The 105,706-nt window shown below is 40.7% G+C and overlaps 2 protein-coding genes across 4 annotated transcripts; both read right to left on the bottom strand.

The window, feature by feature from the left end:
• Positions 1–4,499: 4,499 nt before the first annotated feature.
• On the bottom strand, positions 4,500–41,940 carry SLC30A9 (solute carrier family 30 member 9). 3 transcript variants are annotated; one of them, XM_074587932.1, is made up of 18 exons: positions 41,708–41,940; positions 39,833–40,009; positions 36,290–36,352; positions 32,388–32,487; positions 31,091–31,183; positions 30,622–30,704; positions 29,188–29,246; positions 28,337–28,404; positions 23,683–23,785; positions 21,639–21,694; positions 20,154–20,289; positions 19,704–19,743; positions 19,158–19,229; positions 18,592–18,699; positions 17,127–17,292; positions 11,596–11,725; positions 9,009–9,122; positions 4,500–7,489 (listed from the first exon to the last, which is right to left on the bottom strand). In XM_074587932.1, the coding sequence occupies exons 1-18, from the start codon at positions 41,802–41,804 to the stop codon at positions 7,445–7,447; spliced, it is 1,710 nt and encodes a 569-aa protein (XP_074444033.1). In that variant the 5' UTR covers positions 41,805–41,940; the 3' UTR covers positions 4,500–7,444. The 3 variants fall into 3 exon arrangements, 2 of the variants coding, with proteins under 2 accessions (XP_074444033.1, XP_074444034.1); XR_012587092.1 differs by lacking the exon at positions 11,596–11,725 and having other exon boundaries at positions 41,708–41,842; XM_074587933.1 differs by lacking the exon at positions 36,290–36,352 and having other exon boundaries at positions 41,708–41,842.
• A 7,106-nt stretch (positions 41,941–49,046) lies between these two features.
• TMEM33 (transmembrane protein 33) lies at positions 49,047–61,306 on the bottom strand. Its single transcript, XM_074587937.1, has 7 exons — positions 61,112–61,306; positions 59,868–59,962; positions 59,268–59,455; positions 58,253–58,320; positions 57,415–57,548; positions 55,416–55,499; positions 49,047–54,075 (listed from the first exon to the last, which is right to left on the bottom strand). Exons 1-7 carry the CDS (start codon positions 61,166–61,168, stop codon positions 53,946–53,948), a joined length of 756 nt encoding a protein of 251 aa, XP_074444038.1. The 5' UTR covers positions 61,169–61,306; the 3' UTR covers positions 49,047–53,945.
• Positions 61,307–105,706: the final 44,400 nt, after the last annotated feature.

Raw genomic sequence — 105,706 nt, 5'->3', positions numbered from 1 at the left:
CAATATGGTAAAACCTTTCTAACCTGACTAATTTCACACAGAATCACAGAATGGTTTGGATTGGAAGCGACCTTAAAGATCATCTAGTTCCAACGCCCCTGCCATGGGCAGGGCCACCTCCCACTAGATCAGGTTGCTCAGAGCCCCATCCAGCCTGGCCTTGAACACTTCCAGGGATGGGGCTTCCACCACCTCTCTGGGCAACCTGTTCCAGTGTCTCACCACCCTCATGGTGAAGAACAACTTCCTAACGTCCAGCCTGAACTGACCCATCTCTAGTTTTAATCCATTCCCTCTAGTCCTACCATTACCCGACATCCTAAAAAGTCCCTCACCAGATTTCTTGTAGGCCCCCTTAAGATACTGGTAGGCCATGAATGATACCTGGCTTTTTAGTTGTTTGGTTGGAGTTTTTGGTTGGTTGGTTGGATTGTTGTTTTGGTTTGGGTGTTTGGGGGTTTTTTTTATTGGGTTTTTTTCGTTTGTTTCTTTGTTTTTTTAAAGAGGCTTGGAGAGCTTTGCTGTGATTGTCAAATTACAGTTATTACTTAAGTCTAATACATAAACCCAAACTCTTCAAGAAATTCTCCATACCCTTGACTGTACACAGACATGAACGTCATCTCTCTCACTACCTTTCTTCATGTCATCCTCAGATCTGGGTCAGGACTGGTAGTCCAGACTGGAGACAGTGCCAGTGGGGCCTCCGAGCCAGGCAGAAAGAGCTTTCTCTGTGCTGGGGAAGCAACCGCACTCTTCGGGAGTGAGTAGGACGAAAGGCACAGTCGCCAGTGAAGTGCGGAGCGTTAATAAATACAGCTGGGATTGCAGGCAACAGGCAGGTGGCTCACGTACCGAGGGCACGCTATTCAACGCTGTGTGCTGCCAACAAAGGAAAATTGAATAACTATTGCAAATAGATGGGTATAACCTTTGTTTTGCATCCATAAAATACTGTTAAATGCATTTTGAATTCAGAAATGTAGCAAATCATCATCAACTGCCTAAAGCCAGTGTTATTGCTTACAATATATATAAAATTGCTTGAATTAACAGAACACAACCTTTACCGGCTATGTAACATTTTACTGAGTAATTACAACTTCCAGACATTTTACAGGATGTACTGAATTCAAGTATAATTACAAGAGAAAGAACATATGCAGAGAAATACTTAAATGTCTACACCTCACAAATCAAAATGACTTCCCCATACTAATATGAAGTAACCAAGACACAGAATGAAAAAGCCAATACACCAAAAAGCATCAGAACGGAGGGGAAGATAATACATTTGATTAAAAAGCTGCATCGAAAAAACACATTTCAACTTTGAGATTGCCCTTTGAAAGTCCTACCACCAGTGAAAATCCTCACCGTTGACTTTCACATTTAATACAATTTTGGCAATAGCCAAAATGCTTTCCAAATGCTTTAGGCATTTTTCAAATGCTTCTTCCCACATAGTAGTTCATCATCTTTAACTTGACAAGAAAAAAAAAAAAGAAACCTTTATATTACATCATTTATACAACATTGCATATTTTTTTTCCCGTCTTCAGATTTGAAGCAGCTGATCACAACCTCAAAAGTTTTCATAACCTAAATTTAGACTATATTTAAAATCAAACGTATCCTAGAGTGTGGAGCTGTATTCTGCTATTTTAATAGGCACCTTCTCCCTATAACAGCACTACAAATGCCGGGAAAACAAAAATTTGACCAGGCTTACTGTTACACTTACAAAAAGTAACAAAGACCTTTTATTTTAATTGTTGGCTTTGATTTACACAGAAAAAAGAAATTGTCCTCAAGAGCCTCATGTAATATAGGGCAGAATAACAATTTTCTGCCTCTCTACTATAATCTGTAATAGCGTCTGTCTGTGGTATTTAAAAAACGCACATCCTTTTCACATTATGTTTTGAATGTTTTCTTTAACCCCTTTTCAGAATGTGATGATTTAACTAGAAATCTTCCTCATCCACAAACATTTAAACAACTTGAAAAATACAGACTAACATCACAGTCCATTGCAAGAATTCTGTAGACCTTAGAACACCGCACCTTCCCCCACCCCCGGCATTAATACCTTCAGTTATGGTGCTTCAATCATCTTCTGGATGAAAGAATCGATTCTTTTTCTCTTTAATTCACTCCAGCTCCCGTTTCCACAATTAAAATTACTCACCCTCCACTCACCAAATACATACCTCACCAACAAAGCTCCAGGCTGAGATTACACCACCGCCCTTAGCAATAAGACTAAATTTTCAGAAGACAAATAGGTTTATACCTACAAGACTGAATACCATTAGGAAACAAGTTAAATGGAGGCACTGATTTTCATTACGGGGGAAAAAAAAAAAAAACAACATGAGTTTTTGCTGGGGGTGGGAGGGAGGAATCACCCAACTATCTATATATTGCTAAAAGAGAGAGAATGTCACACTACATAGTTTTATGTATTCTAATCAAAAATCATTTCTTACTGTTCTTTTCCTCTCCAGTCATCATTTCTTATTTCTGGCCACGTTTTTTAGATTGTGTTCACCTTTTCTTATTCCCAAGTGCTCAACACCTTAGTGTTTTTTTGGTTTTTTTTTCTTTCCTTGTATTCTTTTCTTCCTACCACACACTTTTGTTACAATTTTTCTTTTGCTTCAGCAAAGCCTGATGGACTGCAGTTTCTATAGTCCGTACAACCACTCAGAGCTCCTGGCACAGTTTATTTTTCTGAAAGGACATGTATTTCAAAAATCTGACTATTGTGCTTTAAAGCCTGGATTCCTTTTTCTTTTTATATGTAATAAAGACATAGTCTACTTGTGGTTTTAATTATTTGTGTCTCGCTAACGAGAATGGAAAAAAATTACTTATTTAAGCTATGCAACCCTTCTACAAAACAAAAAAAAAAATCTTTTTGGTGCACTTCGACTTCTCATAGACATTAAGCAGGTAAACTGCAAGAGAGATGTTAGTTGCACTCTATTCAGAGCTAACAATAAGAATAGAAGCAGCACAATACTTAAGCTAGAAGAAAAAAAGGACATTGTAATTTTATATTCACTTCTGCAATGTAAGCCTTTAGGCATGCAAGTTCAGTTTTTGTACAGGAGTCAATATTAATCAATTGCTCTATTCTACTAAGCCAAAATGCCTTAAGAACATATGACCATAAAATGAAATACTTTTCTTTCAAGTCTTAAACTATATGCTTCTGTGGATTCTTTTGTAAGAAACACTTCTAAATCAACTTTAGAAAAAGGATTACCTAATTGAGAATTTTCAAAAATTGCCACAATTTCAATACACAAACGCCAAAAAACCTCTTTGCAGGAAGCCTGCATTTGATGCACTCATTACCAGAGATACTTTCATAATACATGTTTTTTTCCTTTGTTACGGAAAAAAGATAAGTCAGCTAAAACGATAACAAATAAGGAGAACACAGAATTGCAATCAGCGTCTTACCCAGACAGACCATACCTATAACTCTTCCCCCGAACTCCCCCATATCAAAGAGGGGCCAGTAAAAATCTCTCAATAAAAACCGAGTCTCTGGCTATAGCTGAAAACACAGCACCTGCCAGAAATCAGAAAACTCTGGCGGTTTTGGCTAATGTGATTTGTAGCTTTCAAAGCAGCAATCGCTATTGTCAACTATCAATGAACAAGAAGTACAGTACCAAATCCAGAGACCAAGAGCAGCATCTAGCCCTGCTATTAAAAACTTAAGATGCTCATAATGGTTTCCTCCTCTAAAAGTAATTAAAACAATAATAAAATCTGTGTGGGAATTCAAGGAAGGAAAAAAGCAGAGGCCAAAAAACCTTCAGCTTGAGTATAAGTCCGAGGATAAAGGATGCAACTTAAAAATATGTTCTCCTGTTCCCTGAGTCCCTGCTACTTCTAGGCCAGAGCACACCACAAACAATCTCTGTAATACAACAGAAGTATTTACTACTACAATATGCTTAATAAACGCGTTAGAGAGTGGAGGGGTAGAGAGGGACCACACCAAATACCGAATTCCATGGCATATGAAGGAGGCAATTTAGACTTGAAATTGATTCATGGGGGAAAGATAATCACTTCAGAATTTTATCTTTTATAGAAGAGCAAGTTCTACAGGAAAACACGCATTATTAGTGTCCAGCCAACTTTGACTTAAAATACATTAAGATCACTCGGTACGTTGGAATACTAAGACAATTTTTTCAAACATCGCAAGTTTTACAGAATTGAGACATTGCACAACACGTAAGCAATCTTTCACAAAGCAGAGGGCAGCAGTATTTTGAATACAATTTGAAAAAATAGAACCTGCAAGGCCAGTCTACAAAAATAAGTTATTTTAAAAGCCCACACCTTAATTGAAAAAAATCCTAGAATATAGCTTTATTGTTAGCTCAATCCTCACTCCTTTTCCTTAAAATCAATCTAAAAGAAACATTATGTAATTGCATTTATGATAAAGAAAAAAATCCACTCCTCCACACTTTGTAGGTTTTCTTTAATTCTGAGAATTCTATCATGCGAATGTATTAGCTAAACATTTTCCCCAAAACCACTAAAACAAAAGTAAACTAAGTAGTGGACCCACATCACCTCAAATTTTAGGCCATAAAGACAGTTAAGAAAAAAAGCAACAGAAATGTCAAAACTGTTAAAAACAATCCGCAAATTATATTAAAATGCAAGAGCTTGGAATTACTTTTCCTTTCCAACCGGACAGGCTCAATGAACCAATATTTTCATCCAACTGCAAGACGTGTAAACTTACAAAGTACTGCCAAAACCAGTCTGCTGGTCCTCCTGTGGTTCATCACCATCCACATAGTTTTTAAAAATGGAACTGAGTCCTCAAACTATGCAACTGTTATGGACTCAAAAAACATTCAAGTTCTGGCTTCTTAAATTTAACATATTGTGATGCCATCATCAATAACGTAACTGGGAGAGGAGGATCTGAATTTTATCTTGAAATACAAACAAAAGGTGTGTGGATGGGTATGCTTCTGACTCAGATAAGGAAATTAAGACCAGAATTCATACAAATCACAGCTCTGATGAATGAGAGAACATTTTTATAGGCTGTTGGAGCAGATGCCCTGTAAAAATATAAACTTGTGCCTCCTCTTAAACAAGATATGGGAACACTTCAGTATTGAGATAACATTTACTAACCTATCAGTGAAATTTCTGCCCTGCAAAGTGCATCCTAATACTACTCATTCATCAGTACCTCCAGCACACAAACCACTTGTATCACATTGGCTGTCTCCCCTAACCTGCCCAGTAAGAACATTTTCCCAGTTTTAATTCTCTTCGGGTTTTTAAGATTTCTGGAATAATGGGTTTAATAAAGTGTTTATTCAAATTCAAAGTCCATATAAATATTGTAGGACGAAGGAAAGAGGTTATGCATTATCAGATTCCAGTGTTCTTCATGAATAAGAGTAACATCAGCAAAGGGCATAGTGAGATGAGATGAAGTTTACGTGGAAGGGCAAGGAGAAAGGTAAATGATTTAAAATGGGCTAAAATATGCCTTATTTACTTGATACAGTACACTTCCAAATTACTTTTAAATTGCATTTCAAATCATCAGGCTTAAATATACTAACTAGTTCTACAATAGGAGAAACCCAGCTAAAGTAAGCCTTCTTGTGGATTAGCCATAATAAACTCATATGTTCTAAAGAAGCCACCAGTGAAAAGGGATTATGGACAAGGGTACTAAAGAGATCCCTTCACCCACAATTACTGTATGTTAAGTCCCATCTGTAACTAAACTCTGGAATGTTTTTCTACTTAAAATGACCAGAATGCAAAGTGCTTCGCAGCTGTCAAAAGGCATGCTATTTTAAATTCTCATTTAATTCACTGGCAAAGTGACAGTACGAAAAAAACATTCTAAAAAGCTTTTAGTCAAATCTGGACACATTGGTCTCCAAAATTATTTGCTACAATGCTTATAATTTAATCTTAGATTGATTTTTGAAGACCTGTGTTTCATATCAACATTTGTTTTTTCAGCAAGTCAGTCATTACTCAGCAACTGAGTCACTGGGAGGGTCTTATTATCACCTCTCACACATAAGCAATTCTATGAAATACGTTAAAGTGCATAAAGGATTTTCCTAAGAGTTATTTATGTGCAGTCATTTCACTTATATTTCAACTTGCATGATCCATACTCATGGCCTTATTAATAAAGACTGGGTCTCAAAGGATCTGGTACAACTTGGATGCCTAGTGCAGAAAGCCTTGAGGCTGATTATATACAGCGCTAGAATTGCGCATTTCAACGTTATAAACTCTAAGCACTTATCTCAGGATTACTGAGGAACACTGATAGAATTACTTTACTTTCCCAAACAAGCAAGGTCAATTCTTAAAAAAAAAAACTAACAAAAAAACCCAACCACAAAGTAAGCGGTTTAGAATTCAGATAATGTCTAGAGGTAAATAAATTAAAAATACAATGTATTCATTTGTTTAATTATAAATAGTTCTAATACATTTTTTACTATTGTAACTTCCAACGACTTCTCTTACACTTTCTAGCAAAGACCATATCTGGCAATACAGCCTATTAAAAGTATAAAAAGCCAAAATGCCAGGTAACTTTTAATAAGCACTACCATAAATATCTCCCAGATTACATCTGAAGATACTTAGAAATAAGAGAACAAGTGTCAAAGTAGGGGAAAAAAGAACAAAATTTAAACAGAGGAAGTTCACTGAAATCTCTACAAGTAATTTCTTCACAGTAACTTAACACACTCTGGCTAACCACATACAGCTGACTCCACTGAGGAGAAAAACCTTATTTTTCTGAAGTGCAGCTGGTAATCAGAACGGTGGCAAAAAGAAGGTTTCCAGGTCATGGTACTTGAGAGAAGGCCAGCGCCTGTTTGAAAGAATTCATCTCATACAAAAGAAAAACTGTGAAACAATCACACAGTTGAAATATTACAATTAGTTTAAGGTTGGCAGGTTCCACTGGAACAAACTCTTCTTAGCTAATCTTAATATCTCCCAAGAACCTTTAATGATATCTTGAAAGAAACTAAAGAAGTGCAAACTGACTGCAAAGGGACACAAATGGAAAAACTAAGTGTTGTATATTTTCAGGCAGCTATATTTGCCTAACTAAACCTCAGGTCTTAACTTCTGAATTGCAGTAAACATACTCTGAGAGACTCTCCTGTGAAATTTAAGTCAAGTAGCTTTTTAAAACTGATTTTTCCGTGGAAATTTTTCTCTCCAAGTCTAGCGCTCTTCCAGAAACAGAAGCAGTGCTCACAGTCCAGGAAGCCTACAGCAAGAGTAAGGGAGGTATGGTGCTGAGGTCACTGCAATTTCAGACGCTTTTCAGCCCTTTACGTGACTTCTTTCCAAAATAGTATCAACCTGAAGATTTCTTCTGCCAAGCCTATAGTATCTCCAAATCCACATGGCGAACATCAGGATTTCGTTGCTGAAATAAAATTTAAAGAAATACATTTTTATTTAAAATATTCAAACACATTTTTGCATATGGATACAAATAATGTATTTCTGGTATGATGTTGGCAACTGAACAACAAATTCCTTTTTCTGGTAACACAGGGACAATTTTAACATAGGGACTATTTTAAAATGAGGAATAGCTTCAACAAACATTGCCCATGCTAAAAGCAGTATTTTGAAGGCTAAGTCATCTTTTTATTTGACATCTACTTTTCAACATCACAGATAAATTAGTTCTTATGCTTTACAAAGTATGAAGCAGCTCTCTTGATTTTAAGAGGGCAGTTTGTTTTCATATAAAACCGTCCAAATAAAATTGTCTTAAAGTGAGGTATATATATGTTTAACAGTTACTTTCCTGAATAATGGATAAGATAGCTGAAATAATTTGTTCTCTGCCATTGAAGCTGTTTATAAAGATTCAAAATACTGTTTGTATTAAGAAATATGCATTTTCTGATATTGTAGAAATATGTTATCGTCATTACATGGATCGTATGGACCTCATAAGAGGTTTACTGAAAGTCACTGCTTCAAAGTCATCCAGCAAGTGAATCTGACTAGCATATTTAGTAAAGCATATTCAACAGCAACACAATCACCGAAATCCCTGCCTATACCAAAAAAACAGTATTCATGTTTATAAACTAATTAGTCATGATCCTACTCCTCAAAAACCATGAAGAACTGGATCTGCTGGTGCAATTAAACTCAAAAATAGTATTTTTAAACGGAACCACTCCAGGGACAGAAAATAAAACTAGAATATTTATCAAATATAATAAGCAAGGACAGACACGCTCTTGAGCAGTGTCTCCTGATAACTGGAAAAGGCAGTCATGACTGGACTGTATCTCTGGCAGTCAGTATACTTATAGTTCTGTATTCATGCCAGAAAAAGTAAGATTAACAGGCATAATACAATTATAAAATTAAAAATGGAAACAATCTGTTGCATCCACCAAAGGATATTTAAATCACAGAATGAAAAAAAAAAGTAATGATAAAAGAGTTATGACAGGCTTATAAAAGAAGTAAACACTGTACTGCTTCAACAAGAGCAAAAAATGTTGAGTAAAGCCCTCATCACACGCTGATATATTGATACAATGCTGAGTGCCAGATTAAAAAAAATTAAAAATAAAAAATTGAAATTTGCTGCTTTACAACCAAAACAGATTTCAACAGCCTGTAAATAACCTGACATTCTGAGAATACAGTAACAAAGACACAATCACGTCTCATTTCATGAAAATACTGTTCTACAGTGGTATAAAACTGAAACATAACAAACTGATCAGTGCCAAAGTACGGGTTTGCGGCTAGTCAGAACTTAGTTAATGATACTATAGCAAGAAAATTTGCATTAAGATTATCATCCTCTTCCCCTCTGCCATATTTACAAACAAAATCCCCAAAAGTAGAAGCAGTGATATTGTTTAAAATGTATCACAGAATAAGCACTCTAATAAGCAGCTATATTTTACCTTTAGGTCCTTCTCAAGTCTGTCTACTTCAGCTCCCAGTGTGTCAACAATATTCTCACCATGCTTAAGCATGAAGGCTTCTAATTCTTCAAGGGTTTTCACTTGTTGTATTTCCTAGGAAGAAATCAAATTTAAGAGGTTGAGATGCAGGGAAGAAAAGAAAGGAATAGCACTAACAGAGGGTCCTGACAAATTTCAAGTGGGGAAAAAAAAGGCAACACTAAACACTTTCCAGCTTTTGCCATTTCCTTTCAAAATGTTATCTGTTCTTAGGTCTCAAAGACACATAAGAATAGTATCTATTCAATGAAAACGGCTGGCCACCCGCACTCAATATAAAGCCTTCTTCTAGCTTTAATGGATTTCCTCTTCTATTTTCCAAATAAGTTTAGAGAATTTCATTCATTTTCTAGAAGTTTCTGGGATACTCCTTGCTCACAGCAAGGCAGAGCAGGGTACCCCTGTGTATTCTTTCCTCATTTTCATACATTCTTGCTATTCCATTACACTGCTTACTCTGAGCATCACATTACCAACTCATCTGAAAATCCACAAGGATTACTATGAATGCTGATGTAAATACAGCTCCTCCATAATACCAAAAGACTTGAAGATAGTTGATAGGCACTCAGCCTAGAAGACCCATAGCATAAGAGACTGAAGGAATGAGGTCAAGGAAGACAGGAGGCTCTGCTCTTCCCTCCAAAAACCCCCAGACATCAGAAGCACCAAGGCAGGTATTACAGCATTGTCATGAGTTTTCCTTAGAGGTCTCACAGCAAGTTGGCCAGAAGCCATTTGCCCTGTAGTATCTCAGCCATAGTTCAGACAATACAGCTGCAGTATGTTTAGGACAAATAGGTTCTTGCTAATAGACAGAGGAATTATTAAACAGCTAACTTCTTGTGTATACAACTACAACACAACATCATTTTCTTTCCTCCATGCCCCCCATTACTCTAAAACTGAAGAGGAATAATATAATTGAGTGATCTTAAAAGATATTCCAACCACAATAACCTCTGACTACAATCATGGCAAGTCTAACAAGAAATGAGATTAACCTGAACGACAGCATTTCAAGTATTTCACAACTTCAGAAAGAGTAATGTTGCTAACAATGCTATTTGAATGAACTAGTTATTTGAAAAATTATAGATGACAAGGCAAGCATTAAGTCTGCCCTTGACTTCGGGTGGCCGAGTCCTGCTGAAAGCGGCTATCGTTCAACAATGGTTTTATAGCTGACACGGGGTTACCACATGAAACTACAACGAACTGTGTAAGAAACAGTTGCCAACCTAAAAACAATCAGGAACAACCTTCCCAACAACACCAGCTGGAAGAACCAGTGAAGGTTGTATGCAAATGCCAAAGGGAATAGTGGATAAAGACCAAAAGCTAACAAAGCCTTTGGAAAGAAAAGTAGGGTACTAACCATCTTTGCAAGAGCAAAGCAACTGAAACCTGGCAATATAAAACCAAGCAAACCTGCAGTGCCTCAGCTGTACAAAGTTGATAGCACTCTTCCTTTCAAAAATGTATTCAATAATCCAATACAAGAACAGATCACTTAACGCACTATATACATACACACACTCATATATATAAAATACACAATATATATATGCTCTTTATTTTGACATTAAAGGGCAGTACATTTTAAAAATTGTGACACTGACTAATGCTTTAAAAAATTGCAGTAATTTAAATGTAAGCTCAGATAACTTCAAAAGTGATGTTTAACGGACAATCATAAAATGCAGACATCTGACATCTGCTTTTGATTTTGAAAGGGTAGCAAAAAGAAATCTTGTAGCTACAGAAGCAAATGTATATAAGCAGTATGTATATAAGCATAGTTACAGGTGAAAATCGGTAAGCAAGCAAAACATTTTGCCCACTTAAAGCTCTCCTGGTAATTTACATAAATTATTCTTTACTTCATAGGTTTCCCATGTAAAATTCAGCTGAAAGCAGTTTTGCCTTTCTATATTGAAGAGAGGGATTAAAAAAAAGATACTCTGAACTACACTAAAATCAGAGACAAACGATTACTTAAGGGTGGTTAATTGTTAAATGCTGTCAAAATGCTAAGTCACATGATGCAAGCAATCCATATTCAAGCCTCATCTGAGTGGCAGGATCTGTAAACTGTAACACTGCATCTTCACCAGCCAAGGAGAATGGCTCAGCCAAAACAGATGCTTATTCCCAGGTGACAGGCTCCCCGTTTTAACTGGAGCTCAAACACTGTAATTCAACAATAATTTATTGGAATAATTATGTTCTTATCAAAATTATTTTGAACAAATCTGCATTTTCTAACAAAAAAAGGAATTAAAAATCTGACCTCCTCCTACCCAGGCCCTACACGACCCAGAAGCGGGTCTGTTTTAGCAGCACATAGTATGATTCTGTGTACAGATATTTAACACACTAACACAAAGTAAAAACATCTGCAATCCTTCAAAACGAAGATGTGGAATATGTCTCATCTACTGGAAAATCTTGGGTTTAGACATACTTGAAATTGGAAAGTAAATACCATATGCTGGAAATTACAAAATCATTGTTTTAAACATACTTGTAGCAGCAGTTCAATGTCTTGTTTTTCCAGGTAAGAACGAGTAACAACCCGTCCATCAAAGTCTACTTCTGCCTTGAATCTCACTTTGCTCATTCCCATGTCTGTGGCTTTAACATCATGAATCGCTCTGAAACACATAATTTTTAAAGAAAATGTAGAACCACATAAAACAAGCAACTAGCTAGTTTGACTTCTGATGTTAACAATATCATCACACCAAAATGATTGTGTAATTTTAAAAGGCCATTGCGGTTGACGAACGTATCCTCATTTTGTTCACCATACACTTCCATTAAATACTGATTGATATTTAACCAATTATACTACTTCCACAGGTACCTGCTACACCAACAAAAGTATCCCACATCCAAAAAGGGCTTGTTGCAATAAAAGACAGACTAAAAGAAGCATCGCAGATTTAGAAACAGACTAACAGTATCTTAAATAAAAAAAACCAAACAATCCCCCAATAGAAAGTGAGAACTTCCCTATTCCGAGTTGAACTTTAAAGTTCAACTTACTTGCTACTGCACAGTTTTTTTGCATATACATGCACCTACTTAAAAATATTTAAGTACTCTCAATTCCAAGGTGAAGAATAATAATCTATTACCAATTACCGAAAGCACACACTGCAATTACATAAACGTCCTTTCAAAGTTACATTTGATATAAGAAAAAGTTATGGATATACGGATACTGCACTCGCAACTCATTTTCCATCATACTGAATATTGACCACAACTAATCACAATACCACTGTTTGTAAATGCTGGAAATCTGTATTTATTTAAAGGTTCCTAATAGACACTAGAACATGAATGGTGCAATATGTTTGTATTTTGGCCCTTTGAAAACTTCCGGTTTTCTACAGCATAGTTGTGTTCCAGTTTGTTAGATAAACTCTGTGATGTGTGAATGTAGGTAATAAACAAAAAGCCCTCTATTTTCCAGAGATAATAAGATATGAAGCAAACTTAGGACCTAGACGTATTGTGGTGTGTTTCAGCAGTGGAGTAAATATCAAATAAGATCATCTAGTTTTTTTCTAATTAGATTAACACAAACTTAGCTAATCTTTAAAGCTAAGCAAATTTAGAATTACCATGTCAGAATACGTTTCCACATTTTTCCATCAAGGCCAGAAAAAGAGTGGAGATTAAAACATGAGGCATAAATCACAAAGAAGTTTCAAATTTTTTAAATGCTGCTTCTGACATTTCCAAAGCAAAACAAGTATCTGAGGTAAAGTATAAAATATTCCAAAGACTTTGGTTTTATTAACAGAAAAATGCAATCTTGACAATTTTTTTCTAAATTCTAACACAAAACTTAGATTCAGCAATAATAGAGCTCACTTGATGACAAGTACTAAACTTTCTTTCCATTTTACTAGGTTGTGCAATTTCACAGCATCTTTAAGTTTAGCATGTCCTTTATCTTAAGCAAATTTACCCTTCCCAACTAAAAGTGTTTTTCCTCATCTGAATGTTTATAAATTAGAACTAACTTCACTGGGGGTGCAGGAAGAAAGCAGAAGGCGTATTTTGGAAGGAGCCTGCTAGAGTGAACAGTCTACAAAGAACAGGAAGCAGAAGTTTAAGATGAATAGTCAAAGGGAACGTTTATGGAATATTTTTTGTAATACTTGGAGTGCAGGAGGAATAAGGACATTAAAAAAATAAATAGATCATGAACTAAATATAGAGACACCAAAAAATACATCTCAGTAAACATTTAAGCAGATTAGAAGAACTATGAGCTTACTGGTAGCAATAAAGAATTTCCAGCTCCAATCAAATTTACACAGCTCTTCTGTGGGAAGCTACCAAATCCAAACAGTATTAACTGCAGTAACCTAACTGGCATCAAACTACCTCCTCACACAAGAGGGTATTTAAGATAACGGATGTGGTTCATTGAGGGCTGTTGAAGAGAATTTGAATCCATGTGATTCAAAACCACTGAAGATATATCAAGTGCCTATCAGAGCTAAGCAAGAAGATAACAAGAGATATTTGAGATTCTCATTAAGCAGTAACTTGATAACAAAATTCAGTGGAATGCAAATGAAAAAAGTCTACCTTACTGCTTATAATCTGTCCAGGAAAGATAAGGCAGCAAGTCGGGGGGGGGAAAATCACTAATAATTCAAAAATACAAATGTGCATGCTAAAACCTAAGCTACAAAGCTTGCTAATGGAAGCTTCTGGATGGCTAGTAGACATTATCAATTCAAACTAGGAAAAAGAGCAAATATCACATTACAGAAAAATTTGGCAGAGGGTGTCAAGTCCTTTCCCCCCCCCCACCTCCAAATCACAGATTTTCCAGCATAATAGTAGCACAATTACCCAACAGCTATTACAATGAAGTAAAAATTTAAGATGAAACTGTCACCAAGACTAGTTCATGTTTAGGGATCCATGATTACATTCTGTAAGAACAGAATCAGGACAGTCTGTACCATGGCATATATTTTATTTCACAGTTCTGAAAGTCTGATCTCCTACACTTAAGGAGCTGAACACAAGAAAGATTTAGGCACCAAAAGGTGTGAATTAGAGGTAAGAATGGAATGTTTGTGTAGCAAAAAATAAAATGAAATAATTTTCCAGCTGAGAACAACTCTGAAAGCTCATTCTGGATCACAAATGAAATAAGGGCTACAACTAGAAATTACCAAGCAAAATTAAAAGAAAATAAATAACCTCAAAAAGAAATTATGAAACCCAGCAAACTGATAGAAGAAGTATAAAAAAGGCATCGCTTGCCTGCTACTACATGGAAATGGTAAAGATGTTACTAATGATACAGAATAGGCAAAAACATGCAATAAGCATTTTCTTGATCTAAAAAAGCAAAAATGTATTATTACAACAAAGCATTTCTCTATTAGTAGCAAAGAGGCATACTGGATATTTAAAAGAAAAAAAAAATGCTTCTAGTTCAGCAGGCTCCATAACCTGCACTCAAAAGAAAAAAAGAACTATGAATAACAGTGAAGGCCACTTTATTTTTCATCCTGCAATACTGATGAGAATTTAAAAAAAGAGAAGATTAACAATGCTGTGCCAAAATTTAAGTATGGTAAATGAGGCAATCCATTTAACTAAAGACAATGTCACCTGACAATCCACGGAACAGTAGTGAAAAAGGCGGAAAAAAAGAAAACCAACACATTAAGAGCATTAAATTCCAGTCATTAAGGTTTTACGAAATGTAGATCTTGTCAAACAATCCTGTAAAAAAATTCAAGATTTAGCTGAAAAAAAGAGATCAACAACAGAGACGTTATTTATTGTAGTAGTACAGCAGTTAGTATTGTTTGACAAATCAAATACTTGATAATTAGCAGCAGAACATAATGTTCAGGCAAACTACTGCTGGAATAGTAAGTTGTAAGTAGTGGTGGAGGCGATGGGAGGTGAAAATCAGAACATCTGAATCCTTTGGTGAATTTGGATTTAAAATACCTTCTAATAAATGATTCCCTAATATATTCCCTTCATATTTGGCAGAACACATCTGAAAAGAAATATTGCGAACCCTCCTTGAAAGGTCAAGAGAGGACTGTTCTGGGAAGCAGCAACTGCACAAAGGATTGTATTGAGAATTCAGGTACAGTTTGATAACTGAAGACCCTGAAAAGGTTTAAATAAAAAAAGCCAATATTAGTCACAGCTATAGAAGCAAACAAGTACTCAGGAGCTTTTTCTTTTATATTTGGTGTCAGTAGGAAAAATGTAAGAGTAGGACATACTACTAGACAACCCCATGTAAGACAATTAGAGTTTGAACAGTCAAGAAAATGGTGAAAGTCTTACAAGCCTGATGATATGTTGATGAAAATGTACAAGTAGCCTTTTCAGGAAATCCTTGATGCTAAAAGACCTCCTCATTTCACAGGAAAAAGTTGAAAATGAACAAACCAAAAAAACTAACTAACCAAAGACTGGAATAAGAAAAAAATTGGAGTATCTTTTTTCCATAAATTATGCATTTACATCTCAGAGAATTCTGAGATCAAGTCCGGGTGTCTTATTAGAAGATATAAGTTAACCAAGCTCAGGATATTAGGCTTTGTTACAAGAACAAGTTGGTCAAAGACAAACTGTGCGCTAAAAAAGGAATCAAAGCAGATAACGTAATGGATTCAAGAAAGAGATCGCTCAAGAGAAAGCGCATACAGGAGGTCCTGCAAATAGCATTATGAGAAATACCTAAACGTGCGTCAGCTTCTAACCTTAAGAGAAACACACACTTTCTTACCAAGTCTTCATTTTTATTATTATTCTTTTTTAAAATTCAGTTACTTCTTGCTTTAAAAAAATGCCTAAAACAAGAAGGAGATCAGCTGCTCTGTTGAGAAGTTATAATCATCTACAAAACAGAATATAACATAAAACGGTGCTTGGGATAGGAGAAATTTTATGATTCCAGCCTGAGACAAGCAGAAGCCACCTGTGCACTTTGGAAAGAAGAACTCAAACTCATGTACAAATAACCACTTGAACTCACCTAATCTAACACAGCATTTTTACACATGCTCCACCATTCAGACTAATCCAGGGCCACAACAAAGACTTTAACAGAGTTTAGTTACTGACATGCGAAAATTCTAACACAATCCTATTCCAAAATAGGAATCTCGTTTAGCTTCTGGAATGAAGGGCATGTCGTTCAGATGTGTTGCTTGCAACGGAGATGATGCAGCGCTTAGTTTCTTTCAAGTATTCTGGTGTTAACTAATGGGCTTGGGTTTTTCCCTCCAGAGCTCAGTAATGACTATGAATAAAAAAAGCACTAAAATATTCCATCTGATTTGCACAGAAATATATTCCTGAACAAAGATTAAGAAGAAAACAAAAAGGGTTTTGCTTCTAAATCAAGGTTAATAGGGTTAAAGTAAGCTAAAACAGCTCCTTAAAAAGCATTTAAATAAGATTTCAGAATTACAATGAGCTGTAAGTTTATTTCACTGCAAATTGCAGATTTCCAGAGAAATTAGCATTGAGTTCATTCTGTAAGCATCTCGCATGCAGAATCTATTACATCATAATACTACCGCAGCATTTCACTGCCAACTGCTACAGAATTCCAGACACAGAATATTAACAGTAACAGAATTTAAATATCTACGTGCTAATAAACTATAAAAGCAACATTACAGTCTCATTTAAATGCTTGCATTTCATGCATTTGAAAACAGTTTTAAGTTTGTGATGGCTTTCTCATTAAGCCATTGTCAATTCCTGTAATTAATGTAACTGTTAGAACATATTTGCAATTTTATTTCAGCTGTGGAACATCTGAGAGGTACGAGTATTCACTTAGTGAAATTTTTAGCATACAAACAGAAATTAGTAGTAATTAAGATACTAAAATACCAATACAGAAGAATCCACCCTGAAAATAATCAATCTCACCATATTTCTCTCATTTGAAGTGCCTGAACTATTTTTTCGCAGTGTTATTCTCCTGCTTCTTCTTGTTCTCAGTAGAGACTGAGCTGTAAAGATTCTTACCTTACTACAGGATCACTTTCCAGTAACTCGGTGAGTCGCTGCAGTTGTTCAGGTTGAATGGATCGTCCCAGCAGGGCTTCGGTGTTGGTGTAGATCAGAAATGCTGACACAGTTCCTAACAAAGTTCCAACACCCAGAGACCCCACGCTGTCGTAATAAGGGTTTCCTAAACAAGACATGTCAAATTAGTTTCACAGAGCATTTCTAAACCATAGCAGATAATTCAGATTTCACACTGAAAGGAGTATATAGTTGGGGGTGTGTGTGCGCGTGTGCATGCTTTTTGCTTTCTGGTGGGATTTTTTTGTTGGTTTTGGTTGGTTTGGATATTTTTAACATACTGGCCATTCTTTCCTACTGCAGAACGAGATAAAGCTGTAGGAAAACAAGTTATCTTAAGATAAAGCCTCTAGTCCCTCCTGTCCCTCTGACACTCCTGTCTCCCACAGGACAAAAACTCTTGTGAGCTATTTGGGTTTCTGTATATAGATTTACCTTTATTAACATAAAATTATATAAGCCTAAACACAGGTAGCAGCACAAAAGTCTGTGTTCTTTTATCAGTAACTCAAAAACTTGTGCAAGTATTAACCATTTCTGGAACACAGTACTTGCATAGTAAGTTTTAAACATGTATTCATCCACATTCCGATTTGTAGAAACAGTAATTTATTTTTAACTTTCTGAAGGAAAATAGAGATGGAATAAAAACCTGACTTCTATTAAAAAAAAAAATGAAACTTGCAATTAACTCACTAGAAGCCACAAAGAAACAAAAATTACCATATTTATTTTTTTAAACAATTGAAAAAGACTTAAAATAGGGACAATACTTAAAAAGGGACAAATAAATAATCTTTCCTCTTTAGAAACTGTAACTGCGCAGCAAAGACAGACTTTGAATCAGTTGCCATATAGATCATCCTACCCACATGAGACAGGTTTGCTCACTGTTCAGGAGCAGCTACTGTAATCTGAAGATAACACTAATACCACTCGGTATCAAAAGGAAAGGACTGCTTCCTTAAATCCTCCCCGCATCCACAGGGAGCTGCATACCACTGACTGAGGGAGTTCAAACTATCTAATCCTACCATGGACCAAAGTGATTTGTGTAACTGACTACAATAAACATACTTTTAAAAAAAAAAATAGCCTAGTTCGTATGATAAAATAGCTCAAAAAGGAGTTAGACCCATCTGCATGTACTCTTTCAAGCCCAACCCCACCAATAATAGACATATGAAAAAACCCAAACTTTTTTTATTTTAAATATTTTCAACTCAAACTACTAGAAATCCAATCAAAAAAAAGTATAAACCTTCAGAAGCTTACACAGTACAAGCATTAGAGAAAGAGTAGAGATGTACTGAAGTCAACCAATATAAACTAAATGCTCTGTGTTCACATCACGCACAGGAAGAAATTCACATCCTGCTTGTCTCAGTTTGAGGCAGAATTTTACCTGTTAAAGAAGTCAGACCCATACAGGTAGCAGCTACGGCCACACTCAGAACTGCTGCAGCATCCTCCAGTAACACCACGTTTGTACTAGGATCACGACTCTGCACAACTGCATATACAACAAAAAAAACTATATTACTTTGGAAAGCTTAGCTTTACCACATTATGCACAGTACTTAAACTATACTAACACCAGCAACTTAAGAGAAAGATTTCTGTAAGTATATAGGTGTAAACTGAATTTTTGCATATGTGCACACTTCTGAAAGCATTCATACATACACAGAACAAGCCTTGTGCCAATTATCGAAGCTTCTCCAACATGTTTAAAAAAAACCTAAAAAGGCATTTATCCTGAAAAATGCAAGTAGTTTAATAAAAGTATCTAAGCAGTGTTACTAACTGTCACCTGATTTGTAAAATGTATTTGTAAGTAGAAAACAGATCAATAAAGCAAGGGGAAAGGGAAAGGTAAAACAGACAAAATTGTTTCTATCATTATGCAAATACTGGTAAATAGATTCTGTTTTAAATAACCACATACCTTATTGCTATAACGACACATACCATATTGATAAAATGAAAGACCCTTGGCTCGAGCACTCCTGCGAATTTCATTTATAGCAACAAGAAGGGTAGCTGAAACAACACCAAAGTACTTGCTGAAAATGGTTAAGAGGCAAAACCACTTGTTTCCATATTGAAGAGAGGAAACTTTTCTTTATATCATAGCAACAGATCATCAAGAAAGCTCTGCTTATTGATGCTTTGAATAATGACAAAGCATAATGTTACCTTCTTTTCTACAGGCATGTCTCCCATACAAATAAGAACAGTTATATTCACTGGTATTTCATACCCAAAGGCATTCTACATATACTTTCCAAATGATGTGTTCTTCAACAACTTATTATACAGACATATAGAATATACAGACATTATATATTAGATAAGAAAGTTTTTCCACTTTTTTTTTGTTTACAACACAAGTATTTGCAATAGACCTCAAAAGTTTACTGCATAAGCATGAACCAACTATTACTGTAATTACTCACATTGTACTCTTAAGAGATTACAAACACTTAAATAGAAATGTTTCTTGAAACTGCGTACCTCCTTCCGATACCAACGACCCTGCTAAAATGCAGTATGCCTGTATGAAAAAAAAAAAGTCTCAATTATTATATTGTATTTATACAGATCTCTTCACCATAGGCTATCCAAATGCAGCATTCCAGAACCCCATTACCCACCGTGCCGTGTAGCTGTCCCTAAACAGAAGGCAACCAACACTATTTGAAATAAGCAATATGTTGCAAAACTGAAAAGGAGGACCTCTTGGGAGGTGTGAAGGGAAGATGCAGGGTTTAACGAACAGCTCATTTTTCTACAAGATCAGTTATAATTTAACATTATTTTTTTCTTAAAACACATTCTCATTAAGGATGGTTCGAGTTAATTGTGTTGGGATTCAAACCAACTCAGGAAGTGTATTTCAGACTGTGTCGTTACTTTCTATTAAGTCACAAATGTTAAATACGGTATCAAACAAGATTAGCTTACCCAAAGAAGAGATTCTATAGGATGAGGGTGGAGTAAACCTATGATCCCATGATACCAAGAAAGTCCTGCACCCATCATGAAAATGCCCACCCCACTAATCAGGGAGGCAATATAGCGCATGTTTGTGAAACCATACCTAGATGAAAACAAATAAAGTGATTTAGAGAAATAAGGTTCTATATCTCTGCGAACATATCTACAAGTTTTTTTAAATTAATTTTTACACATCTTAAATTATCATCACATGACTGGGCATCTACGTAAGACAAAGCTACTAAATCCAACCTAATTCAAGGAAAAAAAAAGCCACCTGGAAAAGGCTATCTAGTACACACAAGCACATCAAGCATAGATATTTTTCTAATTTGTTTTTAAACAAGTTATTTACATAGCTATATTAGCTTTTGTGCAGACGAGGATTTTACCACTGTAAAAAAAAAAAACAAACAAAAACAAACATGCATGTCACTTTTACATTTTATTGAAATGCTACTTCTAAGCGTAAACTCTAGCCTTATAGGCAGCCAGCCTACGTGTTTTATAACGCTAATTTAAAGGGAATAAAATTTGTGACATCTTTAAGTAGTCCAGCTAACTGCAAACATTCAACGCTTGCACTTTCTGAGAGAGTGGGAAGAGCTAAAGCAATATTAAAAGTGTGTAGCTCTACTCCTTTTTTTTTGTATTAATAGCTACTACAAACAGTACATTTCTTTAGCAACATTTAAAAAACAATAGTAAAAAAAACATATTGAGGAAGAAGGGAAAAAATTGAGAGAGGGGAAGGAGATATGACGAGTATTTAAACAAATTTAAGATTAAGACATTTTTCAAGTTACCTGGTGCTCTTAATGAAGAAAAGTTTAACTAATTCTGTAAGTTAGATGTATTTTAAACTAGTGCTTACAGTTTGACTGACCTGCACGAACACATAAAGTGTAAAGCAGGTCAACACCAAGAAAATATCACAGCTAGCACAGCTTCTAACTTTCATGAAGTTGTGAAAAATTATCAATATATCCCTATTAAACTACTTTTTGTTTTTATCTGAGTAAGTCAAACACATCTCCTTATGATACAAGTGCTGCATTGCAGAAAAGCACTTTGTTGAAAATAGCAAAAGGACATTGTTTTTTATTTTTAAATAAATCTTGTCATTCACATGAAAAGTGTTTAAAACCAAAGTAAATCTATCCATTGGAAGATGCAGAAGAGCCCAGAATAACTTAAAGAAATAATGCACATTAAAATAATACACATCAAGAAGTATACCAGAAAAAAAAACCATGAAATATCAACATGTATCAAGCCACTGAAGTTTGGAAGAAATCCTTTTTCTTATTATATCTATTGTAAAGTCAGAAACAATGCACTTCAGAAATGATACAAAACAGCAGATTAAAAAGAACAAGGTGACACACAAACAAGAACTGATCTTACTCCAATATGTAATTACCAAAATCATTATTTACTCAAAAAGCTTACGGATGACTAGGGTCAGGCGTCCTTGCAGACTGACTGATGCCCAAAGCTAGCAATGCCTATTTAGGACAAATGGAAAAAAGTCTTTGTTAAGAAAAAAAAAAAATTTAGAAACATTTGATATGAACAGAACTTGAAAGATAAAGGCAGATGCAACTTGCTGATCTGCACATATGCTTTGCTACTGATATTTTATTAGAGATAGAATATAATCCCCAAAAACCTGTCACCTAAATCTACCACCCCAAAAAAACTGTTAATTATACCTATATATATATAATATATAGGTAATTATAATGTGTGTACATATATAATTACTGTTAATTATAATTTTAGAATTGCAACCAAAAGTGAACATTACATGGAATCACAAGTCTTGTTGCTCTGCTTCAATGTGAAGGAATGAAGTTGTTCAGGGACCAAAGTTATTTAAATAAATCCCTCTTGAAGGGAAATTATGCAGACTATGGTGATGGCATACTACATTTACAGCAATATTTTTACACTGCAGCCTTTTTCAGTAGTGAATGCAATTTTCTTTTTTTTTTTTTTCTTATCTGGACGGCACTTAATGATACTTTAAGATGACCAACACATCATTCTTGCCCAGGAGGGGCAGGGAGTAAGGCAGAGAGGAGTGAGCGTGTTACCCAAATTACTAAGACTTTCTTCTGACACCACTTCCTTAAAGATAAGGCTGGTGACATTATGCATATGCATTTTGATAAACAAAATTAAGCCTTTGCTGGGACATATTGCCTAGTGTTTGTATATTTGACTAATATTATAACTCGTTTAACCTTTTTCAGTGCACTTTCATCTTGATAGTCATAGGGAAAATAAACTGCAACTGAAGTACAGAACAACTGATTATATGAAAAAACAACAGTTTAGAAAAGAAGAACGGAAGCAATCGGGGCAGGCGGTTTGAAATAATGTAGATGTATTCAAAATAGTATCATATTAGCAGAAATACAAGCACTAACACCATTCAAATAGATTTTATTTATAGTTACAGGTGACTTTCTAGATTCCTTCTGCATTTAAGGCTTCTAGACTAGGTCAGTTACTTTACTGTTAGTTTATAAACCCTCCACCAAATTACTGGCATCAGTATCAAAAAATAGAAGAGCAGCTAGATAAACCTGTAGAAACCACTAATTGAAACCACTGCTTTTGGCAAGTAAATTTGCAACAAAGTAAAAACAGCTTTGCACTCAGATTGGAGAACAGCAGAAAGAGCTCTGGGCTTAGCAATATTTCTGTGAATTACGTGAATTTCTGACAAATTATGCCTTCATCTGACTATAGTTCGATAAAAACTCTACATAACATGACTTTGTAAGGGAGATTACTTTGCTTTTGTTTCCGGGAAGCTAAAAAATATACATGTATACTACGCGCACACAGAGAAGAGTACATCTTCCTCCCACTGTACGCACGCAAAGCTGGTCACACTCTGGGCAGGCTTGGTAATCTGAATGACTGAAATCAGAAATTATTTAATAAAATAAAACACAAGAACACCCTCTCCCAGATGAAACTGTTTATTTAAAAAACATCTTTAAGACTGTTTTGCATCAAAATTATTTAAATGCTCATTAGATTAAGTACTAGCTTTTTTTCTCCTAGGATATATTACTATTAATTCTAGGAAGCATGCAAACCATACAAAACAGTACAAAACTGATCACAGGTATTGAACAGGAAGAGCACTGTAAATAGAAACCACAGCAGCATCTGAAAGTCATTTTTAATAAGAGTTGTGACTAATAAACTTGGAATTTCTAGGCTTCTCTACAATGCTGACGTTATCTATGAGCAAACTTTGTAAAGAAAAACTATTTCGTCACGCACTCTAGTCCTCCTGAATAAAATACTGTTTCCACGTCTCTGGTGCTTACTATTTAGACAGTATAGGCAAACTAAAGAACACTAATGAATTGAATTATTGCTTTCAAGTGTAATACAACTACTCTAAGTATCTGACTTCATTCCTGAAAAATTATTACAAGTGCTTACTTAAGCAGAATGAAAAAATACTCACCTGGTTGCATGTGTCTGCTAAAGAATGTATGGCTTCTGAAAACATACTTGCAGAACCCGTGTAAACCCAAGCAAGTAGCTTAAAGAAAAAATTCAACCCATTTCTGAAAACAAAGAGAAGAAGGAAGCTAAAGAACAACAGAATAGCTGGTCTTTAATATTTTCAGCAAAACTACAAATGCTATATAATCATGCATCACCTGCCAGCAAGTGGGGAAACCAAATACCAGTTCATTAGAGACCTGTACAGGCAGATAAGGCATACCCATTTTCTGCACGGTCACTGATAAAAAGCCCTTTCATCTAAACTTGATATATAAGGATACACAATTTATTTTTCCAGAACAGTTAACTTCTAAGCAGTCCTGAGTAAGCTACGCTTCCTGAAAACTACCGTCACATTCACTACTCAGAACAACTAATGGCCTACCTGTGGGAGAATATAAGCCTTAACAATTTCCTTTCTCATTCTTCAATCCTTTGCCTCCTATACATCCCCTCTTAATGCTGGAGTGCAAGGTTCCCTACTTCCAGTAGGATACAAATGTAAGACAACAGACAGAAGACAAAGCTGTCATTAGATCACACTGTAAAAATTATCTATGGAACTTTTCCATAAAGATGTCCAGTGTGACTTGTCAAGTCTTTTTTGGGTTACGAGCTCACTGGAGTAAGCAGTGTGTTACATTGTACAGAGCACGATAACTAATAGCACTGATATCCGAGCCTACATTCTCACTTCAAACATTCACTACCAGAATCAGTATGTTAATTGTTAGAATCATATTACAAAGAAAATCAGACTAGAGGATTTCAAAATTCTCCTCCATCTTTTTTAACATATTTGAGTTCAGCTTATTGGTAATTTTTAAAAGTATTAAAATGAAATTAAGTGCTACAAATAAGCATTAACAATATCTTGTAGTTGCATTTTTGATCAACCACATGCCAAGAAATTATATTTAAGTTAGAGGAAGCGCAAGTCCAGCCCCTTGCCATACCCCAAGTTATACAGTTGATTAAATAACATTCATTTCCAAGGTTATCCTCAAAGAATTTCTGTGACAGTACATCCACTTCTTCAAGCAAGAGGTAGCACTGTTTTCTATACCTCCTTCCATTGAAGGACCTGAACGTGCTTTACAACTTTTAATTTAGTCACATTACCTCATGAGATGGTAAAGCATCATCATAATTTATAGGTGGGAAGTAAAGAAATGCATAAGTTAGTGGGTAACCCAAGAAGAAAGGAAGGTTGTTTTAACACTAAACCATAATTTAAACTCCCTGTGTTAATTACAAATTCTTCCAACTCACAGCATCTTTAGCACAGAAAGAAAATGAAAGAAGTTACAGTGGGATTCATGAGCACAGTCTCTTGACTTTTGTATTGTTCTTCTCAATGTTGTATTAATGGAGTTGACAGCTTATCTGAAGGTACAATTCAGTTGTGGGGCCCCCACCTGTTCAGATGACACAACAGGCACTCAGCTGATATTTTATTCACCCCCACAAATTCCGAATTTGTGGGGGGACTTGACATCCTAGAAATCTAAGAAGAAACCACACTAGGATTTTCAAGTGTCAGGCTCAGCAAAATCAATCTGTTAATGATGTCCAGTAAGTTGGAGACATAGGATAGAAAGATGAAGAGCGCTACATGGGAAATAATTACAAAAAACCTAGCAACTCTACAGAATCATCAAGGCTAATTTGTGTTTCCTGAAAAAGCTTGGGTTTTCACTGCAAGTAAATTATGTATTGCTTTAAAAAACAAATTCACCACTGCATTTGAAAATAATAATCCCTACGGAAGCCTAAATTCTGTTGAAGAAATACTAAACAAGATTTTAATCAGCAGAGGAAAAATAATCCAAAACCAGCGGATTCTGAGAAGGCAGTTAAAATACTCTGAATCAGTTTGAAACAAAGTTATCTTTTACATAAGTGACCACCAATTCACAAAGTATTTTCTCTATTGTACTGAAATGCTGACTCATTCAGCTCCCTCATTTCTATCTGCATGGAGCTGAAAAAGCAGGAAAGACAGGTGAAGTATGAAAGAGATTTATTGTATTGATTTGGACATCATGCCAAGAAATAACTAACAAAAAAAAACCCCATCATATGATTCATTAGGTAAAATTCTCATGCTTATTAAGCCTACTATTATACAGTATTTTCTAATAAGCCTCTCTTCTGCACCTAGAAAATAAGCAATTTCATTCAGTACAACTGTTTGTAACTGTATTCCAAAGTCCACATAGGAGGCATACATTCACCAACAGCGTGGGGGGGAAGTGCTGAAACAGATACACATCTTTCTTGCTGTCAAAAGTCTAGTCAATTTTAGTATAAAGTCTAAACTGGTAACTTTAAGATGTACTGACACATGACAAGAATCAGCATCTCTGGAAAAAAAAAAAACCAAACGATATACAAATGCAAAAGTAGATAAAAATCAATTATTCAAATCCAGGTTCCTAACTTAACAATTTAAATTAGAATTAAAACAAATGAAAAAAAAAGAAAATCTATCCTGACTGAACTGTAAACTTGAAAAAATTTAAGGGCATTAATACTCACTTTTACATATTTATCATTCCAAATTTGTTTCAAAGATAACCACCTCAAAACCCCAAGATGCATATGGGGAACAGGAATTACAGGGAATTGAGAAATACGTATGGCGAATTGTACCACCATGTGAACACCCCCTTTTTATACTCTACATTACAGCATAAGATAACGATTTAGAAGGACCAGGTCTGATTTACACAGCCATGCATGTTTACTTACGTAAAATATTTAGGCTTTTTGAGACAGAAGAGTAAAAAAGTAAGTGTCAAAATTTAAAAAAATCAAACTGAAAATATTCAGATCCATTACGAATCTATGAGAAAAAAAATTCTATTTATGCTCTAAATCTGAGAACTAAACACATTTCATCACATTTATATCCAAAGAAGCAGTAACACTACCAACATCCTTGACCACTAGTATTTAAAAAAAAAAAAATTATATACACCGTGAAAACTTCGTATTGCGTAAGAGGTAAAATGTTAGCATGACAATGAAATCACTTCAACAATGCCAGACTCTGAAGAACGTTTTGCTAATAACAGACCATTCCCTTTTTCATAAAAAACATTGCCTTCCTGTATTTCTCTAACAGAGCTTCAAAGTTTTTCCTCACACAGAGAATTCTATTAAACAACATGAAGTACACCAGCACAGCTGGTCTATACCCTCACACACCGATCTGTAGAGAAGAACTTCGCTTTTCATTGAATCATGTTCCACCTTCACTGGGGAAGCCTGAAGTTTGTGAAAAGGCTACCAAATCATTCCAACCAGAGAAGTTAAGACAGATTGACCTTTATTGACGCAAAACCAGAAGCCATTAAAAATCACGCTGATGGCAAAATCAGGGTCACGAACAAAGACGCACCGATGGTGGCCTTGACTTAAGTCTCTGAAACGTCATCAGGTATTTGAGGGTGACAAGAGATCCTTTAACTTCTAAATAATCTCCACCAAAAAAAATGACAAGCAGCTCTACAAACTTCTGCTGGCCTGGCTACCACACATTTATCTATAAAAGTGCCTAATAGTCCAAAAGGTATTTATGAAGTGAAGAGAGTGCAATGTTTACAGCAATGCCCTATTTACGAAGCAGGAGGAAAGGTCCATTTTCTCTAGATCATTGTAAGAGAGTGAAGGAGGTGGAAGTGATCACACCACACCACCACCACCTTTTCCTCTTTTTTTTCTTCATTAGAAATATCCATACTAGCAGTTCTTCTATGTTTTTAACTTGGAAAGCTCTGAACAGTTAATAGCAGAATACTCAGTAGAGAGGGAAGTTTTCAGTCAAATGAGCTTTGTGGGTTTGTTCCCTTCCCCAAAGCACAGAGCTTTGTAGGAAAACTCAAAGAGTTATCTCCTGCTCAAAATGTCGATTCTTGTGCCACAAAAGCATTTTTCCTATGTTTCTGGTTTGGTCCCTTATATTGATAGTGTCTAAGCAAATAAATACCTTTTATAAAATCAAATTTATTTTAAAAATTCACAGGTTTTATGGCAAGCACATTTTAGCCATCGTTTCCCAAGAAACTTAACACACTTCCGTGTATTTCACGCCAGATAGTCTGTGCTCATTTGCTTTAAATCAGGATCATTAGTTTTGTTTCATTCAAACTTGTAGGACATGTGAAAGGCAGAAACCTCCTAAAATATCCCCTTATCAGTTAGGGCGGAAGAGAGCTGAATAGCAGCAGAAACTGCCGTTATATGGAAGATTGTTTAAAACATATAAAAAGCCTCCTCTCAAGAAGGAGCAAGAAAAAGGACAACCTTAAATGCCTGCCTCTCCATGCCCTTCAAAATTTTAGTTTTTACTATAATAAACTGTTTAATCTGATCAACTTCAAAAAATTTGCTCTTCTTTGATCAGAGTGATATTTTATCTCTGATCTCTGTATACTGATGAATATATTTACCTAAACTCTCTCCCATCAACCATCTATTAATTTCAGTTATAGAGACACAGGTATCTTTAGCTTGAATACACAGACTGTTTTCATTTCCAGGATAATAAATATAAATTGTTTTATACTTGCATAAACAAAACATTTTTTTTTTTTTAAACTTACATGCAAATAGCTACCATTACCACCTTCCCTGGTCCCTTGAAAAACATAGCTGCTGCACTGGAGCGTGGCTATATAAAGAAATAAGAGATTATTAAAATAAAATAATGAAGTGTTAACCTCATGAAGGACCTACCACACAAATTATTAAATAAAAGAATTTGTATTGCCCTGTATTGCCCAAAAGTGAAGCTACAGTTCTTGAAGCCTACTTATTTATTACTGAATGCTCACCCAAACTGCAGTTGGGTCTTACACATTTCTACAAATGAATGGCTATGAAAAGGTTAACCAACCAACAAAGCCTCCACCAGGGGCCACTGCAACCATAAGGACAGGAGCCAGCTGTGCAGCAGAAAGATTAAGAAATCATTCTACCATAGCAGAGCACCTGGATCTAGGTAACAGGTCTGCTTAAGCAAAGAGGGAGGGCCAGTAGGGCACAGAGCAAAGTGTTAATGTTTTGGGTTGCCTTTTTTTTCCCCCCCTTAAGAAACCTATTTCATTTCTTTCAATTAACAGTATATTTACTATACATGTTTATAGGCTATAGATGAAATCACAAGTACAGCTGCAATTTTGTTAATAAGAAGGTAATTGACAAAAAAAGAAAAAACCCACACCTTACTAGTGGGTTACAGTGCCACAGTAGGAACCCATTTAAACTGGCATCCTAACATTTACCACTGCATTACAATCGGAGATAGATCTGGTACACTACAGTGCAAATAAATCTTCCATTAGTACTCAGTTAGTTAAGCTTATGCAACTGTTTCACAACTTTTTCCTTCAAAGAGGTGTCACTGTACATCTGTTGGCACTTTTCTAGCCAAAAACTTTAAAACATCTCTTACCTTAGTATTTCCAAAGAACTCCTTGTATTCTCTCAACAGCCTTTGGTTTCTAAATAGATCTGCAATACAAAATTGTCATCGTGAATACCTACTACTAACCAGTAGTTTTCAGGAACTGAAGTCTATTCTTTTTATGCAGCAGCCAACTTCTAGTATGAGCTACATAGTCTATCTTTCTTTGTGCAAAACTCCTTTCCTGGTATTATTAAACACATATTATTATATACTCCTGCAAAATGCCAAATACAATCTGTTAGGATCCTATACGATGTTGCCATTTCTACCAACAAAGGAAGATACACAGAGGGAAAAACTCAAAATACACTGCAGCAAATCCAGGCATTCTACTGCCCACCTCCCGCCCCTTAACCTCAAAGGAGAGGGGGAAGCATGTTTCAAAACAAGTCTCTTAATGTCAGTAGTTTTCCATCCATTAATAATGTTCAGTATCTTCAAAATGAACATTGGTGTAGACGCTGTAGTGCTAGATTCTCCCCTACGAAGTTATACAAACTACATTGTACACAATAATTTAAACAGATTAAAACAGCCAGTGGAGAAACAGAAGAGTCCCTAAAAAGGGGGAGCTACCACTTCAAGTATACAATGTTTCAGTAAATTTATGATTTAGTATTTTTTTAATCTCATTTTTTTGGATTATGTCAAAGAATTATTCTGCTGGTCACTTAAAAATTTTGAAGCTACTGACTGCACTCTCAGTACAAACTGGTAGAAGTGCCTGCAGCTCCAGCCTTTTTACTAGGAGGTGTTCCAGTGGCACAACTATTTTAAAGAAAAAGTAAAGGGACCTCTAATTTTAAGGTGCATAAATGGAATAAGTACCTGGAAGAAATATTGCCTCTCCTGTGATTTTAACTGACTAGTCGGATCAAAATCCACTACAAACTACTGATTTGAATGTGTCTCATTGATAAAACCAGCAAGGATGACAACAATAATTTTAAGCAAAAAGATGACTTGGCGGTGTTTCCCCACTTCTGAAGAAAAAGGTAACCCGAATTCATTTCAGAGGAAAAGTAAATCAGTATGGTATCAAGATTTGGACTGATTTTAAGTCTTTTCAAAACTCTCAATAAAAAAATCCCAAACCACTGAAGATGTTAATTATAATCTAAAAATGGAAAGCCCTCCAAAAAATGAAGTATGACAATAGATCTCAACTGAATGCATGTTTTTGCTGTATCACATAGATGATAAATTGTAAGATAGTGACACACTATATCTGCGTAGATAGTAATGTGTTACTTTAACACTATGCTATTAAAAAAAACACACAAAAAACCAAAAACTTATCAGTAATTGCTAATTCCAAATTTGGATGTTCTCAATGAAATAATGCACCATCAAAGTGAATTTCTAACAATCATAACTTGGTTGTTTACATTTCAATTTATTTGAAAACTCTATACTCACTTTCTCTGTACTTGATCTCTGCCTCTTTACGTCGTTTTCTTTCTCTAGCAAGAGCCTCTGGACTACCCCAAACTTCAAGAGACCTGCACAGAGTAAAACTAAGTTAGCAATCGTTCTATTTATGCCGTTTTTTTGTACTGTGACTACATTACAAATGCCTTTCCTAAAAGGCAGAACATCACATCATTCTTTCTGATAAGAAGCCACACAGACTACTTTAAAGAATCAAAAGCTGGGCAAGGGGGGCTGAGGAAAAGCACTTAATCTTTGGGCACATGAAACATACCCTCCAGTTTTATATACACCATGTAATTATTACAATGAGTATATAAAATGTGTTCAGATAGACAACGGAAAACATTATTGCCCTTTCACACTGTAAACCTGACTCTTAAAAAGTTTTTTCTCTCTCTCTCATATAATCCATTTTAAATGATCCAAACATTTTCCTTCATAAAGATGTTCTTACTTTGCCTCTACATCCGATCTCAGGTACACAGTGAAAGTCTCAGTGTCATCATGGGGGCTTCGTCGTTTAATTTTCCTCAGCTGGTCTAAGTCACTAAGGAAAGTGAACAAACAGTTTACTGCAAGAAAAGGTTCATATTATTCTAATTTTTCTTTTATGTCTGGGTAATTTTCCACAATTTTGATATTATTAATTTGGAGTACAAAAAACCTGAAGTTGTTTATTTGAGCCAAACAGATATGCAACATGAAGCAAGTTATCTCTACGATGCTATTGAAAATCACTGCATTTTCCACACTCAGAAGTGCAAATCATGTCCTCACACTATGAAATACTATAGATGGAAGACAAAGTAATAAAACATTGAATAATAAAATATCCAATAAATGATCTGCATGTAACTGATAATGTGCACAAGTGCTAAACAAGAGGGTTCACGCCTTAATACCTCTAAACGAAAAACAGAAGTCACGTAACATGAGAGGTTAAAAAAATTTCTCCTCAAAACCTACATACCCAGCACAAGCTGCAAAAGGTTGGAGCTAACAAAACTACTTGAGGGAACACATAAATTTCCTGTGCTGAGCTACACATTAGGGCATCTACATTGAGAGGCATCAGGGATTTTTATTTTTTCATAAATGCAACAGAGTATTTCATTTTTAGCCCAACCAGTTATCTAGTCCTTTTTTCTTCCACCACCCCCCCTTGGTCAATCCAGCAAAACTTTAGTGACTTAGTTGAGTTATTTCTCTGCACAACAAGACAGTTAAAAATATGGCAGAGGACCAAGCACAGTTTGTCACTGGATTTTTACCAAAGACCAAGTCTGGTGACATACACTATGTGTAAAAACAATAGTTAGGTTACAATGAAACAGATTATATTTTATTCCAAATTCCAGACCTCACGTAAAATCAAGTTTCCACTGATCTTTTAGAGATGTTCATTCACATGAAACCATCATGACCCCAAAATGCTGAAACAAGACTTATTTGCCATTCCCCTCTATGATTAGTTGCTCTAGAGGAGGACTCACCTCAACCAGATTTGTGGTCGTATAAGTACAAATAAATTACTTTAAGAAGCCACTACAGAAACATGCAAACTAAGGGCAAGTTCCTAGTCCACTGTAACACTAAGTAAACAAGAACTAACTTCAGCCACTTACGATTATGTATACCACAAAAGCATTTAGAAAAAGTTGCTGTGCAAAGTCACTCAACTATCACAATTACTTTTGAAACACAAACAAACAAATATTCACAATCTACATTTCAACTCAAACCCAACCTACCTGGATTTAAGACAAAACTCATTTATTGCTCTGACTCCAGTGATGAAGTTATTCTGTGTGTATTTTGGTCCATACTCTCTTTTTTTAAGGACTGCTTTCACTTAAAAACAGAAATAGATAAGCAAGTTAAGTCACTGGGCTTCAAAAGGAAATTCAATCTAGTGTCATATCGTAATACCTCTAAGCGAAGATCTGAAAAGCAATGTTTGTCAGTGAGATAGAAAACTTACAGTGAAGAGACAGGAATCATAGAATCGTCTAGGTTAGAAGGGACCTTTCAGATCATCGAGTCCAACCATCAACCCAACACTGCAAAAACCGCCACTAAACCATGTCTCTCAGCACCACGTCTACCTGTCTTTGAAATACCTCCAGGGATGGTGACTCCACCACTTCCCTGGGCAGCCTGGTCCAATGTTTGATAACATCACAATGTTTGTGACGAAATTTTTCCTAATATCCAATCTAAACCTCCCATGGCACAACTTGAGGCCATTTCCTCTTGTCCTATCGCCTGTTACTTGGGAGAAGAGACCGACCACCATCTGGCTACGCCTTCCTTTCAGGGAGCTGTAGAGCGCGATAAGGTCTCCCCTCAGCCTCCTTTTCTCCAGGCTGAACAACCCCAGCTCCCTCAGCCACTCCTCATTGGATCATTCCTCATAGGAATGTTTTCCATTGTGGAAATGAGTAAGAATAGAATGATTTACATCCAAAAATGCTACTTGCTAAGTTGTAGTTCAGGGCTCTCAGATGTTCTACACTTTACTGCCAGTCAGCTACCTCTCCAGCTTTGATGGTGTTTGGCTACTAAAATAGCATTCAAATATGGCAAACCCTTGTTCTAGCAAATGAAATGGCAACATAGAGCTCCATTTCTTTTTTTTCCAACACTTAACCAATTCCACCTTCTTCAGATAAAATTTTTGACCTTTGTAGATCATACAGAGAACTGAGACATACGTATACGTCATTTTTCTCAATTATTACTTTCAAAATTAGCACATGCAGTATTGGCAATTTATAACAATTAAAAATTGTTATAAATAAAGAATGTATATCTTTGTATAAAGAATATGTATCTTTTTACCTCTAAATGTACTCTCATAACATCAGATTTTCATGCACAAGGAAAAGAATACCACACCAATTCAGAAAAAGGACAAGTGGAATTTTTAAATTTATACAATTTTTTCCTGCTTGTCTATACATATATGTACATACATTTGAAAATAAGACGAAGTTAAGTCACTATACACTCAAGCGTACTCTGCTGAAGTCTGCCGATGACACCAAACTGAGTGGGGAAGAGGACATTTCAGAAGGGAGAGCCACCCAGCAGGAAGACCTGGATAGGCTGGAAGAGTGGGCTAACAAGAACCCTACGAAGCTCAACAAAGACAGGTGTAAAGTCTTGCACCTGGGAAAACGTAATCCAGGTTGGGATCTACCTGGCTGAGGAGCAGCTCTGTGGAAAGGGATCTGGGAGTGCTGGTGGACAACAAGCTCAATATGAGTGAGGAGTGTGCTGCTGGGGCAAAGAAAGCCAACAGGATGCTGGGTTACATCAACAAAGGCATCACCAGAAAAGACAAGAAGTCATCACCCCACTCTACTCAGTGCTTGTCAGACCACACCTGGAACACTGTATTCGGTTTTGGTCCCCACTATACAAAAAAAGATGTGGACAGGCTGGAGGGGGTCCAGAGAAAGGCCACCAAGATGATCAAAGGACTGTGAAGCCTGACATATGAGGAAAGGCTGAGAGAACTGGGTTTGTTCAGCCTTGAGAAAAGAAGGCGAGACCTTATCACCACGTTCCGGTATTTAAAGGTTGGCTACAAAGACAACAGAGGCTCTCTTTTTACAAGGAGTCACATGGAAAAGACTACGGTTAATGGGTACAAGTTACTCCAGGGGAGATTCCAATTGCGCACAAGAGGAAAACTATTCACAATAAGAACAATCAGACATTGAAACAATCTCCCCAGAGAAGTGGTGGATTCCCCCAACATTGGATACTTTTAAGATTCAGCTGGACAGGGTGCTGGGCCATCTTGTCTAGACTATGCTTTTGGCAAGAAAGGTTGGACCAGATCATCCTTGAGGCCCCTTCCAACCTGGCATTCTATGATATGATTCTATGATTATTTCTGAGTTTTGAAAACTTAAAGGCAAAACATTGCTTGACACTCAACAAGCCACTAACACTACAGGTATCAATATTTACCATCATAATCTGATTTCTCTCATCCAGTTTGAACTTAAACAATTGTTTTAACTACTTGAGTAATCATATTCATCCTACAATGCTCCTGAGCGAAGATGACAAAAAAACCCAGAGATTTCCTAAAAACAGTCCATCATTTACTAAGGCTACAACACGATGAGCATTTTTAAACAAGAAGAATGCTTCCCATCTTTTCTTATTTAAAACAGATCTATATCCAAAGTGTATTAACCTCAGTAAAAAATAACTTGTGGATTTATCAAACACCTACTAATCCATCTTCCAGAAACACGGGTAAATTTCACTAAAAGAAAATACTACAACCAATTGTAAGTTGTAGCATACATCAACAATCCTACCCCTAGTGGAGAAAAAAACAAATTAATTTGGTATTTCCAAGAGAAGGACAAAGCTCAGTAAAAGACGATGTAAATGAAACACTTCAAATAGCACAAATTTTTAAGATTCATGATCCTTTAAAAATGTTATTGTCTTAGAAACTTATTGATGCAAGTATTACTAAGTCACAGCAGCATCTGAAGACTAGAATTCCACTTTCTAGAAACTATCAAAATCTTTAACCTGAACATTCTTGCTTGCACATCTATAATCTACAGAGGCAAAAATCTCTCCTCACTGAAAGATGTATTTGTTTTACAATTATTTCACAGTCTAATTTCTCCTATCTACTTTGTATGCTCCCCTTGCATGCATACAATAAGTGACAACAGACCCAAAGAAGTCAACATAAAGGATGTACACAAAAGTGTATGGAAAATATACAGGGAGACACTGATCTCACCTCGTTACTGACAAGCATATGATTTTTTCTTTAAATTTGTGGAAAGACACAAAGGCATTTTGGTACAGTTTATAGCCTGAGCCATTTTATTCCAGAGATGATTATTATGTATTTTGATGGAGTTTAAAGAGAATGGCAATTTCTGTTTTGATAAAGTTCTTCCCATATATAGAAGGTTAGGAGTGATCAAAAGCACAGGAATTTTTAATGGCATAATTCTCACAATAACATAACAGAAACTATCGGAGTGAAGATGGAGTGAAATTAAGTCATGATAAACTAAAAACATGAAAGAAAGTTTTGCTTTTATTTTATCCACTTATGTTTTTAAACAACGTAACGGAAGACGAAAGCATGTATTTACTACAGGCACAAATAGGAACCCTACAGGACTCAGATTAGGCAGTTCATGTGGTCAAAATGTATTTAGAAGCAACACTGATTAGATTAACTCGGCAGTAAGAAGGAACAGAGGAAGACTTAGAACAAGGAACGGGGAAGATCAAGTATTCAGCTTAGCCACATTAAGCCTGAGATGGTGAATGGACATGCCTAAAAACATGCAGGGACGACAGACTGTAGTAACAGATGAGTAAACAAATTAGTCTTTTCCTGACAAACTCATCAGCTTAAATGAAATAAAAACAGACACAGAAGAGTGAGTAGTCAGAAGGAATACCTCTGCTGTATTTGATTTTTCAGGAGCCATTTCCAAACAACTCAGTACCAAAGCTGACGTACAAGTGTGTTTTAAAATGTTATTCACACAACTTCTTACGCAATTGAAGAGGAACCACGGTTTCCTTACACATATTTTTTTAACTATCATCAGACAGCAGTAAAATTTCAATACAGGAAGTATTTCTTTACCCTTTACTTGGATGGGCTCTTTAAGGAAAGACTGCTTTTGACCTGCATTGCTCGTATCTTGTCCTGTAAAATAAATATAAAGCTCACTGTAAATAAATATGGAACTATCTACTTCTCTTTTTAGTAAAGAGTTTGGTTGATGTAACAAAACAAGAATATGTCTTAATATTGCTTTCCATTCTGACAAAAAACATTTTTGCTAGATTGCCAAGATTTAAAACTCCCAAAATAAAAGACAGAAATAGTAAGAAAAATTAAAAAAACAAGACATTTAATATAGCATTGATCAATAAGCTCCTAGAAGCTTGCAGAAGAGTACCAACTCACAACATACTTCAGAAAGTATCCTAAATTTTTAAAAAATATTTTAACAGTGTACTTATAGTTTGGGGCAAGTTTTATGCAAAAGTTTAGATTAGTAAATATAATGAATACTATACAGTTTATGGCCACTGATCACCCAAGTCTCACAGAGCTTTCAAGCTGTAATTCAGTTTTAAGGGACAGAAGATTTTTCACTTACAAAAAACTAGCTCCTTAAAATACAGGATAAACTAAAATCCACAACTCTTGTGGCACAAGCTGGAGCTAGAAGGAAAACAAAGTATTTTAGTGGGTTTTCAAATTTGAGGATATGACTCAATAAAAAGCCAACAAAATACAATTTATAGTACTGTTCAGTGAATCTCACTACTTGGAAAATAATAAATTCCAGTAATTTCAGTAAGATTTCTACTTAGAAATCAGAAGTAGTACTCGAAAATACAAAGAAATATTGCATCCTTATTTCATACATCTTGACATAGCTATCAGAACAAAAATCTTGTGATTTTAACACAAACCAACATACCCACATTTTTGTGCCCTAACACTCTCTAACATTGGAGGTTTGCAACACAGTCATTAACAGAATTAAAACCAACTTTATTGAGAGTGATAGATTTTTTTTAAAAATTTAACATTTTTCAATTGGGTTTGTGTTAATTAATGAGATACTCCTAGCTTAACATGCTACTCAAATTACTCAAAGGTCAGATATTCTTGAAGCTTGGACTACATAACTATCTTTCCATCAGGTAATTAGTTATTGTCCCAACAGCAACTGAGGCCTAAGGCTAATAACAATCTGAGTACACTTTCTTGGAAAATAACATTTACAAGTTTATGCAACTGATCTTACTATAGAGCAAATAAGGCTGGACCATAAATAACTAGCATTCCTAAACCAGTCATCCCTATCAGTTGTTTTTTGACTTGGGGGGAAAAAAAAAAAAAAAAGTAAAACATCCTTTGCTGTTCCTTCCCTTTCTTTTCTTACCTGGTTTAAGACAGCAGACAACCAATTTATCAATACACATGATAAAAAGCTTCTGCTAAAATTGCTTAGCAAAAACTGAGTAGCAGTTTCTTTTCAGAAACCCTGTGAGCGACCATTTATGTTGTTAAAAGAAGTATCACCAAAACTGTTTAACATCAGATTGGATCATAAGATTTCAGAGGGTAAAAAAAGGCACAAAAATATCGCGATTTATATCTGTGCACAGAGACCACATCAGCTGCCCTTTTAAAGTTTACTACCTCAGCCTAGAGACTGGACAAAATCACAGTGCATCAGTGAGAAAAAAAGAACATTGACTACTTCAATTCACAACTACTGTTTTTCAGACAAGCTGAGGTTGCTATGATAGAACTTTCAAGACAAATACATTAATATTTTCAATATCACATTAACAGGAAAAGCATTTCCCAAGTTTACTGATAAAGAAATGGACTCCAAAAGAGATCCATTATTTCCTAATATTTAAGTTACTGGAAAAGTATAGGAATCTTTACAAGTAGTATATTTCCTTTTCAGAATTCTATCAAAACATGATTTTAAAATAAACAGTAGTAATATGCCCAAAGCACATAAGAATATTCTATCTGTTAGGCTTCAGAAAACACCCTCTATATGAAGCGTGCAAATAATGTGCGCATTCCAAAACAAACTTTAAAGTGATTGTTCATCTATGCACAGTATCTTGCACACACTCACATACAACAGCCCCCCACTCCCAACAAAAGGTTGTGTCTCTGACGGTGCCCATGTGGCACCGTTCCACTCAAGGCTTACTGTGACTCAAGGCCACGCTGTCACAAAGGGCAACGTCTCTCCCAGCCATTTTAGAGACAGTGAGCAGATCAGCTTACTGATCCACCTGAACCTTAGCTCTGCAAAAGAAGGCGGCAATTTATTTTTCACAAAACGGGCCTAAATGTCATTAATGCCAGCACAAGAGAGGGAGTAATCAGATAGGGGTGGGAGAAGATGGGAAGACCCTTCTCATGACAATCAACAATTATATAAACTTAAGGCAATCGCGAAAGCAATAGTGCTAGACTATCTTCACATCTGATTTTTAACACCAGTAACTGCACATTAAGAACCCTGAAAATACAAATACAACTGGCTTTACAGTCTTTCACTGTATTCAGGCAGACATTCCTCTGCAAAAATCTCACATTCTAGCAACTATCTTCAGCTCAAGATTTTCCAAGAAACATAAACAGTCTTAAGTATTATCCTCTTCTAAAATCCAATCACAAACTTAAGAAACAATATCTAGGTGTTACACTTAGAACAATATTTAAGATCCGCTTTTGTATTTCCAAACATCAGAAAAATAACACTCTTAGCTGGCTGCAGTTACTAGCTCCTAAAGACGGCTGCAAGCCTCTGGAATTTACAAGTTACTGAAGAAAGAATGAGTACCTGCTAGCCTGACAATGAAGAGGAGAAAATTTTCTTTAGTAGACCACTTAGTTTTAGATAAAAGCACGCAGAAAGAGAGCTTTCATTTTAAAAAGCATTTGTTATCTTTTAAGCCCAGTAGTCATCTGTGCAGTTCTACCCTTAGCAGAAAAAAATAGAGGATGCGATGGAGCAAGGACAAGACAGTTCTGAATTTCACAAGCACCTAACTAACACAAGACTGACAATCAAATTGAACAGCAAGGAGTGTCAGGTTATGTCTGTTATATCAAGTGTTTCATGTGAATGCTGCAGTTTTGACAACTCTCAAATTAGAAAGCTCTAGCAGGTGAAACAGCTCAACCTTTTTTACCAGTCATCTACAGCCTGACCTGGAGAAGTCACAGTGCTCAGTATTCACATTCATTCAATCTTTATCACTAGTTCATTTCACACAACAAACCTGAAATACTACAAAAAGAATTTAAGCAAGCAAACAAAGTGGTAAAAGACAAGTAATACATTCAATTTCTTACCCCTTAAGTTACCTAATCCCTTCTGACATCCACATTTTATCATCACCACTTCAAATTTGATTGAACTTAAATCTTTTAAATACTGGAATGACAAAGAAATCCATTTCAGCATTCCTTCCTGCTTATGCATTTGAAATTTATATATAGATGCCCACGAGCAACAAAGACTAAGAATTCTGCAACCGTAATATCACACAATTGGGAAAAATGCTATCAATTGTTAAAGACAAAGTTTTTACATTTATATAAATACTCTTTATTGTAGCTTAGTACTACCTGTTCCAACTTTATGCGGGGTTTCTTGAGGGGTTGATCCATTTGTACCTTCTGATCCAAGATCTTTTTTCTGACCATTGGAGGTATAAACTCTCACTTGACTCATCAACTGCACCGGCAGACGATTGCATGGTATAACGTAAGACAGACTCCCACTTTTCATTGAAGCTTGCCATCCTAACAGGGGGAGGAAAAAAAGATGTTTCAAGGAACCATTTTGGAAGGAAAAAAAGGGAAAGCAGTCCAGCTATATCAGCAGCTGTTATGGAAAGTTAGCTTTAAGTATTGATCTGTATTTATTTTACCCACATTTAGGAATCACAATATGGGAGTACACAACATGCTTTCATTGCCTCCCTTTAAACATCCACTTTTAAACTTCATTCTAGCATTAGGGTTTTTTCCCCATACAGTCAGAATGCACTTTTTCCAAAGACCTCTAGTTGATCTTAAGGGGATAAAAAAAAAAAAAACAAAGAAAAAAAAAAAAGCTATCTGATAAGCCTCGCTTACTGATACATTAAGTCCCATTCTAGTCATACTCCCTCAAAATCTTTAAAAAACAAGTATTGATAAAAGAGCAAATACAGACCACTACAAAACTATTTGCTAGTGTTGCCACTTCATTTCACTCCATGTACACTCTGTACAAACCACAGCTTACCAATTACGAAAAACTGAACCGGGTGCATTACACATTAGGAGCCACTTGCTACAAAAATTACATTCAAAAGCACATAACATTGTATAAAACACTTTATACAGAAGAATCTTAAATTTTACAACATCGGCAACAGACAAACTACAAGATAAATACGTAAAAAGCCTACTGAGAAATCACCGCGGGTAAGCAAATCTTCAATTTCAAAAGACTAGCCAGAAGTAGAGTTGCATGCAGTCCAACCTGTATGAGCAACCAGTTTCTTTTAGGCAGCACAAACACTTCTGTAGAAAGCATATATAACTCCTCCAACCAGAAATGCAACAGGCAAACTGGCTGCTTTGGAAAGCACCGATTAAAAGAATAAATTAATTTTAAAAATAAAAATTAAGCAGTGCTGGTAAATCAAGTCATACAAAGTATGACTAATCATACATGAATAATGCACCTCCCAACTATATTATATTTTATAAAACTGTTTATTCTGTGAAAGCCTCAACAGCTTTTCTTCTATTTTAGTCCTCTACAGTACAGAAGCATCTCCATGTATGTGCACTGCTTTGAACCTCACAGAACAATTTCACCAAAAAAAAGTCAGATAAGCTCTTATTTACTGTTAGCTATTGCTAATGCGACAAAAGCCCTGAAAACTCAACAGAGCTCAGTGAACGCACTAATTAGGAGTCACAAGCGATTACAACAAACACATGGCACAAGATGAGCTGTGTCGCTGGTTCCTGAGCTTTGGTGACAGTGGGGCAGGTGAGGAAGGGAAACTCCATCGGCATGTTTAGAGGACGTTTTTCCTACTCATCCACACACACGAGAAACCATTAAGGAAAACGGTTTTTGCTGCAACTCAACCGTAAGTGATTACATGTAGAGGGGCAAAAACCGGTCAGAATTTGAATGTCACGGGATCAGCAGCCCAAAGGGAAAGCCAGGGCTCACCGCTCGGACCAACGCAAATCCCCCTAAGACTATGCTTGGTTTCACAGAATTATTGCTAACTTCACCCCCCGACACGGGCATGACGTATCGTTCTTACGTAAGACCGGGGCTGACAAGGCCGGGGGCCTCCGAAGGGCGCGTGGAAATACCCCTGGGAAGGTAAATTCTGCTTCTCCCCACGCCAGCAACGCAGCTTCACTACAGGCTCGGCCGGGGAGAGGGGAGGGTGGGTTCCCGGCGGGGCCGGGCCCTGAGGGACTCACCGTGGCAGGCCCGGGACAGCGGCGCCGCCTGGCACCGCAGGTACAGGCGGTAGAGGCCGCGGCAGCCCCGCCGCTGGGCGGCCAGGGCCGGCATCATGGCGGCGACCGCAGGCGGAGGCCGGCCGCTCCCCGCCGCACGCCAGCCGCCGGCGAGAGGGCGGCGATTGGCATGGGAGAAGCCCGGAGCTGCTGCGGCGGCGGCAACAGCAGCACAACCCGGGCTGGCCCCGGTCGGCGGCGGTAGGCGGGAGGGCGGCGCCGCGGAACCCGGATGTGCGGAGGGACCTCGGGTGCGACGCGAAGTCGCGCGACTGCCGCTGACTCATCCGCGCCTGCGCACAGCCGCGCGGCTCTCCTCTGCCGGCCTCACCTCACCGCGGTAAGGGCATTAAAACGCTTCACTCGAAAGCTGCTGGGAGGATTTTTTTACGTGGAAATGTTCTTCCCTACCCTTAGGCCTCCCCTGAAACGTGCTTCGCGGGTCAGCGCGGATGAAACAAAATCTAATTAAAAAAAAAACCCCACAACTATTTCTCCAGGGTGACCTGTGTTCGGAGGGTTGCGCTGTGTGTTGGTGCCCATCCCGGCCCTGCTGCGACACCTCCTTCAGCGTTTCCCACCTACAGCCTGGATCAGGACCAAGCATGTAATTAGGCCCCTTTTTTTTATTATTATAATTTTTATTTATAATTTTTTTCCGGGATAGCTTTGGTATTCGTTTACATGACTGACAGACGGTCTCTGGCTTCTTTGCCTTCATTTGCACGCTGTGAGGAACATGGAAGCTCACCAGAAGTCAGCTTGGCAGGGATTTTGGATAATTAATGTACCTGATAATCCACAAAGCCTTTGATCACTGAGGAGAATTATTACAGTGCCTGTCTTTAATACACCCAATTAGATTTTGAACAAGGTTTGCTGGCACATAACTTCTTTACCAGCCAGCTAGTGATTAGCATTGCCAATACAAGTTTTCGTAGAAGCCCAATGGAGGCAGATTGAAGTAAAATACTTGCATAAAATAATTAACACCCGTCTTCCCAATAGCCTAATCGCAGCCATACCAGGTGAATCAGGAGCATTGCAACAGATGCTGTATCATTAAGTACCAGGTGTGCAAGCAATGGAGTTAAATACTAAATTCACTGCAAGTTGTAAAGTAGCAAAGGTGGAGTCAATTCACCAGTTTTAGTTGGGGTCTAACATGCAGCTGGTGTACATTTTGTCAGCTGCTTGTTATTTTGTCAAGAACTTAACAGTAAAAAAAGAAGAAGAAATATTAGGTTAAGAGTTCCCTTTGTTTTCCCAACATAAACATAGTTGAAAGAATATAGAAATTGTTGAAACATCTGTCATTCCTGAAGAGTCTCTGATATACTCTAGAAGAGATGCTAACTCTTGCATTACTTTATTTTTCTTTAGTTTTATCATTTCCTATTCAAAACCAAATGGAATTACTAAATTATTTCATGGTCTTTTATCCAGCTGAATAACTGAATTTGCCTTGTCTGGTTTTGTTGTTATAAATATGAAACAGGAAGGAAAATAATAAAGCTGGAATAGCATAGACAGATGAATAGATACCACCAGTGTGGCGGTGAACCAGGATTTACATAATTAAGGGCTCTGCATGAGCCTTTCTATTGATAAATATTGAAACCTGAGAAAGGAGACAACAAGCAAAAGAGCATCAACAACAATCTGTTCAGTGTGGGACAGCCAAGTACATAAAGCAATTGATAATGAATTGCCATGCCTCATGGCATGTAGCTGCGGCATCCTAAGACAAAAATCTCAAATCCTTATTTATGAGCATCACAAACGTTAGTTATCAGTCACTAGCAATGAATGGAGAAACACCCTAAACAATAGGGAACTGTTTACGTATTTCACCACATTCAAACTATATTAAACAACCCTTTGCCTGTGACACGGACTACTACATATAGGCATAGCGAATAGGTGAGATCTTGTTTCTCGTTGAGTTGTAACATTTTTGTTCAGTACAGCTGGAATTGCATCCTAAGGTTTAATTGTGAATAATGGTTATTCAATAGCTATTTTAAGCCTGTATTTCATGAAATCAAGTCACTTTAAAAAAATTTAGAATTCACATTCAAGTTGCTGAACTCTGACCTGATAAAAAAATGATTATTTATATATGCCATGCTTGTAGAGGGGCGTCTGTGTCATCTGAACCTCTGGCTAGGGGACAGAGGCTGCTCATATGCCTATCGCATGAAGACCTTGATATATTGCTCCTAAGAAGAGGGAGGCTGGCTACTGTATCAGAATCATTTCCTCAGGCATCCTTTTGCAAAAATGACAGAATGTTGTATAAAGCATATGACCTTGTCAGTAAAAACTTAAGGTTAAGTTGCTTTACTGTGTTATAAAGGTCTTCAGGAAAAACAGGGACTGTGTGGGTAGAACCTGCTTTATAGAGACGCTTGGAAAGTTCCTTGGTCTGTAAGCAGTTTTAAGTAAAGACAGATGACTGGTTTGAAATATAGACCTTTGGAAACTTTTTTCCTCATTCCTGTTTATTTAAAAGAAATAAGTAACTGACTGGATTATTCAAGTTACAGCAGTACATCATTATGAAATTCTGCAATGTTACTATCTAGCAAGAAATCTGTGATAGGTAAAGTCTAATATATGATGAAGGATTTTAGTGTTCCTTATATGAAAAATGATATAGTGTAAAGCTAATTTGAACATTTTTGAATCTGAAATTCATTAAAGATTTCAAATTCATACAGTGGAAGAAACTTGCGATGTTCCCAGATCAGCAGCAATCGCTGAGGCAATGACTTAATATAGTTTAAATTACTCTTTAGGACACCCATAACATCCTGCCTTTTGTGTCTTTCATGCAGCATAGCAGGGTTTTTAAAGGGGACTTTTGATTTTGTACCTTTTATGATCCTATATATACATTGTTAACGCCAAGCAAATACATACTGATAGTTTAAAAAAAAAAAGTATTAATACATAAAGTGTCTGGTGATGCCAAACAGCCTTTAAGTTTTTCAAGTAAAATATTTCAATTAAGAGAAAAAGAGAAAATATTTTGTGGCAGAAAGGTGCATGAGGGGAAATGACTTTTCTGAAGCACAAAATGGTGAATCTACAGAAGTCTGCATAACACCACTCTGAGTCACATAGGTCTGTGTGTGAAATGTTATTTCATTGTCACTGGGTCAAAAATCAGCATCAACTAGAAGTAAATTATCTTTCATTTCCAGCATGTGGATGTGTATTTTCGGTTATTCACGTGCAGTTCATTCACCTGAACACCAGCAGAGTCATCTTCAGTTTCTTGAACTGCATACAACAGTGCTCAGCGAGCCCTGTTGACCAGGCGGCCAGTGACCTTCTGCTGCTGCTGGAGCAGCTTGCAGTCCTCCTACAGCACAGGCTGGCAGCCACATCCTTTCCTTGGGAACCCAGGTGACACATGCCAGATCCTCTGGGAGACTGAGCTGACATCAGTACCACAGAATCAGTTGAAAGGGGAGTATGATAAAGCTGGGGAATAGGGCTCCAAAAGAGAAAAAGGGTTTTGCAAGAGCAAACAACAGGGGCAGGCAAAGAAGGGAAGGAATATCAGGATAGGAGAGCGATGGGATAACTTCGAGGGCTGGAGATTGACAGCAGACATGGAAGCAGAGATAGTGTTTGGCCCTTTATTTAGTGCTCAGAAGACTCCAGGGCACCACGAGTTGTCTCCATGGTTTGGAAGCCCTCCATTGCCATGTGCACTTGGTATACACAGGAGAACTTGGCAGTAATGCAGCCCTCCACGGGTCAGGCCCTGCATCCCTGACAGGGACTAGAGCTCATTAGGAGTGGGCCTAGAGCAGACATTCCAGTTTAGTTTCATGGTAAATGAGAACAATCAGAGGATTTGCTTAAAAAAACCAGCACGGCTCTGATTTAACATGCCAAATCAGCACTCTTTTTAGCTATGTAATACTCTATTTTCCTAGAGGCAGGCATTACATTTTTAAAGTATTTGCTCTCCCCCTGGGGAAGGAAGAGTCGCTTGTCTATCTCATCAAAAATCAGTGGCTGTTATCCTGGGACATATGCAGCTACAATCAAATTAGGGATAAGGGAAAGATTCACACAACGTATATCCAGAAATGTGCGCTTTATGGTTATGCAGGAAAAACATGAAAATATTACTGTTACTGGCTCAATAATCCCACACATGTAGGAAAGACTTCAAGTGTAAAGCAGCAACATCCTAAGCAAAAAGGAATCATGATTCTGCTAATATATGACCGCAAGGATTTGACAATAAATGTTTTAAGATGTTTATTATGGGATGCTCTCACAGATCGTAGGGTCTGCTAGCTTCCCAACAATCACAACAAACATTTGGTCTTCTGAGTACTTCTTTAAAGAAGCCTTAACCTTAAATCTGGCTGTCTTTTGATCTCCTCTCTAATGCATATGGCAGAGAGATACTTGCAAAGCCAAAATACAATAACTCGTGAAGAGATGTTATTCTCCTGGGAAATATAAAGGGGAAAAGACTTTCCTGTAGCCAACAGATGCAGGAGAAGCACATTAAATTTCTAAAATGTTTTGCTTTGTGGTTGCAAATGAGCCACTAGAGGTCAGTGGTTTGAATAAAAGTAGCACATGGAAAAAGAATTCCATTTCATTTCAAATGACCAAATCGTATCATCAAATAAAGTTTCCAGCCTTTGAGTAAGGAACAGGTCTAGTCTCCTGCTACTCCTCCAGTCCTACAGTCTCTTACTTGAACTAATCAAGGACCAGTTTAAAAGCAGCTTGATTCTTTTGCTTGTAAGAAAAAAAAAATTTACAAGAATGTGAAATGAGCTTCACTAGTACTTTTGAAGTGTGTAAAGGCAGGATATTAGAAGTACCTATGCAGTGCAAGAATTTTTTTAAAAAACTATTTCCCTTACAACTGTGTAAGGCACAACAAAGAGAGAAGGCTGGCAGAGGGCAGAAAGATGCTTTTTAATCAGCAAGAGCAAAGTGTATTAACATATCCAAATGGCAGAAAACCCTCAAGATATTACGTGGTTTATTTAGTCATCTCTCTGCTACTGTAAATATACATATATCAATCCACAGCACATATACATTGATGCAAGCAAACGTCTTGCTTACCTCTGACTCAGAGTGACATTAAAAAGACCTGAGAGAATTAGAAATGTGAATAGAACCACGGGATGCCCAAACACACACTGAACTAATGTTTGATGTTAATGTAGTTTCTAAGGTTTCAGTATTTCTCTGTATTATAGTTATACAACTGACAAAATGCCAGTGGACACATAAGAATTCAGAAAGTCAACTTCATATGTCCATCTGCCATTACCAAAAAAAAAAAAACCTTGCTAATAATGGCTTTGATTTAAACTTTATCACTGAGAGGATTCACAATGTTTTTTGTTGTGCTTTAGTCAGAACCTAACTGAAGGTACTATAGCAGAATGTTGACAGGGATTGTAATAGGCAAACATCTGTCACCTTAAAACACTGTTTGGTCAGATTTTCTAGATAAAAAAAAAAATCAAAAAATGCTGAAATGCTACATTACAAATATCATGTTCTGTATGTGTCTGTGTGCACACAGAAGCAAACATACATCAGGACAAAACCCCATACAGTCACACATATGGTATCTTCCCCTAGATAGCCAATATAAAAATGTAGCAAAGCAACACGGAAAGAGAAAAGCTTAAAAAATAAAAAAGCCAAGAAGTCTTGTAGCAATATAGACCATAGTGCTTATTTCTCTACTTATCCACTACAGGAGTTTCAAACATAATGGAGAAGAACAGATAATTCCACTGCCGCTGTTTTCCATTTTAAGTAAACCCAGATCAGCCTGTGAGCTCTTGTACAATGTGGCAGCATCTGAATGTTATTCCAATGGTAATAGAGACTAAATTAGAAATAATTTAGGATAGAAAAATTAAGTACTATCCAGAGGATACCGATGGCATAAACCCACAAATGGTGAATTGGGATTTGTGAAAGCAAAAGAGCACCCAGTAGGATTTCCATACCTCTTTTTATGAGCTGAATTCTTCTGCGTTCTCATCATTTTTCTCCCCATTCTTCCTTCTTGTATTACATTTCTACCTTAGCGAAAACTATAGGTGACATTGGTTTAATCCTTGCAGATAATCTAGCCCTGCACCTTTATAACTTCTGATTTTCAGCTTAATTTTCCTGTGAAATACCTCACCCAAGTGATGCACCATCTTTACCCAACATACTCTTGCTCTTCATGTTGGCAGAAGTGCCTGAGTGAACATTCATAGGAACACGCACAGCAAATGAAAATACCATGATCTGCACTTGTTCTCAAGGAAACCAGTTTCCTCACCCAGGCAGGGCCCTGGACTGCTGTAACACCTCACTGGCCTCACAAGCAAAGTATCATGGTCAGGCACATGGAAACTGGGATAAAGGGAGATGAACTCAAATTAACCATTGCTTTCTCTTAGGAGCAAGGTCTTTCACGGCTCCTGAGAATACAATCCACACCACTGCTTCTACAAAACCACAGCTATACGGTGGTAGCCAGCTGTGGTAGAATAAAGCCCTTCTGACTGGTGCTGGGGTTGAACAGAAGTCAGCTATTTAACATGCCCTCCCAAATGAGCTAAGCCTAGCCCACAAGAGGACGATAACATAGGGTCACATTATTAACAACACTAGTTTATGATTTTGCTCATTAGTTGCTAAACAAATTATTACACCGATAAAAATTCTAAGTAATCACATGCTAGCTACGACTCACTTTTAGTTTGGCAGTGGCACTTATTTAGTTAGTGGGATGTGATCATAGTCACAAAGCAACCTATTTTAAGATTAAAGGGACAAGACTCCTGCCAAAACACAGGTGTAATTAACTTTCTCTGTTAACACTTGCACTGAAAATGTGTCAGTAAACTAAGCACGTAGTAATTTTTTTTCCACAGGACTTGGTGTTACCTATGCCAGGTGTAAAGCAGAATGGCTCCAATGACTTAAAGATAGGCATCAGCTTTTTTTGGTTTTGATATACAGCTTGATCTTCCTTTTTCCTCTAGAAAACTCAAATGAGAATCTGCAGCACCTCACTGCATTCTGGGCTAAACACACAAAAAACAAAACAAAAAAAACCGCAACACGTACCTAGAACATTTAACATGGAAAGCTGTTGGTCAGTAACTCAAACTTGGAGATTTGAACTTGAACAACAAGCACCGTTTTGCAACACAACATTGGTAATACTTTAAATCCAGAAAAAAAAAAAACCTAGAATTTGATTTCAAGAACATCCACAAAACCATAGCTGTATCAATACAGAAAACAATTTAATTTGTTTCAAAATAAATATTTGACATACAAAGCACATACAGTGAAAAAGGGTCACAATAAATTACAAATGGAGATACTTGCTCGCTCACTGAGAAAAGCCCTTGATATTTCCAATTTCATACCATCAAATTTATCATTCTTGCTGATTTAAGCACAGCACTAAACAAATATGGATCCCAGTGCTTTCTTTCACAGGTACTGGCATGGATAATTTACTGCAGTGATCCAATTTGAAAATCAGCAGGGACCAGTAAATCGCTGCATAAAAGAAAGAGCGAATGAGGTGCTTTTTCCTTAGTGTCAGCAGCCTGTGATTATTATGTTTATTAGATTTTCTTGAAAGGGCTTCACATTTTCTCAAATATGCAGGGGAACTATATTTCCCCTCTGAGCCCTTACATTAGCATTTTGTGCCTCAGTCCTTGAATACAAGTAAAAGATGAATTTTTCAATTCATTTTGGAAGTTTGTACCATCTGGATGGCACAGAACTAAGCAATGAAACCCCCTTACCTGCACAGTATCTGCTATTATCACACAGCTAGCTTCTGAAGAAAAGTTAATAAGTAATGCTGACATTCTATGAAAAAGATATTTTTGAATCCACATTTAAGATTAAATTCAATTACATTATCCATACTGATAATGCATCTTTGAAATAAAGGATTGCTTAAGGTTCCATCCTTAAAAGGCGATTTAAAACAGCAAGGCCTGACTCTTCCTGTGATTTTAAGAACATTATAGCACAATAAGAGTTATAGTACAAAGATACCAATTCCATGCGTATAGTTTAACCACAAATACTTGCACTGCAGCAATTAAAAATTATAGATAATTACAACAGATCAGCATATCCTGCTAACATCTAGCATGTAAGTGTTTGCAGTCTTATTCTGTTGCATTATTTTTCCTCACCAGAAAGACAATGATACCAGGGGCCATACCTAGCTCTTGCACATGGGAATAAATTTTTTACGCCACTTTAAAAGAACATGCTGTTCTGGCTCAATGGTCTTTGCTACTCTTAATGTGAGCACCGTAAGGTACAGTGCTTTTTGAAACCGTTTAAGCAGCAGTTAGTAACATTTTGGAAACGGGACCAAGTAGTCATGCGTGGCATAGAAATAAATCACAGTTCCCCCCAGACACTTCTCCAACTTTCTTTTCTTTTTCCTGCTCTGACAGAGCTCTTACATTGCCTCAGGCGAGTGGTCTTTTCTTCCGTGCCTCAGTTCCTGTCTGGAAAATGGGCAAGAACTGTACTTCCTTAATTAATGAGGGATCTATACAGCAGATGTTGCAATACCAGGCCTAACGATAAAAAGGTCCAACACAGACTGTACAAAAGAACCATCTACATTATTTCTTTGGACAGTACTATCACATATATAGTTAGCAGCTCAAAAAATGTTGGAACAAGTAGTGGCTCATAATTATAATATAATAAAAAAAAAAATCCTTAAAATGTGTAACTTAAAATATTAACAGATATTGTTCCCCTTGAACATCCATCAAAGAAGGGAGCAAAACAAAACTGACAGCCAAAAAAATGACAGTAAAAGTATAACATTAAATAAGAGACAATAAAGGAAAGGATGGATGCACTAGTGAATTACTTTGTGTGCAAGAAATCCCAGCTGGCATCAGCTGCTCCGACAGACCCAGTGGGCCCTGATGTTTTATTTATCTACAAGAGAGAACAGACAAGTCTTACGCTGGAGCATCACTCCTACAGCAAGCTTGTGCACAGCAAGGGGTAGGTCTACCCACAGAATTTACAAAACAGCACTTTAATTTACAAAAGCTAAGACGATAAAAACAGTTACCGGTGTGATTTATACCAGTGGAAACAATTACCACATTAAGTAGGCAACCTTTCAGCAGGACAAGAACTCCTCTGCTTCACATTTGGGGTTGGCAGGGATTTTATGGTCAGTTGCAGAAGTCGCTTTATTACCACGGAATTCTTTTACAGCCTCTGCATCACAACTAGCTGTTGAAAGCATAGCAGCATGAACATATAGTTCTTTTAACCAGAAAAATCTCAAGCTATCAGGACACAACCAGCATTTCATGTTTTTAATTTAATCATTAGTATAGAAACAGTCACAAACTGCGGTAAGGAAGCGGGCACAAGGACAGAATGTTTCTGCCAGCACTGAGGAAACTCGGTGCTATCACTTAGGCAGCTACAGTAAAAATCAAAGTTAATGCAGAGCACAGGTGAGACGCCCCACTTATTTTGCTTGAAAGTAATTCTTTCCCATTGTTTCATGTTTTTTGGCACGTCAGAAAGGTAAGTTTTACCAGGCCACAAGCAAAATCCAGGCCTCATTTGTCAAGCAACTCCTTGCAAAGCCAAGAATATGCCACTAGCCAAATCAAACCCCATTTATGAAAGATCTTCCTCCTCTTGATGCATTTTTAAGACTTAATAAAAAAGTTAACAAGAAATTCCATATCCACATATAAGCTCTACTTCATGGCACTGTCCTTCAACTCTCTACTTACTGAAATCTCATTTACTTATTCTGTCTAGTCTTCCTCATCCATTCATAGTTAGATCTTGAGACTCACCATACTTCAGTTACAGTTGCAATACATCAGATCCAATTTAGACCCTTCTCAAATGTAATAACAGCATACAATTAAAGGAACAGCAGACTGCACCCATAACAGCAGTCTTAGACCACAAGAATTTACTCAGAAGTAACATACTGTTTTGCTTACATGAATTACTAAAGTATTTATTGCCTTCCAGTCCCAGTATGGGGGACCACCTTAGATGACCAAATTAATTTTTAGATCACAGTGGTGCAAAGAGCTGAACACAGTCTGATGTCACCACTCGACAAATATACCATATAACTTGCAAGAGGGTCTAGAACAGTGCTGAAATGGCAAGAATTAGGTTGAGATTTCTGCTCTGATTAGATACCATTGTTGCAGTGCTGCTTACTCTTACGTTAAATTTTGAAGAAAAGAGTTATAAATTTTTGCACTATGCAAGGTAAAACTTCCCCATAAAACAACTTAGAAATGCACGAGACATTACGTCCCAATTCAGAAGCAGCAGTGGGAATATAAGAACATGCACACATACGCACAGGACAGCATTCTGCTCAACTTCCAGGTTCAAGCATCAGTATGTTCTGTTAGAGAGAAAATAAGCTTAAAGAGCCTAGTGAATTACATTTAACACTCCTTTATTGCAGTAGAAATTTTAGTTTTTATAAAATCCTCAAATTACAGGATATACATATAGTGAATCTCGTTCAAGTCTTTAGCAGCTGTAGAGCATTACTGCATGCAGTTGCTTCTGCAGTGTGCAAGTGTTCTATAAATAGCTAATCATGTTCAGAGAGCAAGACAAGTAGTCAAAGAATACCATATTCAATTATCAACTGGTTCATCAGTACCAAGAGGTTGAGCAAAAAATTAAGTAAGTATATAAATACATGGCTCTGATCTAACAGACTAATACAACTGGAAAGTCTGAATGATATCCACATCACAAATAAGGTAACTCAATAGTTACAGGAAAATAATTTTGCTTCAAGACTGTTTTTGAAAATGTTTCACATAAGACTTCTCTGACCAAGGAAGAATAGTTAAGTACAGTGCTACAGAAGTTTACAAAAGGCCAATGAAACCCATTTAATTTTATGCAGTTAGAATTTATGCAGTACATTTAATTACACAAGATCAGGCAAATACTTTGCCTTGAATTTATGGAAAGAAGTTGTGTTCAGACATGATATTCTTTTTCCACGACCTACCTTTTAGCTGCTGGGTGAATGCATAATCAGCACTCAATTGAATATTCACTTCTGTAGTCATGGCACTGGCTTCAGATCAGCCATCAGATGGATTTATGCCAGAAATATCCTACACCCATTTGTTTCAGAAGCTGCCTAAACAGGTGCAATCCTTTAAGCGAATTCCCCATCACAATGAGAGTCTCGGAAACTGGAAGAATAATTTATACAGAGCTAGCTACAGATTAATTTTCTAAAAAGCTGACATGCTTGAATTACTGCAGTCCCACATTTGTGTAGACACAAGAAAAAAAATCTGCAATGATTCTGCAAAAGTTACTTCGTTTACATTGATTAGTTCACTTAAGAGATGGTTAAAAGTTTAAGCACTGCATCTTTGTCTGAAAAGCCTACAGGTCAGCAATTTGGCTTGGTAAAACATCTTGTTATGACAAGATAACTGCACAGAGTTTTCCGTGATTGGAGCCTTGAGATTTCTCCCAACAGCATAATGTAAGACTATGTCACAAGGTAGAAAGTTGGAAGAGTTCTTTTTAAGCAGTATTAATAAAAAAAGCCTCTCCTTCAGAAAATGTGTTAACTATGCCAGCTTGATAGATTTTAGTCCCTCTTGTTAAATTTGAAGTGGGACATATTTTTACATTGAGCATAGTAATTTACACAAAATGCTTCTACAGATACTTTTAGTAAGCAGAAGAATACTGTCCAAAACGTACTGCATAGGTATGTGTATCAACTCCTATCCACTGGAGACATCCTACAGTAGCTATAGTTCAAATTCCTAAACCTACTGAGCACAGACTTCTTAAAGTTTTAATGAACCTCAAACAATCCTTGATTGCTTAAAAAAAAAAAAAAACAACACAAAACAAAAACCAACCAAACAAAAACCAACCAATTCTGTATGACTGGGCATGTTTTGGATAGGATGCAGTGACTTTTTTTTTCCACCAATTAGCAATACAGCATAGTAATTTTAAGTTTCCATGACTTGCTTTTGATATGCTAAATTTCATATTATCTCCAAGAAAAGCAAAATCATCAGCAGCAGTGCCAGCTGCTCATAATGTTCACAAAACACAAGTGCCTGAAATTTGGCTATGCAACAGTTGGTGCTAATCTGCTTATAAAGGAAATGCTGCTGAGGCATAGTCTTCTTACAAAAACAGGGCACGAGGGCTTCATTATTAAGTGTTCAACAACAATCCTCAGCTCGGTGAAGAGAGTCCTGAAAAATCAGATTTAAAGAGTGTTTTAAAATCCTACAGCATTTATCAGAAGTAAGTATCATCTAAATCTATCTTCTTCCTTCACTTCTTTTCTCAACACCCCACACACGATCTTTAGATCAACTCAGTATCTTCCAAGAGCTTCAGAATTCTTGTCCTTTAAGCATTAACATTTGAATTAACTTTAATTCAGCAGCTTCCAGCCAAGGACAGATATAAAGACAGCTGAAAAATTACACCTTCAAGCAAAAGAAAAACCCCACTATTCAAAAAAAAGAAAATAACGCTTTATCAGAAATAGCGTAAGGAGTTGGGAGGTAATTGTGTGTTTGTGCTGCTTCTTGCCAGATTGCAAGAACCCTGCACTCTAGAAGCAACTATTAGAAGACAGACATGAGAAATAAACGCCACACCACCAGTTTCCCTTCAAACTACATAAATGCGAGCAGAACATCTTGGATAATATAACTTTCAATGGAACTAGTTTGAGTATTGTACAACTTAAATTATTTTTACCAAACTAGTAGAGTGCCTTCAGAGATATTTTTTTCGTTACCAAAAAATAGTAAGATGAAACAATTTATTTCTTACAAAATAGCAGGGAACGGGAGGAAATTAAGTTTACGATTCTCAGACCTGTCTTTGCATACCATAGCAGCCAAAGCCGCTTCCTTGGTACTTTAGCATACCCTTTTCTATTAGAGTAGTCATCAGACTGGCAATTACGTTCACAAAATCTTATGCTATGCAATGTTTGTCATAAAAAACAGTGACCTGAGCAAATCCTCACAGAAATGTTTATAGTTTCAAAGTTTAAAGCAATAATATTGGCGTGACCAACTTTCAAACAAAATCAATAAGGCTGTTTCAATTATAATTAACCTGACTTATGAATTTAACTAAAGGAGGTAATGAACATGTTTTAAAATCATCCAAAGATTTTTTTCTGTCAACATTACACAAGTTCATAAGCGCCTGTTCATGTATAGACTTAGCCTCAAATAGACCTAGAATCTAAAAATAAGGATATCTTTCTGGAAAATGGTTGCAGAACAATTAAAAAGACTTTCTTCTCCCAAAGCGTAGTTTTAATTATGCAAGCATGTTCTGAAAGCTCCCATTCAAGGATGGTGGTACATTGCAGAAAAGTTCAGTCACGTGAAATAAATGTAACCTTGAACCAGCTTTTTTTTTTAGCATCCAGGTGTATTCCACATTCTATAATTACCATTTGCAGATTTAGTATTATGAGTTGCACATTCATTTTACAATGAAAAATTTCTGAAGCTTAGACACTATGCAGTTAAACATTAACTTCCGAAATCAATTTAGTACTTACCGACAGTATGGATTTCGCCGAGAAGAGTAGCGTAATGTAAGAAATCTATAGTAAATGAATGGCTGGAGCAGACTCCCTTGTCCACTGAAAGACAATAGAGAAGTAGATCTTAATACTGACCAAAAAACACCTCAAAACCCAGGACTTTTCCTAATAAAAGCAACCAAACTACTTAGGCTCAAAAAAAGCTAGACTAGGGTCGCATTGTTTCAGATAATCTAGATCTGACAAAAAAAGTACATAACCATACAATTACGAAAGCAGAAACTTATATTATAGAATAAAACTGCTCAATGAAGCAGTTAAAGAAATGTTGTTCTTGTTATATTTATCAAGTTTTTTTTATATGCTTTGGTTTTGGTGGTGGACAAAGAATCACAGAAGCAATGGTGGACGCCTGTTCAGTATTAAGAACTGCTGGTAAAACACAGTCACTGGCTGACATAAATGGTCCGGTTGCAGCACACTTTTTCAGCTCTAACTGTAGCACTTTGATTATCTGGACCATCTTTCTAGTATCTTCTCAGAACACACTGAAAACTATTACAGATGTGTTGAGATATTAATGCCAAGCTGATACCCGACTATTTCAGTGTAACTGAAATTAGGTTTTGATACTTTACAAAGCTGCTGTTCCACATGACGGTGCTGTAAAATAGTAAGAAGGCAGCATACAAACCATACATAGCAAAACACAGAAATACCATGAGTTTAATTTTAATGACTGAAGCTTCTTTATATAGCACAATATTAAAAAGCTCTGTTTGAAGTTGAATGTGACAGTTCCAGTAACTAGAGCTCCTTCAAGTACAAGCGATATCCTTACCCAGAAGGAAAAATACAAAGTGGGAAGAAGAGTGAGCTACAGGAGGGGGAAAAGAAGAAATCTTGCACCTGTACAGTATTTACAAGCAATTTAATATTCTAAAACAGTTAAAGAATAAATTCTCACAACAGGTGTGTTTAACCATTATACAGTTTTTTAAGTTATATCATCTTCTATAAGCTTCAGTATCTACTAGTTGGCATATCAAATAAGAACACTTCACATAATAAATTCTCCATAGAGAGACAGGAAAAAAGAATTCTCCTAAAGAGAAGTTTAAAGCACTTTAAAGTTTTGGATACTGGATACAGAGTGTATCTGTCAGTTGGTAAACAGCCGTAAATGAAACTGAATCCTTCAGGGCTGAAGCATTCAAGTGTTCAGCTGACACATCAAAAGATAAAGACAAATCATGCATTCTATCAACTTCCAAGAAGATAAAGCCTCTCTTCTGCTGTCTGTGAGGCCACTCAAGACAAATCCTCTCACTGTGCTATGACTTGTATAGAACAAAGGGTGTTATTCCCCCTCCAAATATTAAAAGGTGATGACCCAAACTTCAGTTGACTGGCAGGTCATTATGCCTATATGACTTCAGTAGGACTCCAACATGTGTATGCTCAAGATCCCGAAAATGAATTCAACGGGCTGCACAGCAGGCAAAACCAAATGGAATCAATAAAGAGACAAGGGTCACTGGTCAGAAGTAACACAGGAGAGGACATAACCTACCCCTGCTTGCACACTTTTAGCACAATGAAATTTCATGCCACTTACATTTCTGGAATCTAATAGTCAAAAGTAAGAGTTCACTTTCAGTGAAGCTGAAGCACTTAATATTCTATTACACTGACCAAAATTAAACTTACTGAATGCTGTAGGAGAATGCAAGTTACTGACCTGAAACACTCTTATTTGACCCAACAATGTCACCCGTGCTACAAAAGGGAAAGGTTTTTTGGTGCTTAAAGTTACATCAGAGTGAATGCTTTTTGATGTCATGATGCACCAACTTGAGAAGTCTAGGAATCACATAAATTTTAACTCTAAGTCAAAGCCTTGGTCAGCCAGAACCATACAAATGGAGATCTGTGACCCACAGAAAACTCGACTGCAAAAAGTAATCTTGTGTAGAAAGTTTCTAATTCTGAAAATATTTATGGCAATTCTTACCTGAAGAGCATAAAGACCGTAGCTGGCATCAGGAAAATTTCATTGCAAGCAATGAATTTTAGAATATTCTGTTGATTAGCATTCAGTTTCTCTAAAAGATTTCTCAGAAAGGGCAGGCTATTTGAACTCCGTGCCTTTAGAGAAGAAAAGCACAAAGAAATCAAAATACTAACAATTATCATTTACAATTCATTTCAGCATTTTAACACGAGATTCTTTAAAGGTATTGAAATTAGTATCTCAAAGAAAACTACCGGAAGCTTGGAACTCCATAATTACATAGAGTTCAATTAAAAACATGAGGTGTTGCAATTCCCTCACCCACCCATTTTAGGTTCAACAAGCCTTAGTCTGTCCACTAGGAGGAAGCACCTACGGTAGCAAGATAGCACAGTTAGAAACACCAAAGGCTGGAGTTACATTAAGCTGCACAAGGCAGTTCATTGAGCAGCAGGTCCAACTGGAACCTCATGCTGCAGTTTGTTATTTTACTACTGAAATAGAACATTAAATTTCACAGGCTAGGGGCTAGCTTGAAAAGACACGTCTTAAGTTTCAACTTAACTGTTACATAGCTTTTTCTTCCTTCAAAGAACAGCATTTGAAGAAAAAGAATTAGTGTCAACTCCAACGTATCATTGAATCATAACAGAAGGGGATGGGGCGAATCCAACCCCAAAAAAGACTTCTCAGATTCTCTGTGCTGAGATTCCATACTACAATTTCACTCTAACTCCTCCAATGTAGCTAAAGGAAACCACAGCTGCAACTCCAATCTGTTTATAAACCCCAAGAATACCAACAGTAATAATCATATCATACATCATATCATACTTACATCAAGAACCTTCATTGTATATGTGGCAGCATGAAGCAAAGAGAACAGCAGAACTGGAAAAATACTCACTGAAACAAGCACTAAGGAAAACTATAGCCTGCACAAGTGCTTCATTTCTCCATGATGTTATGCTAACACACAAGTCATAGCATGATGTCTCTTTGCAAGACGTTGGCTGGAACGACCTAGACTGGATTAAGGTGTGTATATGTATAACATCCATATTTATAGCTCTTCCTTTGCTTCTTACACCTCTTCACTATGCATTTTTATTAACTTCAAAATGTGGGCGTATGCAGAAGTACTGCATACAGCACTACACACCAGTGCATTTCTGCTGAAACGCATTCTTTCTGCATGAAAGGCACACATGAGGTTACTACTTAAAATATGTAGTCATAATATTTTTATTAAGAGACGATACGAAATGCATTTCTTTACCAAAGAACATGCAGTTGCCAGCCATTCAGAGCGCAAGAATGTAGACATTCCTCTGACAGAAAGATTTTAAGAGTAAGCTATTAAGCATACATAGAAAGTGGCACAAAGAAAAAATCAGTTCTTACATGTCACCTGTGACAAGCCACAGGAGTAAGTCTTTTTTGCAGATTTTATCTGTTTAAAAACTTATCTGAAAAAGCTACTACTGAATAATTGTCTCTCTACATGATATATGTCCTACTTACAGTGAGGAATAATATAAACCATGTACTAGTAATAAATGAAAGTTACCAACTTTTCAAAGTATCACTTGAGGCTGGTCATAAAATCCACCAAACATAAGTCTCAGGAAAAGAAAATCTAAGTAGCCAGAGACTGCAGCGCACTAGTTATAGAAGTGATTAACCTGAATATGGATCAATCAACATAAGCCTCTCCTATTTTACATAGAGTATGTTCTATGAATAGCAAACATATTCTAGTTTAAACTAGTTTTTCAAATCACAAGTGATGAAAAGAAGCAAGTTTTGAAGATACGTAAAAACATTACCAGGATGACACAAGTAAAGGATACTTGTAACAGGGTAGGAATTCACAAAGATGAGAGAGTACAGCAGGTAGTGGCAGCTGTCCTCCAGCAAAGCCTGGGCCAGAAAGGCCCTGCTCAGCTGGAAGTGCGGTAGCCTTTGGTGTAGTCGGAGGGCACTAGTAAGAGCATTTGCCAGCAAGGCACGCTGATAAAAGCTTGCTGCTTCATGCAACCTGCAAATCATCAGAGGAGACGTTACCATACGAACCAAGCCCCTGCTCAGACGTTTTCCACCCTTGAGAATTGCATCACAACCTGTGCATCGCACAATACCTGAAGTATTTCTATTATTGTACATAAGCACTATTACCAAAATACTACTCAAAAACTGGAAATACTGACTTACTGCCAAAGGTAAAGCTCCTCAATATATTACTTTATAACTACACATCAAAACGTACATTTGCCACTTGAGTTGCTAAACACGTTTTCCAAACACACCTAGAAGTGTTTTAAACCAATCTAAAAATCTATAGACTGTTCTGACAAGTAGAAATTTACCCTTACATGAAAAACATCTCTATGAAAAGGGAGCGTAGTTACTTCATAAATTTTCATGCAATTGTGCAATATTATAATACATACCCTAGAAGAGGCAGGACAAATAAAGCTGAGCAGTAAACCGTGAACAAGCGGGAAATCCACATTGCTGTATCCAACTTGTTAGCCATCAGAAATTGCTACATTAGAAGAAAAGGAAAAACCCAACCCCCACAGAAGTTGGTATCTTAATATTTGCAAACAATGAACATTCTTCCCTTCTATATTAAATTGCAACTCTCTCTCCAACTTTGAATAGAAGCAAATTATAGCCTGAAGCAAAGAGCATGCTTTTGTTCTGTATGAAGTTTGACCCACACAAACTTACTAACCAGATCAAAAATAGCTAGAGTGCCTCAGAATCAAAAGGCCCCTTTGTACTTTACAAGAAATATAGAGGTAAGATCTTGCATGGAGGTAGCTTTTCTAAACAAACCAACCTCACAAAACAGCCAGCTTCAAAATGTACTATGCGAGGTCTTTAGACCTGACTTTTGCATCTATTGCTTCAAGCTTCCGTTTAGAATACACTTCACCCACCTGGGGCTACATCTCCATGCTTCTTATGGAAGGGTGGGGAAAGGAGGAGTCAGGTAAAGTTAGCATAACTACACCATAAGGAAAGTAGCACCATTTTGGACTACATATTCTTGGCCTCAAAAAAGAAAAAAAAGCATTTAACGGTAATCCGGCACCTCTCCTGTTGATGAACTCTCCTTTGCCACAGCCCTCTTCATACCTGATACACTCCCCGTATCAGAAAGGCCCTAATGAAACACAGCTTTTTTTTTTTTTTTTTTGGCTATTAGGTACCTAAGAATCCAAACATCAGCTTCTTTTCACCAGGAAGAGCTCAAACTTTTAAGTTTTTTACGAATTTGAACCAGCTTTTGAAGACTGCTCTTTTCCTCTGTGTTTCTAGGTCCTTTTTATGAAAGTGACCGGAAATTAACCTAAGTAACCTGCGAGGGTCTTCATATCGCGACCTACTGACTGACTTGCACGATACAGACACATAGCTGCCGCCGCGCAGAATTAGTTCCGATCGCGACGCTTCCAGGAGCGGCGGCGCAGGAAAGGCACGTTTTCAACCCGAAAGTGGAGGCGCCGCTTCCCCCTGCCGGCGCCCGGGCAAGCGGCCGTCCCGTCCCGCCCCGCCGTTCCAGCGGGACCCCGGAGGAGCGGGGCGGCCGGCCCGGCACACTCACACCCCGCCCTCACCCGGGCCGCCGCCGCGGCCTGCTCCCCACCTCCACCACCTCCACCACCGCCGCCGCGGGCTTCCTTACCACGGCTCCGCCGCCGGCTCCGCCTTGCATGGGCCCGTTCTGCGTGGAGTCCGCCATGGCCGCACCTGCGGGGGGAGAAGCGCCTCAGCTCGGGCCGCCGCCTCCCGAGGACCCGGCCGCGACCCACCGCAAGCGCCGCAAACAGCAAAGCACCGCCACCACAGCCTCGCGCTGCCCGGATACAACCCGACGTCACTTCCGTTGCGGCCTGCCGGGCAATGTAGGCCCGGCGACGTCACGGTGACGTCACGAGGCCTCGTTGGGCGGTGGCACTCTCTGGAGGGGGGCTACGCGCGCGGCAGGAGGAGTGACATCATGAGGCTCGTCAGTGATGTCACTGGGGGTGATAACGGTCACGGTGCCTCCGCCGCTTCCCTGGTGCTGCGGTAGAATGGTGACGTCACACAAGAATGACGTGATGTGCAAATGATGGCGCCTCGCGCTGTGACCGTGTGTTGCTGGTTCCTGTGGTGGGGTGGGTTGGGCTGGGCTGGGCTGGGCACCCAGAGGCCACTGAAAGGGTGGTCTCTGGCCTCGCTCCCGCAGAGGGGGTAGAGAGGGAAAGAGGTTTAGAAGAAACTAAGCTACTTTGAATGAAATATTAACAATAATTAAAAAAAAAAAAATATATATGCAATATGTACAAAACCCCATCAAGCTCGCTACGGCAGGGATACTGAGGTGCTGGAGCGTGTCCGGAGAAGGGCAGCGAAGCTGGTGAGGGGTCTGGAGCACAAGCCTTATGAGGAGCGGCTGAGGGAGCTGGGGGTGTTCAGCCTGGAGAAAAGGAGGCTGAGGGGAGACCTTATCGCTCTCTACAGCTCCCTGAAAGGAGGGTGCAGCCAGGTGGGGGTCGGTCTCTTCTCCCAAGTAACAGGCGATAGGACAAGAGGAAACGGCCTCAAGTTGCACCAGAGGAGGTTTAGACTGGATATCAGGAAAAAATTCGTCATGGAAAGGGTTATCAGGCATTGGAACAGGCTGCCCAGGGAAGCGGTGGAGTCGCCATCCCTGGAGGTTTTTAAAAGACGGGCTGACGTGGTGCTGAGGGACGTTGGTTTAGTGGTAACTTGTCTATGTGGGGTTAATGGTTGGACTTGACGATCTTAAACGTCTTTTCAAACCTAGACAATTGGTCTAGGTTGGAAAATTCTATGATTCCGGGATTCGAAGCTCCCAGGATGATGATCATGTGACTGTGGGCACTGGAAAAGTCCCAGACTAGACTCAGCAACGCACGGGAACTAGATTCAGGAATCATAGAATCGTAGAATCATTTAGGTTGGAAAAGACCCTAGGGATCATCGAGTCCAACCATCAGCTCCACTCTACAAAGTTCTCCCTTACACCATATCCCTTAACACCACATCTAAACGAGTCTTAAACACATTCAAGGATGGTGACTCCACCACCTCCCTGGGCAGCCTATTCCAGTGTCTGACCACACTTTCTGTGAAGAATTTTTTCCTAATGTCCAGCCTAAACCTACCCTGCTGCAGCTTGAACCCATTCCCTCTTGTTCTATCACTAATTACCTGTGAGAAGAGACCAGCACCAACGTCTCTACAGTGTCCTTTCAAGTAGTTGTAGAGAGCGATGAGGTCTCCCCTCAGCCTCCTCTTCCTCAAACTAAACAGTCCCAGCTCCTTCAATCGCTCCTCATAAGATTTATTCTCCAGGCCCTTCACCAGCTTCGTTGCCCTCCTCTGCACTCCCTCCAGCACCTCGATATCTCTCTGGTATTGAGGTGCCCAGAACTGGACACAATACTCAAGGTGTGGCCTCACCAGTGCTGAGTACAGGGGGACCATCACCTCCCTCCTTCTGCTGGTCACACTGTTTCTAATACAAGCCAGGATGCCATTGGCCCTCTTGGCCACCTGGGCACACTGCTGGCTCATGTTCAGCCGCTTGTCAATTAGAACCCCCAGGTCCTTTTCTGCCAGGCAGCTCTCCAGCCACACTGCCCCAAGCCTGTAGCGATGCATGGGGTTGTTGTGGCCCAAGTGCAGGACCTGGCACACACGGATTGGGATCAAAGGTCAGCAACGCTGATGGGGGGACAAAGCAGAAGCCGCCAGCTCACTCTGCAATACGTAGCACACACCAGTCGCAAGGTCTTGGAAAGGGTTCATCCTCCCCGCATCAATCTGACCCTTGTCGTAATATTGATTTTTTTTTTTTTTTTAATGATCTGTGACAGATAGCTCTGAAAACATGTTTCTGTTCTCACCTGGAAGTCTGTAAATCGGCAGAAATGGTACCAAAGTAGAAGGAAACAAAGCACGGGCCTCAAGGCCAACACCTTTCTTCAACCTTGAGCTGCTGTAGCCTGGTGGGGTTTGTCCTCCTGGGTCTCTGTCAAGGATGAGCAGCAGGTTCCCCCTTCTGGCAGCCAGGGTTCCAGGACAGCAAGCCATCTGCTCCAGTTTGCAGTCATTCCCAGATGCTTTCGATTACTCTTTAGCAGTGGAAAAAAAAAAAAAAAAGACATCTTTTTGTGACCTAGGATGTTGGAATCAACATCCGCAATCAGCATCATTTCTGGCTCACGATGATTAAACTTGAAGATTGATTGGAAGAGACTCGGGAAGACATGAGGAGAATGTCTAATGAAGTACGTTGAGGAGCAATAGAAGAGTCAGAGGATAGGGATTCTAGTACCATAACAAGTAAACTAAGGCTTGAGGCTAATTAACACTTTTTAAAGTGAAGATGCAGAACCTGATTTTCCACTTCGTTTCCCAGCCACTCGTCTCTTACTAAAGTGGCTGCAAAGTAGGCACAGGAGCTACCTGCTGGTTTGGGACCATTTTTCTGCAGGTGGAGGAGACTCTACGGGTAAACAGCACCAGGGAATTAGGACTCTCAGTGTATTCGCTGCGTGGTCTCAAATGTGTAATAAAAAGACTGACAAACGCTTATCCTAAACCAAAATAAAGGCTTTGAATATTGCCCCAGTAAATTAAGTTTAACCATTACCAGATTATTTTCTTTATTACAAAAGAAAATATTAATATATCCATGAGATTTCTTTAGATGCAGCTGAAATGTGGAAATACACATCGAAGACCACCAGGCATTTAATGCTGCCAAACTGAAATGTCACAAGGGAAAAAACCTTCTGATCAGTCTTCAAGATTGTGTATTTCTTAAGCGGACCTAGGATGACAAATCCATGTCTTTACCAGGAGTGCTTGTTTATTTGTTAGTATTTGTAATTTAGGAGGGACTGAATACACACTGCATACAGAACATTCATTTCTAGAGGCTGGTTTGCTGTCTGTCAGTCATAACACAAAAAAAAATTTATTTTCTTTTTACAAAAGTTGTCTTTCACAGATTGACCTTAATTTCATTCAAATAGAATGTTAAATCATTGTTTATTCCCAAAAGTTGATGGCTTTAAAATGCCATACTTCGGAAAACCTGATAAGGAGTATCACACTTGGCCCTTTACAGCCAAGATGTCCCCTTTGGTTTCTATCCATTTTTCCTTTCACAACTTTCCCCTTCACTTTTGTTCTGCGCCCGTTGTCGCTTCCTGTTCGATATAGTCTCTCCTGTTGAGCAATTCAGACCATGCCACTGTTCACTTTAACTTGAGAGAAGACATTAAATTATACCTTAAGGAATCAAGTTTCAGCTATTGACTTCTCCCTGTCCCACTTCTCCCAATATGGCTCTCATATTGCTGATTGAGCAGAGAGGAGGGGCAGGTATTACTGATTTGGTTTCCGACAGCTGTTGAGGGGATTCTCCCGGACCATCAAGGCACCAGTTTGCTTTCATTGATGACTGATAGTTCAGATATTTAGAAGAGCATCGTTGCAGTTGCTGAGGACTTATCTGCCTCGTTAGCAGCACAGTCCCGTTTCTCCTCCATGGCAGTCCAACACAATCAGCACAGACAGATCTGAAACTGTAACTAACACAGCTCTCTTTCCCCCCCAGTAAATTTATAAGCCTATCAGAGAATTATTGGCAGCGATGATACCTGGGATCAGCGCGCTCTCAACTTAAAAAAAATATGGATGCTTAAGCATATACGCTTACTTCCACTCACCTGCTTTGGGGGAAAAAAGTAACCCCACACCTTAGTTTGTCTGTAAAATAATTTGCAGAATCACAGAATGGTAGGGCTTGGAAGGAACCTCTGGAGATCATCTAGTCCAACCCCCCTGCCAGAGCAGGGTCACCCAGAGCAGGTTGCACAGGAACACATCCAGGTGGGTTTTTGAATGTCTCCAGAGACGGAGACTCCACCACCTCTCACAGAATCACAGAAACTTCAGAGTTGGAAGGGACCTCTGGAGATCATCTAGTCCAACCCCCCTGCCAGAGCAGGGTCACCCAGAGCAGGTTGCACAGAAACGCGTCCAGGAGGGTTTTGAATGTCTCCAGAGATGGAGACTCCAGCACCTCTCTGGGCAGCCTGTTCCAGTGCTCTGCCACCCTCAAAGTAAAGAAGTTTTTCCTCATGTTGAGATGGAATTTCCTGTGTTCCAATTCGTGCCCGTTGCCCCTTGTCCTGTCACAACATCACTACGAGTTAGACGTTCAATGAAGATTTTGAGTCAAAAAGGTTGATGATTTACTTGTAGGCACACAAGCAGTAGCATAGCTGGGGTGGAAACAGAGTCCGCAGTTCACCACCTTGCAGCATGGAGCACTTGAGGTTCAGAAAATGATTTATCTATTTTGTCCTTCTTGATTTGAAAGAAGGTACTGTTGCTAACATCTGTATACAGTTTTCATTTGTTTCGAATGAAAGCGAGAACATTCCTCCAAGGTCGACAGGATTGCAGTTCCTCATAGCCAAACTAGCTCCATTATTTGTATCAGTAGTGTATAACGCAAAGCTAAAATAAGTTTTTATGCAAATTTGTAATGAACAATTTGGTTCTTGTTTGTGGTTATCTCAAGCTGGCTGTCCGAGTCTCAAGAAACAATAAAGGACATCGGGTCAACACTTGTTACATTTTTCAGAAAAAGAAACAGAAGTCTTCTGTCTCTCTTTACCAGATTGCTTTGTGATTTTTGCTCGATGGTCTGTAGCGATATCAAACATGGTCTTCTTTCTTTTCCCTCACAGCTGGAGTTTCCATTTACTCACCCTTCCTGGAAGGATTACCCTTTAATCACTGAGTGCCTGCCAAAGCAGTGAAAAAGAGAAACCACAACCTTTTCGAAGATGTGCAAAATTGGAACGTATTCTTTCCAGCTGCTTTCTGTGTAAGCATCTTCATAACTTTCAGCATTTTGGTATATCCCTGTGTTGTTAAGATATGTGACAAAGAAGCTGCAAGTGTAAGCTTAAGATGATACAAAGAACTATGATAAATTTATATATATCTTTTTAGAGATTGGAGGTATGGCACAAGGCTTGGCATGGGTATTTTATTTGCGACGTCCAACCCAGTAAGGACATGAAAAATATTGGAAACTCAAGAATGGAAAGAAAGATGGGCAAGTGTTCTTTTAATAAATGCAAGGAAGGTTAGGAAGATTTTAGAATTCTGCAGCAAGAGACAGTATCAACAAATGGAGGAACACGGTGAATTATAGATGTGAACTTTCGACTACCTGTACTGCCTGATTAGAAATACCGCAGCAGGAAAGATTGATAAGCATCCTCTTGCAAGCTTGAAGAAGTGTCTGGAAGTGTATTGATCAATGCCGAACTCAGTACTGAGTTGTTGGTAAAAAACTCCTTTTCTGAGGTTACAACGAGGGAATAAAAAGAGGACAAGAGACAAAACCCCAAAGCTGTGAGCTTTCCCAAGGAGAAGTTGAGTTCATGATGCAAGGAATGTGAGCTGTATAGAAATGTGCAGAGGAATATCCCCTTTCTGAAATGCTGTCTGTTATATGAACTGAGCAAAAACCCCACAAAGTTTGGCGACATAACACTTGACACGGTGCTGCACTAATAACTAAAGACTAATGACGCTATAATCTGTGGTCCAGTCTTTTACAGCAGAGATATTCATGAACAGGGTTACATTTCTGCCACTTATTCAGCAGAAGCAGATGTTTGCAGATAGAAAATTAGGGTTGCAAGCTGTATAAACTGAATGAAAATGAACCATCCAGAAATGTTCAGCTTTTATCTGAAGGTCACACAAGCCAAAGACTTCCCTCGACATAAGCGTACCAGTCAGAATGTGGGCAATCCCACCCCATTCACATACAAAACTTTTCTCCCAGCTGGAGCAAACTGGGGCGGGGGGGGGGCTGCACAGGTTTTGTTCTCTGCATCCCCAAAGCTGCCTCTGCTTTCATCCGTAAGCATCTTCAGATGTTTGTTCCTGTCTGTCAGTATCGTCTGCACTCTTAAGACCATTATGAAAGTACTTAGGCAGTAAATGTTTTACAGGTATATATAGAAATCCTTATTAAAATTAGAGGAGGCTTCAGAGAGAAGCTTTTGATTTTGGACAGTTTTTACATAATCTGGTATGTTTTCCTAACCAGGGTAAGTTCCAGTCATCTCATTTATTATAATAATATACCACATACCAGGTGCTGAATTCTCAAAAGCACTTTTCGGTACAGCGAAACTCTGAAATCGGTAACTTTCTGCACTCTTTGTGGGATCCCATTCAGAAATTCGGTCACAGAAAACTGTATGGATGATGACATGATAGGGATATGTGGAAATATTTTTAACATTTGATATTAAATTGTTTAAACACAGTGGACTGACATGTCTTCTGTAGACATTTTGTTGCTTCTTTTTGGAGGGGGGTATTTTTATTCATTCACAGCATATCCAGTTCCAAACATAGGAGGCAAATTCTCCGAGGGTTCTAGTTTATATAATTAATCCCTCTATTTTTTATTTTATTCTATATAATTTAATTAGAGCTATCTAGGTTTATAATCATTGCCAAAAAAAGTATATGCATATTTTATCCAACTGTTTTTTGTGGCCGCTGATAATCAATAAGAACTTAGAACTTAGAAAAGATAAAGAATACATGGAAAGACAATCAGGTTAATTAGATTTGTCCTTCCAAGCAGTCATAGGTAAAGTCCATCCATTTAAATCTGATCTAATCATGTGCTGAAGTGGCGTGAAATTGAATGAAATCAAGCTGTCCATATCCCAGAAAATGTTCTTACTGAGATATAAAAATCCTCAAGGATACCAATTAGTCAGATAGTCTACTGATAAGTCAAGGATAAGTTTCTCACTCAGTCATAATGCTTCCGATTTATATATTGACCATGGTGGCTGGTAATGGAAGCATATTCTTTGAGGCTCATAACTTCTTATTGAATTCAGCCTTCCGTGTTATGACTTTTGCAGAAAAGAGCTATCTTACATTTCTTCTTTGGCAATCTTTAGTTGCTTATATATAGCCACTACTAATTACTTTATTAAGAAGGTAAAGTACAAGGGGGTTAGGGTTCAGGGGAAGTATCTGGCATTATAAAAAGGAAATTGTAAGCAGTCTAGAGAGGGTCATGAGTGAAACGAAGAGTTAAACACAGAGCAAGATTATTGACATGGATGACAACTTCTGAAATATAGTGTAATGGTGTATCAGTCAGTGGCACAGGAGGAGGAGCACAGGGAATTCAAGGAATGTCTGTAGGAAAGTGTCTGTACTCACTGTTAGCTTCTTCACTGAGGTTTAATGAGGCTTTTGTTGAGTTATACCATGTATTCTTGTTGATATGAATATTGATGAGTTGCACGCTTCTGCAAAGTAAGCAAATGTCCTTGATCTCATTTTGCTAATCAAAAGATAAAGCAGATTTTAAGAAAATTATTCTTTGACATACGAAAGGTTGTCTTGTATTACAGTATTGTCCAACAAATAGTTCTTTTATAAGGTAAGATGAGATGTCTGGCATCTTTGTTTTAATCTTCATGGATAACATTAGGTAGAGGGTCTCGATTGAAAACCTCGATATATTAAAAATTCTGGCAAGCTTGTCATGTGATTCCTTCAGAGTTGATTGTCTGCAGCAAGAAACAGTGTGTAGATGTAAAGTTTAAAATAATTCTGACAGGAACAGGAAAAAAGTTATGGAACTTTGCCTGACATGACAGAATTCACATTGCAATGACTGCATGGGTAATTAATATCCAGGGAAAGATGCTTAAAGGAAAAGGAACCTGGCCAGTGCTGAGTACAATTGCCATGGTAGCCCGTTGGGGAGGCAGAAGCTCTGAGATGTCCTCAACAGGTAAAACCATGATGGCTGAGGTAGGAAAGACCTTGAGCCACAAAGAGTCATTCATGCTAAGGGTTTTAAGCAGCATTGTAAGATTAAGACTGGCAGGGTGGATAGAAAGGAAAATGTGAAAAGATGGTGAAAAGGGAAAGGTGTAATTTACACAGTAATTTTAGCATAAGTGGAAAAAGCCAGAGAAATAGAGGTATTAAAATAGATAAAGGAACATCAGTCAGGAGAAGGTTAAAGTAAGAAGAAAGCTGTAGCAGGTGGTGGCTTAGTGACAGGAATGTGTGTGAGAAATGAGAGATGAGCAATAAGAAATGAGAGAATAATTTACGTGCAGCGCTGTATTGCTCAGAGGTAGCGGAATCTGTATCCTTGGAGATTTCCAAGACTCAGCTACTGCCCTAATTCAAGGGGGAGTTTGGACCACCTGGTCCCTGGAATCCCTTCCAATCAATATTTGTATGAACCTGTGAAAAGTCAAGGTCTTAAGCAGCAAAACTGAAGAAACTGGAGCAACCAGTGATGGGCGTGACATCCACCATTGTCAGGATAACAAATACATGATGGAATAGCAGGCATGATTGTTAAGGGGTGCTGACGGAAAAGGACTCTTAAGGATTCATAGAAATTAAAGCGATGAGTAACAGTGAAGGTTAATAACAGAATAAATGTTCTCAGGAATTCCATCGTTATGAAAAATGTTGATTTCTAAGATACAGATGAAAGAATATGGCCTATTTGTAACCATACAGTGCAGCTATTCTGAAGTGTTAACACCTCACAAACTTCCTCATCAATACTGCATCAACAAGCTGAGCTGCTACATCAGTCTTGGTTTTGGAAATAATACAAATATTGTATGATAACCATCTATTGAAAATAACACTGGACTGAGCAATTGCAAGTTGATGCAGTTTAAAATAAATTGAAGAATAAACAAAAGATGTTTATCTAAGCTTTTTATATTTTGCAGGTATATCCTTCAATAAATTAAATTAGTGAGGTCATCTGTACAGAAGAAATCAAGTAAAGGTGAAATAAGAAAATGAAAGTTATATATGCTGTAGCAGGATGTCTGTAATTCCTTCCCGTCTCTTAAAATGGCCAGGAGGAAAAAAAAAGCTCAATGTTAGGTAGTATAGGCTGCTGGAGGAGAAGACAGGGAGGTTGCTACTGATGCCACCAGACTCATATAGATCTGATTGAATACGTACTAGAGAAAAGATATTGGAAATAAACGTAACGAATGAGATTTCTTTATGTAACAAACAATTAAAAAATAAAAAATTAAATTGTAAATCAGCTAAAAGTCAATGTAAGTTTATGAAAGGTGTCAAATAGAGTTGTTTTTCCAAAAAAAAGGAAATATAGTAGGTTTCCGCTGTCTCATCAGTTAAAAAAATGGCATGATGCTGCATGGCACTGCTAGGGGAGATGGAGAAGAAAGGTCTTAGAGGAACCACAGGTAAGTAAGGAGCTGGCTCTGGCAAAGATGACAAAGATTAAAAGGGGAAGGCTGATGGGTGCTTACTAATGTAGTTCTTAAAGGTAAATTGCAAGGCTGTTCTTGTTCATTATGCTCATAATTGCTTACTGGCACAGGTATTGGTATGGAGATAGGGTTATCTGCAGTGTTGCAAAGATAGGAGGCATCTTCAAGACGAATAGATTGCTTCATCATGCGGAAAAAAATCTGGATGCCTTCAAGAGTTTGAGAAAGAGAAACAAGATCAAATTCAGTAACAGGAAACACGAAATCATAACCATGCGGTCTCAAGAAAACTGCTAGTGGAAAGAAGCAGCATCTGGAACTGACCTAGGTGGAGCTGAAGGTACCAGACTACCAAAGCACAAATATGAGCTGCCAAAATGATAGGCGGTGTGAGGGATAAACGGGATCCTCTGGGCAATAAGAAGAAATAGGGAAATATTATTGCCATTGTATATGGCACAGATGAAACCTCATCCAGAACACACTGCACAGTTCTGGTGACTTAAGTTCAAAAACAAGGAACTGAAACAGAAGTAGAGAGAGTTGCATTCTTCAGGGGAATAGCTGATTTTATGAGAGGACAGTAGAAGAGAATTGCTTTGCATTAAGTAACAACAGGACAGAATGCAATTAGTTAAGCTGAAGTTGATACAAAAATAAATGGGTATAAATTGCTGTTCATGTATTTAGAGTAGAAACAAGGAACCAAACAATCCTAACCAAACAATCGGAACCGGTAACAGCCTTCCAGTGAGAGCAGTGGAATTAAAACATCTAAATACTCTTAAAGTGGAGTTTAGTAAGTTTATACAGCTTGACAACCCGGATGGTTCCTCCCGGGATGTTAAGCAGAAACTCTCTTTGAATCATCCTTAGAGGGTTTCAGTTAATTATATCCGTTCATTGGGAGGCACGAAACAGCATCAGACATTGTTTATACTCTTTGGGTTTAAAGGACACTATGAACATATCCACAAAAATGAAGAAAATGCCAGTGGTTAGTGCATCCTTTGAGATGTGCTGCTATTTTCATTTTTACGGGAAAAAAAGCTGATAGCGTTGATATATTAAAATTCAAAGTAATGATTAATTTTTCAGAGCAACATTTTTTTCCATCGGGAGGTTTTATTCAAACAGATGGAAAATAAACTATTTTGTGACTTCTTTTATTTAAATAATCTCAAAACAAAAAAGTATTCTGCAATTTCTGAGGGAAAACAGTTTTGCAAGATATCTGGAAGAAAAAATCTCTGAGGTTCTGTGACTAAAATGAGATGCCACAGATCTCATGGCCTACAGATCTCATAGCCAAATGATTAAAATTTCCCTTTAAACCTGCCCCCTACTTTGGAGCTGGAAACAAAAGCCTCTTAGAAGTGTCTAAAATACAGGTCACCAGGCAGGAGAAAGGTCTGTCAGTGCTGTCTCCAAGCACAAGGTAAAATCTTGGCTTTTGTCTGAATTCCAAACACCAGTCTCTCAAACTTCATTGAATCTTTCCAAAGGTGAAGTCCCGGTCTTTGACATCCCTTTGGATGTATTTTGGGCACCATCCAAGCCAAGCAAGTCAGAACCTTGTTCATCAGCTGTAATTCCAAGATCAGCCTTTCCTCAGTACCATATGGATGCTTTGCAGCTGAGGCAGAGCGAAGCTGAAATATGGACAGAGAGGAGATCGTGGAGCTTGCCCTCTTGAAAGCCACAACAAAGATGTGACGGTTTTGGCCAGGACAACAATTAATCACCCAATTCAATTAACATGATACTGACTTTCTGGAGTTGGTCCATGGCCAAGATAAGGATGCTGTCAGAACTGTAGTCTTCAAAACATGGTAACCATAACAGGTCTGACTGCCCAAATTAACCACAGTCCTATGTAAAATCTGCTTCCTCAAGAGTATTTTCCAGTGCACCTGCTTTTATGAAGACCTCAGCTTAAAAGAAACAAATAAAAATGCTTTTCCAGGACAAATATGAATATTGATAACATTTGCTAGTCTAATGACCTTACTATCCTGTGGTGGCAGCGTACTCTTCTAAGTAATGTATATGATCAGTCTACTTTACAACAGTTTTAAACCAGAGATGCCTCAGGCATAAACCATAAAATTTAATTATCTTCACCTGTGAGCATCAGCTCATGCAATAAAATAAAACTTGTGTCAATCAAATGTTTATTTGTCTTGGCTCTACATAGTGCTTATCAGGGGATTTATCACTTAGCAATAAAACTGGAAAATAATCATTCAAAAGTCAAACACCGATGAGTTAAAAAAGAATATTAATAAGAACATGTAGATCAAAAAATAATATTAATAAGAACATGTAGATCTGTCTTCTAACTGTAACTTCTGATTCATGTTACATTTATGAGTGAATCATCAAAATAATGTATTTCTATTCCTAAAGTATTTTTACTTCTAATTAGAATATAATTTAAAATAGGCATTTGATATATGAAAAATATATATATATTTAGCATAGGACAATAAACAGCTTTTTGTGCTCTTTACTTGGTCAAATACATGCTCATGATGAGGACACAAATGTCTTTTGTATTAATCCTCTTATCAGGATGGTGTCCTGTGTTCAGTGCACAGCCCAGAGAAGAGGCTAAATGCTGCAAAACTGATAAAAACGAGAATGGAGGGCCAAATGGTAGCAAAAGGGAAAAGTACGGTTAGTATCAAATATGTTATGTTATGCCAGAAGAATGAGCCATGGTTTCTCATCTCTTTTGAAGATGTCACCTCTTGGTCTGCAAAAGATAGCTGGGTCAGAAGACAGGTCTGTTTTCACCACGTCCCTGTCAGTGCTGGAAAACTTTGTAATTTACTTTGATGTGATAAGGACAGCATATCAGGTGCAGCTCACTTCTTCCTCTCACTAAACCCCAGTGGATGAATAAATTGGGGAGCACAACCTTGATAACATAGCAGATCACTAGTTAACTTATTTCTGAAACATATTTTGGAATTCTGGAGTTATTAAGACGTCTTATGTAGTGAATGGGTGAAGAAACTTGGGTGAATTTCCTGTTTCTGCCGTTTTCTTGGGGTTCGATTTAATGGAGATTTAGAGCATTACGATCTGATAATTTGTATTGCATGTGTACTGGAAGCGTAACTTCCTACAATTCAAGTAAGTTCAAGTAAGTTCAAGCCTTTCAAGTAAATTCATGATTATCCAGATTTCTAATTACGCAGAAACTGGATTCTGTCTACTCGTTGTTCTTGAGAACTAAACGGGGCACTTCGTTTGTATTTTTTCAGTAAATGCTTACAGGTGCGCTTAACTTGGTTGATATAACCCCACTTACTTCAGGCAGGGCCTCAGACTGCAAAAGCCCAGGAAGACAAAAAAACAAGATTTTTTTTTTGTCTGGGCAAGTGCAGAGTTCAGCAAAGCCTCAACAGCCTCATTTGAGGCCTTTAGAGGTGGCGATAACAAAAGCAGTAAAGCACAGAACGATGATGTTCACAAAACAGTAGTGATAAGTTCTGTTCATCGTTTATTATATAATTATCTCATAAAACTTCATTGGTGACCCTCGCACTAAGATTCTTCTTGTTTAAAGTATAAACCAATCTAACACTGCAAAAAAGGTCACCAGAAATGAATAGTGAATAATATTTGTGACAAGAAGGGTAGTTAGGAGAAGTATTTAATATATTGAAGGACTTTTTCAGTGGTGTTGGCATCTGAGTGTTGCTGGCATTTGCAGATGTAGAATTGCATGATATCTTGAAGGAATGGTATTTCTCAAAGAACAGCGAAGTTTACTAGGAATCAGAAATAGTGTGGGGGGGGATTTCTTCTTAAACTCTTAAGGGGACTTTCATGCTATTTATCTATTCTTTTGAAAATGGAACACTCATGCCATCTAATCACGACTTCCTCGGATTCTGAAAGACCAATAAAAGGGGCACATTGATACCCAGTGAATAGAAAGACAGTATTGCGTTTTGGATTTGATCTCTTCTGTGCGTTCTTTATATTCAACCCATAATATTCAAAGATTGTTTTCATGAACCTAGCTTGTTCAGTCGCTGGTCATCTGATTTCATTCTGTTCTGGAGAGCAGTGTGAATAGTTTTCCTTTCGTATTTGGGTATTGAGTATCAAGCCATCTAGTTTGAGAAATGCTTTAAACGATGTCTACCGTAGGTATTAGTTATACACAAATAGAGATAGTGCTTCAATTTCTATCAGTTGCTAAGAGCTTTTTCAGGGACGCTATCAGCTGAGATCAGTTTGAGTAAACACATTAACATCTGCTATCAAAACAAAGCTTTATTTTGTGAAGAATAAACTTCCCAAGGCTAATACCAAACAGCTAGGTGATTTGGGATTAATCTTTGCTTAGATCTCGCCTCTAGAGACCTACTGTGAAATCTTGTTTCAAAATCATAAGTGAAAATCAGTTTAGTGGTTTCATACTTGTTCCTTGTAGATATTTGTCTAGGTAACAAAATCACCACACAGTTCAGCGTGTTTATCGGTCCAAAAGTAAAAGCAACTAGAAAAGACAAATATTTTTCCAGATGAAATAGAGTTTGAGTTACATTTCAAACTACAGCAAGAACCATGGTTGAGAGACGCTCGATTTCACCCCTTTTGTGCTGCTGACTTACATCATCAAATGAGCAGAAATCGACAGCATGCCTGTGCCGTAGTATCATAATGGTTAACGAGGATGCTGAAAAAACATCCTTACAAAATGCAATGCCAATCTTAATTCCTTTTCCTGCCTCTTTAGGGAAGTCATGGACTCCTGGCCGCTCTCTGCAGACCATCCCACATGGTCATCCAGCAGTCCTTAGATAAGGTTATGTTGAAGATACCGTGTGCACCTTGGACCAGGTTAGAAAGTATAAATATGAATGATATAGATTCATGTGATGACTTCACACCGTCATTTCTCATTGCAGCAGAAATCCAGGGCAGTCAGGTTGATCCCGGGGGCATTTAAACTGCTTAATAAAAAAGATGCAGAAAGTGAACGTGAGCGGTCATGGTAGATCATCCACACTCACAGCTCCTGCTTTGCTCCTTGGCTCTGCTTTAGGTTGCTCCCATTAACTTTCTCCAAAGCAAATATGTAAAGGAGTCAGAAAGCAGCATGCACGTGGGTTGTTTGGTCATTTGGACTCAGTCATACTGCTTAGTCCTTTTTGATTTAGCGGCATAGACTACCTGGCCTGTCAGTTATCACCCAGCCGCGAATACGCAGGCACCTTCTGCAAATATGGCTCTTGCCCATTACTGAAACTAAGAAGCCGTAGAGATAATGCAAACCCTGTATTCTGGTCCTTTTTCTCCATGTCCATGTCATGCGCTAGGCTCAGAGTGGCTTTATCGATGGGACGTTTTAACTGGGGAAATCGACTCTATGCAGTTCCTGCTAGTTTTCCAAGAAATTTCTCAGCATAAGGGAAATTTCCTGCTCAGGATCCAAATTGGTATCTTAGTAACTACTGCACTAACTAAAGAGATTCTACTGCAAGATTTTTTTAAATAAAAGCTGTAACCCAACGGAATCTTATTCATACTCTAAACTCCGATTCCAGCAGAATGGAGTTAGTTTCTCCTGGATGTTTGACTGCATGGTAGGAAATTATTTGTTCCAAGGCTTTTACCTAATAACTTTTCAAGATCCACTCAAAATGAGACAATCAGGATAAGAACTTACTCCTCCTTTCAGGTGTTTATAAAAGCCTGTATGAGGAAATGACTATTTCAACATAAGTAAATAAAATGACCCAGGGTCTGTTCTCTGGGAATATGGATAAAATATACAGCCTCTGCCTGTATGCTCTGCCAGGACTACTCATTGGGAACAGTCCCGGGTACATATTTTCCTCCCAAATTACGCCCATCTCTGGGAATGGGCCAAAACCCTGCCAGCGAGCACTGAAACGATTGACTAGGTATGGGCAAAAACAGGCCACTTAGATACAAAAATGATTTGAAATGTTATTCAAAACCAAATAAAATCACAGGCAATTACAGTGGTTAGTCTTTAATCCGTACCATCAGTCTGGCTATCGCCGCACACAAAGACCAGCCGTATCCTGCCATCAAGCTGTCCACAAGCTCTTTTTACCAGAGAAAAACAGACGTATGATCAGATATATTTTCCTAAGATGCCGCACAGTACACAGCCACGTAATTGCATTATCCCGCTGGTCCTGACTGTAAGCAATGAACCTGGCAAGGCAGGGTTCTGGGCTAACGGTCCTAATGGGCCATTTCAGTTGTTTGTTTTCAATAAAAAACCTTCTGCGTTGTATACCAAGATTTAGGGTCCTTAGAGAAAGTTGTTAAGCTCGATATGTTTGTAGTCTGTTCTTGCAGCAGCAGCCTTAATGTAGTACAGCAAATTTTGAAAGAAAGGTAGGGTGTTTCAGTCTTATATCCCAAATATTTGCATAGTTCCGTTCAAAATGTCTGTCTGTAATGCTGTGCTGAACGTGGCTGAGATAAATGCTGTGCATGGAGAAGGTAGGAGAAGCCTGTATTTTAATAAAAAGTATGCATGATTCACTTTTTTCCATTTATTGGAATAATGATTGAGTACAAAAGGGTTTGTTTCTTTCCTGGATGGAGAAGGGAATATTAGTCTGCCAGTTGTGGACTCTCCAGACTCTTAAATACCGTCTGTCTGTGCACAGAAGGGTGCTACAGAAGATCAATGGCTGGATTATCAGTCTCCTGACGAAGCCCCTGAAAACAGCCTGAGATGAAATCAGGGGCAGGAACCTGCAGGTGAGAGGCAGCGATGCAGCGTGGTGGAGGTGTGAAGCAGGGATGCTCCTTGCTCAACCACCAGCCCCTGTTTTTTGGGAAAATAGGGTGAGGAGACGCCTCGTTTGTAAGCGCTGGCAGTGGTTAGCTGGGAGGCGCACACCAGCAGGGGGGAAATCCTGAAATGCTGGTCAACACATTTATAGGCCTGTGGAGAAAATGCAGTTACCTGGATACTTTTGGTACTTTGGCACATTTTGTGGAGGGCAACACACGTTCTAGGTGTTATGGTTTGAGAAACCCACAACAATTTATTGTTGTTTAGACAATTATTCTCTCACCCGATGACCCCTCCTCACCCAGGAAAGGGGAATTGGGGAAAAAACAAGGAAACACAAGGGCTGAAATATAAACAGACATAATAGAATAAGACTAGATAATTAACATTAATAACACTGAAGAACCAACGCTGATCCCGATACCAATATAAAATACACAAGGATTATACTCAGCCCATTCCATCAGCAGGAAGCCGTGCACTCCCAGCAGGGGACAGCAAATGTGGGACACTGGGAGCGCTGCGGCTTTGGGAGGAAGGGAAGGGCTCAGGGGTCCGGCACCAGGGCAAGAAGTTCTCTGGACGATGTCATCAAGGAAGAAAGAGAATTCCTCAGCAAACTTCCTGATTTATATTGAATGTGACGTTCATGGTACAAAATAATCCTGTTGGCAGCTTGGGTCAAGTGCCCGGGTCTCACTCCTCCACGTCCCCGCACCTGGCAAGGCTCGAAAACACTGAGACCTTGAAACCCACACACCATTGCTGGCTATAAAGTAAATATTTTCACAAATTCAGACACTAGAGTCTTCTAAAACTGCAGTTTTCTGAAGCGTTAGAAGAGAAATTGATCCTGTGTCACTCAAACTAGGGCACTGGGTCACATAGCGGGGAAGCTGCTGTGGTGTTTCTCTCTCCCTTCCCATAAACCCTGGTGCGTATGGATCAGAGAAGGGTCCTGAGGATTGCTCTCCTGCCTAAGGGTATGTCTACACAGCTCAGCACAGTGCCATAAAAGATACCTGTAAAAAAGGATAATTCAAATTAGAAGGAGTTGTAAAGCTCTCTGAGAAGACTAAATTAGCCAAAACGAAGCGAGCTCATTTACAGCTTGCTCAGGTGTCTCCATGCGGTATCGCGCTGTGACGTAGATTTTCCACCAAAAGCTGCTTTTAATGCAGTGGTCGCTGAGTGCAGCCTGTAGCCTCGGAACAGCAAAACTGAGGGGCTTCCCTGCTGAAAAATGAGGCTGTAGGAGCAGCACAAAGTGTGGTCCTAGAGACACTGAACACCGTAGACGTAATGGAGAGCTGGGAAGGGGACATCGGGAAGTTACGTGACACTCAGTTTTAAAGCCTTCAGAGGGGAAAAGCAACCTGTAAAAATGGACAGACACTCCTGTGCCTCCAGAGTATGCTTAGCTAGTGAGCATGTAATGTAATGATAGAACGCTTTTAATGTGCCATTTGAAATGTTAAATTGAATAGTATTTCATTTGTCCTAAATACTGCACCTTCACATATTGCTGGCTGACCTTGTTATCTATGCTGATAGAATAAGATTTTTTTAAAAAAGGACTGATCTTCTCTTATCTTTCCCATTTCAGAAAAGCCCAGTCAAGTGCCTTCTTGATGTATTTTGCTTCCCGCTGCTGTTGCACAGGGCAGATGTCTCCATTTTACTGCCTGCCCCTGCAATGGTCCCGCAAACCGAGCAGCCCACCACGTAGATGAGAAGCAGGCACGCAGTTTAGCAATGAATGCTGCTGTGTCAGATTTTTCATTTTCATCTACATTTTTCAGTTGATTTCAGCTGAAAATTTGTTCCTCCTCTGATGGCCCTTTTAGGTTTTAACATGTTGCTAATTAAACCATGCTGAAAAGCGAACTCTCTCTGGTAAATAGCTAGGGGAGGGAATAGAGCAGGCATTAAAAATGGGCTTCTTTCCCCCAGATTATCTGCGGAGTCTTCTGAGATGAAGCTGGCGATGTCCCGGCTGCCTGTGAGCGTTTTCCTTGTCAAAAGCAGCAGTAAATGAGAACGCTGTTCCTGACAAGGATGGCGTGAAAACTCGCAGCCGGGTGACTGCGCTGCCGACCTGCCTCTCCCTGCATCGCTGAGCTCTTTGGAAAGCTCTGTGCTGCTCGGCTTTCGTAAAACAAACCCCAAACACAAGCAGGTGGCCCCAGCAGCAGGGGCTGGCGGCGCAGGCACCGAGGTCTTGGCCCCCCCCCTCAACATCTCACATCTGCTGGTGGATGCTGGAAGGTCACTGGTGGGCACAGTGCAGGGCAGCCATCCTGGGTGGACTCAGTGCCAACAGCCCCACAGCTGGGAGGGATGTGGGGTTCCTCTGTGCCTGGCTTGTGGGTACCCGAAAGCACATGCAGTGGGAAAGGTGCTGAGAGACAATTTTATGGAGTTCTCCAGGGAGAAATAAAGAGAAAGGAAGGGAGGAAGGGGAGAAGGAAGAGAGGAAAGGAGAAAAGACGGGAGGAAGGTAGGAAGGGGAGTGAGGGAAGGTAGGAAGGGGAGAAGGAACGGGGAAAAGGAGGGAGTGGGGAAGGAAGAAAGGGGGGAAAGAAGAAAGGGAGGAAGGGGAGAAGGAAGGGGGAAAAGATGGGAGGAAGGTAGGAAGAGGGTTGAGGGAAGGTATGAAGGGGTGAAGGAAGGGGGAAAGGAAGGGAGGGATGGAGGAGGAAGGAAGGAAGGAAGGAAGGAAGGAAGGAAGGAAGGAAGGAAGGAAGGAAGGAAGGAAGGAAGGAAGGAAGGAAGGAAGGAAGGAAGGAAGGAAGGAAGGAAGGAAGGAAGGAAGGAAGGGAGATAAATCTCTTTGTCTAGAACGTGTTGCTTTCACAAGTGCTCCCTACCATCTGTTGTAACTACCTCTGTGGAAAACAGCCCAGATCAAATAATCAGTATCCTCCCTATTTTCCGTTAAGAATGTGACTCTAGCTGTAGATCAACTAAAAGCCCATTTTTTCCCCCCAAAACGGGGCAGATAGGAGAGGAGCCGGCGGTGTGGCTGCGCCAGGCGCGTTCCGCCATTCGTCCACCAGAGGGCGCTCCGCACCGCGCTCTTCTCCCGCGTAATTGATGGCGGCAGCAGCGAGAGATAATTAGTTTTATGTATATAATATTTGATCATGAAAATATTCTTTGCCTTATCCAAGTGCAGGGGACCTATAATATATGTTAAAATAGTTAATTTTTTATTATGTCTTCGAATTGTTTTACCCGTCCTGCCCCCCAAATTATTGTAGCATCAACTGAAAATGTAGGCAATGTAAGCAATGTTAAATCTAATTTTTCTGTGCAAAACCTAATTAGCCATTTTAAAAAAGGTTAACGCCAGCGCCTCAGACGGTTTTTGTTTAATAATCCTATTACTGATGGCTCATCATGTATAAAATGGTGCGGGAAGGATGCAAAATTTCCACTTGTTTATAAGTGTATCTGGGAGAAATGTATAAAATAATCTACAGCACAGGAGGCAGGTCAGTGCGGAAGGGAAGGCGCTCGCCTAAAACGTAAGTAAGGCACCTTTCGTTCCGCTCTTATTGCCATTGTCTTTGCAGAATCGAAATATTATGCCTGGCTACAAATTTGTTTCCAAATGTGCGCAACCTTTTCTCCCACATTTGTATTCTAGAGAAAATGTAGCTTGATTTTTTTTTTCCCTTTCCTCCCCCCTGTCGCTGTGCGAGCTTTTTTTCCTTGGAGAATAGATGACTTGAAGGACCCTGGTTAGCTCTTGCTCCTTTGGGGGGAGAAAGTATCTGTCCTGCAGAGCCCCCCACGAGAAAAGGGATGCTTTCAGGTCGGCCACTGCAGTGTCTTGCCAAAAAAAAGGAAGGAGAAGCGAGGGGCTGAGATTTCACTACCTGCCGGCAGCCGTCGCCTTGCCGTCCCTTCGACCTGTGCCGGCTCCGCGGGTCCCCTGCAAACCCGCACCCCAACCTTTCCCCATCACAACCCCGAAATCCCGCGCTCTGCTGGGGGGAAATAAAAAGCTCTAAGTCGTGTATCCGACTTTTTGCTATTTCTGTTAGCAGTTTAATTACCCTTCAGTGTCCCGAGACAGAAGGGTATAAAAGAAGAGAGTTTGTACAAGGAAAGGGAAAAAACCGAAAATGGTCAGGAAATGGTTTTGCAGCGGTGTAGCCCTGACGAGTGACAAGAAAAAAAATGCTGTATTTGGAGGAGAAAACGGGCTCCGGCTCAACGAATGGATCTCTGCGGGACACGGGGCTGATCCAGCTCCACGGACCTGGAAGTCGTTTCTTGAAAACGATTTCTAATGGCTTACCCATCGTTTCAAAGATATTTAAGGCTCTACGAGGCGCAACGGGGGAAAAGTTCCTTATTTCAGATTGAAAAAAAAAAAAATTACTTTGTGAATGTTCGTGTGTTTTAGCTTTTCATCTCCGAGACGCACCTTGGGCTGGGTGCCGCGTCCTCGTCGCTCGCCGAGCCCCAGAGCACAGGATGGCGAATTTATTTTACAGTAGCTTCCTCCGAAGCGTAATTTGGGAGAGGCGAACCTTTCCTTAGCGCCAGCAAGATTTAAGTGTACGGACAGGCAACCATCCATCCATCCACCCATCCATCCAACTATTCATATACATATATATATGAATATATACCCATATATATATGTATGTCACAGACATTATCTCCTTTCCCCAGCGATGATGCTGAGGTAACGGTGCACAAGGCGGTGAGCAGGAGGGGAGCCGAGGCCGGGGCGACGGGGCCGTGGGCTCGGACGCTGCCCGCGCTCCTCCGGCCGTGGCCGTCGGGGGAGGGGGGGCTGTTACGCGTCGCTCCCCACTTTGGAGGACACCCCAACTTTGACACCAAAGGCAATCAAGCGAGCTGCTCGCCTTGTGCAGCGAGATCGCAGCTGACAATCTTTGTTTTAAACCCCTGCTGATGTTCTTGCTCCCAATACTCCCACATCAGACAAAAATATCTGCATTTTCACCCAAACGCGAGCAATTACTAAGGAAACGGGCCTCTCGCTCCTTGCATTTTCCTTCTGGTCCATTTGAAAACGGATCCATCAGCGGGTACCAGGCGTTTAAGGGAGAATTTCTTAAAGGGCATGTGGGACGGCAACAAAAGGCTGCCATTCACAGGAGAAGTCAAAGGCACTAAATGGGGACATCAAAAGGAATTCGGATCCAATCGAAAAATAAAAGAATCTGATTTCTTTTCTTATCTGAAACACGCAGATGAAAAGCCCCTAAAGCAAACAGCCAAAGAAAGCGATGTTTTTTAAAACAGCACGAAAGGGGGAGAAAGGGGAAAAAAAATAAAGAAACAATCTCATGAATGCGTTTCTTCGGACTTTAAATGAGATGAATGACAACATAATATCAACAGCTTCTACACGACAGACCCCATTAGACTAATGTCTTTCACTGCCTCGGTTTTACGCCTTAAACTATTCGCGGGCAGAGCAGCGACTATTGCTAACAGTAGAATAATGCGGAACGACCCTTTCTCCCCGGGTGAAGAGCCGGGGAGGGCGGCAGCGGCGCCGCGGGGCTGCGGGGCACACGGGTGGGTGCCTGTGGGTGTTTGTCACCCACCGCATCTCCCGCTGGTCTCCTTGCTTTTGAGCAACTGGTTTCGATTCTTTTTATTTTTAACCGTACAGAGTAACGGGCGGACGTCGCTGCTGGAAGATCTGCCCGAAGTGCAAATACCCAACAGAAAAGGGAGGTTTATCTGTGTCCGAGCGAAACCCCGCTGGGAAGAGCTAGAGCTGTTATCGGAGGAGGATGCTGGGTCTCGCTCTAGTTGTTTCTCCTCCGTTTGCTCAGGGAAAAGGGGTGGCTCCCCCCCCCTTCCCGGGTCTAAAAATCTTGCCGAGGAAGCCGCGAATTTTCCGGGTTGCTTTCGGCTCGCCCTGCCCCGGCCGCCCGGAGCACCACCCGCCTTGCCTCCCGCCGCCGGCGGGGAGGGACCGGGCTCGGCGGTCGGGCAGTCCCCGACAGGGGGACGGTGCCCTTCGGGCGGGGGCTCCGGGGGCAGCCGAGGGGGAAGAGGCCGGGCAGCGGCCGCGGAAAGCTTTCCACGGCGGGAGCCCCCCCCTCCCCCTTCCCCCGTGCTCCCTGCCCGGATAAAGCCCTTCCTGACAGGGGAGGGAAGGGGCAGGCTGCAGGGCAGGGTCTTCCCTTTGGTCTCAGTGTGTGTTCTGTAAAGTTGTGACAGATTATTAGTAAAGGGAGGGGTTTCACAGTTTGATGAAGATATAACACACTCTGGACTATCCATCCTCCGGGCCCATTCATCAGGGGCAGGGAGAGAGGGAGAGAGGAGCTCTGTTCCTCTCCCCCACAGCAATTCATCACTGCGGCTGAATCGGGGAGTTTTGTCCTCCAGCCACCCGCTCCCCTGGCCGCCGTCCCGGGATCCCTGCTCGGTCAGCTCCGGCCCCGACCAGCCCCACGGAGGGGCCGGGGCCGCCCCGCTCTCCCCCAACCCGGGGAGGGAGACGGCCGTCACCGCGGCCGCGGGGCTGGCGCCCCTGCGTGTCCCGGCCACCATCTCTCCCTCCCCACCTCGAGGGTGAGATGTCCCTGCCCCGGGGTAGATGTAACGCTTCGGAGAGGAAAGCTGAAGTGCCGCGTAGAGGAAGCGGGAGGGATGGAGAGGGACAGACGGACAAACGGACAGATAGATACGGACGGGGCGAGGATGCTCCTGCGGCAGTCTTTTGTTTGGGAGTGAGTGATCCTCATTGTTTGTCGGCGCGGAGAAGAGAGGAAATTAATTGCAACCAATTAATAATTAATCCCGTTTAAACAGCTTTATTATCACCCGCGAACGAGAGGGAATTGGTCTGATAACCCCCCGAAGACCGAATGTCAAGTTTAACCAAATAGTTATTGCTTTATCAAACAGAGTCTGCAAATAAATTAATCAAAAGCAAATATGTTCTTTGTGCGGCTCATTTGCCGGTAATGGATGGATATGAAGATTTGCCGATATTATTGTCTGTCATTCAATCTAACAAAGTGAACATTTATTGCATATATATTAAAAATTATCCCTTAATCGAGTGGGGCTGGGGTTGCAGTTATTGGAGTCTTCCCAGAGGTGAAGTCCCCTTGGATAGGAGCGGGGAGGGCTGCTCTTCGCCTCCCGTGCGATTCCCTTCGGAACATGTTTCAAAATTGCTTTAATCCACCGCTAAATTGAGCTGTTTTACTAACTGTCCGCGATATCATAAACAGTTTGAGGAGCTAATGGACGAGATGTTATAAAAATAGTGGACGTAAGGCACAGAAGAGGCGATATATTCGCCCAGGAGTGATGGCCGGGGACCCAGCCACGGCAAAACAAGCCCTCTTTGTCTCCCCCTTGCTTACATCATTTTCTAATTAGGCATAAAATTGTCTTCATACACTGGTATCGCTGGCTTCATAAACATAACCATTATGGTTCATAAGGACCCCATTGTGGGGAGCCCCTCTCAAAATAGAAAAGGATCTGGAGAGGCCCAGAGAAAAAAACATGCCCTTTGTTTTCTCTTTTGAGAAGACGGATGGGCAATGTCACGCAGATGATTACTTTGGACTATTAAATTGTCAGAAAGGAAGAATTTCCCTATTAATAAAAGGGATTGTAGGGGAGCGATGGAGCTAGGTGCTGGAGGCTGGCGAGGCGCGGGGTGCGCGGGGATGGCGGGACACGGGCCGTGGGAGCCGTGGCATTCCCGGCGTGGCATTCCCGGGAGCCAGCCCGGCCGTGGCTTGGTGCCACGCACCCGCGGAGCAGCCCCGGCCCAGGCGCCGGGATAACTGGATGGAGATGGATGGAGCCGCCTATCGCCCCCGACGCGGTGTCAGCCCCCGGACAATTACTGTCTCCAGAGGGATGGACAGACTGACTGACACTGACCTCTGCCCACGAGCCCACTGGCGGCCCCGAGGAGCTTATGTGCAATTTGCTGGATTTCGTTTACAATAACCCGACTTGACATAAATAACTCTCCATGCTGTGTCTACGCCCGCCTGACCTCCTGAACTAGCGCGGAAACACTGCCGTATTGATCAGGGGCGCGGGGTTTTTTTCTTTTTTTTTTTTTTTTCTTTTTATATATTTTTTTTTTATTTTTGGTCCGTGAAGACCCTCTCCCTCCGTCTCCCGAGCCGGACCCGGCCCGACCCCCGCAGGAGGTCCCGGCGCGGTGCTGAACCCATCCCCGCTTGAACAGGGAGAATCGTCCTTTTTCCTCGGATCCCGTCTCTCTTTTAGGGAGACGTTAAAAAGCGCTAAAAAGCGGCGAGAAGTTAAAGGTCATGTCGCGACAGCCAGCAGCGAATCGCGATACCCGGGGGAGGCACGGGCCTCCGCTCCCGCTCCTTTCTGCTCACCCGTCCTTCCCCGGCGGTGCTCGGGGCCGGAGCTTTGTCACGTCCCCTGGCGGGAGATGCGCGGGGGCGTGCGGAGAGGGGCGGAGGGAAAATAAATAATCGGGAACGAAAGTAAAGCGGGGGGGAAAGGGACTCCCCGGCAGAAGCCTTGCGGAGCGGGGCTGGTGTTATCCATTTAGTGTGACATATGGAAATCTCTCGGCGGACCCACAATTAAAGGAGCCGGCCCTCCGTCCTTTATTCCCCGCTAACTTTTGTGTTAAATGTTAACAACCTGGCGCTATCCATTCTGGCTCTATTTCCAAGTGAATGTTGACTCCAAGGCTGCCTTCCTTTCTGCCTATTCTGGGGCTGCCTCCCACGCAGATTTATGTATTTTTGATATTAAATTCTTTCTGTCATTAAGCCTGCTCTCTTGTTGACTTTCATTGACCCCTGCCCTTGTCCCCATACTTTTCCATATTTAATACAGGAACATTTTTTGCCGGTGCCCTCCCGTCTTTGTTCCCTCCCGGTTGACTGCCGTCCCTAATGGCATGTGCTGTTTGCTCTGTTGTTGAACTTGGAAGGGTCACATAGTCTTGTGCTGTGATATCCTCCGCATTTCCAGGCTGGCGATTCTGGGGAGGTGCCTTGTGGAACAAGCCTTTTTTTCCCCTAGCTACCGGCTTCCTAATGACTTAAGCAAACACCTTCGCTAATGATCCCCCAGGCTCCCTAATCCCCTCGGGGTTTTGTTTAGCTGAACTCCGGGCGCTCTGCCTGTCCCACTGGCAGCGTGGCCTCTCTGACCTGAGACATCGCAGCTCTTCTCCTTGGAGCGGGTTGCCTTGTCCAGCTCTGCCTGGGCCAAAGGCCAGGATCATGGGAGCATTGCATGCCACCAGCTGCTTGAGGTGACACCGAGTTACAAAGAAGAACCGCCAAAGGAAACTTGGGCTCACACAGGCAAATGAATGTGTTCATTTATCTCCTCTGACTCGGCGGTCTGCGGAGTGCCTCGGCCCTGCAGCTTGGCTGGGGGAGCGGGTGAACCTCCTTCCCAAGAAAGATTGGCTCACTTCTCCTAGGCCGGTCTGTTCAGTATCATTATGTGACCGGTTTTCAGAATTGAAGTTGCCTGGTGTTTTGATTCTTCCCTGCCTGTGCAGTTGTGCCCTGGAGGTCCCTTCAAAATGGATGCTAATTGTTGGGGCTGCACACTGCTGCCTGCTAAAATGCCCCAGAGCTCCCAGGCCCTGCTCCTCAATGGCTTAATTGACAAGGACTTGTCTGTATTTAGGAGCAGCTGGTCCAAAGCATTGGCACATCAGTGCAATCTTAACACAGCATCCCTAGCCTGGAGGAGTATGAGGGTAAACGTGGTTAAAATGAAGGAAGATTTATAGTCGGCCCCCTTGGGTAATGCGACAGAAGACAGCTACCAAGATTTTCCCTAGTAGGGGTTTCATTCATCAGCTTCCCAGCCTTGGTAACGTGTCTAGGAGCCACGTTCCAGTTATTATTAATAATAGGAGGTGGCCATTTAGCACAATTAGGCAGGTGACAATATTCCACAATAATGCGTGGCCTGAAACAAGACGGGGGAGCCGCAAACGAGCAGATATGTGGCCGAGCAGCGCCGGGGCTCCGCGCCGCAGCCACGTCCCGAGTGGGTCCGGGCTAGTCCAGGGGCCGGCGAGGGCTCATTTACCTGCGAAACCCCCGGCCCGCAGCTCGATGCCTCGCCAGCTAAATCCTGGCAGGCACGGGTTTACCCTCATCCTACCAGGAGGTCTGGGAAGGAGCTTCTCCCGACGACCTGCCTCCTCTAAACCCTGGATTCGACCCTCCGAAGACACATATCGGGTTAAAAAATCATCCTCCATTGCGTCTCCGAATTTTAAATTAAGGCTCTCTTTCATTTCCGATGCGTAGATGAAATATATATTATTTTTCCCCCACTCTATTTAAATCCTTCTTCTCGCGAGTTTCCCGTTTATGTGATTTAAACTTATTTGATTTCTGAACGGGAACGGCTGGGTTTATTTTTCTGCAGAGGGTTATTCAGCGTTTTACAAAGAAGGTTTATGGCGCGGCTTAAAACTAAGGGGTTTTTTGTTGTTGTTGTTTTGCAATGTGTGGGAAATACTTTTATGTTCACACAGTTCGCCCCATGAATAGGGATAATAGGTTCGGGATCCTCATTGAAATTTGAAGTTTTTAAACAGAAATTCCCTAACTTTTGCTCGTTTTCTCAACTTTTTTCGTAGGAACAATGCCAACATTGAAGCCCTCGGTTGGAGTCTGCACAGTTGGAGATCTTTGGTGCCATTTTAGACATCTTTGGATTTCATCAATCAAACTGACTGCAATTTTCCATAAAAACCCTGAATTTGGGTCAGAAAGTGGGCAAAGCAGATAAAGATCGTTCGAGCTGTCTTATAAGATGATAAATAGATATCCTTTCAGTCCAACAATGCAAGAAGTGCAGTTTTGTAATTCACTTCCATTGGTTTTGAATGCAGTGAGTCGAAACAATTTATACATGTTTTCCCATGGTTAGAAGATGTCTTTACATACTTGTCAATAGTAACTTGACCTTTTTCCCCACTGAGCTACGAAGAGGTGCCTTTTTTTTTTCCTTCCAGAGTACAGAAAAGGGTTGTTTTGGGTTGTTGGGTTTTTTTCCCCCCTCCTCCCTCTCTTTCATTTACCGACTAAATCAATAGGTTATTTCTTCTTATCCCGAGGTTTAAGCAGATGGGAGGTGGTTCACCCCAGCTCACCGCTCTGCCGAGGAGTTATTTTGCGGCCCGAGCGAGGTTTTAGCCAGACCTGTTGGATTTACTCAGGGTATTCTTGAACTTGGGAGAATGGCCTTTCATCTAAGGGGGGTGAGGAAGGGAGAAACCCTAAAAGTCTCGGGTGGAGACCTCGGTGGAACCTGCCACAGCTGGCAGAGCCCTGCCGTGGGGCCGAGGAGCGGGTTTCTGCCTCCCGGACTTAGTCCCGCAGCTCCTGACCGGAGGGAGGAGGAACACCTTGCAGGGGACAATCCGTGCTCGGGCCAGCCCGCTGGATGCTCCACGCATCCGGGCGGGATTGGGACGAGGCAGCTCATACCCTAAAGGAGGCTCTTAGGGTGTGGAAACACCTTTTTAGCGTCACCAGAACAGGGCATCGGTCTGGAGGTGTTTCGGAAAGAAAGATAAGAGCAGGGTCTGCAGGATGGGGAAACTGAGGCACGAAGCCGCTTTCCTATTGCTGGTGCAGGAGGTGGCCCGGTCCTCGCCGGCCCCAGCCCATCGCTACGAAGAGAAATGAAAGGACCCTTCTGGGAAGAGGGCAGGCGGGAAGGGTATCTATTTGGGAGGCTTGAACTCCTCCAGTTCTCCGGGGATTTGCCCCTGGGGGGAGTCCCACCGGGTCCCCACGCTCTGCCGGCCCACAGCCGGCTCTGTTCTCCGGGGGGGCCTGCCGCAAACCGGCCCCAGTCCCGGGCAGAGGAAGGTGGTGGAGGGAGGGGGACCGGAGATAAGGCATTAGCTTTTCGCCTTTTCTCCCCTCTCCTGGAACACGACAGCCCTGCTAAGTGCTGAACGCTCCCCGCTAATGGGTAATGACCTGCGGTGTGCAGCTGCCTCCTACTCCTCAGATAAAGGCTGCTTTTACTATTAATTGCATTTGTAACATGAAGCGCGGTAGGTTCCCAACTAAAACCAACCCAGAAACGGCAGCATCCCCGTTGCGGCGGGCACAGCCGCCGCCCCCCCGCCCCCCGGAGCACCCGCACCCTTCTGCAGAGGGCAGACGGGGTCCCCCGTCCTCTCGCTGTCCCTTGTGGCGGGGACAACCCGGGGGAACGGGGGGAGGAAGAGGTGGCCCAGCTGCCCTACGACATTTCTGCCGCGTGGAAAGGCGGAGGGAAAGGGTTAAAGCAGCTTCCCACGGGCCCCCGTGGATGTGAAACAGCAATTCACATCGTGCAAATTTCGGGGCTGCGAACAGTTTCCTTTCCCTGAGGCGGATCTTGGGTGAAATTCCACCTGAATGAGATAAAAACCCGTTTCTTTTTTTTTTTCTTTGTTTTTTTTTTTTTTTCTTTTTTCTTAAGCGAAGATATGTTTGTTGTCCGTCCTCCTTCCAGCTCTTCTGCAGAGCCGGTGCGAGGGAAGGATGCGCGGCAGCGGTGCCCGGAGCCGGGCGGTAGCGGGGGCTGCTCTCCCCCTGGCCGGGGAAAGCCTCCCTTTGCCTGGCGAGGGGGAGCGCAGCCCCCGCTGCCGCCCGGCACCGGAGCTCAAACGAGCCGTGTGCGGGCCCAGGGGCTGGTCGGCAACCATAGGGCCACGAAACCAAAGCCCCCAGGTAGCCCCGCTTCCGCAGCTGTAGTGGGTCTGCGGGAGGTTTTGGGCCACCTCAGCAGAGAGAAAACACCTCTCCAGCCTTAAAAAACGCCTCTGTGTGTTTGTAACTCCGCAGTTTAGCTAGAGACACGCGGCAGTAGCTACACGAGGTTTTGGGGACAAGCCGCTCGTATTCGGTCTGTAGTTATAAAATAGCGCGATAGAAATAGTGTTTTCATTCTTAGGGAGCCTAATCGTCAAAAAGCCACCCTATGAACAGGTAACAGGATTTATTCCTTGCCTCCTTGCTCGCTGTGTCCCTAAGCGAAGCCCCGCGGGACCCTGTCACGGCGGCCCTGTGCCCCGTCCCCCCCCCGCGGCCCTGCTTGCTCCGTGTTTTTTCTTTCTTTTTCTTTTTTATCTCTTTTTTCCTTTTCTTTTTTAAATATATTTTTTCTTTTTTTTTTAATCTCCTTTTTTTTTCCCTTTCACTTTCCCTCCCGTTTTTTCCCTTTCTAAAATTTCCCTTCCTTCAGTCTATCAGGCAAATATTTAAGGGCACACTTTAAGCTAAAACTGACCTCAGAATTATCTACTTAGGCCCTTTCCTTCGACTGTCTCTTCAAGCACCGCTACTCGGTGCCTCCCAAGAGGGAAGGGGCTGGCAGAACCCCTCTCTGGGGGTACCGCGGGTGTTTCCGCAGGCGACCGCGGCTCACGCACCCGCGGAGCGGGGCGGAGGCGGTCGGGCATTGGCGGAGCCGCGTCGCTTTCCCCTGAAGGGAAATCAATAACCTCTTGAATGTCGTTCCCAGCCACTGGCACCAGCCGCTTAACGATTCAGCCGGGCACCCTCTTCAGCAGCGGATGACAAATATACAGTTACAGATTTTTCACTCCACCCGGCTCTTAGCGGTGGAAATAACCCTCCTGGCTCCTTAGTGTTTAGCTCCCTTCCCTCCGGCCGGGAGTAAAGGATGGGTTTCGCGTCCACTCGAGCCTCAGGGCCCGTCTGAGGGGGAGAATCCCCCGTTCCTTGCCTTTTTCCCGTGTGGGGCCGGTGTGGCCGGACGCTCACCCGGGGCAGGACGCCGCTAGTGGCCCGGGCTGGGACAGAGCTTTGTCCCAGTGCCCCGGGGCTGGTTGGCGGGGGCGGACGGGGCGCATCACCCTGAACACATCAAACCAGGGCAAACCTGAACCGGAGGGCGCCGGGACCGGTGCGCGGCCCCGGGCGGGCGGGGAAGCGTGGCGGAGCGGCGGGCCGGGGGCCGGGGGCTGCGGGAGGCGGCTCGGCCGGGGCAGGGGATGCCACTCAGGCCGGCGGGGGGCTCGCAGCTCGCTGCAGCCCCGCTCCCCGGTCTCTCAAAGCCCCTTTCAGCCGCTCTGCGGGCTCCTCACCGGAGGAGGCTGGAGCTACATAAAAGCGCATTATGAAAATTATAATATCGGGCCCAGAGCATGTCCGCGGAGGCAGCTCGGCAGCTTTCAGGCATTGAGCCCCTGTTCAGCTGGGCTGAGCTGTAAAATATCCATTTGAATTCGGTGCCTGAATGGAGCAGCAGCAAGAACAACAAGGACGGGGGCAACAGAGCTCCCTTTATCCCCCCTGCATCTTCCCCCTGCTTGGCCATTCCTTTCCTGTTGCACCTTTCTCGCTTACGGGCTTTTCTTCTTCTCTTTTCTTCTTTCTTTTCTCTGAGCGGGAAGGGGGGAAGGAGTGGCGGGGGGACGTGTGCGGGAAGGGCCCCGTGCCCTTCCCCGCCTCCCTCCCCGCAGGATGCTCCCCGCAGCCGGTGCCTCGTCTGGTTGCAGTGCCGGAGGGGGGACAGGGGGGAGCAGTACCAGGCACGCCCTGCCAGGCAGAGCCGAGCTCCCCCGCCCGGCTCTCGGCTCCACGCCGCGGGGAGAAGCCTCTTTCTCCATCCCGGAGAGCGGCCCGCTCTGCCTGCTTTAGCCTACCCTGTCCCCAAACCCCGCCACGGTGTCACCGTCGAGACTCGGTGCGAAGAGCCGCTTTTGGCCCCACAAACCCCAAGGAGCCGGGGATGGGGGCGACGGGGGGAGGGGGGCCCAGCTTTGGCAGATATGATCTATGGAGGCAGATGAGCCGACCTGCTATTCAAAATACTACCCATTGTGTTGGTAATGGCCCGCTTATGACTGGAATAACTCCTTTAATATTAATAGAGCCTTTTAAGGCCGCGGTTTCCTGGGCGCTGGGCAGGCGGGCGAGCAGCGCAGGTGTTGGGGCAACCTGGGCAGGCGGTGGCCCGGCCGCGGCTCCCGGCGCAGGCAGCGAGCAGGTGCTGGCGGGACGAGCACCCTCTGCGCCCGGGCGAACAAAGGCTCGGCTCGCCCGGGGTCTGCGAGCATGAAGAATTGTTTAATTTCAGGGGAAAGCGAAAGGCTCTGCTTCTGCCGGGACGTGACATTTCCTGTGGTGAAGCCTGCATTGGCTGCTAATAGAGATCTAATTGATGGGTGAAGTCCCATTTCCGCGCTTTCTCCTTTATTGCTCCATCCAGTCTGTTGCAAAATATAACCTTAATCTGATTTAGCAATTCCTCCAGGATTCGGTGCAAGCTTACAGCACAGGAAAAATCGTTATTAAAAAAGTTAAAATACAGACTTGGATTCAGTGCGATGCCTCTTTTTTTTGTTTGTTTTGTTTCTTTCTTTTCTTCTTCCTTTTTTTTTTCTTTTTTTTTTTAGACCCAACCGTACCCAGGCTCCTGTCATTTAACACATTCCCTTTTCGGTAATCACTCCGGGTTTGATGACTATTAATATCAGAAGGGATCGGCCATAATGCAGCCGCCCCTCTTTGTTTTAAATGCAAATGTCAGCGTTTTGGAGCCCTGCTCCGGGGAGCGGCGCCGGGCGGGGACAGAAGCGCATCCCCGACGGAGCGCCCGTCCCCACCGCATCCCGGCCAGCAGCTCTCCGCCACCCCGGGAGAGGGGCGGTGCGGGGGGAACAAGGCACCGACAGCTTGACGTCGTCAGAATAAAAATATAAGGATAAATAACAAGCACGGGTTTTGCTGGAGCTGATTTCTCCTTCTCTCCCAGGGGATAAAATAACAGGTTTATTTCAAAAAGGCAGGGACGGGACCCAATGGCAACCGGCCCGTTCGCTCCCCGCCCGCCCGAGTCCCTCCTCCTCCTCCTCCTCCTCCTCCTCTCCTGCCTGCAGACGGACGGAGCGGCCAGGGACAGACCGGACACCTCGGGGCTGTTTCGTGGGTCCGGAGGGGCCGTTGGTGCCCCCGTGGGGCCGAGAGCCCAGGCGGGGTGTGAGGGAGCTCCACAAGCCGCCGTCGGGAGCGGACGCCCGGCCGGGCTCCTGTGCGGACAGGGCAGCCAAATTCCTTTTAATTGATTCTTTGCCTTTTTCTTCGGCTTTTTTTTTTTTTTTTTTCTTCCCATCCGCTCTATCTGAGATAGCGAGAAGGAGTGTACAGGCATTCTGGACCTATACAAACTCTCTTCAGTCCCCCTTGATAGGTTTAATGAGGCGGAACGCGATGAAGGGGATTTGAACCGGTCTAAATGATTGATGAAGCCTGGGGCAAGGCTGAGCTTTTTCCGGATAAAGCCCCATACATCCCCTTATAATGGCTGGATAGTGGCAGGGCTGGGCTCCATCAAAAGCCGTGGCCCAAGCGCATTGAGAGGAAACAGGGAGGGAAGGTGCTCTGTTGTTACCTAATCAGCCTGTGCACTGAGCCACCAGCCGCCTGGAGCAGGAGAGCGGGTGAAAGGGGCATTTCTGACACACTCACGCACACACACACACGCCTGCCCACACCCTCACACCCCCGCTGAGCCCCGGCCCATGCAGCTGCCTGCCAGCGCAGCGTGGGGCCCGGCCCGGTTCCCCCCACCCCACGCCACACCATGGCCTGGCAGCTCTCACTCGCCCGCTGATGGATGGTCCCCCAGCTGAGGGGACATGGCACTGCCCTTAAAGGCAGGGTCCTCCCGCCGCACCCCGGACTGGGGCTTTGGTGACGGGGATGGTGCCCATCGCAATGCCATCCCTCTCTGATGTGACCGCACGCCTGGAACGCACGCACGCACACGCACCCAAACACACATAGGGACACAGGGGGAATTTGTGGCAGGAGGAAAGTGAGCCAACAGCTGTGGATGTCGCAATAGTAATACAAATCCAATTTAAATAAAGGATGGTAAAAAGTCTATTACCTTTGGTGTCCCAAATGTTCTGGTGGAAGAGGGCCTGCAAATCTGATGCTATATTTCATGGGGTTGTGAGGTCCCTGAGGCTCCTCAGCTGAGCCAGCCACTCTTTCTTCAGCTGGGAGAGACACAAGCCAAGCCCAGCCCCCGGGGAAGGTGAACGTTGTGGCCTCGTGGCCCCAGTAGGACTGTGTTGCTGGTGGAAAGCCATTCTGGCAGGCAGGGCACGAAACTGAGTTCCGGATCCTGATTTGCAAGGAGTGACAAGTGCCCTAGTGTGGTGGCACGGTTAGATTTGTGTAAACTTTCCTCAGGTTAAGCCCCTTTTTTTGCCTCGGGACTAAACCAGCTTCTTTGAGGTAAACTATAATGCCACATAATGACAAGGTGGAAATGCCCTTATTTTATAAAGACTGATTTGCAAACATATCCCATTGAGCGTAATGGTCTACAATGAAGAGACTTATTCAAGTCCCACAGACGGAAGTGATTCACTGATTAAAATGTGCAAGAAGGTACCTCGAGTATACTTATATGGGAACAGACATTCCATGTGCCCAGCTATTGTGTAAAATCAGTGGCAGGAAAGAGTCTTACATAAAAATGTATCCTCTTAAGGAGTGATCTTCTAAAACTTGTCCATGTCTTCCCCTTAACAACCAAACACAATCTGATTGCAAGGACAAGAACATTTTGAGACCCTGCTGTTAAGGTTTCTGGGATGGATAAAAAAGTCTTCGACCGTATATTGTATTTTTCAGTAGAGCAAAGTGCTAGAAACAATCTTTTCCCCTTTTATACTACTTGAAAGCGCATCATGAAAAGAGGCAGTTTGAATTGTTTTTGCAGAGATAGAATTCAATAAAGCAATGAGAGGGGGTTGTAGGGGAAAAAGGATGACTATTCATTTTTTCACTTCATCTCTCTTCACTTTGGCTTTGATCATTCACCTTTGGGACCAACACCTCGATCCCGAATCAGATAAAACTCTTACTGTAGTCAGCAAGGCTAAAATCTTGTTCACCTTATGAAATCCCAGTGACTTCCAAGGAACTATTTACACCCGCAGAGTGAGCGGATTTAAGAGACACCAAAGTAGCAACCCTTGCAGATGTGAACTGCATCCTCCTCAGCATCTGCCGTGGGCTGGGAACACTCACACCGGTGGTTGGCAGCAAAGGTAAAAAAAAGCCCCACTGGAATAGAATAACTCCACTAACTTTATACCACACAACATTTCCTGAACAGCGGGATCTTAAGAAAGAATAATAGAACAACTTTATTAAGAAATGCATATGAAGGGTGAGTCATGATTATTGTTGTTGTCTTGCAAAAGCAATAGTGCTTTGGGGGGGAAAAAAAAAGGACAAAAGAAATCAGTGAGTTAAATGAAATTATTAGTACATTGTAATTTGTCTCTGAAAAGCAAACAAAGACATCTGGGACAATGAAAAGAGAAACTGCTGGTTGTCTCTTCCTAAACAAGAACTCTATTACATCTATCAATCTCCTTTTATCTCTAAATTATCTCGATTTTATTATTAACAATAACATTACAGCATATTCTATCGTACTCTATATCCAAGGATCTGAAGGCATTTTACAATTATTAATGAATGCGCAGGGCATAAAAAAACCCTGCTATTTTGTATTTAGTTATTGGCTTCTTCCTAGAGATCTCAATGCACACAGAGTTTCAGTTTGGCAACAAGGTCGGTGTGAATATTCTTTGTTGACTTTTTGTATGGAAAAAATATGTACCATGAGATAACGACCAGTGTGTACTTTGGCTTGGAAACTGGAGCTCTCTAGTATTAAACAAAGATGAGAATCCAAGTCTCATGGTTGCTAGTCTGATTTCTTACCAGCAAATCCCCATCTCCCCTCTGTCACTGCTAATACTAAACTGTCCCCTTCCTCCTGGCCAGCAAGACCAGCATTTGCTGCCCCCATTGCAGGAGAGTCCAAGTGTCCCATCCTGCTCTGTATCACCTCCCCTTTCCTGGGGTCTCCACAGAAAATACCGCACAGGCACTCTGAAACTAGGGAAGGGGTTGACTAGGTGAATTTGTGAGCAATGAGGTTACCTTCCTGACGATTTTAACTCCCAGTCCTGCACGGGGTCCGTGCAGCCGCTCCCATCTGCTGCCTTTGTCTTGCGCGCCTGCTTTCCTCTCCCAAATAGGCAAGGTGGAACAGAAGAGATTAAAAGAGCTCAGAAAGTTGGGGGCAGTAACCAGGGTTTCTGCAGGTGCAACATTATGGGAGAGGGACTGTCAGAGACCCTAGAAGGAGCAACAGCATGGAGCCTCCCAGCTCCCATTTCTTTTTGAGGTGGAAAACTAAATTCAAAAGGCCAGCTTCTTCCCAATACAGTAATTTGGTGGGAACTGTTCATAAGTTTCCTCCTTCCCCAGGGATTTGAGGCCAGCAGAGGAACAGTAGGCTCATTTGATCTTTTCATTCAAAAGATGTTTTCTTCCTCATCAATAATACCAAAACTCCACAAGGATATGAGGGCTTTTTCAGCTTAAGTCAACAGAGACTCCTTTATACGACAGTTATCTGTGTGTGCAGCCAGAATATTCCTCTGACGAAGTGCAGGGTCAAGTGACAAACTGCATTTAGCCTGTACTTGCATGTTTAACCAGTACCACCCATCCGTAAACTGGTGTTAGTTTAGAAAAGTCAGGCAAAAACTTCTAATTTCTTCCAAATGTAGAATTTCCTCCATTAGAATCCAACAGGACTGATGCTCGCACGGATAAATCCTGTGAGGGGCAGGTTTAATAACCAGCATTTTAGGAGTTGAGGTGGAAGTGGCTTTCCCTGAGAAAGTCGACCGTGTGTCTAGTTTTTTCTATATGAAGTCAAACAGCCAATTCTCTTTTTTTTTTTTTTTTTTAGCAGAGGCTTATGCCAATGAGCTTTCCAGAACGTGGCCATATCTCCTGGGCTGGCAGCTAGATTTCTTTTTCGAATAATGTGTTTGAAAGGTCTTGCTTGTGTGGCTGAACTCAAAATGATCTTTTCTTTAGTAGGAAAAATCTAACTCTTAATTCCATGAGATTTCAAGGAACGTATCATCTGCCGTTTCATTCTTGTTTTGTTTCAGACCGTCCCCTGTTAGGGGACGCGCTTGGGCAAACGCATGTGCACACATTATCGTACAACCAAAGAGCAGGATTGCATAAGCCTTATTTACTCAGGAAGACAGACAAAAATTCCCTTAGAGGTTTCCTAAATATTTTTCCTAGTAAACATGTGAAACACCTACTTAAATGCTTAAGTTTTTTTGTTTGCTTGTTTTTAACAGAGAAATACCGGCCTTGCTACTTACGGGCAAAATGGTCACCAAAGACTAAAGAATATAAAATCTTTACACCTATTACTATAATGACAGATACTCAGAACAAAGCAGACAGAAACTTCTGCCAGCATCTTCAAAGCTGGAAGTGAACGGTCTATTGCGTGCACGTGCCTAGAGCGTATGTGTGCGTCTAAATACAGAAGGGCTTGTATTCAGAGCTGCTGAGCTGTCGCTATTAGGTATCTTCTTACGGTCTTATTTTCTCCGTGGAGGAAATGCTGAGGGTTTGATTAGAATCCCCACTTTTATTTAGAATATTTCCTTTGTGAACAGAGCCTCTTTTCTCGGCTGGCTGCTACCAAACGCAGGCGTTTGAAAGCGTCTCGGCCCTTTAGATCGCTTCAACAACAGCGGCACAGGCAGTGGAACAAGCAACAAAGATTGGCAGTGCCGCGTCCCCGTCGGCTTTTTGCAGAGGCTCCTCCTGTCAGTGGTCAGTTATTATAAGAGAAGAACAAAGTGCCGAAGCTGCCTGCAGCTCCATTCAGCCGGGCGGTTGCCCAGGCAGGCAGGCCAGCAGCCAGAAGCCAGCAGGCAAAATTTAACAGCCACGCTTCAAAATGCTGGTAAACAGCGATCAATGGATCCATAACTCTCCGCTCTCCAGATATGGGGTCATCTTTCAATACTACCCCACTGTCATATACAACATTTGTCTTGTCCCGCATTCAACTAATTGTGTCAATCTATGGGGCGGCTCCATAATACACATATACAATAGCACAATGAAAGCAATAATCTCCTACCCAGTCTCTTTATTTATTTAAGTGCTATTACAAAGTTTCCTGCAGCAAAGAGAAGCTGGGAGGCTACAACCTATTCCAGCCATGCAACAGCCATCCAGATGAAAGAAAGAATGTGGTGACTTAAACAAGTTACACGTTTCTGTGACTCGCCCCCCCCCCGCCCCCATCCTGACAACACTACCAAATGCTATGGAGGGAGGTGGGGCAGTGTTTTCACCAATATTTCAAAATGTGTAGCACAAAAAGAAGCAGAAATCCTAATAAACAAAATTCATGATTCCTAGGTAATTATTTTTCCTTCTGACATATTCTCAATTTATATTTATTATGGGTAAAATGCAAATACAAGATATATAAAATAGCTCAAAGCCTTCTCAGTTTAATGATTTTGTAGCTCTAGTTTTTGAAGTCCTAATACCATTATGTATCTTTAACATAAATAACTTCTGTAGTAGCAAAATGACTCCTCCTTAGTTTAGAATTCTGTTCAGAGGATTACAATAAAGTACTAGATATTGCTGTTCTCAGCATCATTGCATTAATTGCACAAACGACCGCATTTGGCTAATGTTCATAAGCCTCATAATCAATCAGGGTTCATTCTTGCTCTACTATCACCCCAACACACCACCAATTCCCCTTTACAAGTACTCACACCTCCTGGGCCCAGCCGTAAATGGATATTTCAAGGGTCTCCTGTAATGAATCCATTTCCTCCACTGCCTGAACTGACCAGGGACTTTTGTGACTGCTTGCTGGAATCAAGGTGGCCCCTGAAATCTGCAAGTTTCTGCAGGTGACTGAGACCTATCCACTGACTATAAAATCCTTGTAGATACCACCACAACTTATCCTCATGCGTTTATTACAGGGCATGGTGGTTCTGCTAGGAGGGATGGAGACCTTTCTGTTTGGACTTTGTCCCAAGGCAGACAGAGGTAACTATCCTGAGATCATCAAACAGTCTGTATTTTACATTCGGTCCCAAAAATACTGTCCACCCTGCAAGCAGTTCAGCCTTATCTGATTTCCACTGAGGGACTGAATACAGACTGAAAAGCCAGATGGGGAAAAGCCTTCTCATATAGACAGAGGACTAGATTAAGTAGCAAGGCAAGGTATGTAGCAGGAAGTTCGATACACCACACGACCTACCAAATACTCTGGGGTGGACAGTTTTCTGATCAATAACGGCAAACATTTGACTAATGTCATGAAAGATACCCTTTGAGGAGTTGATAAAAAAATCCTATGACCAGAAAAAATCCTTTCAGTCTGATAAAAAGGAAAGTTCCTCTAATTATTTTCTAGAGAAGTAATGGGGAAAAAAAGTTGGAATGGGTAAAAATGACAAATGCACATCTTCAATAATGCATCACCACAACAGCTGACAATACTGAGAAGAAGAATGAACATGTCAACACATGCTCTTCTCCATATTCTACAGATAGCAAAAAGCAAAAAGGAACTGCTCCATCAAAGCCACGCATGGTCCAGCCTAGCAGTCAGGTGGTGCCCAGAACCTCTCCTGAAGGCTGTAGCTGCAAGTACCTGGAGTGGAAGGACCTGCAGACTGTTGTGCCCATGCTGGAGCACCTTGTCCATGAGCATTGGGCAGGCTTCTGACAAAACCAAAGGAAAGACCCTCAAAGGAATCATGGCATGGTTAGAGTTGGAACAGACCCTAAAGATCATCCAGTTCCACTCCCCTGCCATGGGCAGGGACACCTCCCACTAGACCAGGCTGCTCAAAGCCTCATCCAACCTGGCCTTGAACACCTTCAGGGATGGGGCAGCCAAGATACTGGCTGGCTCAACAGAGAGGGCTCTGAGCGAGTGCGTGTGGGCATGTGTTATTTGTTAAACACATTAAATGTGTTATTTGTTAAACTGAGCTCTGCTCACTTTGCTTTAGTGTTGTGAAAGAGTTTTCAAACCTAATTCTATTTCAAGAAAATAAAAATACCAGGCTGCTAACTGCAGTCGTCTGTAAAGCTTTGACTATGGGAGATCTAATCACACTGTGAGCCTTTCCTCAGTGCTTAATTACCTGACTGAATAACGAAAGAGAATTTATGTGAACAACATGAGAAAAACAGCCCTGTGCTCTATTCTCCTCCAGCTCTTAGTCTGTAAAGGTTGGAAAAAGCTTTCTGAAAGAAGTTCTTGGGACATAAATAATGACGGGACGAGAGCTACGGTGCCGGAATAGATCAGAAATAAATTAAAGGATATCTATACAGAGAGATAGAGAAGGCGGTTTAAAACTTTAATATGATTAAACTTTTATATGGAGACCTGAGAGTATTTGCAATGGAATGTTTCTTAAAACAAAGACAAAACTCCTCATATTTTAAATTAAATCCTCCAAACTCTCTTGCTCTTTGGGCAGATCTTCTCAGAAGGGCCGGTGCCAGGATTTTTAGGTTTGTATCATTGACGATGAGCAAAAAACCAAAAATGGTCTCGATGGCACATTGGTCTGGTTCCCCATAGCAACTCCTATTCTCAGGAACTATTATATCTACGAGTCCAATTTCCCCGACCAGATAAACCAAGGGGACAATTTCAGACAAAATTTGCCACTTGTAAATTCCTTCTTCCAATGAATATTTCTCATGTTAAACAACTAATGAAGTTGTGGTATCAGTAGCCTAGTTACAGGGTTAAGCAAATAGAAAATGTAAGTATTGAGTACACAATTTAGCTCCTAGTCCTAATTGAGGCAAAATTTGCCTGGGAGCAAAGGATTGAGGTCTCCAGGATGCGTCCCACTGCTGCCCCTTCCATTTTCTTGCATGCCAGCGCGTAGTCCCATTCCCAGCACAAGGGGAGGTGGGAGGTGTGCTAGATGTGAGCACGGCAGTGATGGAGACGGCATGTTTGTTACAGAATGCAATTTAAAGTACGTAACAACTGGGGATGTCTCACAAGGGGCCAGACCATACAAGAATTACATGAGCACAGACAGAAGCTCTAATTGTGAGAGCTACAAAGAGCAGACTCTGAGTCACTGGGAAGTGAGCTGGTTTCTGTAGATGCCTCCTTTCAGAAAGTAAATGCGTCTCCTAAAAGACCGTCTTCAGGAAATAGCTTTTATTTATATATATACATATATATGTGTGTGTGTAGCAACTCTGGACATAAATGTGGTTGTTCGAAATACGCAGGATTTTCAGCAATGCAGTAATATTTGTATATCTACACAGTCACTATCTATTCTATATACACAAACATCCGCCTACCCAGAAAATAATTGTGGATAATTCAATGTTCAGATTCGATAATGGATGCTCAAATAAATATGAGAATTCCAAGCAAATTTGTGCAAATGAAAAAAGATTTCCTCTGACATAATGGCATGGTGCAAGGCTGTCTGTAATGAGCTGTAATTTGTCTGGAAGAGCATTTTAAAGGGGTTGATCCATCCACTGGAAGACCAGCAACTGCTCTGAGACTAGAAGCAATGAGCCAGCCTGCCTCGTCTCAGAGGAAATTACACCACAAGCAGGCCAAATTTCTGACAACTTCCATAAATTATTTCAGATTTTCATATTTCAAATTTCATCTGCATTCATCATGTGAGTTTGACTGGGGAAAAATGTCTAGGAGGAGCTCTGCTAGCATTCAGTGCAGCAGTCCCAGGAGCCTGCCCTGGGACTAGATAATTGAATTTAGTTTTGATTAGATTATTCTTGCTGCAGTCTACTGCCAATCTGAAGTATTGTGCCTTCTCTTCTACTTAACCTTCCTGCCCCATGCCTGCTCCAGCCTGCATGCAGCTCTCTGTATTGCAGAATATATTTGAACAATCAAACTTAGGAGTTATTATTTTGCTTTCCATTGTCCATCCTTATAAAAGCACACATCTTTCACTGGGTTCCCTCTTCCCTGAAATCAGATTACTTCTTTTTTTTAAGTTTGTAATATTGTTTACCATTTTCAGTGGAAAGTGCCCTGTAATTTAGGTGGAAAATCTAAAATCATTACTACATCTCTGGATGATGCAACATACCATAAATAAGGATCATTTCTAAAACAGCTATAATCATCACTGGGCAATACACACGAGAATAAGAACAGGTAAATAATGAATTCATCCATCTATTTAACTAAAAATCTATTGTTAGCCAAAGTTATTAATCAAATCTTTAGCTAGTGGTCAATAGAAAAACAAACAAAACGCCCCCCCCTCCCCCCCCCGAACTAGCTCCACGGTCTTTCTCTGGAAGTAATCCATTAGAAATGCAGAATATGAACTTTTAGCAAAAAAATTCACCCCCATAAACGAAACACGTTTATGAAAGAAGCGTGGCAGAAAAATAACAACAAAACCCCTTCATGTGAAATACGTCGGAATGGATATAACATTATGACTAGCCATAACAATAGGCAATAAATGCTTCTTAACATATAGGCATTAATTTTCCCCATATACAGACTATGACTGAATTTATACATGTTTCAGGAGCAAATTATGTGTAACTCTCTAAGTTGTAGTCTGGATTATTAGAAACACAGATAAGGTAAACACGGCTAATGCTGTTCTTTAAGTAATATCTATCACTTCCCTGTTATTGAGTTATTGCTTTTAACAATATAGGGGTTTTTGATGCTATGTGTCTGAACTGAAGACTTTAGATTCTTTATTGTTCTCCATTTTGATGAAAAAAATTGAATTGGGGGCGGTTATATTGAGTTTTGTTCCGTAAATATACTGAAATCATATTTTTGTTAGAAACTATCAATAAATCCAGTATAAGAAAAGTAATAAGATACAAATATGAGCAGGACCTTTGCAAAGGAAATATTACAAAGAGAGCGTGCCCATAAAATATATTAGGGAATGTGCTTTCTCCCTTGTGTTTGAAGAAAATACAGAAGGAATTACAGGGGACCATGTTATTTTTAATACGGATACAACACATGAAATCGGATGACTCTAACTGCTGGGGGATAACGCTCAAGAAAATGATCAAACATGAACTGCCAACATATAAGTTGGCTTAAAAAGCCAGTGTTTATCAGCTTGAAGATTTGTTTCTCATTAACACAATTTGCCAACACAAGGCATCTCGCTCCAAAAAATGACTGTGTGTGTACACATACATCTATACACAACCCCTACATGTATATATGCCGTCATGTGTATAAATGCATATGTGTACACATGTTCAATTATTTTGGGTGTATATATACACCTAAATGCACAGACGGGTCTGTATTTTTTTTTATGTGATTTCTGTTATTCTGAGAAAGGACTCACCAGCAGCAAGATCTAGGGGAAAGAAATGCTGAGGAGAGGGAGGGAAAAATTCAACACAGCAAATGAAGCCTGGAATGTCCCACCAGGCGCAGTTAAAGGTAGAAAGAAAATAGCCGTGTACTTGCTGCCTGTGGGTCCCCCCCCGGCCAGACCTAATGTGTTGCATTTTCACAGGAGTAACCTCACTGGAAATAAGGATTTGGGTATGCAAGAAAGGGCCTGCACGCTCCAGCGTATGGCTGCAATGGGCATGACAATCCCAGAAAGGCTCCCCAAAATGTATGCGCTCCTTGCTGTTTATTGATCAATCTCCAGGGTGGCACAGGGGAGGAATTCTTCTGGTTTTGTCTACATTTTATTAAAAAACAATTTACATTCAGCAACGGGAGCTGTCTTAAAGACCTATTGTTTTCCCTTGTTTCGAGCAGCGTCAATGGCTCATTCCTGCTCCTACTGAACTTAACAACCTCGGGCTCCCGCATTGTCGGGCCGGCTCAGGGCTGCGAAGAATGTGCCAGGCGGCTCTCAGAGATCTGCGCCTGATGCGGGGACCACACGAGGCAGCAGCAGGACTCGCTTCTTTCAGATGTCCCCTGTCAAGCTCTCCGTCCAACTTTTGGCGTGTTATTGTCATTCACGTTTTTCCCTACACGTATTTTACGCGTGAGCCTTGTGACACGGGCAGTGTTTCTTCCGTTGCAGTGGATGGAAAAGCCCCCGTTCTCCTTGATACACATAGTCAGAAGCAAGACTGGCTTCAAAGCCTTAAATACATGACAAACAGCGTATTTGGAGCAGAAATTGTGCTTCATTTGAAATACTGATGGGGATATACATTATTATTTAGAACCACACCAAATTAAATTATTGCTATAATGCAAAAAAAATATTATAGTAAGTATATTTAACAAAGAAGAGTAGTCATGACTATGTTCAGTTAATTATAACATAATTCATTGGTATTAAAATTAACAGGCTGTTTATGGTTTTGAAGTTGTGCGCAATTTCAGTCCCCATCCAGCCTTACATGTGTGATCCATGCCCTGCTGCTGACAAGGGACATTCCTCCCTCCCCTCTCTGCTGCCCCTCTCTTCCCTTCCCCCTCTGCCCTTTTTCCCAGTGTCCAGATTCAGGTCAGTCTCCAGCTGCTTTGCATTTTTTGCTTGATAAGAGAAACAGGACCATAAAGGTCTTCTTTCCGTTTTCTAAAGCATTTTCTATTTTCTTGCCTTTTTCTTTTCTTTTTTTCTTTTTTCCCCCAGAAGAGCTCTAGCTTCTTGAATGAAGTTTCCTTCAATTTCTTAACTCATGGTAAGTTAAAAATAAAATGAAAAGAAATAAAAAGGAGGGGAAAAAAAGATGTGTGACAGCTTGTGGTCATATTGCAGGTAGAGCTGATCACAACCTGGCTTTGACTTATTGGGCCGTGAAGAACAGTGGCCTAAGGAATGATTTAAAGCAATTTGTCCATTCCCAGTATCAAGTGGTCTAAGGGAGACGGGATGTGCCAGGGCTGGGCTTTCTGTGGGGGCTCCCAAAGACAGTCCTACAAGAAAGCGCCAGGCACCCAGAAAGAGTTGGCTCCCAGGGAAAAAGCAGTAACCAGGAAAAGAGCCCAAAATAGGTGTTTTAAGAGCTGCTCTGGGAACTGGTTGTGATTGCAACAGGCATTTTTACTGCACAGAACTGAAGCCATGCTGGCACAGATCTGCATGATAACATCTATTTCCAAAACACCTCGTTTGAAAAATGTGACCAAAAAGTACACTTCCCACAGATACAAGCTGGCAGGACAT

Source organism: Larus michahellis, chromosome 5, assembly GCF_964199755.1.
Source record: "Larus michahellis chromosome 5, bLarMic1.1, whole genome shotgun sequence".
In the NCBI taxonomy this organism is placed as follows: domain Eukaryota; kingdom Metazoa; phylum Chordata; class Aves; order Charadriiformes; family Laridae; genus Larus; species Larus michahellis.
Note: the sequence above shows the minus strand (reverse complement) of the source record. Positions and strands in the feature narration are given on the sequence as shown.

Bases quoted from the DNA above. Each gene is read 5' to 3' on its own strand.
- SLC30A9 (XM_074587932.1), bottom strand. From the start codon at position 41,804: ATGATGCCGGCCCTGGCCGCCCAGCGGCGGGGCTGCCGCGGCCTCTAC. The intron at 19,230-19,703 runs GTACGCAGTTTC...GTGTTGTTTCAG, and splicing joins GTCGTTGGTATCGGAAGGAG to CTACCCTTCTTGTTGCTATA. The intron at 11,726-17,126 runs GTAAGAATCTTT...TATGTGTTTCAG, and splicing joins GAAAGTGATCCTGTAGTAAG to AGCGATTCATGATGTTAAAG.
- TMEM33 (XM_074587937.1), bottom strand. From the start codon at position 61,168: ATGGCGGACTCCACGCAGAACGGGCCCATGCAAGGCGGAGCCGGCGGC. The intron at 58,321-59,267 runs GTATCCTTTACT...TGCTTGTTTCAG, and splicing joins GAATTCCTACCCTGTTACAA to TGAGTATTTTTCCAGTTCTG. The intron at 55,500-57,414 runs GTAAGAATTGCC...ATTGTCTTTCAG, and splicing joins ACGGTCTTTATGCTCTTCAG to TGGACAAGGGAGTCTGCTCC.